Source organism: Tenrec ecaudatus, chromosome 16, assembly GCF_050624435.1.
Source record: "Tenrec ecaudatus isolate mTenEca1 chromosome 16, mTenEca1.hap1, whole genome shotgun sequence".
Classification (NCBI taxonomy): Eukaryota; Metazoa; Chordata; class Mammalia; order Afrosoricida; family Tenrecidae; genus Tenrec; species Tenrec ecaudatus.
In genome coordinates, this window is record NC_134545.1 from 40241635 (window position 1) to 40385813 (window position 144179).

Genomic DNA, 144179 nt, shown 5'->3' on the forward strand with positions numbered 1-144179 from the left:
CATCTCAGGCTACTTATTCCTGCTTGAAGAATACTTTGTTTATTAAATACACATTTCACACAGCCTTTTCTTGCTGTCTTGCTTGTGTGGGTGGCTCTCTCTGTTGTGGCAAACCACTCTGGAGAAACTTGTTAGCTTTTTCCGAGGGAGAAAAGCCTGGTGACACCGACTTTCAACACACAGCAGAATTAATTCTTCAAGCCTTGTTTTTGTTGTATCTAGCTCATACGAACCCTTTAAAATAAAGCGGGAAAATGCTTTTGCAGACCTGAATATTTTAATCTTTTCTTTTAAAAAAAGGTATGTGAACCTGAAATTATAACAATTATTTGTAAACTCAATTTTTAAAATTGTTTTATTAGGGCCTCATACAACTCTTATCACAGTCCATATATACATCAATTGTGTGAAACACATTTGTACATTCATTGCCCTCATCATTCTCAAAACACTTGCTCTCCACTTAAGCCCCTGGCATCAGCTCCTCATTTTCCCCTCCCTCCCTCATGAACCCTTGATAATTTATAAATTATTATTATTTTGCCATGTCTTACACTGTCAAATGTCTCCCTTCACCCACTTTTTTGTTGGAAGACAGTCTTAAACTTGCTCTTAATCATAGAGTAGCTAAAGCCCAGGGAAAACATGAAGTCAGAGATCTGGATAGAAATTTTCTAAGGGCATCTTGAGAAGACAGAGTCAACTATTATAATGAAATGGGCAAAGACCTATAGATAGAAAACCAAAAATGAAGAACAGGTTCAGCGTATCTTTAACTGAAAGAATTGAAGGAAAAAAACTCAAGCGTCAAGTTGTAATATTAAAAAACTCTATAGGCAAAATACTGAATGATGCAGGAAGCATCAAAAGAAAGTGGAAATAATATATAAAGTCACATCCAAAAATAATTGGTCTACATCCATTCATTTCCAGAGATTACATATGAGACAGAACCGATGGTACTCAAGGAAGATGCCCAAGCTGTGCTGAAGGAATTAGCCCCAAACAAGGAATTGATGGAATACCAAGTGATGAAGCATTGGAGATTCATCTATGCCAGCAAATGTGGAAGACAGCTACTTGGCCAGCTGACTAGTAGAGATCCATATTTGTACTCATTCCAAGGAAAGGTGACCCCAGAGAATGCTCAAATTATAGAACAATATCATATGCAAGTAAAATTTTACTGAAGATCATCCAACAATAGTTGCAGCAGTACACTGACAGGAAGCTGCCAGAGGTTCAGGCCAGATTCAAATGAGGCTGTAGAACCAAGAATATCATTGTTGATGTCAGATGGGTCTTCACTGAAAGCAGAGAAGGTTGTTTATTTGTGTTTTATTGACTATGCCAAGACATTCCACTGTGTGGATCATAAAAAACTATGGATAACCTTGAGAAGAATGGGAATTCCAGACCGCTTGATTGTGCTAATGTGGAACTTGTAAATTAATTAAGAGCCAAGGCAGTTGTGTGAACAGAACAAGGACATTCTGGGTGGCTTAAAATCAAGAAAAGTCTGGAAAACACTCCTAAAGGTCAACAAACAGACCTGGAACTATTTATAGACCTTTGGTTGGTGGTAGTGTTTTGTTTGCTTTGTCTTATTTTTATGCTTATTATTGTCTCTGCATGTATATCTAGATAAGATAGGATGAATAAACAATCCGGAGGAGAAAACAATGGACCCAGGGCAGTGTTTCTTGGGGACATGGGAGAGAGAGAGGTGGAGGAAAGGATGGAGGGTGTTAACAAACCCAGGGACAAGGGAAAAACTAGTGTCCTAAAATCAATGGTGAGGAGGGTGTAGGAGGCCTAGTAGGGCTTGATCAAGGGCAATGTAGCCGAGAGGAATTACTGAAACCTGAAAGAAGGCTGAATATGCTAGTGGGACAAGAGGAATGTAAAAGGAAATAGAAGAAAGAACTAGGAGGCAAAGGACATTTATAGAGGTCTAAATACAGGCATGTACAAATGTAAATATATTTATATATAATGATAGGAAAATAGATTTATGTACATATGCTTATATGTTAAATATTAAGGCAGCAGACAGACATTGGGCCTCTACTCAAGTACTCCCACAACACAAGAACACTTTTTTCTAATAACCCTGCATTCTGTGATGCTCATCTTCTCAACAGGATCACTGAAGACAAAATGGGTGCATAAGGAAATGTGGGGAAGAAAGCTGATGGTGCCTGGCTATCAAAAGATAGAGCTTCTGGGGTCTTAAAGGTTTGAAGATAAACAAGCAGGCATTTAGCAGAGAAGCAACTAAGCACACATGGAAGAAGCACACCAGCCTGTATGATCATGAGGTGTCGATGGGATCAGGTATCAAGCATCAAAAACCCAGAACAAAAAATCATCAATGTGAATGAGGGGAAGGGCAAAGTGGAGACACAAAGCCCACTTGTAGACAATTGGACATCCCTTTACAAAAGGGTCATAAGGAAGGGTGCTGTATAGCACTGATGAAACAAACAACACTCCTCTAGTTCTTTAATGCCCCCCTCCACTATCATGACCCCAATTGTAGTATTAGGATTGGGGGGCCAGTCCCCCACCACTACCCAGGGGTCCAGTAAGCACAGTTGTATGGTCGAGATATATATTATATTAAAGTCACTGAGAGCATGAGAGATAAAGGAGACATTACAATAATGGGGTCACACACAATTTATTGTAGCATTGCTCACCTCAGGCCCACATGGTGGTCCACGTGGAGAGAGAGGGAAGGGAAGGAGGCCAAAGAGAAAGGGAAAGGGGAGGAGAGGGAGCTGAGGAAAGGGGAGAGACCAGCGAGAGAGCACCTCTATCACTAATCCAGGCCTATATACCTTTTGGAGGCATGCAAGCCCACTAATCACGGGTAAAGACATACATCACAGGAAGGCATTACACTATAGGTTATACAGCAATGAGAGGGGGTGGTCTAGGGACATACAAGCTATAGGAAGAGGAGCAGATAAGAAGATGGGCGAATCCTAGAGTGAGGATGGCAGCTTAACTTTGACATGTTCTCTGGAACATAGAAACCATTATCATGGAACCATTATCAGTAGGGTGTAAACCCCACCTACAGGAACCAAGCTAATGGTTGCAAGCTTCTGGGAGAAGTAATCCATTGTCCCCAGCAGCAGGGAGCAGACCCACCCCTGTGGTGTGGGTAAACAGCAGTCTGACTCCAGGGAGGATGTCTAAGCATCTGACCTCACCTCACACCCAATTCTAAGTTACAAATTTGGCTGGACCAGAGCATGTACCCTGCTACAGATAAGAGTTCACAACACAGGGAATCCTGACAGATAAACCCCTTAGAAGTAATAATGAGAGTAGCAATACCAGAAGGGTAGGGGGTTGGTGGGAAGAGAAAGGGGGAACCAATCAGGGGGATGAACAACAGAAAAGGGGGTGAAGGGAAACAGTAGACGATGTAACATATGAAAATAATAATAATTTATCAAGAGTTCATGTAGGAGGGAAAATGAGGAGCTTATACCAAGGGCTCAAGTAGAAAGAAAATATTTTGAAAATGATGATGGCAACATGTGTACAAATGTGCTTGACACAATGGGTGGATGTATGGATTGTGACAAGAGCTGTAAGAACCCCCAGTAAATGATTTTTTAAAAAGAGAACTAAAAGTGTGTCTCGAGGTTACACTGTATCCTCTCACCATACGTACTCAATCCATATGCTGAGGAAATCATCGGAGAAACTGGATTACATGAAGAGGATTGTGGCATCAGGATTGGAGACAGGCTTATTAGCAACCTGCGATATGATAGAACCTTGCTGGTGAAAGTGTAGATGACTTGAAGCACTTGCTGATGAAGGTCAAGGATGTCAGCCTTCAACGTGGATTATGCCTCGATGTCCAGAAAACCCAACACACAACTGAACAAATTAGTATCGTTATGATAATCAGGAAAAAGGCTGAATTTGTCAAAGGTTTTCTTTTGCTTGGCTCCACAAGCGATGCTCTTGGAAGCAGGAGCCGAAAGATCAATGACACGTTGCATTAAGTAACTCTGCTGCATGAGATTTACAGTGTTGAGAAACAAGCATGTTACTTTGAGGACTAAGGTGTGCCTGACTCATGTTGTTTCTAATTGCCTCAAAAGCATGTGAAAGTTAGACACTGAATAAGGAAGACCAAAGAAGATTTGATGTATTTGAATTATGATGCTGGTGAAGAATATTGAAAGCGCGTGGACTGCCAAACGGACAGACAAGCCTGTCTCAGAAGTACAGTCAGAATACTCCTTATAGGTAAGCATGGTGAGACCTCTCATGCACCTTGCACATGCTATGACAGACCTGTCCATGGAGAAGGACATCGTGGTTGGTAACGTTGAGTGGCAGCAATAAAGAGGATGGCCTTCAATGAGTTGACTTGACACCGTGGCTGTACCAATGGGCTCCAAACTAAGACAAATTGTGAGGACGGCGTGGGGCTGGGCAGTGTTTTATTGCTTTGTTCATAGTGTCGCTAAGAGTCAGAACCAACTTGATAGCACCCCGACATCACTTCTCGCAGGAGGGGTGCTGTGGGGTGAGCATTGGACTGCGAACTGTAAAGCCAGAGGTCCAGAGCGGCCAGCCATGTCAGAGGGGACAGAGGATGATGTCTCCGCCTTTAAAGCTTCAGCCTCAGCAGTGATAGCACAGCTGCTATGTCAGAACTGACTCAGTGGCAGTGGATTAGTTTTTTGGATCCTTTATTGTGGGGAGAGGTCAAACGCTTACAGACATCCTCCCCAGGGCAGTTCTGTTCTACTGAGGACAATAAACTATTCCTCCTTGAGGCCTGAGACCAAGTGTTCACACCCTACTGATAATGGTTCCTAAGGAGATCTAGGGAATAGGTCAAAGTTAGGCCGCCATCCTGAACCTAGGATCCCTCCCCTTCCTATTGCGTGTATGTCCCTAGACCACTCCTCTCTCATTACTGTATTGCCTATAGTACAGCCCCTTCCTGTGACATATGACCTCACCTGTAATTAGGGGGCTTGCACGTCCCCAGAGAATATAAAAGGGGCCGGGGCTACCATTAAACTCTCTCCCTCCACGTGGACCATCGAGTAGGGCAGTGGTGAGCATGCTACCATGAATTGTGACTGACTCCCATTTATTTCAATACTTACATTCTATCTCTCATGCTCTCTATAACTTTACCATGATCTTTACTTATTATCACTGTACAATTGCGCCTACCGGACCCGTAATGATGTGTTAGGGGCTGGCTTCCTCTGACAATTTATCACTGATTTAATCATGAACCTGAAAATTATGTTCCATGATCTTTATGTTGAAACAAACTATTTTTAAATGTCACTAATGAATTTCAAGCATATGGACTATTCTGGTATTAAAAATTCTGATTTTTAATTGTTCAAAACTTTCTTATACACCTGCTTAATACTGAATCTTTTTATCAGAGGATCTTCCTAAGGAGAGTACTGTAATTAATTACATTTAACATCTACAACCTGTGCTATCAGATTTTTAAAGGTCTGTGTGCAGTAGTGGGATACAGCCAATTCAGTTAGGGAGAACCAATATCAGTTTTTTCGTTGAGTTTGGTGAACTGGTTGTTAAAATGGTACTTGTAATCAGGGCTCTCAGTAAGATATGGAGATCACAAATTTACATTTCTTACTCTTTTTTTAACATTCATCTGTGCAACAGAATATTCTAAGCATCCATAGTAATGTTCATTCTCTTCATAAGTATAAAAAATTAGGTGAAGCTAGTCTTTTAATATTTATCCAATCATTTCATAAAACTGTTATGATGAAATGAAATACTACATTATTATTCCCCTGCACTATGACTTGCCTAAACAAGTGTCATGCAGAGTAAAAGTGATTCGCAGCCAGTGTGAAAATAAACACACTGTCCTTTGTTTCAGCTTTGTGTTATGTCACAGATTTCTATGAGATATTATAAGTGAATTATGAAACCAAAGAACTAAAAATATTGCCAGAACCATTGTTGTAAGTTCAACTGAAGCAGAGGGAGTTTTTTCCAAGATGAACATAGTATGTTCAGAGAAGAGAAGTTGCTTTGTTGTTTCTAATATAAACACAGGGACAGTTGTCTAATTGGCCTACCTCTTTGTCAGGGGAAGCCAGCCCCCAACACCTCATTATGGGTCTAGTAGGCACAATTGTACAATGACAGTAAGTAAAGATCATAGTACAGTAATAGTAAGTAAAGATCATAGTAAAGTTATAGAGAGCATGAGAGATAGAAGTATTGAAATAAATGGAGTCAGACATAATTCATGGTAGTATGCTCACCTCAACCTCACTTGGTGGTCCATGTGGAAGGAGAGAGATTTAATGGTAGGCCAGGCTTTTATATTCTCTGGGGACATGCAAGCCCCCTAATTACAGGTGAGGACCCATGTCACAGGAAGGGGCTGTGCTATAGGTAATACAGTAATGAGAGAGGGTGGTCTAGTGAAATACAAGCAATAGAGGAGGGATTGGAGTACACATGTGACAAGATGGGAGGATCCTAGATTTAGGATGGCAGCCTAGCCTTAGTCATCCTTGGTTGGGTTTGACCTCTCTAGGGTCTCTTACAAGGAAACAGACAACTACTATCCTTATCAGAAGGGAGTGGGCCCTACTTGTTGTGGGATAAACAGTGGTGACTACTTGCTCTAGATGGTTGATAGCTCTTAGGGAGAATGACCCCTGATCCACTCCTGATGACCTCCAAGTGTATAGTCATTCGCAAGCAGGTAAGTTTGGCATATATTTTGGGGAGACAACTTGGGAGAAATCCTTCTGTTTCCCACATCTCTAAAGGAATGAGATTCAACTCCTATAGGGAAAAGATGGTTAAGGATAAATCACACAGATGATGAAGGAGCAACATGGAAATATCTTAAATAATGGTTTTATTGGTTTTTTTTGGTGAGGTATCATTTAATATTTTTATTAATATTTTAAAACTTACAATTTAGCTTTGTGTACCTCTTTTATTGTTCTTATTTAAGTATGAACTGTATGAAACAATGCACTCCTGTTAGGTTTCTTGGGGGAGAGCTATACCTCAGTCCTTGGCTCTGCGCGAGAAAGAATTCACGTGGAAGCCTAGTTTGTGATCCAAAAGAGATTTAGGAAAGGTAGAAGAAGATTCAGGTTTACACAGTCACCAACAGGACCCCCCACCCCGTGCAGCCTGCCTAGAAGCTGATCGGAAAGTCACACGATTGTCTCCGGGATCCTGCCTATTTGAATTATTCTGCGGGGAGGCATGGTGGACGACCCTGATGTAACTCCCCTTCCTGGCCGGAAGCCTGAACCTCTGAGCATGCGTAATGAATGCCCTAGTCCTTATGCTAGCTACCTAACACTACCTTTTTGTATATCTTCTTTTATACTTAAAACAGTCATTAGGACAGTGAACCAGTTATAAAATCATTTGAATCCCACCACTGGTTGTATGCGAACTGATATTGTAATCTTTCTTTTTTTGTTTTGTTTTTAATCATTTTATTAGGTGTACTGTAATGTTTCCATGCCTTTTTAAAAGGGTAACAAAATTCTGGTTTATTTTCAAAATTCTGTTTATTATCCTGTTTAGAAAAATAAGGCAAAATATGTTGATGGCATATTAGGTTTTTTTCTTGTCTTAATCACTTATTGGTGGCATATTAGTTTTTATAAATCATTTTATTGGGGGCTCATACAAGTCTTATAATCCATCCATTGTGTCAAGCACATTTGTATATTTGTTGCCATCATCATTCTCAAACATTTTTTTTCTGCTTGAGCCCTTGGTATCAGCTCCTCCTTTTTCCCCTGTCCCAGCTCCCCACTCCCTCATGAACCCTTGATAATTTATAAATTATTATTTTGTCATATCTTACACTGTCCGATGTCTCCCTTCCCCCACTTCTGTTATCCATCCCCCAGGGAAGAGGTTATATGCAGATCCTTGTAATCGGTTCTCCCTTTCTACCCCACCCTACCTCCACTCTCCCGGTATCACCACTCTCAGCACTGGTCCTGAAGGGATCATCCGCCCTGTATCCCCTGTGTTTCCAGTTCCTATCTGTACCAGTGTACATCCTCTGGTCTAGCCAGACTTGTAAGGTAGAATTGGGATCATGACAGTGGGTGGGGAGGAAGCATTTAAGAACCAGAGGAAAGTTGTATGTTTCATCGTTGCTACACTGCACCCTGACTGGCTCGTCTCCTCCCCGAGACCCTTCTGTAAGGGGGTGTCCAGCTGCCTACAGATGGGTCTTGGGTTTCCCACCAGCATATTAGGTTTTAAGGAGTCTAGGTGACTTAGTGGTTTGCGTGGGACTACCGTCTCAGAAACTCACAGGGACAGTTCTGCCCTACCCTATAGTGTCGCTGTGAGTCTGAATTGACCAGAAGGCAGTGCGTTTGTTTTGTTGTATTAGGCTTTAAGTTAGTGGAGTCAGAATGATGGATGTGAAATGACTCAAGGCTCCATGATCTCAGTATCACCTGCAGTCCAGAGATCTGCATGCAGGACTCACCAAGGCCAACCCTTCAGAAAGGAGACTCCTGTCTGCGCTTGCGAGGGAGATCTTGGCAGGAATCCACTTTCTAAAGCACTTTGAGCTCCAAGATGGCCCGAAGGAATTCCATGGAAGTTTAATCCTTGTGGGGATGCTGCAAATCAATTTTGAGTGTTCCCTGCCATTTAAACTCAAATACACCTCTTGAGTTAGGTGATAATTGATGTTGGTAATGACGATTTTCATTGTATGCAGATTTTGACCTTGGGACAGCCTAAAAGTCCTAAAGCAAAAAGTGAACACCTAGAAAAAGAACTGCCTTTGAAACCTCAGGCCTCAGTGCAGTTCCACAGATGTTCCACAAGGTGACAGCATAGGGGGCGGCCCCAAGCGGTCTGCCCACGGCCTCTCTTGACGGAGACGCGCGCCCGCGCTCCCGGAAGGGGAAGCCCACGCCGGGAGGCATCACGGTGCCCGGGAAGGTGGTGCCATGTCTCAGCCGAGAGCGGGTCTGCGAGCGCTTGGGAAGCGCTAGGACCACTTTTTCTCTGATCGGCCTCCCTGGTCCCAAGCAGGGGACCCTCAACCTTCACCATGGTGAAGGAGCAGTTCCGGGAGACGGACGTGGCCAAGAAAATGTAAGTCAGAGCAAGGGTGGCCTGGGGGAGAGAACTGAGGCGTGGAATGGGCCGCGCTCCCGGGTCCCCGGTTTCACAGGGTCCGAAGCCAGAGGCTCCTGGAAGAGAAAGCAGAAGATTAGTAGGCAAAGTTTAGAAATAGCGGGGTAGGTGGTGGGGAAAAAGCAACGGCCAACCAGAGAGGATTTCAGCGTCTGAGCGGTGACCGGCAAGGGGATCTCGAGCTCAGGCGCAAAACTGAGCATGCTGCACGGTTCTTGGAGACGGTGACACGATGGGCCGAGTTCGAGTTCCCCCGAGTGCGCACGAGACCCGGTTGAACCGCTCTCGCCACCCGAGGCCTGCGGAGCCCGCTGGTGCGAAGACGGTGCCATGTTTCGAGCGCTTGGTTCGCAGCTAACTGGCAGCAGACACGAGGCTGCTATTCCGGACCTTACCCCCCAGAGCTTATTAGGCTACAGCCCCAGAATTTCAAAGAAGTACAAAGATGAAATCTTTTGACTCTAGCCATAGCCCCAGACCCTGAGACTGCAGAGCCCTGTGTATAGTGTGTGTTAGGTCCAGTGTTGGTCGTGGAGGATATAATGTGCATAAGACCTCTGCTGCCTACCCAATTGGAGAACGTGGGCAAAGTCAACAGTGTCATAAGTACAAGATAAGGGGCCACTGCTGTCGAGTCAATTTGATTGAGGGACCCTCTCTCCTAGAGCTTATTTTTTAAAACGAAATTATAAGTAAGGGGAAAGAAATAAGGGAAGGGGGGAAAGCAGTATAATGGGAGGAGGGACATCACCACAGTGAGGAGACAAGACTCCACCCGCCCACTTACACTCCAACTCCTCTGAGACACTGGACATCTTTTTACAAGACAGTTAGTGGGTGGAAGGGGACTGGTTGAGAAATATGTCAAGGTTGCAGTTTAGGGTTAATTTGCAGAAAAATTTATCCTTTTATGATAGGCCTTTCGGATTCTGGAAGACATTAGCATAAGTGGAGATATAGAGAGGAAAGAAAATGGAAAATTTCTTAAAAAGTAAATCCTTTAGCTTTCCAGAAATTAAAGGGTGAGGGAGTTTAGTTCTTTTTTAAAATACTTTTATGGGGGCTCTTACATCTCATCAAAATCCATACATTCCTCCAGTGTGTCAAGCACATTTGCACATATGCCGCCATAATCATTTTCAAAGCATCCTCTTTCCGCTTGAGCCCCTGATATCAGCTCCCCATTTTTTTTTTACATTTTATTAAGGGCTCATACAACTCTTATCACAATCCATACATATACATACATCAATTGTATAAAGCACATCCGTACATTCTTTGCCCTAATCATTTTCAAAGCATTTGCTCTCCACTTAAGCCCTTTGCATCAGGTCCTCTTTTTTTTTTCCCTCCCTCCCCGCTCCCCCCTCCCTCATGAGCCCTTGATAATTTATAGATTGTTATTTTGTCATATCTTGCCCTATCTGGAGTCTCCCTTCTCCCCCTTCTCTGCCGTCTGTCTCCCAGGGTGGAGGTCACATGTGGATCCTTGTAATCGGTTTCCCCTTTGAAACCCACTCACCATCTACTCCCAGGATTGCCCCTCACATCCCTGGTCCTGAAGGTATCATCCACCCTGGATTCCCTGTGCCTCCAGCTCCCATATGGACCAGTGTACAACCTCTGCCCTATCCAGTCCTGCAAGGTAGAATTCGGATCATGGTAGTTGAGGGGGAGGAAGCATCTAGGATCTGGGGGAAAGCTGTGTCCTTCATCAGTGCTACATGGCACCCTGAGTGACCCATCTCCTCGCCTAAACCCCTCAATGAGGGGATCTCCAGTGGCCGACAAATGGGCTTTGGGTTTCCACTCTGCACTTCCCCCTTCACTCACTATGGTGTGTGTGTGTGTGTGTGTGTGTGTGTGTGTGTGTGTGTGTGTGTGTATATATATATATATATATGGCTTAATGCCTTATAGCTGGTCCCTTTGGCACCTCGTGATCGCACAGGCTGGTGTGCTTCTTCCATGTGGGCTTTATTGCTTCTGAGCTAAATGGCCGCTTGTTCACCTTCAAGCCTTTAAGACCCCAGACACTATCTCTTTTGATAGCCGGGCACCATCAGTTTTCTTCACCACATTTGCTTATACACCAGTTTGTCTTCGGCGATCGTATCATGGAGGTGTGCAGCCAATGATATGATTTTTTGTTCTTTGATGCCTGATAACTGATCCCTTCGGGACCATGTGATCGCACAGGCTGCTGTGTTCTTCCATGTGGGCTTTGTTGCTTCTGAACTAGATGGCCGCTTGTTTATCTTCAAGCCTTTAAGACCCCAGACACTATCTCTTTTGATAGCCGGGCACCATCAGCTTTCTTCACCACATTTACTTGTTCACCAGCTTTGGCTTCAGCAGTTGTGTCGGGAGGGTGAGCATCGTAGAGTGCTAATTTAATAAAAGAAAATATTCATGCTTTGAGGGAGTGCTTGAGTAGAGGCCCAAGGTCCTTCCGCCACCTTAATACTAAACCTATAAATATAGACACATAGATCTATTTCCCCATCCTCATATATATATTTGCATGTACATGTCTTTGTCTAGACCTCCATGAATGCCCTTTGCCTCCTAGCTCTTTTCTCCATCTCCCTTGACTTTCCTCCTGCCCTACTACTATGCTCCGTCCCCACCTGGGTTACAGCTATACCTCTTCTTTACGTAACCTTACCCTTGATCATTCCCTACCAGGCCTGCCACTCCCTCCTCACCACCATTTTGGGTCCCATGTTGTTCCCTTGTCCCTGTGTTTGTTAACACCACTTCCTTACCCCCCCCCCCACTTCCCCCTATCCCAAGTCCCCCCAGAACTGTTGGTCCCGTTGTTTTTCCTCCAGATAGTTCATCCAGCCTGTCCTATTCAGACCTGTGGAGACACTAACATGCACGAAAACAAGACAGGAAAACAAAGCAACAGTATACAACCAGACAACAGAACAACAAACCACTGACAAAGAAATAAAGCACATCATGAAAGAAAAGCTTGTAGTTAGTTCAAGGATCGTTTGTTGGCCCTTAAGAGTGTTTTCCAGTCCAATCTGTTGGGGCACCACGCCCTGTCCCCAAAGTCCACTTTCAGCATTCCCTGGGGACCTTGCCGCTCCATTCCTTGCTGTTACGCTGCACTCCCCCAGTGCTTGCCTCGGTGTGGTGGGATCAAGTCAGGTGCAATTCCCACACTGTCTCTGGTGCTGTCCCCTGTATCGCCCTTAGTCACTGAGGGGCATCATGTCTCATAGTAGGGCCAGCCATGTTGTTCTCTCTGTGGACTGACTGTTCTAATCAGGAACATCATCCTCACGGCCTGGTGGGCCAGGCTGTGCTCCACTCTCTCCTCCTCCCCCTTCATCTGCTCCCGTGTGCTCTGATCAGATATGTCCATCTCCCGGAGTTGCAGAATCAATGTTGTCCTTTGAAACAAATTCTTCTCGGGGGAGGGGCAGGAATCCACTTACTTTTTGGTGCTGGGGCCAGCCTCCCAGACCTCTCCACTGGTTCCCTACCACACCGGGATGTTGCATTCACACCTTGCGGCACTGGGTTGAAGTCTGGTCCCACTTTCCCTGTGGAGATATAAACAATACCTTCCCCTTCGGTGGGTTAGTGCCCCATGCCCCCACTCCCCTTTTCTTCTTTATGTTCATCCTTTTATTTTCCTTTCCCCACCTCCTTCACCCTTGTCTATCATGTGCATCCCAGGTTTTGAGCTGGTCTCTGCCATACTACACAGTCTTTACCCCAAAACTGTTTGTATACAGTAGTTTTTTCCCCTATGCCACTTTTGCATCTATTTTTTTAATACTTACCTCAGCGGGCTCATGTTGTACTTGTCCTTTTGTGCCTGACTTACTTCGCCTAGCATGATTTCCTCCAGTTCTTCCCATGCTGTTATGTGCCTCATACGTTCATCACTGCTTTTTAGTGATGCGTAGTACTCCATTGTATGTATATACCACAGTTTTTTAATCCAATTGTCAGTTGATGGAAATTTGGGTTGCTTCCAGCTCCTTGCAATTGTGAACTGTCCCGCAATGAACATTGGAGCACAGATGTCTGGTCTTGGTTTGTTTCTTGCCTCTTCTGGGTATATGCCCAGTAGGAGCTCCCTATTTCTTGCCCCTCCATCCCTCACAAACCCTTGATAAGTTATAGTTTATTTTTCCATATCTTAACATCATCCTCCATTGCTCCATACCCACTTTTCCATTATTTGTCTAGGTCGATTCTTGTGATCGATTCCAAGAGTTTTAGTTCTTCACTTTTTTTTGCTTTCTCTGAGGGCACAGGATGAGGGTTAGGGAGACTTCATAGTAGGGTGTGGTAATTATTTTAGAAGAATACCAGACTAGTGCTAAGGAGTTGGAGATGAAAGATTTCCCCAATTCCAACTCTTCCAAGATGCTATGCTGTTCTGGTGGTGGGTGCTGTTCTGTCTTACATTTGGAGGTCATGCAGAGGTGAACCAAATTAAGGGTCCAGAGTCAAAAGCCAGAAATGTCAAAAGATTACAATAGATCTTGTTTTTATCAAAGCTCAGTCAGGAAATAGAGGTATGGCTTTGCAGGTGAGGTGTGTTAGAATGTGCACTGGTACCAACAGATGCATCCCAGCCAGGCAAACAAAGCATTGTTTTAGACTTTGTAGAGTCTAAAACCCCCAAAGAAGAGGGTGACTAGGTCTACATTCTCAACTAACCTTCGGTCTTAATCCCACTCTAATCCCGTCCACTAGTGTAGTAGAGAATACCTTCCGAAGTGAGATGATAGCCACAGGTTTGGAGCCCAGAATTATAATACAACGCATAAGGAACAATGGGTAGACATAGTAGTAAAAGGCAGCCATTTTAACTGACTACAACTCAAGAGCTCGTAGTGTAGGCTACTCAAGGGAGGTTGACTCATTTGGCAGAAGTGCATTTCAGAGGGTCACGGGGTTAAAACCGGCAGGGTTGGTAGGGATGAGGGTCAAGGGGAAATGAGATTGATAGAATTTCTTGCTTGAGCATGTGTATTGTACTGTATTGTGGTGTGTGGAATGTTTGGAATGGGGAACACATGTCTTACCTGGGTGAATGAAATGACCTCACAAATGATTTTCCAAACTAACGCTGGCTCTCCTTGTTAGCTAGCCCCAACCCCCAGCCCTATTCACAGAAAAGCCAATGTGATTAAAATCCATTTAAATCATTGCACTAAAATTCCATTCCAGACTTCCAAAGCTCTATATGATCTGGCCCCTGCATACCTTACTCATTTTATCATACATCACTAAACCTTCTATAGTCCAACTAAAATGGTTTTATTTGGTTCCTTGGCTGATTACAAGGATCCACATGAGATCTCCTCCCTGGGAGAGGGACGGCAGAGAAGGGGAGGAAGGGAGACTCCGGATAGGGCAAGATATGACAAAATAACAATCTGGATTATCAAGGGCTCATGAGGGAGTGGGGAGCGGGGAGGGAGGGGGGAAAAAGAGGACCTGATGCAGAGGGCTTAAGTGGAGAGCAAATGCTTTGAGAGTGATTAGGGCAAAGAATGTACTCATGTGCTTTATACAATTGATGTATGTATATGTGTGGATTGTGATAAGAGTTATATGAGCCCCTAATAAAATGTAAAAGAAGAAAAGGAAAATGCCAGGCTTATGTCAGCCGTAGATCCAATGCCGTAGTTGTTCTCCCTACCTGAAATGCTATTTTTCTTGGTTGTCTGTGGCTAACTCTCTCTTATTCAGAATTCACATTAAATGTCAATTTCACCTAGAAGCCCCGAGGTATTAAATATCCTTCTTAGATTCTCTTTACAACCATGTCTTAGCTGTTTAGTACTGCTGTAGTCGAAATACGACAAGGGGGTGGCTTTAATTAACAAATTTATTTTCTGCTTAGAAGACTTGAAGTTTGAATTTAGGGGAAAGGAGTCCTAGTACTGCTGTGGTATAAGCATTGGGCTGCTAACCCAAGGTCAGCAGTTCAAAACTACCAGTGCTCCATTGGAGAAAGATGAGCCTGTCTGCTCTGATAAGATTAAGGATCTGTCAGAAACCTAGAGTGTTGCTGTGAGGAAGAATCAACTTGATGGCAGTAAGTTTTGGGGTTTTCTGTAGGGGAAGGTCCTTACTCATGTTCTCTCTTTTCACCCCCATATTCCTTCTGGTTCACATTCTCAGCTAACCTCTGGTTTTAATCCCACTCTAATCTAATCCATTAGTATAGTTGAGAATGCCTTCCGAAATGGGATTCTAGAAGCCTTTGTCATTACAGCTTCTATCCCTTGCCACCTTGGTGATCTTCATTTGTAGTGGCCTCTCTTTCCCCTGTCTGCCAGCTCTGCTCTTTTAAATCTGAAAAGAGATTCGATGCAAAACTCATGTAGTGAGTTAACCACAGGGCCAGCCGGTCAGACCTACCAACCACTCTGAGGGGAGGAGGAGGAGAAGGGACTTGGAAAATGGAGAACAGCTCTACTGTGTCCTTTAACTCCATAGACAACTCCATAGAGTCCGAATTGGAGTGTGTTTAGTGGTGGTACTAATACTGCCACCTGAGCATAACAAACAGCCTATCAAAGCTCAGTTAGGCACTATATCCACAAGTATAGGGATTAGGAGGTACTCTGATGGCACAGTGTTCAGCACTCCATTGCTAACCAAAAGCTTGGTAGTTTGAACTCACCAAGTATTCCATGGGAGAGAGATGTATCATTCTGCTTCTGTAAAGATTAATAGCCCCTGTAAACACTATGGGGCAGATCTCTTACTATAGGGGCACTTGGGATCAACTTGCTGGCAATGGGTTGGGTATATTGTTGTTGTTGTTAGGTGCCCTCCAGTCAGTGCCTACACATGAAGAACAGAACAAAACACGGCGCAGTCCGGTGTCATCCTCACTTGTTCATATGTTTGAGCTCATCTATGCAGCTACTGTGCCAATTGATCTTTTTGAAGGTCTTGCTCTTTTTCACTGCCTCTCTGATTTTCAAGCACGAGGCCCTTCTCCCCAGGACTGGTCTTTCCTGAGAACCTGCCCACAGGATGTGAGATGAAAGCTTGCCATTCTTGCCGCTAAGGAATATTTTCTTCCAAGAAAGAACTGTTTGTTCTTTTGGCGGTCCATGGTACTTTCAGTATTGTTTGCCAGCACCGTAATTCAAAAGATTGTTGCTTCCTTATGTAATGTCCACATGCCAATGGGGTGATTGAATCAGGCACACTTCAGTCTCCAAAGATACATCCTTGCTTTTCAATACTAAGTAGGCCTTTTTAATTTAATTATTAGGAGCTCATACAACTCTTGTCACAGTCCATACATGCATCAACTGTGTAAAGCACATTTGAACATTCATTGTCCTCGTCATTCTCAGAACATTTGCTCATGTGCTTTAGCAACGCTTGATGAAGAGCAAGCTTCAGAGTTTCTGCTGACATCCCCTTTGAGCTCTTCTTTGCTAGCTTTTAAATGAACATTTCCTTTCTTACATGATGTTTTAAAACAGTTTCATTGCCATAATTCACATGACATACAATTCAGTAGCTCAGTCACATCAAGAAGAGTCGTACAGTCATCACCTCAATCTTTTTTTTTGGACTCGATAGAAAGAAATTTATTCTTTTTTTTTTCTCAATCAATTTTATAACATTTTCTTGGTTCTTGTACTCATGGTTATTGGCTATTAGCTCCATTTCCTCCCAGCGTCTCCTGCCATAAGGCCAAGGAACCATTAAGCTAATTACTATCTCTGGATTTACATATCCTGAATTTCACCCATATAATGTTCTTTAGAAATTTTTTAATTTTAATAAATAATTTTATTTGGGGCTCTGAAAGCTCTTATAACAATATCACATATCAGTTACATTAAGCACGTTTGTACATATGTTGCCATCATCATTTCCAAGAAATTTTCTTTCGGATGATACAGGTCATCAAGTATGGGTGAGGTCTATAGTTGTCACCTACTCAGGTGGTCTAGGAGGGAGGAATGAAGCAAGAGCCTACACAGAGGACAGGTTGCTTAGGGTCCTGGCCAAGCCCTGGAGTCATGGGACAGCTGGTGAATAGCTAGTTATGTGAACCAAGAGGCTTCCAAGGCCCTCAGTTTTGGGTCTCATGCCCCTACTCTCTGCCTGTGCTTTGTAAAACCACTGTTCTAATTCTATTGTTCTGCTATTACCTTGTTAATAGACCAAATGTGTGTGTTAACTGCTGATCAGAGGAGTTTAAAACAAAAATCGAACACCAAAACAAAAAACCTGTGAATTGCTGTGCCTTAAGATGTGCCCCTGCCCCTCCCCCCAGTGGATGGTGGTGTCTATTCATTGTTTATATGCATGCTCTGCCCCTTCAGCTTGTCCAGGCAGCCACCCCAGTTAGGTCCTGGACCCAGAAAAATTTGTCTGGAGAGTAGAAAGCTGTGCTCTACGGGCTAGGGCCAAGAACTGATGATAAACGTTATCTATTGAGAGGCAGATGTTGCTACTCTCTTATTTGAAAAGATTTGTGTCTACTTATGTTGATGCTCAGTGGCCTTTTTTCTTGCTAGTCCCTGGGGAGTACTACAGTGTGTGCTACTCTTTCACTCTCTTGCTCCAACCTCCTTCACACATATGTTTACTCTGGCCATGTGTTCTTGGTTTATTGATCTGTTGATTATTATGTTCTGTCCATTCTTGTCTCTCATTATGACATTTACTAGTACCATATATACTCAAGTATAAGCCAACTCGAATATTAGCCAAGGCACCTAATGTTACCACCAAAACTGCCTAAAAATATGTGTTGAAAAACATGGCTTATACATGCGTATATATGGTAATTCTATTTTGTTTGAGAGTAATAGTGCCAGTTCTGCTTTTTGGGGGTTTCCTTTAGGTTGGTAAAATTTTCGTCATTCTTTTACTCTCGGTCCGTTTTTGTCTGTGAGCTTGAAGTGTGTCTTTTGAAGGCAGCAGATTGATCGATCTTGATTGCAAATCCAGTCTGCTACTGTTTGTCTTTTGATTAGTGCATTTAGTCCATTGACATTCAGTGTGATTTATTCTAAATGTACGCTAGTTGCTGTCGTATTATTTGTGTTTGGGATTTTTCTTTTTTTTGGGGTGACATGAGTTTATTCATGTCTTCATTTACCCTCCAGATCTGTTTTGTTTTGGGTTGTTTGTTAGCTTTCAGAGTGTTGTTTTTGGTGAACTGTCTGTTCATGTCTTTTGAATACTTCTAAATTGGCTCATTTCTTTAATTCGCTTACTGATATGTTGTTGAGTTATGTAGATTTTCGTAATTAGACCCTTGTCTGTTGTGTATTTGTATTATTTTTTCCCAATCTATGAGCTCATGTTTTACTCTTTTGATGAAGTTTTTGATGTGCATAAGTGATTTATTTTCAATTGGTCCTAGTCATCTATTTTGTCTTCCATTATTTTTGCTTCCTGTACTATAATTGATATCCCATGTATGCCCTTCAATAGAACCCTTAAGACTGCCCTAGTTTTCTCACTGATAGTCTTACTAGCTTTGGGATGTACATTTATATCTTTAATCCTTCTTTAGTTTGTTTTTGTGTATGGGTTCCGTTTTGCATATTGAGATTCAGCACCATTTGTTGAAGAGATTATCTTTATTCCATTTGATAGTTTTTGGTCCCTTGTAGAAGATTAGTTGCCTATAGGTGGTTGCATTTACTTCTGAGTTTTCCGTGTGTCCTATTGGTCTAAGTCGCCATTAATGTATCAATACTAGGCTGTTTTGACTACTGTGGCTACAAGTAGATTTTTATGTAGGGCAGTGAGGCCTCCTACCTGGTTCTACTTAAAAAAACAAACAAACATTTTATTAGGGGCTCATACAACTCTTAGCACAATCCATACATACACCAATTGTGTAAAGCACATCTGTACATTCTTTGCCCTCATCATTTTCAAAGCATTTGCTCTCCACTTAAGCCCCTGGCATCAGGTCCTCATTTTTCCCCTCCCTCCCCGCTCTCTTGTCCCTCATGAACCCTTGATAATTTATAAATTATTATTTTGTCATATCTTGCCCTGTCCGATGTCTCCCTTCACCCCCTTTTCTGTTGTCTGTCCCCCAAGGAGGAGGTCGCTCGTAGATCCTTATAATCGGTTCCCTCTTTCCCACCCCCTCTCCCTCTACCCTCCCAATATCGCCCCTCACAACCCTGTTCTGAAGGTATCGTCCACCCTGGATTCCCTGTGCCTCCAGCTCCTATCTACACCAGTGTACATCCTCTGCTCTATCCAGGCTTGCAAGGTAGAATTCGGGTCATGATAGTTTGGGGTGGGGAGGAATCATTTAGGGGCTGGAGGAAAGCTGTATTCTTCATCGGTGCTACATTGCACCCTGACTGACTCATCTCCTCCTCTAGACCCCTTTGTGAGGGGATCTCCAGTGGCCGACAAATGGGCTTTGGGTCTCCACTCTGCACTTCCCCTTTCATTCACCTGGTTCTACTTTTTAAGAAGTTCTTCGATTATCCTGGGTCACTTCCCTGTCCATATGAAGTTGGTGATTAGTTTTTCCCTTAATTTTTCCAAGAATGTATTTGGGATTTGAATTGAATTTACACTGTAAATTCATTGTGGATTGCTTTAGGTAATACTGACGTTTTCACAATATTAAGGCATCCTAAGGCATCTTTTGGTAAACATAGGTTGTCCTTCCATTTATGTAGATCTCTTTTGGCCCATACAATAGTGTTCTGTAGTTTTCTTTGTATGGGGCTTTTGTGTAATTGGTTAGGTTTTACCCTAAGTATTTTATCTTTTCTGTGGTTATTGTGAATGTTAATTTTATATCATTTTCGAAGCTCTCTTTGCTGGTAACAGGAATCCAATTAATTTCTGCTTGTTAATCTTGTATCCTGTTACTTTGCTGAATCCCTTGTTTATTTCCAACAGTCTTTTTGTGGAGTCTTTTAGTCTCTCTCTTTAGAATCCTATTATCTGCAAGTGGCAGTGGTTGCACTCGTTTGCCTGTTGCTGTCTGATGGTTATGGCTAAGTTGAGTAAGAAAGCTGCTTTATGTGTGAGGGTTCTTTTTTCTCTGCTGTGTTCCCCCTTGTTATCTATGTTAGAGAGTTTGACTACAATATTGTGAGGAGTTACTCTTTTGGGGCCCCTCCTGATTTGCATTCTTTTGGCTTCATGGATAAGTTATCTTTTCATTCTTTATGTATTGAGGAAATTTTTCTCCTAGGAATTGGCCTTTACTCTGTGATTTTAAATTTTTTGTTTCTCTCTCTGAAATCTCTATAAGTCATACTGTTTGTTTTCTTGTTTGTGTCCCACATTGTTGATAAGCTTTGTTTGGGTTCCTTTCCACTTTTTGTTTTGCTTGTTCTTCTCTTAGATTGGAATCCATAGATTTTTGTCTTCAAGCTCCATAATTCAGGTTTCCATCTCTTCAATTCTGTTTCTCTGTTCTTTTATAGTATTGTATAATTCTGTTACATTCATGTTTGCCTTTCTGTTCGGAGGTTTTCTTGTAAGACTTTTAGTGAAGTTTCTAGCTTTTCTGTTCTTTTTCTCTCTCAGATTTGTTGTATGCGTGTACTGATCATTCTTCTGAATTCTATTTCTGGTAATTCCATTGCCTGTTCAGTTTCAGGCATATGTTAGATCTGGGTGTTGTTAACTTCTTTGTGCGTTTTTCTCATTTTTCAGTGTGGACTGATCTTTTCTATTGTTTCCTTACATCCTGATGTAGCTGTTAGAGTTGTAGGGAGATCAAGATATGTAGGGTACTTAACTCTGTTGGGTAGTGTAATGAAAGAATGGTGGGTCAAGTAATGTGGGGGCATGAGCAGAAGAGTAGGGAAGAGATCAGAGAATGGAATGGAAAGTTTTAGAATAAAGAGAAAGGGGGAGAAAAAGGAGGATCAGGTAGTCTAATTGGTGGATTGTACAAAAAGAAAAAAATGAGAGGAAAAATTTTCTTATTTTTCAAGGATGAAGGAAGGGTAATGATGGAAAAAGAATTGTAAGAGTAGTATGTTCTTTTGTTTTCAGGAAGAGGAGGGAAAAGAAGCATTGATGAATAGAAATTATTTAACCAGAACTAAAAAAGTATTCTAAAATTTTAATAATTAAAGAAACTGAACGAAGAGAAGGAAAAATATGTAATAAAATAAAAGGAAGAACTGTTAATGTTTGTTTGTTTAGGATCTAAGCTTTGCCCACGGGCTTTACCGCTGCGTGGGCAGGAGTGATTCTTTGAGAAGAGTGGGGCATGGCTGGATTCAGGATCCGTCCTGAAAGCACTAGTAAGGTGACCAGACATCCCACTTTTCAACAATTTGTCCCACAGCGTTTTAAAAAAGTACCGATTTTTGGAAAGAATGCACAACAAGCTAGGGTATGCGGTTTTCGGCTGCCGTGTGGCTATTTCGCCAGGATATGAGTTTTATCAGTGGTGTCCCGCTGGTGTCCCGCTTTACCAACGTTAAAATCTGGTCACCTGCCACTAAGGGCAAGGAGCAGTGGAACAGTCACAAGCACTTTTTGTGAGTGAGTGGTTCCCTTGGTTGGGTGTTTGGGGTTTATTTTATGCCCTGTGGTGGCCTGGAGGCCAGGGGCTTGAGTGGAATGGCAGTCTGTAGAGAAGTTTCACAGGTCAGTCCTAGGCTAAATGGGTATGAATGGGGTAGGACAGGGTTCTCTGAGAAGGGAAGTGGGTAATAGGGTGCAGATATGCCTGAATGTTGGCAGGGTGCTCAATTTAGGTGATAGCTGGAGTGTGCATCAGTTACTTGAACTTTTTGATCTTGCAGGAGCACGTACATTTGCCGCCAGAGGGACAGAAAGATGTTATGCTGTGGGTGGGGGTGGGAGTGTCTCACCAGTCAGATAATTCAACCATGGGCTCAGTCCTGGGGTGTATGTATGTCTGGGTGTTGGCAGGCTGCTCAATTAGCTAATATTACAACTGGGGTGTGTAGCAGTTTACTTGAACTTTTAGCACTTAGGGATTTTAGCTCCAACTCACTCACTCACACTGCACTATGATGTCAAGAGCTGACCAGCTGGGACTGTCTTTAGCAGAGAGAGGTCAATCAGGGCTGCATGTATACGTGGGTGTTCGCCTCCCAGGGACATCCACCTGCTGAGGGATATATCAGGTGCTTGAGCAGCCTTGGGGGCTAGGTGTGCGGACACACTGCGGACAGTTAAGTCTTTCAAGTCCACACGAGATGTGTAGTATGGTGGTGGTTAGGTTTCTCCCACTTTCCTTTCCCCCTTACTCACTATCATTCCCACTGTCCCTGGACTTCAGTGGCGCTTGGATCACTTATCTATTGGGTTATCTCTTGGAAATGTCCCAACAGACGGCTTTCTGTTAGCTAGTGATTTTCTCTTGCTTCCTGGAGAGGGCCTCACACTTTGTGTGGGACGTAGGCCATTTTGACCTGGAAGCTGATGATACCATATTTTGTATGCCAATTCGTCTGCTGAAAGACACTTGGTGTTTTCTACCTTTTTGCTGTTATGACTGATGTTGGAGTGAATATTGGTGTACGAGTATCTGTTTAAACAGGGATGAGCCCTGGTGGGGTGGACAGTTACAAGTTGGATGCTTGCTACAATGTAGACACTGAGAGTTCATCAGTCCTCGGAGGAGAAGGATGAGGTCTTCTGCTCCCAGAGGATTTAGAGCCTGGAAACCGCAAGGGCATTTCTATTCTGTCCAATAGGGTTGCGTTGAGTCAAAACTGACTTGATGGCAGTGAGTTTAGTTTTTGGTTTCGTACCCGTACTTAGGAGGCGACTTCCTGGGTCACGATGCTAGCTCTATGCGGAACTTTTTGAGGAGCTGCCACATTGTTTTCCACATTAGCTAAACCACTTCAAATTCCCACCCACTGTGGGCAAGTGCTCTGTTTTCTCCATGTCTTCATTAGCGCTTTGCAGATACATCATTAAGACATTGTAAAATGGTAGTCGTATGTCTGTCAGAACCTTATGAGAGGCAATAACCATGATCAGCCCAAAGCTGAGTCCCATGAAGTAGAGGTCAGACTTTACTATTATTTTAACATTCCATTTGCCCGTGAATTTTTGACGTCCAGTCACATGGTCAACTCTCGAGTCAATTTCAGTGTGACTTTCTCCATGGGGTTAGAACTGTCCAATCCAATCTTGGTAAGGTCCTGTCATTTTATTTGCATAGTAAGTCATAGGGATTTTGTTTGTACAGTTAAGTATAGCAATCAATCCCTGAAAGATATGTAAAGTAAATTACCCACATGGAAGGTGTAGGCAAAGATCAGATAAAAAATATCAAATAAAAAGTTGTTTACAGCAGACCCAGGAAATGCCAATCAACCTGGACAAAAGTAACAAAGCATGTGGGGTAGAAAAGTCTGTCAAGGGTAACTCCTTAGGGCTTAATGGAAAAATCTCTCCATCTGTTTTTCCAGAAGAGCCAAGGCAAAATTCCACATAAAGGAGCTTGTATCACATATATGTAGTAGAAAGATGGCCTGATCATCTACTTCCAAATATTCAGGGGTGAAAACTCTAGGGATCACCACAGTGATATATCCTGCAGCCAATCATGGGAAAGGTGTGGGACCTGGCAGATTTTTTTTCTTTTTAAAATAATTTCATTTTTTACTGTTAAAAAAAATTTTTTTATTAGGGGCACATACAACTCTTATCACAGTCCATACATACATCAGTCGTGTAAAGCACATTTGTACATTCATTGCCTTCCATCATTCTCAAAACATTTGCTCTCCACTTAAGCCCCTGGATTCAGGTCCTCAGTTTTTCCCCACCCTCACCGGTCCCCCTTCCCTCATGAACCCTATTATATTATAATAATATAAATTATTATTATTTTGTCATGTCTTACACTGTCTGAGGTTTACCCCCCCTTCCCTCCACTCTCCCAGTATCGCCACTCTCACCACTGGTCGTTAAGGGTTCATCAGCCCCAGAGTCCCTCTGGTCTAGCCAGATTTGTAAGGTAGAATTGGTGTCATGATAGTGGTGGGGAGGAAGCATTAAAGAACTAGTAGAGGAGAGTTGTATGTTTCATCGTTGCTACACTACACCCTGGCTGGCTCATCTCCTTCCTGCGACCCTTCTGTAAGGGGATGTCCAGTTGTCTACAGATGTTCTCCACTCTGCACTCCCCCTCATTCACCATGAAACGATTTTTTGTTTTTTGATGCCTGATACCTGATCCCATTGACACCTCGTGATCACACAGGCTGTTGTGCTTCTTCCATGTGGGCTTTGTTGCTTCTGAGCTAGGTGGCCGCTTGTTTACCTTTAAGCCTTTAAGACCCCATACACTATAGCTTTTGATAGCCAGGTCCCATCAGCTTTCTTCACATTTGCTTATGAACCCGCTTTGTCTTCAGCGATCATATCGGAAAGGTGAGCATCATGGAATGCCAGTTTAATAGAACAAAGTGTTCTTACGTTGAGGGAGTACTTGAGTAGAGGCCCAATGTCCACCTCCTACCTTAATACTAAACCTATAAATATATGTATATAGATCCATTTCCCCATGGTTGTATATAAATACATTTACATATATACCTGCATGTATTTAGACCTCTATAAATGCCCTTTGCCTCCTAGTTCTTTCCTCTATTTCCTTTTACTTTCCTCCTGTCCCACTATCATGCTCAGCCTTCATTTGGGTTTCAGTGATTGCTGTCATTACATTGCCCTTGATCAAGTCCTACTAGGCCTCCTACCCACCTCTCCACTGATTTTGGATGTTGTATTCTTTTCCAGATTCTTTATCCCATCTATCTTATTTACATAATAATATGCACAAAAAACAAGACAGCAAAACAAAGCAACAAAAGAAAACAAAACAACAGCAACAACAAAACAATGACAAAGAAAAGCCTGTAAATAGTTCATCGTCTGTTAGTTGACCTTTAGGAGTGTTTTCAGGTCGAATCTGATGGGGTGTCATACCCTGGCCCCAAAATCTACTTTTGGTGTTCCCTTAGGACGTGCTCTGTCCTGCTTGCTGTTCTGTTGCACACCATAGTGTTTCGCCTCAGTGTGATGGGGTCAGATGGTGTGCAATTCCCATACTGTATCTCCAGTGTTGTCCTCCCCTAGGGCTATGGGTCAGTAAGGGACGTTGAGTAGTGGAGCTGACCCTATGGTTGTTTCTGTGCATTGGCTGCTCTGAGCAGGGATATCGTCAAGGCTTGGTGGGCCAGCATGTGTTCCACTCTCTCTTCCTCCTCCTTCATTTGATCCTGTGTGTTCTCACCAGACATGTCCCTCTCCCTGGGTTGTAGCTTCAATGCTGTCCTCTGAAGTGAATTCTTCTTGGGGGAGGGGAGGCTGTCCACACAGTTGGGATTGGGGCTGGACTTAAGACCTTGCTACTGGTTTCCTGGTTCATGAGAACTAGGAAGATTTTATGAAGTTGTTCATGGAGTTTCTGTGAATTGCTAGCCAATTAAGTAGCAATTAACACAAACTAATTTGTAAATCTCTTCTTCTATACTATACTTTTTTTCATTTTCTTGTTAATGCCCTTTGATCTACAAAAGAGTTTGATGGAGTCTAATTTGTGTATTTTTTTCTTTTACTGCACCTACTTTGGTGTCCTATCTAATAATGCATCCTCAAATCTAAGGTCCTGGTGATTAACCACTGTCCCTTTATTGGAGTTTTATTTAGGGCCATTTGAATAGATCCATTTTGAGTTATTTCTGTCTATAATGAGAAGTAGATATTGGGAATGGTTTTGATGTAATTACTCTTGTTTCTGTTCCAGAAGCCACATCTGTTTTGGCATGAAGTCCCCTGAGGAAATGCGCCAACAGGCACATATCCAGGTTGTGAGCAAGAATTTGTATAGCCAGGACAACAACCATGCTCCTCTGCCGTATGGGGTGTTGGACCATAGGATGGTAAGACCCCTCTGCCACCCCCTTGCCCTGGCCTGTGTTTTGACTGCTGATAAAACTGAAGGGGGCCAATTTTCATCCCCCTCTGTGTGTCTCAAACCCAGTCAGGCACTCCGGCACCATTTATTTTACTGAATGTGAATAGTTAGTTCTGACCTCTTCTGACAAATGTGAGAACTGACTCCCCTTTCCTTGCCACTGGTCTCCGTTGATTGTTGGATGTGCTTTTGTTCAAAGGGTACAAGTGAGAAGGACCGTCCTTGTGAAACCTGTGGGAAAAACTTGGCTGACTGCCTGGGCCACTACGGATATGTTGACCTGGAATTGCCTTGTTTCCATGTGGGGTACTTCAGGGCGGTTATAGGCATTTTACAGGTAAGGGCCCACATGTAGACTTCCAAGGCTTAAATTCTAGAGTAACCAGTCTGAGGACTTCAGAGTGAGCTTAGAATTGTAAGAGATAGGGAGGGGATCAACTGGAGGAAATTCTGATCCTAAGTACAGAATATGTTTATCTTGTATTATATTACCGTGGTAAAGAAGTATTCAATCTTTAATTATTTTTCTCCCTGTAGAAAATTATTCATATACACTGGGGGGGTAATCTACAACAATACAGAATAGCATGAGTTAAAAAAAACTCCTCCCACTAAATACGACTACTATTAATGCTGAAGTCACTGAACACTGGTTACTTCTTGGCCTGACTGCTGCCATTTAGGATCCTGGACCGTTGGTAGGGTGGCATTTTACAAAGACAATAATGTTTCCTCATCACTCATCCTTTCATGTGTTCTCTTTCGTTTTTAACAGATGATCTGTAAGACCTGCTGCCACATTATGCTGGCCCTGGAAGAGAAAAAGCAGTTTCTGGATTATTTAAAGAGACCCGGCCTGACCTACCTTCAGAAACGAGGCCTGAAGAAGAAAATTTCTGATAAGTGCCGGAAAAAAAACATTTGCCCTCGCTGTGGTGCTTTTAATGGTGAGCAGGACAGATGCACGACTGCATGGAACCCCGCACCCATGGCCTTCTCTTGGCTTTGTTAGTGTTCAGTCCTTTTTCAGGGGTGGCTTTTTTCCTTGTACATTAGGCTGCAGAGCCTGGCAGCTGACATGCTATTTTTTCCCCCTCATTTTATGGGGGGCTCATACAACTCTTACCACAATCCATACGTACATCAATTGTGTACAGCACATTTGTACATTCGCTGCCCTCAGCATTCTCAAAACATTTGCTTTCCACTTGGGCTCTTGGAATCAGCTCCTCATTTTTCATTTTTTCCCTCCCTCCCTCCCTGTCCTCCCCTCCCTCATGAACCCATGATAATTTATAAATTATTACTGTTTTATCAAATCTTATACTGCCTGTCTCCCTTCCCCACTTTACTGTTGACATGCTATTTATTAAGAACCGCACCTCTCATCTTAAATGACTTTGCATTTTCATTTTTTGCTTTTACCAGATTACAACTTCCATCCAACTTAACCTAATTTCAAAGCCTAATTTTCTGTATTTCTAAATAACTTAACTGATTTAGGTACTGTAAAGAAGTGTGGATTACTGAAGATTATTCATGAGAAATACAAAACCAACAAAAAAGTGGTGGATCCAATTGTGTCAAGTTTCCTTCAGTCTTTTGAAACAGCCATAGAACATAATAAAGAAGTGGAGTCCCTTCTGGGAAGGGCCCAGGTGAGCCTGGAGTTGCATGCATGGTCTAAAGGGCACACGTGGCTTGGAATTGACTTGATGACATTGGGTTGGTTGTTTGGTTTTGTGTTTTATCTGCTTTTATTAGATAAGTCACATTTAGGGCACACCTAAACTGATACAACCTCATTAACATAGTGGAGGATGCCGCAAGTACAAGGGATTAGGAGTACAGCACTTACTTTAGGAGGACACAGTTTCAGTCCAGAACATCCATACATCTATCTCTATTTCTCTCTCTCCCACACATGTGCACGCACAGTCATTTACTCAGACTTACTTTCACACGCATGTCTCCGTCACCTTTTTCCAAAATGAAAATTCTATTACGTTAGCATAAACATTCATTTAAGTGAGCAGTGAGACTAAGAAGTTACATAGCGACTATTATGTGTTACCAACCTTGGTGCTAAGTTTAACAGTTTCCTTGGAGAAGGACATCATGCTCAGTGAAGTAGAGATGCAGGATAATGCAAGAGGAAGGTGTTCCACAAGACTGATTGACGGAGTGGCTACAACAGGCTGTAGGAGGAAGCAGGCCCGGTGGTGGTTTGGTTTGTTGTAGGTACATAGGCCTGCTGTGAGTCTGAGCTGATTTCATGGCACTTAACAGCAACAACAAAGCTTAACAGCACGTATTCAACCGTCTAGGTAACATGATGTTTTCGTGATACAAAATGTGAGAATTTAATTGTATACAGCATAAACTGACAGATCCTGTGCCCTGAATGGATGGTTGGGTACAGAAAGATCTAGTTGACTCCCTTACAGCCATTTGCTTACTTTAATTGACTAAATTTAACTAACAGAAGTATCGTGCTTTTCTTGCTCTGTATTTGTAGAGTAGATAACATGATACTAGTAAGCTGTATGGCTTCTGAGTACCTAACTTCCAACTAATACTTAGGGGATTACCAGGATTTGCCCCGCAAATGTGCTCTCAAGGGTCCTCCAGCCCGCTGTGAAAGGGAAGTGTGTCGTTCGCCTGCCTGCTTTTGTTTTATGCCCTTGGAACTCCACGCCTTTGTTGGCAGCACACAGGACTGAATTGGAAGAGACCCAGACCAGGGGTTGCTTGCTTCTTTTTCTTCCCACCGATTCTGGCACAGATCCCCTTTAACAATTGGACAGAAGCGCTGAGCTCTGTCCCCTAAGGACTAATGTCTACTCACACCTAATTTTAAAGCAGGGGGTTTGTGAATTTACATATACATGATCATGAGTCTTGTCTCCCTCACCAGATAGAAATGCCTCTCCCGTGCCACAGTGTCCTCAGCAGACTGAATTACTGGTGCCCCTTCCAGCCATGATTATGTTCACATCCCATTGCCAGAGTGCCCCAATTTTAGTATTCCTCCTTGGGCAAACAGGCCACCTGTACTCTCTGTCCACAGCATTGTGTTTCTGTCTTCTAATGTGTAACAGTGGGTCAGAAACCTTCCATGGGCCCTTGTTCCGGCAGTCCTGCCACTCTGGAGGTTTCTTTGACATACTACGAAATCCTGTCCGGTAATTTAACTCGTGCTGGGGTAGTTAGGAGCACTGGTAGCATAGTGGATTATGCACTGGGCTGCTAACCACAAGGTTGGCATTAAAAACCACCAGCCGCTCCATTGAGGAAACAAGAGGCTTTCTACTCCCTGAAAGAGTTACAGTGTTAGACTGCTACACGTTCTACCCTATCCTGTAGGGTCTTTGTGAGTTGTGATCAACTTGATAGGGCTTCATGGGACAAGATGACTTACAGTCTGGCCAGTCCTTGTGTCCCCTGAACTTCCTTGATATTCTTGTCTCGTACTGAATGGTCCTCCTAGAAACTCTGGTGTTTGTGTGGTCCTGGAATTCTAATACCAAACTAAAGCAGACTCACTACCATCAAGTCAATCATGACTCATAGTGACCTTGTAGAACTGCCCCTGTGGGTTTCTGAAAATAAACCTGGATGGGAGTAGAACTCCTCATTGTTCTCCTGAGGAAGGGCTTGTGGTTTCAAACTGTTGATTGTGCAGCTAGCAACCCAACCCATAACCCACTATGCCACCAGGGCTCCTTGACGGATATAGTTCTAGGTGGACACTGGATTCTCCCAGGTGGTAGGGAGGTACTGCGCCTGGAAGATAGGTACACTGTGGAAGTGAACTCTTGTCTGGCCGAGGACCTTGAATGCAAGCTGTGGGTAGATGTCTCCCCAGCTGCAGCCCTGTTGAGTGGCCCCAGTAACTTTTGCTTGCTACATTGGTCTAAACGTATAAAATTCTGGTCATACAGTACACTTTCTGTCACGTAATCTTAGGTTGAGCCCAAGAAAGTCTAATAAACAGGCAAGAAGACAGCAGACTACTGGGTCTTCAGCTCTCTGAAAATATACATAATTCCTATAATTTGAATGGTTGCAGCATGACATGTATTAAATGGAGGTATTACAAAGATAATATTTGCTCATTACAGAAAAATTCGGTAGAATAGGAGTAAAATGATTAGAGTCCTACTCAATTATCGACAGGCCTGTGAATACCTTGGTGACCCTTTCCATTTCTTTTTCTTTCCGTACATGTGCGCTTCCCCAACACATGGTAGTACATGCCTGCTGTTTGTCTCACATGTCAATATTTTGTAAAACTTAGCTATGCTAATGTCTACATATCTGTGGTGCCATTTGTTAGTTGCTTCATAATTCTCCATGGATAGATCTCCCATGACTTACTTAGCCTGTGGTCTGTCAGGTTCTTTCCAATTTTTCACAATTAAAAACAACTTCAGTGACTATTTTGTAGCTAAGTCTTCATGATCATTTCTAAATTATCCCCTTTGGAATAACTCTGAGAAATGAAATTATTGTCTTAACTAGTTGGAATAAAGGTCAATAACATTTTTAGGGTTCTTACAATGCAGTATAGTATCAACAGAAATTTCTGAGCTCACACTCATTTTAAGTTAAACAACAGGTTAGAAAATATAAAGATGTAAACCCTTGTAGAAGCTGTAAAAAATTAATATAATAGCTTCCTTCATTCTTTGTTTTTGTAGGAAAACCTGAATCCTTTAGTAGTTCTGAATTTATTTAAACGCATTCCAGCTGAAGATGTCCCTCTACTTCTAATGAACCCAGAGGCAGGGAAGCCCTCCGACTTGATTCTCACTCGGCTTTTGGTGCCCCCTTTGTGTATCAGGCCCTCTGTCGTGAGCGACTTGAAATCTGGCACCAATGAAGACGATCTGACGATGAAGTTGACAGAAATCATTTTCCTAAATGATGTCATCAAAAAGGTCAGTGCTTTCCAGTAGTGTTTCCAAGACTATGATTTACAGAATATCTTTTTTAAAAATTCCAGTGAAAAATATCTTTGACATTTTGATAAAAAAATTCTACAGGAAAATCTTAATCTGAAGGGGAAAAATAAATAATGGGATGACAAATTTTCATGCACACCACATATCTAGAGCCATAGAGGCTGGAGAAACCCTTGAAACTCCTTATTGTCCTGAGATAATCTTCAAACTTAAAACATTAGTTAACTTAGCAGAGTGTCTGCTTTGAGCTGTGTCCTCTTGCAGTATGTCTACATAGTTAAACTGACAACGTGGGCGGTGTGGGCATGTTAATTAGGGAGGAACAACACAGAAAGAGTAGTCATTGTCACTGAATTGTACATGTAGAAACTAGTGTGTTTTTGCTATGTGTATTCTCATTAAGAGCAACAAAATAAATACATTAAAAATTTTTTTTAAAGGCACAAAAATCAACCTGGTCATAGAAACAGTCTTTTTTTTTTTTTTTTCATAGAAACAATCTTATTCCTGTTTTCCTTTTCTACTCATTTTCAGCATCGGATATCTGGAGCCAAGACTCAAATGATCATGGAGGACTGGGACTTCCTGCAGCTGCAGTGTGCCCTCTATATTAACAGTGAGCTCTCAGGCATTCCCCTTAACATGGCGCCCAAGAAATGGACCAGAGGTTTTGTCCAGCGCCTGAAGGGAAAGCAAGGTACGCTCTGGACAAAGTGTGAGGAAACATTCTACCGTCTTTAGTAAAATATTTGGACTATATGTCACGCTCATATAATTGGAGAGTGGAGATTTTTTTTAACTATTCTTTAATTAATTTCAACAGCCTGTCCCATGCCACTGAGGTCTTGATGTGTTTTTCTGTAGGTCGGTTTAGAGGCAATCTCTCAGGAAAGAGAGTGGATTTTTCTGGCCGAACAGTTATCTCACCTGACCCAAACCTCCGAATTGATGAGGTAGCTGTGCCGGTTCATGTGGCCAAGATTCTGACTTTTCCTGAAAAGGTGTGTGCCGTTCAGCTGCCGTTCACGTTCTCACTTGAATGGTCTTTCGCGTCATAGTTTGATGTTCCAAACAACAGAGATGGGAAGCCGCCTATTTGAGAGCGTGCTCCTTCTCAACAATTTTGTACATCAGAGTCGATTTTCCTCTAAATAGTTTTATTGGCATATAATTCATATAGTGCATAATTTAAATCATTCAGGAGTTGTACCATCATCAACAAAATTGACAGGGCAAGATATGGTAAAATAATCATTTATAAATGATTATTTTGAAGGAGGGGGGAGCAGGGAGGGAGGGGAGAAAATGAGGACTTGATGCCAGGGGCTTAAGTGAAGAGCAAATGTTTTGAGAATGATGAGGGCAATGAATACACAAATGCGTTTTGTACGATTGATGTATGTATGGATTGTGATAACAGTTGTATGAGCCCCTAATAAAACAATTAAAAAACAAACATTATCTTCTCATACTTAGCTCTCCATTTCCTTCCAACTTCCCTGCCATACCCCTATATAATTTTTAATCCAGTTATAATCTATAGATTTAATGGTCCTGAATTTCATGTATAGAAAATTGTGCAAAATGTAAACAAGAAGCAAACAAAAAAACCAACAATAGCAAAGCAAAATGGAAAAACTTCAATTGAAAAGGAAGAAAATATTAAAAACTTACATGTAAAAATTGAACAAAAAGGGGAGATCAAATGCTAAGGTATTCTGTATTTGTAGTTTGGGTTTTCAGACCACAATACATGAATAGTTGATTTGTACAGATTAAATGTTTAAGTGACTGGGTACTATTTATACACACAATGAGGCTTGATGATAGACCAGAACTTTGACTAATGCTTAGAAAGGCTAAACCATTAACATAGGAACTACATGTTAGTCCCAGACCACCATTCACTGGGTCACTCAGAGCAAGAGAGCCAAAGTCCACTGACCACCAGTTATAGCACCTTGGAATAGCCGTCGTCTGTGCTTGTTGCACTGGTGAAAAGGTCAGTTCTTTAAATCTGCTATAAATAAATTTGAGGTAAAACAGTTCACTTAGTGGGGTTTCAACCTTGAAGCCTTCTGGTGTGGCCTGTGAAGGGTGTTGTACACCTCAAACTGACAGAGTCGAAATTCCCAGTAGTCTCTAGCACATGGCCTGGATCACCCAGGAAGGGTCAGAAGTTTTCATTTATGAGCATAGTGTCAGGTACGTTCTCTCCTAGGAGAATTTCCTGAGAAAATATGTGTATTTATCTTTTAGGTCTATAAATTTCTGAAGGTAATGTGCCCTCTCAAACCTCCTGAGAGTTTGTGCTCTTCAATTTATATCATTCAAAGTGGAAGTTTGGACATGGCTCCAGGGACTCGGATCATGTTCCTTTGAAATGTTTTTTGAGTTTGGGGAACAACAAGAAGCTTCAAGGGGCGCTCTCACGAATGGAGCAAGGGTTTCTCTTTGTTTTCTTTGGAGGCAGGTTTTTCAGAGTTCCTTCTAGGATAGTCCTTCTGGTTATCGTTTGAGAAGGAGCTGATGGCGCTGTTGTGCTGGGAAACAAATTCCTCAGCGCAATTTTTCTTGTCAGTGCAAGTTTTAATTCTTTTAGAACTACTTTTACAAAAATCTACCCCGATTACCCCCTTTGGGGTCCCAAAGCAGTCTCCATAGCCCCTCTGCCTTTCATTTAGCTGATAGATCCTTTTGGAAGACATTATTTTGATTGGACCTTGCTCCCTGGTTCTGAATTTTTTTCAAGTATATTAATGAGAGACCTTGTCTGCAGCCATCTGCTGAGCACAGAGACATGAAGGATTGTGCTTTAGTTGGAAAAACTGCATGTGTAAACTGGAATCCTACTGACCATACTTTTGACCACTATCACTGGATATCCTTTTTTAAGTCCCCATGGGGTGTGTGTGTGTGTGTCCCCGTGCGCGCGTGTGTGTATGCCCTGTGCTAGCTTATAGAAACTGTATAGTATTTCATTATGTTTTTATTGTGGTCTTACAGGTGAACAAAGCAAACATCAATTTCTTAAGGAAGTTAGTTCGAAATGGCCCTGAGGTTCACCCAGGAGCAAATTTCATTCAGCAGAGACATATGCAGATGAAAAGGTAATGCATCTAGTGCACTGTTGCCATGTTTACCCACAGAATACAGTCTGAGAAGAATTTTCGTGATTCGATTTGGCATCTGTAAAATATCTGCTTCAATTACAAGGAGCACTTCTGAATGTCGTTGCTCACTGAATGTTGGAAACAGCAGGATCTTGTGTGCACATCTGTTTAATGTTAATGCCTCTGGGTGGGTAGAGCAGACTGGGATACGACAATTCATATTTTTTTGTGTGTCTCCTGGTTTTGCAAGTGTGACTTCAGTATTCTAGGAAAAGTCATCTTTGTGTTAAGCTGGGCTAACTAGAGACACAAATCCAATGACACTTGTATATGTGTAAGGAGGAACTTTATATCAAGGAGTAATTATATATCAAGAAAGGATCCCAGGCAGGTCAACTCAAGTCCATAAGTCCAATATTGGTTCTTACGTCCCTCTTCAGACTCACGTCTGAATGATGCAGCATGCTGGGAGATAGACTGGTGGGTGCAAAGCCATGTGGATCCAAAGGTGGTGGAAAACATCTCAGGGCTCCAGCAGCAATCTGGTCAGAAAACAGGCAGGTGAAGAGAAAGACAGAGAAAGAGAAGGAGAGCGAGAGACTGACTGACCAGTCTCCAGAGATCCATTTATCCCGGTATCCCCTCCAAGTGAGGTTATTAGGCTGTGACCTGATAGACAATCTAACCTCCACCCCTACGCTTTTTATATATCTTCAAGTTGACATGACATTATGAAACTTCCACAATCTCCTTCACTCTTTTGAAGTAAAATTTTATCAATAGGGTGGAAAAGTTGATTCATTCCTGTATTTCATTAATTAAAAATAAATTTCATTAATTCTAAGACATTTTATTCAATTTTTTGATGCTTTGAAAAGCAGTATATAACTCAAAATCCATTGTGTACTCTAGTTTAATTCAGTTTTTTTTCTATGTTGGTGGCGCAGAAAGTAATGATATCATTGCTTTTGAGTCAATGCTGACTCATGGCAACCCCTGTGGGCTTCTGAAACTGTCACTGTTTATGGGAGTAGAAAGCCAGACTGTCTCTCATGGAGCTACTAGTGCTTTCGAACTTCCCAACCATGTGGTTCACAGCCCAATGAATTTCCACTACACCAAAGTTGGTGATGGTTCTTAGAAATGGAGGCATCTTAGGTTTGTTAAACTATGTTCCTATAAGAAATAGCACCCTGATATGAAGAGAGAGGATTTGGTGTGTGAACTTTGCTTTCTGAGACTGTTTTATTGTTGCACATTAAGGTTTTTGAAATATGGAAATCGAGAAAAGATGGCCCAGGAGCTCAAGTACGGTGACATCGTTGAGAGACACCTCATCGATGGGGATGTGGTGCTGTTCAACCGGCAGCCCTCACTGCACAAATTGAGCATCATGGCTCATCTGGTGAGTCAAGCTTGCCACTTCCATTTATTTTTTGGGGGGTGGAAATTTGCTGTGAGTGTCCACTACTAAATTTTGGCCCCTCAAGTAGAAATTTCCAATAAACTCTTAATTTTCATAACCTTTAATCTTCTCTCACTTATAATTTCAATGGAACTTTAGAAAATTTTTCAGTGCTTTTTATATTTTTAATGTAATATTCAAACACACTACTAAATCAAAGAGCAATAAATTAGAAATTATTGCCAACAGTAGTATATACATGTAGGGGTAAACATAACCAGTAATTCCTGTGAAGAATGTACTTTGTAGTATGTACAGGTACTTTGTACCTGTATGAGACTAAAAGGACAACATTTGCTCCAAACCAAGGTTGAGAATAAGGTTTTCAGCAGCTCTGCCCTTTGAATGGGAAGCTGAGTCCTACATTGTCTATTCTTAGTCTGGAAGCTTCGATGAAACATAGCACTTTGGGTGATTGCTAGCATTTGAAATATCAGTGACATAGCTTCCCCCTCACAGCCACCTCAGTGTACCAAACGGACAGACAAGCAGCTAAAACCAGGCCAAGGGCCAACTGCAAGAGATCATCAATTGCTCCTATGAGCAAGCTGAAGAAAATTAAAACAAGTCAGCAAGAGCCAATGTATGCTCTGGAGTCTATCCCATCTCAAGAGTGGATTTGATGAACACCAATGACAGAAGATCTGATGAGCTGTGGGAAGACCTTTAGGCCATCATTGATGAAGAAGCCAAAAGGTCACTAAAGAGACAGGGAAGAAAAGGTCAGAGTGAATGTCAGAACAGACTCTGAAGTTGCTCAAGCGAATAGAAAAAAAGGATGAAGTCAAAGAACTATATAGAAAATTTCCAAGGGCATGTCGAGAAGACAAAGCCAAATATAATGAAGTGTGTAAAGACCTAGAATTGGAACATGAAAAGAGGACACACTCAGCGTGTCTTAAAGTGAAAGGACTCCAAAAATTCAGGCTTCGAGTTGCAGTCTTGAAAGAGTCTATGGGCAAATATTGAACGATGCAGGAAGCATCAGAAGAAGATGGATATGATTGAACTATTGAATTGTATGATTTTGCATTGTGTGCAAATAAAACTTTTTTCGTAATAGAAAGTATACAATGTCACTGTACCAAAAAGACCTAGTCGACAGCCCACCATTTCAGGAGGAAGCAGATGAGCAAGAACCAATGGTGCTGGAGGAAGAAGTTCAAGCAGCACTGAACGCATTAGCCACAAACAAGGCTCCCGGAATTGATGGAATATGAACCGAAATGTTTCAATAAGCTGATGAAGCCCTGGAAGCACTCACTCACCTATGCCAGGAAATAGAGGACAGCTACTTGGCCAGTTGACTAGAAGAGATCCATATTTGCACTCATTCCCAAAGGTGGCCTAAGAGAAAGCTCAAATCAGAAAACTCTCATTAATATCCTATGCATGTAACATTTTGTTGAAGATCATGCAATAATTCTTGTAGCACTACGTTCACAGGAAACTGCTGGAAGCTCAGGCCAGATTCAGAAGAGAACTTGGAACAAAAGATACTGCTGATATCAGATGGATTTTTGTCCTAAGCAGAGAATACAAAAATGATATTTACCTGTGTTTTTTTGACTGTGGACCATAATAGACTGTGGATAACCTTGAATATAATGGGAATTTCAGGACACTTCATTGTACTCAAGAGGTACTTGTACTACTGTAAAGATGTATAGTTTAAGAGCAATTGTGTAAACAGAAACGGAATACATGGTTTAAAATCAGGAAAAACATAATTGGAGAAGCTGGATTATATGAAGAATCAGATCAGAATTAGAGGAAGGTTTATTAACAGGAAGGCTTATTAACAATCTGTGATGTGCAGATGGCACACAATCTTCTTTGCTGAAAGTGAAGAGGAATTGATGCTGATGAAGGTCAGAGATTGCAGCTATCAGTATGAATTACAACTCATTGTACAGAAGACCCAAATCCTCCCAACTGGATCAGTAGGTAACATCATGATAAATGGAGAAAAGGTTAAAGTTGTCAAAGGATTTTGTCAGATGTGGCTCCATAATCAATGCTCATGTAAGCAATTCTTTTTGTGTTAATCATTTTGGTGGGGGGGGGGGCTCTTACAAATCTAACAACAACCCATCATTCAATTCTATTAAGCACACTTGTACATATGTTGGCATCAACATTTCCAAAATATTTTCTTTCTACTTGAACCCTTGATATCAGCTCCTTTTTTCCATGCCCTCCTCCAACCTCCCACCTTCGTGAATTCTTAATCAACCATATATATTTAATTATAAATAACTCATTTTATTGGGGTCTCTTACAGCTCTTATAACAACCCATATATTAATTGTATCAAGCACATTTGTACATATGTTGCCTTCATCATTTAAAAAATATTTTCTTTCTGTTTGAGCCTTTGGTGTCAGCTCCTCTTTTCCCCCCTTCCTCCTTGACCCTCCCAATCCTCCTGGAGCCCTGATAAACTATTATTTACATGTCCTACACCGCCCATGGTCTCCCTTTGTCTATGTTATTGTTATTTGTGACCTTGGGGAGTTAGGGGTGGGGATTGATGTGTCATTGTAGTTTCCCTTTCTCCCTTCTTCGACCTTCTACCTTAATGGTATCTCCCATTGCTGTTCCTGAGGGGTTTATCTGTCCTGAATGCCATGTGTAAAAAGCTCTTACCTGTACTGACATGTGTACTCTGGTCTAGTCTGATTGTGGCGGGGGTGAGTGGGGCGGAATGCATTCAGGAACTAGAGGAATGATGTGTGTCTCCTTGGTGCTGTACTGCGCCCAAGTTGAATTGTCCTTTCCTTGTAACCCTTCCTTGCAGGGATATCCAATTGTTTACAGATGGGCTTTGGGTTTTCACTCCGATCCCCCCTCTTTCACATCGATATAATTGTTTCCTTTGGATCTTTCAATACCTCATAACCTGATCTCATCGATACCTCAGGATCACATAGGCTGGTGTGCTTCTTTTATGTGAACCCTGTTGTTTCTCAGCTAGGTGGCCACTTGTTTATCTTCAAGCCTTTAAGACCCCAGATGCTATATCTTTCGATAGCTGGACACCATCAGGTCCTTCACCACATTTGCTTATGCACCTGCTTTGTTTTCAGCTAGTGTTGAGAATCTGAGCAACCGGGAATGCCAATTATTAGAACAAAGTGTTCTGGTGTTGAGGAAGTGTTTGAGTAGAGGCCCAATGTCTGTCTGCTTCCTTAATACTTAACATATAAATAGATACATAGATCTATTTCCCTATTGTTATATATAAGCATATTTACATATGTACATGCCTGTAGTTAGACCTCTATAAATGCCCTTTGCCTTCTAGTTTTTTCCTCTTTTTATTTTTACTTTTTGAAGTTCTTTTGTAATACCAAAATTCCCCTTGTTACCTAGTGCTTTACTTACCCAGAAACATAATTCTTTTTTTAAAAATATTTTATTGGGAGCTCTTACATATATCATAACATTCCATCAATCACATAAAACAGTATTGTACAATTGGTACCATAGTCAGTTTCAAAACATTTTCTTACTTTTTTTTTTACAAAGATGGCATATAATATTTAAAAAATACCATTAAACAATGTATTATTTAAGGTTAAGTATGAGGGGGAAACATAATTCTTTAAGGCAAAGTAATATAAAGGCCTAATTATTTTCCTTAATTGTCAATTTAAGGAATAAGTTGACACTCAGTTAAATTGGCTTAGTTTGTTTTTTATTGATTTGTTTGTTTATTTTCAGTATCACTATATAAGTATGTTCTTAAATCCTGTGTCTCTTAATGAACTTCTGTTCAATCTTATTTGATGTTCAGTCTCTGACATCATTCACTAATGGGAGCTCTTGTACACTGACTTCTCTGTAGAGTTGGTCTTTATATGATGCTGTTAAAACATATTTATTACTTTAATTCCATCAAAGCTACTTGAGTAAGTTCCCACATGATGTGACACTTAGCAAGCAGTAAATACGAGACATTTACTTTCTGTATCTAAAAAGTATCAGATTTTCTAGAAAGCAATGTTTTTAAAACTTACACATTTTAGACAAATGATCAACTGCTTTTCCTGTGTTGTGTCTTAACAGGCCAGGGTCAAGCCCCATCGGACTTTCAGATTTAATGAGTGTGTCTGTACACCATACAATGCAGATTTTGATGGCGACGAAATGAATCTTCATCTTCCTCAGACAGAAGAAGCTAAAGCAGAGGCTCTTGTGCTTATGGGGGTATGTAAGGTGGCATGGTCCTTAACAAAAAGTGATTGCTTAGAAACACCACCACAATAGGTAGCTCCAACAAAGTTGTACTCTTCTGTTCTTAGCTCTATTCACTAACCAGCGACACAACTTCATCTCTCTTAATTAGTTGACTTTGAACCACTGATCATTTATAATTTATAAATTATTATTATTTTAAAAATCATTTTATTGGGGGCTCTTACAGCTCTTATCACAATTCATACCTACATTCTTTGTGTCAAGCACCTTTGTACATATGTTGCCATCATTTTCAAAAGCATTTTCTTTCTACTTGAGCTCACCCTGCCCCCTCAGAAACCCTTGATAATTTATAAATTATTATTTTTCTCATGTCTTACACCAACCGCTATCTCCCTTCACCCACTTTTCTGTTGTCTGCCCCCCTTGTTGAGGGGGTTATATGTCAATCATTGTGATCAGTTGAGCTACTGAACATTTTCATTGAAAAATATGGTACATCACTGAGTTAGTAGTTATAACGAGTACTTAATGGAGGGGGCTGGTCATTTTTTGTCTTCTAAATGTGAGGGGGCTTCAGAAAGTTCATGGAAAAATTAAAGTGTATTGGAGTTTTTCCACATGCTTTTGTGAGATCCCCAGATATTCCTAACATGTATTATATGCTTCTTTGTCTTCTTAAAAGACATAATAAACCTGATCATTTTGTAGTGATTCTTGTCACTGTCTTATTATACATACAGTTAAAGAGTGCGCATTCTATCCTGGAGGGGTCGAGTGATGAGTGAGGCAGGGCTCTGCTGGTAAGGATTGCCAGAGTTGAACTACAATATACCGTGTGCATGTAATACGTACCCAATGTGTACAAGTCACTACAGAACCCAGCCAGAATGCAGTGGGGCGTGGTACTTAACTGTGGAGGATTCTTGCCTCCCGAACATCTGTACGCGAAGTCCATGGAGATTTGTGGGTGGGCTTGGAGGAGGGTTTTCCCCCTGGACCTGTGTCCTCCATGACACGTTGACAGATAGTAACTGAAGTGTTTACTGTATGATGCATTTTGTGTGTACAGTTAAGGTTTTCCATGGGAAATTTGATTTTTTTAAAGGGAGATTTGTGTCTACAATAGACTGGGAAATTTGATTTTTTAAAGGGAGATTTGTGTCTACAATAGACTGGGAGCTCCAAGGTTCCGGAGTCAGACGTGTTACCATTGTGTCAGAGGGCAGCCAATCTCTAATGTTTGATTCTTTAATCATTTTATTTGTGGCTCGTACAACTCTTACCACAATCTATATGCACACCCATTGTGTAAAGCACATTTGTACATTTGATGCCCTCTTCATTCTCAAAACATTTGCCTCCGCCCAAGCCCTTGGCATCAACTCCTCAATATGTCCGCCTTCCTCCCCGCACCCCCTCCCTCATGAGCCCTTGATAATATATAAATTATTATTTTGTCATATCAATCCCCAACTTTTCAAAAGAATATTTGTGCTTCCTTATGCATAGAACTAGATGGTTGGAGTCACGGTTTATGTTTGTAGCTTCTTTTTTCTTCTACTTACTGTGATACCATATGATAGATATCCCATGGTGTAGATTCATTTTTTTATACCTGTCTTAAACTTTTTATTTATTTACTTTTAAAGGAATAATTTTATTGGGGCTCTTGCATTTATTATAACAGACTGTTACTCTTTAAAAAAATCATTTTATTGGGGGCTTGTATAACTCTTATCACAATCCATACATCCATCCATTATGTCAAGCACACCTGTACATTTGTTGCCATTATCATTCTCAAACATTTTCTTTCTACTTGTGAGCCCTTGATATCAGCTCCTCATTTTCCCCCTCCCTCCCTTCCCCTCTCCCTCATGAACCCCTGAGAATTTATAAATTATTATTTTTTAAAAATCATTTTATTAGGGGCTCATACAACTCTTTTTTTTTTTTTAATTTTAACAATTTATTGGGGCTCATACAATTCTTTTCACAGTTCATATATATACATACATCAATTGTATAAAGCACATCTGTACAGTCTTTGCCCTAATCATTTTTTTCTCTTTTCTTCTTTTACATTTTATTAGGGACTCATACAACTCTTACCACAATCCATACATATACATACATCAATTGTATAAAGCACATCCATACATTCCCTGCCCCAATCATTCTCAAGGCATTTGCTCTCCACTTAAGCCCCTTGCATCAGGTCCTCTTTTTTATCCCCTCCTCCCTCCCCATTCCCCCCTCCCTCATATGCCCTTGGTAATTTATACATCGTTATTTTGTCATATCTTGCCCGATCTGGAGTCTCCCTTCCCCCCTTCTCTGCTGTCCCTCTCCCAGGGAAGAGGTCACATGTGGATCCTTGTAATCAGTTCCCCCTTTCCAACCCACTCACCCTCCACTCTCCCAGCATCGTCCCTCACACCCTTGGTCCTGAAGGTATAATCCACCCTGGATTCCCTGTACCTCCAACCCTCATATGCACCAGTGTACAGCCTCTGTCCTATCCAGCCCTGCAAGGTAGAATTCGGATCATGGTAGTTGGGGGGAGGAAGCATCCAGGAGGCTCATACAACTCTTATCACAATCTATACATACATCAATTGTGTAAAGCACATTTGTACATTCATTGCCCTCATCATCCTCAAAACATTTGCTTTCCACTTAAGCCCCTGGCATTGGCTCCTCATTTTTTCCCCTCCTTCCCTGTTCCCCCCTCCCTCATAAACCCTTGATAATGTATAAATTATTATTTTGTTATATCTTGCACTGTCCTACGTCTCTCTCCACCCACTTTTCTTTTGTCCGTCTCCCAGGGAGGAGGTTATATGTAGATCCTTGTGATCAGTTCCACCTTTCCAGCTCATCCTCCCTCCACCCTCCCAGTATTGCCACTGTCACCACTGGTCCTGAGGGATCACCTGCCCTGGATTCCCTGTGTTTCCAGTTCCTATCTGTACCAGTGTACATCCTCTGGCCTAGTTGGATTTGTAAGGTAGAATTGGGATCATGATAGTGGGTGGGGGGGGGGTGGAGGAGGAAGAGGGAGAGGAAGCATTTAAGAATGAGAGGAAAGTTGTATGTTTCATTGTTCCTGACTGGCTGGTCTCCTCCCCGCGACCCTTCTGTAAGGGAATGTCCAATTGCCTACAGATGGGCTTTGGGTCTCCACTCCACACTCCCCCCACTCATTCACAGTGATATGATTTTTATTCTGATGATAGCTGATATCGGATCCCTGCGACACCTTGTGATTGCACAGGCTGGTGTGCTTCTTCCATGTGGGCTTTGTTGCTTCTCAGCTAGATGGCCTCTTATTATTTACCTTCAAGCCTTTAAGACCCCAGGTGCTATATCTTTTGATAGCTGGGTACCGTCAGCTTTCTTCGCCACATTTGCTTATGCATCCGCTTTGTCTTAAGCAATTGCGTCGGGAAGGTGAGCATCATGGAATGCCAGTTTAATAGAGCAAAGTATTCTTGAATTGAGGGAGTACTTGAGTGGAAGCCCAATGTCCATCTGCTATTTTATATTAAATCTATACATATATGCACATCTATCTATTTTCACATCATCCTATATAAATATATTTATACATATGCACATGCCTGTATTTAGACCTCTATAAATGCCCTTTGCCTCCTTGTTCTTTCCTCTATTTCCTTTTACTTTCCTCTTGTCCCACTATCATGTTCAGCCTTCATTAGTGTTTCAATAATTCTTCTCGGTTACATTATCCTTGGTCACGCCCTACCAGGCCTCCTACATGCTCGTCACCACCAATTTGGATCATTTGTTGTTGCCTTTTCCCTGGGTTTGTTAACACCACTTCCTTTCCTCCATCTCCCACTCTCCCATGTCCCCCCGGAATTGTCCGTCCTGTTGTTTTCTCCTCCAGGTTGTTCATCCAGCCTATCTTATTTAGACAGACCCACAGAGATAATAACATGCACAAAAACAAGACAGAGCAAAACCAAGCAACATAATAAAACATAACAAAAACAACAACAAGAAGCCAATGACCAAAAACAGAACACAACAAAAAAGAAAAGCTTGTAGTTAGGTCAAGGATTGTTTGTTGGCCGTTAGGAGTGTTTTCCAGCCTAGTCAGTTGGGGCCCCAAGTACTGGCCCCAACGTCTATTTTTAGTATTCCCTGGGGACTTAGTTGCCCTCTCCCCCTTGCTGTTCTGTTCTACACCCTTAGTGCTTTGCCTCGGTGTGGTGGGATCAGATTGGGCGAAATTCCCACACTGTCTCCAGTGTTGTTCCCTGTAGGGCTGTGGGTCAGTGAGGGAATGTAGTGTCTCATAGTGGGGCCGGCCATGTGGTTATAAATTATTATTATTTTGTGATGTCTTGTATTGTCCGACCTCCCCTGTCACTCACTTTTCTGTTGCCCATCCTTCAGGGAGGAAGTTATATGTACAACCTTGTAATCGATTCCCCCCTTTTACCCCACCTTCCCTCCACCCTTCCGGTATCGCCACTCTCACCACTGGTCCTGATTCCCTGTGTTTCCAGTTCCATCTGCTTTCTTCACCCATCGTGTAGATTCTTCATAATTATTTCAGTTAGCACAGTTCATCTACCCTACGTAGCCATCTGAATAAATAGATTATTTTCTTTGTTTAGCTATGAGAGATAATTCCACAAGGATATTTTGTGTTCGCTTTTTAAAAATTATTTGTCAGTGTTTTTGACATTTTAAATTTATTTAGTGATACTTATTGCCTTCAGTATGTGCTAAGCAATTTTCTAGGCATACAGTATCGATTAGGAAAATTCTGACTTGCATACTCACCTGATCAGGAAGGTGGTTTTCCCAGGACCAGACTCACCCATTGCACTGCCAGTGTGCTGACCCCTGCGATTTCCCAAATGCGGGAAACTCGACTGCCTTGAAAAGAAATAAAGAAAAAACAATTTGTGCTTGCATTTTCATTCTAGTAAGGGCAGATGGAGATAAACAAATATCAAATGCATCACATATGATAAGGGGAACAAGAAAAGAATGAAGCAAGATAATGAGAAGTGACCCCGTTTTGCATGGACAGTTGGGATAGACTTGTAGAAAGGTGGCATTTGAGCAGAGCTCTGAACTTGGAGAATGAGCTGCGTGAATTTTTAAGGGAAGAGCTGAGGAGCAGAAGGTGTAAAGGCCTTGTGGTCTTGCGGTACCAAGAACATGACTAGTGTTCCCTGTGGTCCCGTAGGGTGAGCACTGGGCTGCTAGCTGCAAGGTCAGGGGTTTAAACCACCACCGTTGTGTGCAGGAAATTGGAGGCTGTGTGCTCCTCTCAACAAGGATAGCCTCGAAGACTCTGCAGGCTTGCTGTGATTGGGGCCGACCTGATAGCAGTGGGATCTAGTTGAAAAGCACTCCCGCCACTGACGAAAGATGGCTTCCCTAGGCTGTGGTTCAGAAGATCGGGAGAACCAATCCCTGGTTGAGTCCCAGAAAACACATGCACATCCTACTTATCAAAAGTATCAAGACTACGCTCTGATATTCACATTTGTTAATTATGTTCATTAACAGCTCTCTCTTTTTTACATGTGGACATTCATTAAATGTTTAAATTCTGTTGTTGAATTGATTTCTGTTAGAATTTAGTATCTTAGCCAAGACAGGCAGTTCTATTATCTTTGTGAAGAGTAGAAGTGGTTGGCAATCAAAGTTATCACAATGCCACTCAAGATTCATAGAAATGAATCTCCCTTAGAGGAGAAATTTACCCATAGCAATAGTGTATGTATTTTGTGTTCTTTTTGTTTTAAACAAGTGCATTTACTATTCAATTTCGTTTTAGTGGACAGCTCTAAGACGGCCTTGTGTGGTATTCTTTCTCATTGATAGTTGAAGGAGCTGAGAGTTAGTGACCTCGACTTCCTTTGTTCAGACTCACCTTTCTGTTATCCTTTTATTTGTTCATAACAATTCAAAGTTTTTGTGATACAGATCTTTGGGAGTACATTGAGCATCTAAGAATGTCTTGCTTCTTTTTATATAGACTAAAGCAAATCTTGTTACCCCAAGAAATGGGGAACCACTGATTGCTGCCATTCAGGATTTCCTAACAGGTGAGTCTGTCACTTCACAGGACCTTCTACAATGATTGTTGTAAAGTTGCATCTAATGACCTGACAGACTGTGTAACTGCTGTTTTAAATTTTGTTGTTTATTACTAAGTCTGCTTAAGATCGCCGAATATACACAAGTATAAGCCACTCTGAATGTCAGGCGATGTACCTGATTTTACAACAAAAACGGCATAAAAATGTGCTGACAAAATTCGGCTTACACATGTGTATATGCAGTATTTTTGATGGTCTGATTTTCAGTATTTGTTGAGCTCCTGCCATGGGCAGGAATTTTCTGGTCAGTGGAGAAACCCAAACCCCAAACCAGTTGCTGTCAAATCAAGGCTGATTTATGTCAACGTCATGAGCGTCCTAGTAAAACTGTGCTTTAATTGGCTTTTAATGGCTGGATTTTGACTTGAACTGCCAGCCCTTCAGTTAGCAGCTGAGTGTGTTAACCTTGTACTATTCAGGGATTCTACTGGTGATACAACAATGACTCAAACAAAGACCTTTTAAATCTAGAGCTTAGATTTTGTTGGAGGAGAAAGCCAATAAGTTGTTGTATGAGGAAACTTCTAAAGTTCAAGGAATGATTTCATTATCTTTTAATTTTACTTTTCCATGAGCTTTGTGAAGCTTTCTATTTAGTAATCTTCAAGATTTATTTAAAAATTTATATTGCCGTTTTCTCACAATTTTCCTTTTTTTTTTAATACTTTAAAAATCATAGGTGCCTATCTCCTTACTCTTAAAGACACCTTCTTTGACCGAGCCAAGGCTTGCCAAATCATTGCTTCAATATTGGTTGGCAAGGATGAAAAAATTAAAGTTCGCCTTCCATCCCCTACAATATTAAAGGTTTGTGCAGAGGTGTATGTGTGTGTTTGTATCCACCTGCATATGCTGCTAGACTTGGCATAACTGTGCTTGTGCTTATAATCCAAGATTGAGCTCCACCAAGTTAAAAAGTAGTCATGGCAAAGTCTTGCATTGTTTGTGTCTTGGGTGGTTGAGGTCAGGCTCACCAGCTGATACTTTGACTTCCTTTCCCTTCTCCAGCCTGTCACCCTGTGGACTGGAAAACAGATCTTCAGCGTCATACTCAGACCTAGTGATGCCAATCCAGTGAGGGCCAACCTCCGAACCAAGGGCAAGCAGTACTGCGGCAAAGGGGAAGACCTCTGTGTCAATGATTCCTGTGAGTTAAAAAAACTAAACTGGGCAGGGTTGAGGGGCTCAGCAGGAAAAGCACATAGCCAGTGATTGGCTTTGTTTGGGCCTCTCACCTGGGAAGCATTAGGTTGGTTGTTTCTCAAAGGCCTTAGAGGGCAGTAGGTTTTTTCTTTAAGAAACTAGCTAGTGTGTTTCACCTCAGATATAACTGACCGAGTCTCTAAAGCAGTGGTTTTCAACCTTCCTAATGCCTCAACCCTTTAATACAGTTCCTCATGTTGTAGTGACTCCCAGCCATAAAATTATTTTCGTTGCTACTTCATAACTAATTTTGCTACTGGTGTGAATCGTCATGTAAATATCTGATGTGCGGGTGTATTTTCATTGTTATATATTGAACTTAAGTATTACATAGAGATTAATAACAAAAACAATATGTAATTATATGTGAAATATTTATTTCTAATTACAAGTAAATGAAATTTCGTCTTGAGCATGGTGTAGCATGGGTAACACTTGCAAGGGTCCTCAGACGTTTTAGACAGGGGGACAGTTCACTGTCTGTCCCTCAGACCGTTGGAGGGTCAGACTATAGTTTAAAAAAAAACACTATGAGCAAATTCCTGTGCACACTGAATGAGTCGGCTGGCTGCTAAGCAGTACAGGCAGTGGCCGCAAAAACATCCGGGGTGCTGGATAAATGTCTTCAGTGGGCCGCATGTGGCCCACGGCTGTAGTTTGAGAACCCCTGGATAACAGTCTTAATATAACAACAGTAAACGGCATTGCTAAATCCCAGCGTTAATGTGAAGGTTGAGATAGCTTCTTTCCCACCAGATCACCAGTTCTGCATGTGTGCAGACCCCCCTGGAGAGGGATAGAGGAGCGGTATCTCAGTTCCTATGTGTTTTCCAATGGTCTTAAATGACCCCTGTGAAGGGTCCTTCTATCCCCAGGTTGAGAATCACTGCTCTAAAGGGTAGGCTTGTAGAAATGCGATTCAGTGGTTAGAATTGTCTCTAAATGTTTATCCTTTTAAATTTTATCAGTTAATGCATGTTTTTGTTATCAACAAGGGTCTCATCATTTAAGGCATATAATTTATTATTTTGTACCAAAATATGTTGTCTGAAAGTATGACTTAAAAGTATATGAAAAAGACTTGTGTTTTTAACCTCTCAACAGGGAAGTGTTTTTTGATAGCATAGAACAGTCACAGAATTAAATGCAAATTACCCAAGCAAGCTAGAATAGAATAGTTCACTAGGTCTTTAGGCCAGTATTCTGATCTACTCCAAGATAAGGAGCTTGTACTAGAAAGTACCTTATATACTCGAGTAGAAGCCAACCCGAATATCAGCCGAAGCACTTAATTTTACCACAGAAACTGCATTAAAAACTCGGGTTATACACAAGCATATACGGTAAATCAGCTAAGTCTAAGGGGAACTCCACCATTTGCCTTCCAGGCATGAGCCCATGAAACCATGAGCAAGCATTCTCAGTAGGCCACTTGTAGGAACCCTGAGGTGGCATCACTTTTGTTCTCAAGGTCTTTCAAGTAGAAATGATCTCCACTTGTGCCAAGAGCTGAATTTCAGAGTCTTTCTGAAGTCTGGGAATTCTGTGTCTGAATGAAGAGTAAAGTATTAAAGGATGCTGATTTTCCTCATGTTTATAACCATTCTTTGGAAAATTTACCCTTTCATCATTAAGATATTTTGACATCTTGCTTTGGTTTAGGTTTTCATTCTAGATGTTAATTTAATTTGGGGGTTGTAGGTTATTTATGATTGTGCCATTTTTAATAAAACTAAACTAACTGCTATTGAATCAATTCTGACTAAGGTAAATAACAAATGGTTTTCATTTATCGTGTGGTCAATTCTAACTAAGGCAATCTGTAGACTTAACAGAATTCTAAGCAAATTTCCAACAGATTTCTTTATGGAAATAGAAAAATCAATGAACTTTATATGGGAAAGGTAAGCATCTCCATATAGTCAACAAGTATGTAAAAAAGATTAATGCCCTGGTGTTTGTATATTTCCTTGAGATTTTTATCTAGTTATATCTATACTTTTCTCAAGGGCAATATTTACATCATTTTAAATCTTTCCTGAAGAATTCTGGACTCTTTGATTTACACTCTGTTAAAATGGTAGTCTGAGAGGAAAAGTGAAAAATAGAAAAGCTAGAAACCTCACCACATTGCCTTATAGACAAACACACAAAAGTCAAACACTACAGTAGCAGAATTACACAGGGAAAAAAAATTGAGGTGATGGTAACCCAAAATTTTTAGTGAGCTTGAAGGCCTCTATAAGCTCCAATCTAAAACAAGAACAAAAAATCAAAAATTCAAAAGAACAAAAAAATATAACAGCTTAGGAACAATGTGGGACACTATCAAGAAGAACAACCTACATCTTAGAGGGATTCCAGAAGAGGAAGAAACAAAAAAATTCACACAGAAAACAGTCCCAAGAACTCCTGCAAGAAAATCTTCCATAGTACCTAAATGATGAAAAGATAATTTTTCAGGAATCTGAAAGCACCTCAGTCAGGAGAGATCCTAAAAGGAAAAATCTCCAGCCTACTGTAGTCAAGATGTCTAACATCAAGGACAGGGAAAAACTCTAACGCAGCCAGCAAAAAAAGAACGATGATATACAACATGTTAGCAATTAGAATAACTTCACATTTCTTATCTGAATTCCAAGAAGAAAGAAGATAATGAACTGTCATATACACAGTCCTGAAGGGGGCGGGGAACCAAAAACAAAACTGTCAATATAGAATCTTGAACCCATCAAAATATCACTCAAGTAAGATGGAGAAATAAAAACATTCCAAGACAGCATCCCTTGCAGAGGAGGTAGTGGGGAGGAGATGAGTCACTCAGGGTGCAGGGTAGCAACAATGAAACTCATAGCCTTCCTCTAGTTCTTAAATGCTTCCTCCCCCCAGTATCATGATCCCAATTCTTCATTGCAAACCTGGTTAGACCAGAGGATGCACAGCGGTACAGATGGGAACTGGAACCCCAGGGAATCCAGGACAGATAAGCCCCTCAGGACCAGCGGTGAGAGTGGAGATGCCGGGAGGGAAGGGGTTATAGAAACGGGGAACCAATCATGGGGATCTACATAACCTCCTCCCTGGAGGATGGGCCACAGAAAAGTGGGTGAAGGGAGATGCCGGGCAGCGGAAGATAAGATAAAATAAGAATGTATAAATTATCAAGAGTTCATGACGGGGAAGAGCAGGAGGGTGTGGGAGGGGAAAAAGGAAACCGAGTTGCTGATCCCAGGAACCCAAGTGGAAAGCGAGTTTGGAGAATGATGAGGGCAATGAATGTATAAGTGTGCTTTACACAATTGATGTATGTGTGGATTGTGATAAGAGTTGTATGAGCCCCAATAAAATAATTGAAAAAATATTCCAAGGCAAAAAAAAAGTTCACCGAAATAAAAACAGCAATACAAAAAATACTCAGTGAAGTACTATGTCAGCAGCAGCGCACAAATCTGAAACTATCATACAAGACATTTCTTCATTAAAAAAATAATGTACACACAGCAACGTCCAAAGTAACACAGGAAGGGAAAAGGAACTAAATACAACACATATACACATTCACACACAACATGCACAAATATAAAGCAAAATGACAGGACAATCATCTGACTGAATGTTAGCGGACTAAATGCACCAGTGACGAGGTAGAGTGGCAAAATAGGTAAGAACAAATCCCTCAATATGCTGCCTACAAGAAACACCTCACAAACACAGACTGAACAGACTAAAAGTCAGGATTGACAAAAGCATACCAAGCACACAACAAAAAGAAAGTAGGGGTGGCAATATTAATCTCTGAGAAAATAGACGTCAAGGCAAACAGCATAGTAAAAAGAGACTTAAATATGCCACTCTCCCGGAAAAACAGAACCTCAAGGAAAAAAACTCAATAAAGACACAAAAAATGGTCAACAACAAAATCAACCTCACAGACAAACAGAATGCTCCATCCAGCAAAAGCACAGTATGTGTTTTTCTCCAACACACATGGAACAGTCTAAAGAATAGACCATATACTAGGTAACAATACATGACTCCACTCATTTAAAAAAATGCATGGTGTCTGAAGCCAGTTCTGTTTGATGTGATTGATATGATAGAATGATATGACAAGTTACAACAAATTAAAGGGGGGAGGGCATAGATCCAGGAATGGGTTTGGGGCTTGCACTAAATCCTAGCTCCAATTTACGAACAAACCATTCTTAGATCATGGCCCTGCTTGATACTCGCCCTCAGGAAGGAAACACAGGAGATACGGGTGCTGTAGCAAAATGTGGCGAAGGACCTAGATGGTGCCCAGCTCTCAGATACAATAGCATCTGGGGTCTTAAAGGCCGTCTCCAAACCAGCAGCCATCTAAGGGAGATGTCAGCTAAGTCCACATTAAAGAAGCACACCATCATCAGTCTGAATTCTGAATCATACACTCTGAAGTTGAAGGAGGGATTAGTACCAGAGCCTAAATGGTGATAATCCGGTGTGCAGAAGGTGATGTTGACAGTGGGAGCCCGAGGTTCATTTGTGGAATTACATAGGAAATAAGCCTTTGGAGAACTTCTATCGAAAATTGAAGGACAAGAGAAAAGTGGTCACTAAACAGACTGCTTGAGAGAAAGGACATGAAGCAGGTAGGCATAAAGGTCAAAGGCATAAATCTGAGTTAAGTAGTAAAACTTTGTCAGGAGTTCTCCCCTATGGTTCAGGCTGGGCCTGATCAAATTTCCAAAATTTTCTGTGTTTTTGGTTTGTATTGTTTTGTTTGGCTTTTGTTGGTTCATATCAGGGTGTAGCTCAGAGATATTCTATCATGGGGACCACCCTCTTAAAGTTGTGTTCTATGTTTTTTGGTACACGAAACCCAGGATTGACGCACCTATAGGGACAGCAAGTAGAATAAGGAAGGTGGTGCAGTGGTGGGTACTGTGGTGGTGGTGGGTCAAAAGGGAGACTAAGTCAAGGAAACAATGTAGAAATAGCATGCTTGGAAACTGTTTCTGGTAACAATTGTACAATTCTACTTGACATGATTAAACTATGGAATGATATGTGTATTAAATCCCACTTAAAAATATTTTTAAAAGTAAAGAAGTATAAGAAAAGAAAACCAGACTAATATCCCTCATGAACATAGACGCAAAAAAGTCCTCAAAAAAATGTGAAAATTAGCAACACGTATAAGGAATAATATACCACAACCAAGTGAAATTTATTCTAAGAACACAAAAGTAGCTCAATATTTGAGGTATCAATTAATGCAGTCCACCATATTAACAGTCTAAAGTGTATCAACTTAGATGAGCTTATCTATGATGCTCCACTATGCCACGAGATATGTACACATGGTTGACAGTGAATAAAACTTACCACCCTCTTAAAAAGAGAAGAAATGGGGTCATGTTTCATGTTATTCTCTTGATTGAGAGTTCTCCAATAGCTTCCCATTGAAACCAGAATAAAATCCAAACTCCTGACGGTCACCTTTTTATCTAGAGAAAACCCAGTTCTGCTTCCCGGATCTTAATTTTTACTTTACTTTTCAATTACTTGATATCAGCTCCTCATTTTTCCCCCTCTCTCCCAGATATATTAATTTTTACAAAAGAAATTACTATCACAAACAGGCAATATGCTGGGTTGTTGACTCAAATCCGAAGAACCAGACATTGATGAGCCAAATGCAGGATCCAAACCAGCAAGAAGCAAACAACCTCTCAACAGAGTTTACTGATCCAGGATGTAGAGCACACCCCTGAGGAAACTTCATCAGGGGTGTTACCTGCGTTAAGGGGGCTGTACTCTATCCTACTCCTGCCACAACTGCTTGGCTTCGGTCAGCAGGTCGTATCAGGTCACATCATGGGGGTGGCTAGGGCAACTATTGAGAATCTTGACCTAGCTAAGTTGACACAGATCTCACTCACAGACATAGAGCAAGGAATATCATTGCTGCTGTCAGACGGATCTCAGCTGCAAAACGAAAAGTCCTGAAAGCTACTTAACCGTGTTTGATTGTGCACAGGGATCTGACTGTCCAAATTATAGCAAATTATGGACAGTGGCAAATAATGGGATTTCTAGAACCCTTAATTGTACTCATGAGGAATTTGTAGCAGAACAAGGGTATACTGTATGCTTGAAAATCAGGAAAAGTGCGTATCACGGCTGCATGTTTTTACTGTACTTAGTCTGTATCGGTGGTTCTCAACCTTCCGAATGCCACGACCCTTTAATATAGTTCTTCATGTTGTGGTGACCCAACCATAAAATTATTTTCGCTGCTACTTCATAACTGCCATTTTGCTACTGTTCGGAATCGGGCAACCCCTGTGATAGGGTCCTTCAACCCCCCAGGTTGAGAACCACTGGTCTGTATGCTGAGCAAGTAATCACCAAAGCTGGACTGTGTGAAGAACTGCATCAGGAGTGGAAGAAAGCTCATGACACACTTGATATGTGCAGGACACAACCTTGCGTACAGAAATTGAAGCTTTTATCGATGAAGATGAAAGCAATAAAGATTGTATTTTACTGGATCCCTATCAGTGTGATGGAAGCAGCAGTCCTACAACAAAACAACATAGCACTGGGGAAGTCTGCCGACCTGCATGTCTAATGCTGAAAAAGATGTCACCTTGAGAATTCAGGTAGCTCGCCTCCAGCCATGGTCTTTCAGTCACATCATATTCACGTGAATTCTGGCCAGAGAGTGAGTATATCAGAAGATAAATCCATACGTTTGAATTAATAAATGTACACCTGACTGCCTGAAAGTGAATAAATCTGCTTTGGAAGAAGTGCAGCCAGAATACCCCTAAAAGCAAGGATGGACAGGTCAGACCAATCCCTAGATAATGGCATCATATTTGGAAAAGGAGAGGACCAGGAAAAAAGTTGAAGGCCTTTTGAGACATAAATCGACACATTGGCTATAACAATTAGTTATATCAATGATTATGAGGTGAGCAGTGTTTCCATTTTGGGCACTGTGAGTCAGAATAAAATCAGGGCACCCAATAACAATCTTAAAGCCGTTAATCAATATTATCCCCTGAAGTCTTAAAAGCAAACAGTGCTCTTGCTTAACTAAAGCATGTTTATAATTTGCAAACATCCCCAGGTTTCCCTTTATTTCTTCTAACAAAAAAACAAAAACAAAAAACCCTTAAAAAGAATGACTGACTTTAATTTTCAGTAAGGGAATGTATGTTCTCATCTGACTCAAATTCTTTTTGAAATGAGACGACTACTATTCACTCACTGCCATTGAATCGATGCCAACTCAGTGACAGGGTAGAGGGACTGGTGAGCTTATGAGACAGGGTAGAGGGACAGGGTAGGACAGGGTAGAGGGACTGGTGAGCTTATGAGACCGTAGCTGTTCACAGGTGTAGGAAGCCCTGTCACTCTCCCTCAGAACCGCGGGGATTTTCAAACTGCCAAGCTTGTACATCGCAGCCCATGTAACAACTATTGTTTCTTTTAAACGTGTAATCATTACTATCTTTCCAGATGTTACTATCCAGAATAGTGAGTTGATGAGTGGCAGCATGGATAAAGGAACATTAGGATCAGGATCCAAGAACAATATTTTTTATATTCTGCTTCGAGACTGGGGGCAGAATGAAGCTGCAGATGCAATGTCCCGGCTTGCCAGGTTGGCTCCTGTCTACCTCTGTAAGTACCTCAGAACCCTCATTTTATTGCTGGCGTTGTTGGGATGGATTCTAAGCTATGTTATGATTTTGTTTCTTCATCTCTCCGTGCCCCATACAGCTTTCTTAACTGCTGTTGACTCAATTCTGACTATAGTTGTGGGGGAAAGGAGGGCCCCCAACAAATCATCACAGGTCCGGTAGGCGCAATTATACAGCGATAGTAAGTAAAGATTAGAGTGAAGTCATAGAGCGCACGAGAGATGCAAGTAATGGAGTTAGACACAATTCATGGTAGCATGCTCACTTCGTGGAGAGAGCCGGGAGCAAGAGCAGGAGAGCTCTACTTCATTGCTAACCAAGAGTTATCACTACTTAGGGGGGCATGATTACAGGTAACCACCCTTCGCAGGAAGGGGCAGTACAATAGGCATACACATCATAGGAAGGGGATACGATAGGCATAAGCGTGATACGAGGGGGATGAGCTAGGGGTGTGCACATAGGAAGGGGAGGGACTAGAGGTAAGATGGGCGGACCCTATGTGACAAGATGGGCAGACCCTCGATTCACAACTGTGGCCTAACCTTGGTCACCCTTGGGTGGGCTTGACCTCTCAGGGGTCTCCTACAAGGAAACAGTCAACTACTATCCTTATCAGAAGGGAGTGGGCCCTACTTGTTGTGGGATAAACAGTGGTGTCTGCTTGCTCTAGATGGTAGATAGCTGTTAGGGAGACTAACTCCTGATCTACTTCTGATAACCCCCAAGTGTAGAGTCATTCACAAGCAGCTAAGTTTAGCATATATTTTGAGGAGACAACTTGGGAGAAATCCTTCTGTTTCCCACATAGAGTGACCCCATGTACAACAGAAACATTACCTAGTCTTGGGCCATCCTCACAGTTTTTATGTTTGAGTCCATAAAGCACAGTTACTGTGTCAAACTATTTCAAGGATCTTCCTTATTTAATTTTTATTTTTTGCTGCCCTTGTATTGACCAAGAATGATGTCATTTTCCATGGGCTGATATCCACAAGGTCAGCAGTTTGAAACCATTGGCTGCCCCATAGCAAAAAGAGATGTTCTATTCCCGTAAAGATTACAGTCTTGGAAACCCCAAAGGGCAGTTTTACTGTCCTTTAAGGTCACTGAGGAACACTGGTAGTGTAGTAGTTATACTTTCCTCTGTGATCTGCAAGGTCAGAGGTTCGAAACCACCAGTTACTCTGCAGGAGAAAGACAGGGCTTTCTACTCCTATGATGAGTTACAGTCTCGGAAACTCACAGGATCAATTCTGCCCTGTTCTATCGGGTTGCTGTGAGTCAGCGTTGACTTTGGTTTGGTTTATAAAGTCATTATGAGTGGGAATTGACCTCTGAGAGATGCAGCAGCAGTTCTCTCCTGAAAGTAGTTCTAAAGTACTTGACCCAAAGTTTTGCCATCTTGCTTCTTAGGTGAATTCTGGCTACATTTCTTCCAAGGCAGATTGGTTTGTTCTTCCATGTTTTTGAACCGGCAGTGCAGCAGGTCACAAGATTCCGAAGTCCTTGATATCACAGGATTGCTAGAGCGATTCTGAAACAAACAAAGCAGGACTCACCTACTCAGCAGGAGCTCAGAGGTGATGTCGGCAGCAAAGCCTCAACTCTGTTTAGGAAAGCTGTTAGTACTGTGGGATTGATTACCAGTGCTGGCTTAAGAATTTGCTTTCTTATATTTTACTCTGGTTTCTATTTTCACTTCACTTTTAATTTAATTTTATTTTTACTTTGTAAACTACCAGAGCAGGGTCATAGGACACAACTAAATCTGCATAATCCTCTGGTGTCTAGAAAAATCTCTACCCAAGTCCCCATCCCACTGCACTACCGCACACCTGTCCTGCCACCTAGCACACCTAGCCACCCCCATACCTCCCACAGCTACACCTAGTGCAAAAGAACCACCACTTATTTTAGAACTACCTGATCAAAAAATAAACACTTCTCAAACATACCATAAAATCACGACATCACAGAAATGACAACTATAGCTCATAAGCGGAAATAAATAAGGAAGACGGCAAGCAAGTAACCAATATAAAAAGCCAAAAGACCTTCCTGAGGAAGGCAAATAATTGGAACTATCAGAAAAGAAATTCAGAAGAATGATTCTTAGGTACTTTCTAGAAAAAGAATTTAAAAAAACCTAACATCTATAAATTATGTCCAGACGAGTAACGTGTGATAGAATTCTAGAACAGGAAGAAAAAGGAAAAAAAAATTTTAAATCCTTTAACAGTTACTAGAAGAGAACTCCCAAATGTCATGAAAGAAGAGAAACTATCCTATAAACTGGAAAAAAAACCAAGCCTCTGAAAGAAAAATCACCATAGTATTTCATAATCAAGCTTTCCAAAATCAAACAAGGAAATATTATGTGAGTAACTCAGCAAAAATGGAAAATTATTTACAAAAGGGAATCAGGAAAAAAAGGATTAAAAAATCATTTTATTGGGGGCTCGTACAACTCTTATCCATCCATCCATCCATCCATCCATCCATCCATCCATCCATCCATCCACTGAATCAAGCACTTTTGTACGTTTCCCTCATCATTCTCAAAACATTTTGTTTTCTACGTGATCCTCATTTTTCCTCCCTCCTCACTCCCCCCTCCACTATGAACCCTTGATAATTTATAGATGATTATTTTGTCACATCTTACACTGTCAGACGTCACCCTTCACCTACTTTGTTGTCCGTCCCCCAGGGAGGAGGTTATATGTAGAACCTTGTAATCTGTTCCCCCTTTCTCTCTCACCTTCCCTCTGCCCTCCCGGTATCGCCACCCTCAACACTGGTCGTGAGGGGGTCCGTCTGTCCTGGGTTCCCTGTGTTTCCAGTTCCTATCTGTACCAGTGTACATCTGCCAGTCCAGCAAGATGTGTAAGGTAGAATTGAGAACAGGATAGTGGGAGCAGGAGGGGAGGAAGTATTCAAGAACTAGAGGAAAATTTTATGTTTCATCATTGCTACACTGCACCCTGACTGGCTTGTCTCCTTCCCATGGCCCTTCTGTAAGGGGATGTCCAATTTCACACAGATGTGCCCTGGGTCCCCACTCCTCACCCCCCCTCATTTACAATGCTATGATTTTATTTTATTTTTTTTGTCTTTGATGCCTGATGATACCTGGTTCCTTTGACACCTTGTGATCTCACAGGCTGGTGTGCTTCTTCCATGTGAGCTTTGTTGTTTCTCAGCTAGATGGCTGCTTGTTTATTTTCAAGCCTTTAAGACCCCAGATGCTATATCTTTTGATAGCTGGGCCCCACCAGCTTTCTTCACCACATTTGCTTATGCACCCGCTTTGTCTTTAGCCATCGAGTTGGGACAGGTTGGTGTGCTTCTTCCATGTGGGTTTTGTTGTTTCTCAGCTAGATGGCCACTTGTTTATCTTCAGGACTTTAAGATCTCAGGCACTGTCCATCAGCTTTCTTCACCACATTTGTTGTGCGCCCAAAGGATTTTTTTTAAAGCAAAAATCTTACAAGGTGTTGAATGGACCATGTAGCAGATACAAAGGAACAAAAACAATCATTGTGTGATCACCGTGCTCACATAATCGCTGAAGACGAAAGTGTGCATAAGCAAGTGTGGTGAAGAAGGCTGATGGTGCCCGGCTACTGAGAGATATAGCATCTGGGGACTTAAAGGCTTGAAAGCAAACAAGCGGCCATCTAGCCCAGAAGCAACCGAGCCCACACGGAAGCAGCACACCAACATAGGTGACCGTGAAGGACAGAGGAGACCAGGTCTCCAACAACAAAGGAGGGGTGATGGTGAGAATCACATCACCGTGAAAGGGGGAGTGCGTGATGGGGACCCAATGCCCATCTGTAGACAGCTGGACACCCCTTCCAGAGGGGTAGTGTGGAGGAGATGGGCCACTCAGGGTTCAGTGTAGCAACAATGAAACTCAAAACCTTCCTCTAGTTCCTTAACGCTTCCTCCCCTCCCAATCATCATGACCCCAATCCTACCTTGCCTTGCGGACCTGGTTATACCAGAGGATGTACAGCGGTGCAGTGGGGATCTGGAGGCACAGGGAATCTAGGACAGACGAACCCCTCAACACCAGCGGTGGGAGTGGCGACACAAGGAGGGAAGGGGGTGTAGAAAGGGAGAACCGATCTCGGAGATCTATGTGTAATCTCCTCTCTGGGAGATGGGCAATGGGGAGGCGGGTGAGGGGAGACTCCGGGGAGTGTAAGATAAGATATAATAATTATTTATAAACTATCAAGGGACCAGGGGTGCGATCGGGGAGGGAGGGGGATGGGGATAGAAAGGGAAACCGAGCTGATTCCAGGAACCCAAGTGGAAGGTGAATTATGAGAATGACAAGTGCAACAAATGTATAAGGGTGCTTTGCTCAATTGATGTATGTACAGACTGTGATAAGAGCATTATGAGCCCCAATAAAAAGATTTTTAAAAAAAGCAAAAATCTTGAGTCCAGGAAAGCAAAATGGGACAACATATATGTCTCTAAAAGAAAAAAATTTACAATCATAAAGCTATATCCAGTATGATTATCACTCAAATACAAGGAAGAAATAAGGGCATTCCCAGGTATAGAGAAATTGAATTTAAAAAACAAGACCAACCTTACAAAAAATATTCCATGAGCAGTTTATTGGACAGAGATCAACATCACCTGAAATAAAATACAAGACAATGTCACTTAGAAATCAACGGAATTGTAGTCATCAAAGTAAAATAGACCGAAGATAATTTCACCAGTAGCTATCAATCTGTAATGAAGATACATATAAATAGAGGTAATATCATAGATAGAACACATTTGAATGGAGACTTAAACATGGGGGAGATTAATGAATCACAAGGTAATGTCAAAGAGAGCAAATAAACTCTAAAAAGAGGAAAGTCACACTGACCTAGTCAATAGTAAACTACTAGGTGATTGAAGAAATGAGAAATTAAAATATTTTTTGAAACAAATGAGAATGTAAATACAACATACCAAAACCTTTGGGATTCAGCTAAAGTAGTACTTACAGGGCAATGTATATAGCTATGAAGGCACACATGATCAAAGAAGAAAGAGCCAAAACCAACATTTTAATCCAGTATCTCCAACAGCTAGAACAAGAACATCCAAATAAATCTTTTCCACCAGAAGAGTAGAAAATAGTAAATATTAGACCAGAAATAAATACATCAGAAAACAGAAAGACAACATAATCAGTAAGACAAAGCGTTGGTAATTTGAAAGGACTAGCAAAATTAACAATCAACTGGAAAACCTAACAAAGGAAAAGAGGAGGAAGGTACAAATATAATGAGTAAGAAATGAAATGGACAGCATCACAGCAGAGCCATTTGAGATAAAAACAAAATAATGCTGCAGCACTGTGCAGGATTGCACTCTCAACAGATTTGGAAACCTAGAAGAAGTGGGCACACATCTATCAACTAACCATCTCTATAATCTAACAAAAGACTAGTGTAAAAACACTGACAAGACCCATAAAGTCCAGGGCCAGATGGCTTCACCAGAGAATTCTACCAAACATTCAGAAAAGAGCCAACACCAGTTTTAGAAACCCACAAATGTACAATAGACAAGGAAAACCTACTCCCAAATTCGTTAAATAATGTAAGATTAACCCTGATACCAATACCAGGCAAAGACATGGAAAATAATAGACCCATATCCCTATGAAGATAGATTTTTAAAAATTCACACCATCAAAAAAAAAATTCACACCATCCTTAAAACAGAATCCTACAAAATAATAGACTTATCTGCAAAACAAATGGCCAACATCCTATTCAGTGAAGAGAAAGCATTCCCCTTGTGAACAGGAGCAGACAAGGATGCTCTTCGCAATTGGACTGGGAGTCTTAGAGCTATTAGAACACAAAGAAATGAAAGGCCTCCAAACTGGCAAAGGGGGAATAGAATGGTCTGTTTGCAGAGCATATGATTCTACATGTAGAAAACCCGAAAGCTAAACAAGAAAATTGTTGGAAGTGATTGAAAGATATAAAACTATCAACCAGATTTCCGTATCCTATTGAAATAAGCTATCAAAAGAAAATCAAGGGGGGAAAAACATTTACAATAGCCATCCAAATGATTACATACTTGAGAATAAACCTAACCAGTGAAACCAGCTATTTATAAAAAGAAAATAGCAAACCACTGCTACTGGAAACCAAATGAAATCTAAATAAAAGCAAGGACATGCCATTTTCATGGATAGGAAGATTGTGAAATTGTCACTGCTACCCAAAATGATTTATAAATGTAGTGCAATTTCAATCCAGAGCATCACTCTTTGAAGGGATTGCAAGACTACTCGCCTACTTTCTGTGGAGCCGAGGATAAGGAAAGCACCACTAAAGCACTCCCTCTCCCGTGCCAGGAAATGTGGAGGGCATAAATGACTGCAAGAGAAACATTTTTAGACCCATTCCAAAGAAAAGTGGCCTAACAGAATTCTCAAATCATAGCACAATATAATTAGTATCACATGCAAGTACTGTTTTGCTGAAGATCATCCAGTAACAGTTGCAGCAGTCCATTGACAAGAAGCTACCAGAGGTTCAGGCTGGATTCAGAAGAGGATCTTGAATGAGGAATATAATTTCTGATGTCCTGTGGATTGTGGCTGAAAGTGGAGGATACCATAAACACGTTTAATCATGTTTTATTGACTATGCCAAGGCATTGGATAATAACGCACTAAGTGTGTAAGGATTACCTTGAAGAACCCTTCATTGTGCTCATGTGGTATCTGTACGTGGATCAAGCAGTTGTGCAAACAGAACAATGGAATACTTCATGGTTTGTGATAAGGAGAGATGTGCATTAGAGTTGAATTTTAATCCATCCTTAATTCATCTGTATGCTGAACGAGTCAGAAGAATACGTCATCAGGTACGAGGAAGGCTTATTAGCAACCTGCAATCCTCAGATGGCATAACCTTGCTTGCTGAAAGTGAGGAGGATTTGAATCACTTGCGATGAAGATCAAGGATTGCCGCTTTCAATATGGATTATGACCCACTGTAAAGATCAAAATCTTAGAACTGGACAATAGGGAGCATAATGATAAATGGAGAAAAGGTTCATGTCAAGGATTTTGTCTTGCTTGGATCTACAGTCAATGCTCATGGCAGCAACAGTCAAGAGATGAAAATCCGTTGTAACAGAAAAGCAAGGGCACTACTTTGAGGACTAAAGTGCACCTGATCCAAGTCACGTATTTTCAATAGCCTCATATGCATGTGAAAGTTGGACATTGAATAATGAAGATCAAAGAACCAATGCATTTGAATTGTGCTGGGGGAGTACCATGGACTGCCAAGAGGACAAACAAATGTGTCTTGGAAGAGAAGTGCCCCTTAGAGGTGAGGATGGTGAGATGGTCTTATGTACTTTGGGTATATTGTCAGGAGAGACCACTCCCTGGAGAGAAGGGAGTTTGGAAAGGAGAGGGTCAGTGAATGAGAAAGACCCTCTAGGAGATAGATTCATAGAGTGGCTGCAACAGTGGGCTCAAGCACAGGAACATTTGTAAGGATGGTGCAGGACTCTGCAGTGTTTCTGTTGTGCATGGGGTCCTGACTCGATGATACCTAACAAAAAAAAACAACTCTAGAAGAACAAATAGTAGGCTCACTTCGTAGTAGATCACATCCTGATCTCAAAACCTACTTACTACACAGCTATGTTAATCCAGTTGAGCAGAGTGGAGAACCTAGAATAAAGACTCCATTATTGAGGTGTTCTCAACATGAAGATGGGACATACTCAATATCATATTTTGGCATTCATTGACTTCTTTTGATTTTCTTCAGTTTCGACTTGAACTTCTATGTACGCATTGGATGGTCTCTTCCTCCCTCAGCCCCTGGCCTCATTTTAGCCAGAGATATTGAGCTTCTCACCTTTTTTTGTCACGGATGTTTTTAATTTGATTTCTGTATATTCCACCTTGAGAAATCCATATGTATATTTGCTGTTTGTGTTGTTGAAAAAAGATTTAGCAATGAAGAAGGCAATCTCTAGCTTTATAACTAAGCCTGTGTTTTCCAACGACTGTTCTTTCATCTTTTTTTCCAACTTTTGCAATAATTATCATTGCATCATAATTACATAGTTCATCAATTTAAGATTGAGGATTGGTAAAATTCTTCAATTTCTTCATTATTTTTAGTGATAAGTAAATAAATTTAAATAATAGTTGAATTGACTGGATGTCCTTGTATGCAGATAGATATTATCACAGCTGGCATTGTACTTTTTTTTTTTTAACAATTTATTGGGGCTCATACAATTCTTTTCACAGTTCATACATATACATCAATTGTATAAAGCACATCTGTACAGTCTTTGCCCTAATCATTTTTTTCTCCTCTTTTCTTTTTTTACATTTTATTAGGGACTCATACAACTCTTATCACCATCCATACATATACATACATCAATTGTATAAAGCACATCCATACATTCCCTGCCCCAATCATTCTCAAGGCATTTGCTCTCCACTTAAGCCCCTTGCATCAGGTCCTCTTTTTTTTTTCCCCCTCCCTCCCCTTTCCCTCATGTGCCCTTGGTAATTTATACATCGTTATTTTGTCATATCTTGCCCTATCCAGAGTCTCCCTTCCCCCCTTCTCTGCCGTCCCTCTCCCAGGGAAGAGGTCACATGTGGATCCTTGTAATCAGTTCCCCCTTTCCAACCCACTCACCCTCCACTCTCCCAGCATCGTCCCTCACACCCTTGGTCCTGAAGGTATCATCCACCCTGGATTCCCTGTACCTCCAGCCCTCATATGTACCAGTGTACAGCCTCTGTCCTATTCAGCCCTGCAAGGTAGAATTCGGATCATGGTAGTTCGGGAGAGGAAGCATCTAGGATCTGGAGGAAAGCTGTGTTCTTCATCGGTACTACCTCACACCCTAATTAACCCATCTCCTCTCCTAAACCCCTGTATGAGGGGATCTCCATTGGCCGACACTTGGGCCTTGGGTCTCCACTCTGTACTTCCCCCTTCATCTAATATGGTATATATATACATATACATATATACATATACACATATATACACATACATACACACACTTATATCTTTTTTTTTTTTTGCATGATGCCTTATACCTGGTCCCTTGGCACCTCGTGATCGCACTGGCCGGTGTGCTTCTTCCATGTGGGCTTATTTGCTTCTGAGCTAGATGGCCGCTTGTTCACCTTCAAGTCTTTAAGACCCCAGACACTATCTCTTTTGATAGCCGGGCTGTACTTTTTTTTTTTTTAAAAAAAGGATATTTAATAGGTTTTAAGATATTAACGTAATGTGATATTATGCAGTCTTTAAAATTCATTTTAAAAACATTCAAACAATGGTTATGGCTCTCCAGAAACTTCTGATACTATCAGTAGAATTGTTTATACCCTGTGGAGCTGATTTACAATGTTCTCCACAAAATGATAATACTTTTTCTAAAATGAACAAGGAGTCTTAAAGGCTGCATATCAAACAAGTCATCTAGGTGCGGTGTCACCGAAGACCACACAAAAGAACCATAGTAGCCTTTGTGATACAAAGAGATTAGAAACAATAAAGTCAAAATCTGGACGAGAGAATGGTATCAGAGCTTACATTATACACAACCAGCATGCAGAAGGCTTTGGATGACAGTGGAGCACAAAATCCCTTTGCAGGGTCATGTCAAAGATTGAACCTCTGTTGAATCCCCTTTGGCTTTAGTCAAGGAATGTGAATAACCTGTCAGTCAGGGAGCATAGGAAAAGTCGATTGAGCAGACATTGTTAGAGTAAAATGTAACACATTAGAATTTGTGCTTCATTTTGACCCATTTTTTTCCATTTTTAATATTTTCTACTTTCTTTCCTAAGTTTTTTTCTCTATTTTCTTTTCTTTGTTTCTTGATTCCATGTTATACATTTTTTCTGTATGTGAAATCCAGGATAGGTGAAACTGTAAAGATAATAATTGGATTAATAATTAATTACTTAAGGACATGGCTAGTAAGGCTGGGGGGAAATGAGCTAACAACAATAACTAAAAGAAGGAAAAGAAAATCTTCTAAAATTGATTGTGTTGATAATTTCACAACTCTTCTTGATCTGGTTAAACTATTGTATGAATGTGAATTATATGCCAATAAAAAATAATAAAACGATGCTAAGATATATCTAGGTGTTAATGAAAACTTCTATTTATCAATCTGTTTTAGATAAAGTTTTATAATTTTATTATGTCCTAATGTATTCCTAGTACTATTTGAATAGACAGCTTTATATAGGACATATAATTTGGGTTATGACAGACACTTAAATTTCAAATTGAGTTTAATATGTGGAAGCAGATATCAAATGTCAAATATAACTGGCAAAATTTCCTACATAATGATAATCCTAAGAAATGATTAAGACTTTCCAAGCTATTATCAAGGGACAATTTATGATATGAAGGTTTAAAGTAAAAAAAGAAATACTATATATGTGTATTATTCATATATGTGTGCACCTATATAGGATGATTATGGTAGAGTATTAGCATTGTACTTAAAGATATATCTTGACATGTCTTTTTTGACAATGACAATGAATATGACTCCCTCTTGAATTAAGTGTTCATGTAAAAAGAAACTTTGATGATTACTGGGGACTGAGAAAAGGAAGCAGTCGTCTAGTCGTTATAGGGTAGACAACACACTTGTGTAACACTTGGGTGAAGGGAAGATAAAATACAAGAGGAGATGGGAAAGTAAACAGGTAAGCCATTGGGACTTTCCTGCAGTTCCTTTAAGTTGTTGAGTGGGAAAATGATGCTTTGATAAGTAAACCCCAACAAACTCTCCACAAAATTTTAAATTTAAAAAAAAGTATAAATGTATCACTAATACTTTTTTTTTAAGTGAAAAACTACCATGACTTCAGTCAGCAGGTTAGTCCTCTAAGAAACATCCTTGCTTTTCAACATTTTAAAGAATTCTTGTGCCAGAGATTTACCCACAGTGTCTGGTACTAGTTACCCAATTTGTCTTGGCCTGGTATCTTCACATCCAGAGCTTCTATGATTCTTCTCTTAGGCAATAAACTCCCATCTCCTATAGGAGGAAGGACCGGGATCTGTTTCCCACTGTGTTTCCAGCACATAGATCATATCTGGCATCTGTAAAATCTCACGATGTACTTCCTAAACCTTTCCATGTGTCTGCCCAGTAGACAACCCCTTCCTTCCCTTCCTAATACAGTCACTACTGATCCAGCAACTTTACTTCTAGATAGAGACTTAGTGGTTAGGATTATCCATGATTTCTTGTTTCATCAAAGATGGAGTCTATATTTGCTCCTACTCTGGATTTGGGGATGATTTCTCAGATAATAAGGATAGGGAAATATAAGGATAGGGAAATAGATATATGAACATATATTTATATGTTAGTATTAAGGTAGCAGGCGGACATTGGGCCTCCACCCAAGTACTCCCTCAATGCAAGAATACTTTGTTTTAATAACCTGGCATTCCATGATGCTCAGCTTCTTAACACAGTCTCTGAAGACAAAATGGGTACATAAGCAAATGTGGTGAAGAAAGCTGATGGTGCCCGGCTAACAAGCGGCCATCTAGCTGAGAAGCAACAAAACCCGCATGGAAAAAGCTTGCCAGCCTCTATGATCATGAGGTGTCGATGGGATCAGGTATGAGGCATCAAAGACCCAGAACAAAAAAATCATATCAATGTGAATGAGGGGGAGTGCAGAGTGGAGACCCAGAGTCCATCTGTAGACAGTTCGGCATCCCCTTACAGAATGATCACAAGGAAGAGATAAAGAGCTAGTCGGGTGTAGTATAGCACCTGTGAAACATACAACTTTCCTCTAGTTCATTAATGCTTCCTCCCTGTCCCCTCCCCCAACCCACTATCATTACCCCAGTTCTACCTTACAAATCCTGCTAGACCAGAAGTTGTGCACTGGTGCAGATAAGAACTGGAAACACAGGGAATCCAGGGCAGGTGATCCCCTTAGGACAAATAATGGGAGTAGCTGTACCAGGAGAATAGAGGGAAGGTGATGGGAGCAAGGGAGAACCGATCACAATGATGTGCATTTAACCCCCTCCCAAGGGGACAGACAACCGAAAAGCAGGGGAAGGGAGACATTGATCAGTGTAAGACATGAAAAAATACTAGTAATTTATAAATTATCAAGGATTCTTTAGGGAGGGAGGGAGTGTGGGTAGGGAGGGAATGTGGGAAGGGAGGGAAAAAATTGAGCTGATACCAAGGGCTCAAGTAGAAAGAAAATGTTTTGAAAACAATGATGGAAATACATGTATAAATGTGCTTGATGCAATGAATGTATGTTGGATTGTGATAAGAGCCCCCAATAAAATGATTAAGAAAAAAATAAACAAGTCACATTGCTTCCTGTCCATGATAGGTGTTATAAGTTTGTTATTGTAGTTTATAAGAAACATTCCAATATCCCCTTCTCTAAGTAAAATCAGTATTTTATACAATTCTTTAGGCTATTATGGACTGTTTTTTTAAACTGTTTTTCTTAAATTGAATTATTGAAAATTCTGTAAAAGTATAAACTTGTTTGCACATGGTAGGTTAACTGAAAAACATGTATGGCTTTCTCTCTGCTCTCCAGCCAACCGTGGGTTCTCCATTGGAATTGGTGATGTCACACCTGGTCAAGGACTGTTAACGGCCAAATATGATCTGTTGAATGCTGGTTACAAAAAATGTGATGAGTACATTGAGGCCTTAAATACAGGCAAACTGCAGCAGCAGCCTGGCTGTACTGCCGAGGAGACGCTGGAGGTAAGTCCGTCTTCTAGCGCCATTTGTGGTAGAGGCAGAGAACAGGAATTCTGACAGCAGCCATAGTGCTGCCTGAGTATTGGGTTAGTTGGGTGTATTCTTAGTTTAGTGAATGCAGGGACTGCAACTAGATCCTGTCCTGTCCTAGGTTTCCCTTTCTCGGTGACAATACCACGGCCTTTTGTTCATTTGGCCACATGGGACTGTTCTTGTTAAGATGTCATATAACCAATTAGATGTGTATAAATGAACATGTATTTTAGTCTAAAAAGCCTTTCCATATATGCCCTCGCATTAAAAACCCAATAATCATCGTCTTGATCTTTGATTTCATTTGACAATATCTTTTTTGGGTGAGGTGACAATGGTGTCTTCCACTGGCTCGATTGATGTCTGCTTTGGGGGTTGTAAGAATAGCACCATGTCTGTCACCAGTAATCACCTTGGGAAGAAAATCTGGGTCCCTTCTGAGCTGTTCTTTCAAAGCACGGCATACTTCCAGTCGACACTCTTTTTCCTGGTCAGTCAGAACCCGAGGCACAACTTTCACAGAGACCAGAGACCCTTGTTTTCAAATCTTCCATTAAAATTCACTGAACCAAGTTCCAAGATGGTCCAGATAACTTCTCCATGGTCCATCATTAGTTCTTTGAGCACAAGTGCACAGATTTTGCCAACATTTTCATCTGTTTGGGTAATTGATAGACATCCGGAACAAAGTTTGCCATTTCACCTTTTTTGAAGTGAGAAAGCTATTCATATACTTGAGTTTTCCCCCATAATCCTGTCCTTGTAAGCTGTGTTCAACATCGCAACAGTAACTGCAGCATTTTTCTTGAGCAGGAAACAAAATTTCACAGCCTCACGCTATTCTCTTAAATTGGCTATCCCAAAAAATGAGCTTCCAGTGAATAGACTTATGAAAAATTCACTGTGATCACAGAAAACCTTCCTAGGAGATGCCACTGGGTTTACTAACCCAGAGCAAGTTGCTCAATGTTCACCTAGTGGGGAAAATGTGTACTACGAAAGCACTGCCCTGTAGAGCTTTTTTTGTTTGTTTTTTTTTGGGGAGGGGGGGGCGGTGGTGGTGGTGGTGGTGGTGGTACTCCCTCGTATGTAAATACAACAAGGAAGCAGATTGACTTTGGGTCTACTTAAATCTTACCTCAGTAAAAGACTGATTTGCTCTAATAATGTGGCACTTTATAATACTCATATTATTCCCATCAAGATTGCTGAAGACAAAACGGGTGCATGAGCAAATGTGAAGGAAGCTGATGGTGCCCAGCTGTTAATATATATTGCACCTGGGATCTTAAAGGCTTGAAGTTAAGACAAACAGCCATCTATCAAAGCCCACATGGAAGAAGCACACCAGCCTGTGTGCTCATGAGGTGTAGACGGGAATAGGACTTTGTGGAGCATGCAAAGGATTTTCCACATATTTTGTTATTAACCAGTTTTGCCAGCCCATCTTAGAATCCTGGTGTTAAGATGTCACTCCTTATAGATGTTGAGTTTTGTTGAACGGAGCCCTAGTGGCTAGGGTTGCTGGCTGAGTGGTTAGCAGCTTGAACCCATCAGCCACTCATGGAAACAGGTGAGGCAGTCTGCTGCCAGAATGATTGACGCCTCTGAGCTCCATGGAGCATTTCCGCTCGGTCCTCTAAGGTCCCTATACATTTGAACCAACTTGACAGCAGTGGGTTGGGGTTTGGAAGACTCTGAAACCTTTATCAATTGGAGATCTCACATATTGCGTAAGTTTTTCAGGTTCTTTCATTGTCATAATGATGGCTCGCTCCGGCATGCCTTTCTCTTTCTTTCTCTGACAGGCGTTGATCCTTAAGGAGCTGTCTGTGATCCGGGATCATGCCGGCAGTGCCTGCCTTCGTGAGCTTGACAAGAGCAACAGCCCCCTCACCATGGCACTTTGTGGTTCCAAAGGTGACGCTGCTTCTCTCAGAGCATCTTTTGTCGTGTATTCTATATGTGCTGCTTGTTTTCATTCTGGACAATGTCATCATAACTTGAAGCAGACAGTGCATGTGTAAGGTCAGATGTTTTATGACACACACAGGAGAAAGACTTGATTATTTGTGCTTTAGCAGCTGTAATTTTTGTGCTGTGGGAACCATAGTTGTACAGCCCATCTGATGAGGACTGTGTCCTTGTCAGCCCTCCAGGGCATGTAGCCCTTTCTTCCTTTCTTTACTGCTCTGTTTCTCCTTATCTCTTCAACACACAGTGACCCCGCTCCCGCCCCACCCCACCTGTCGATTTTTTTATATGAAAACCATTTTTCTCCTTTATAATGTATCATGTAATAGTTGTCTTCATGAGATTCACTGTCTTTGCTGAGCACAGTCTTATAAATTAATATATATCATGTGGTATTTGATACATTTCATTGTTGTTTTTTACAGATGCAAAATGTTCCATTCCATATGTACCAGAATTTTTCCATTCCGCTACAGACTGACTTTTTTTAAAAAACATTTTATTATGGGCTCATACAACTCTTATCACAATCCATACATAGACATACATCAATTGTATAAAGCACATCCGTACATTCTTTGCCCTAATCATTTTCTCTTTTTTTTCTTTCTTTTTTTACATCTTATTAGGGGCTCTTATCTCAATCCACACATATACATACATCAATTGTATAAAGCACATCCGCACATTCTTTGCCCTCATCACTCTCAAAGCATTTGCTCTCCACTTAAGCCCTTTGCATCAGGTCCTCTTTTTTCCCCCCTCCTTCCCCGCGCCCCCCTCCCTCATGAGCCCTTGGATAATCGACAGATTGTTATTTGGTCATATCTTGCCCTACCAGAGTCTCCCTTCCCCCCCTTCTCTGACTTTTTAATTGTTTCCATTGTTTTGCTATTCCAGAAAGTGCTGTGACAGACATGTGTGCATATTATTTGTTTGTATTTTCTTCTTTATTTATTTGGGTGTATATGCTGAGTAGAGAGTATAGGGCTATATGGTATTTCTATTGACATTTGTTTAAAGAAACGCCATATACTGTTCTCCATAATAGCTAAACAGTTCCACAATCCCACCAGCCTTTTATAAATACTCCAATCTCCACATCCTCTCCAGTATTTATTTTCTTTTTTAACGAATTTTGCTATCAGTGTCATTATGAAATAATTTCATTTGTATTTCTTTTATAGTCAATGATCATAAACATTTATTATATGATTGTTGGTCACCTTGGATGTCATCTTTCGTGAATTGTGTACTCATGTCTGCCCATTTTTTATTGGGTTGTTTGTGTTTTTCTTACTGAGGAGTTGCAGTTTTCTGTAGATTTTCTTTTTCTTTTTTTTTTAAATAATTTTATTGGGGGCTCATACAACTCTTTTTTTTTTTTTTAACAATTTATCGGGGCTCATACAATTCTTTTCACAGTTCATACATATACATACATCAGTTGTATAAAGCACATCTGTACAGTCTTTGCCCTAATCATTTTTTTCTCTTTTCTTCTTTTACATTTTATTAGGGACTCATACAACTCTTACCACAATCCATACATATACATACATCAATTGTATAAAGCACATCCATACATTCCCTGCCCCAATCATTCTCAAGGCATTTGCTCTCCACTTAATTCCCTTGCATCAGGTCCTCTTCCCCCCCCCTCCCCATTCCCCACTCCCTCATATGCCCTTGGTAATTTATACATCGTTATTTTGTCATATCTTGCCCTATCCGGAGTCTCCCTTCCCCCCTTCTCTGCTGTCCCTCTCCCAAGGAAGAGGTCACATGTGGATCCTTGTAATCAGTTCCCCCTTTCCAACCCACTCACCCTCCACTCTCCCAGCATCGTCCCTCACACCCTTGGTCCTGAAGGTATCATCCACCCTGGATTCCCTGTACCTCCAACCCTCATATGTACCAGTGTACAGCCTCTGTCCTATCCAGCCCTGCAAGGTAGAATTCGGATCATGGTAGTTGGGGGGAGGAAGCATCCAGGATCTGGGGGAAAGCTGTGTTCTTCATCGATACTACCTCACACCCTACTTAACCCATCTCCTCTCCTAAACCCCTCTATGAGGGGATCTCCATTGGTCGACACTTGGGCCTTGGGTCTCCACTCTGCACTTCCCCCTTCATTTAATATGATATATATATACATATATACACATACATATATACATATACACATATATACACATACATACACACACTTATATCTTTTTTTTTTTGCATGATGCCTTATATCTGGTCCCTTGGGCACCTCGTGATCGCACTGGCCGGTGTGCTTCTTCCATGTGGGCTTATTTGCTTCTGAGCTAGATGGCCGCTTGTTCACCTTCAAGCCTTTAAGACCCCAGACGCTATCTCTTTTGATAGCCGGGCACCATCAGCTTTCTTCACCACATTTGCTTATGCACCCATTTGTCTTCAGCGATCCTATCATGGAGGTGTGCAGTCAATGATATGATTTTTTGTTCTTTGATGCCTGGTAACTGATCCCTTTGGGACCACTCGATCACACAGGCTGGTGTGTTCTTCCATGTGGACTTTGTTGCTTCTGAGCTAGATGGCCGCTTGTTTATCTTCAAGCCTTTAAGACCCCAATCACTATCTCTTTTGATAGCCGGGCACCATCAGCTTTCTTCACCACATTTACTTGTTCACCCACTTTGACTCCAGCCGTTGTGTCGGGAGAGTGAGCATCATAGAGTTCCAATTTAATAAAAGAAGGTATTCATGCATTGAGGGAGTGTTTGAGTAGAGGCCCAAGGTCCTTCCGCCACCTTAATACTTGACCTATAAATATAGACACAGAGATCTATTTCCCCATCCTCCTATATATATTTGAATGTACATGTCTTTGTCTAGACCTCCATGAATGCCCTTTGACTCCTAGCTCTTTCCTCCATCTCCCTTGGCTTTCCTCCTGCCCTACTACCATGCTTCATCGCCACCTGGGCTAGAGTATACCTCTTCTCTAAGCAACCTTACCCTTGATCATTTCCCACCAGGCCTGCCACTCCCCCTTCTCTACCATTTGGGGTCCCATGTTTTTCCCTTGTCCCTGGGTTTGTTAACACCACTTCCTTATACCCCTCTACCCCCCCACCCCAAGTCCCCCCGGAACTGTCGGTCCCGTTGTTTTTCCTCCAGATAGTTCATCCAGCCTGTCCTATTCAGACAGACCTGTGGAGACACTAACATGCACGAAAACAAGACAGAGGAAAACAAAGCAACAGTATACAACCAGGCAACAAAACAACAAAAACAAACCACTGACAAAGAACAGAACAAAACAGTTCACAAGAGAAAAGCTTGTAGTTAGTTCAGGGATCGTTTGCTGGCCCTTAGGAGCGTTTTCCAGTCCAGTCTGTTGGGGCACCACGCCCTGGCCCCAAAGTCCACTTTCAGCATTCCCTGGGGACCTTGCCACTCCATTCCCTTGCTGTTCCGCTGCACTCCCCCAGTGATTTGCCTCGGTGTGGTGGGATCAGGTCAGGTGCAATTCCCACACTGTGTCGCTCATACAACTCTTATCACAATCTATACATATATCAATTGTTTAAAGCACATTTGTACATTCATTGCCCTCATCGTTCTTAAAACATTTGCTCTCCACTTAAGCCCCTGGCATCAGCTCATTTCCCCCCTCCCTTCCTGCTCCCCGCTCTCTCATGAACCCTTGATAATTTTGAAATTATTATTTTTTCATATCTTACACTGTCCGACATCTCCCTTCACTCACTTTTCTGTTGTCCGTCCCCCAGGGAGGAGGTCCTTGTAATTGGTCCTTGTAACCTTGTAATGTAGGTCCTTGTAATTAGTTTCCCCTTTCCACTCCACCTTCCCAGTATCGCCACTCTCACCACTGGTCCTCAAGGGACCATCTGTCCTGCATTCCCTGTGTTTCCAGTTCCTATCTGTACCAGTGTAAGGTAGAATTGGGATCATGGTAGTGGGTGGGGAGGAAGCATTCAGGAACCAGAGGAAAGTTGTATGTTTTATTGTTGCTACATCGCACCCTGACTGTCTTGTTTCCTACATGCGACCCTTCCATAAGGGGATGTCCAATTGCCTACAGATGGGCTTTGGGTCTCCACTCTGCACTCCCCCTCATTCACAATGATATGATATTTTTGTTCTGATAATGCCTGATACCTGATCCCTTCGACACCTCTTGATCACACAGGATGGTGTGCTTCCTCCATGTGGACTTCTGAGCTAGATGGCCACTTGTTTACCTTTAAGACCCCAGACGCTCTTTTGATAGATGGTCACCATCCCCTTTCTTCACCACATTTGCTTATGCACCCATTTGTCTTCAGTGATCATATCGGGGATTTCTATAGATGTTTTATTGCAAAACATTTTGTTGCCATTTTGGGGTTCTCATTTTGCTCTTTTGATGCACATAAATTTCGAGTGTATCCTCTGCCGTAATATACAAAGTTGCGCCTATAGCCAGCTGTGTTGTCAAAGTTTTCGATTAGTTCCAGTGATTTTTTTTCATAATTGAGTCTTTCGGGGTTTTCTGTATAAGATCATGTTGTTTGCAAATAGTTTTGCGCTTCCCAGTTTGGTTGCCTGTGATACGATTTTGATGTCTAATAGCCCTGACCAAGACTTCCAGGAGTGTATTACATCAGAGTAGTGATAAAGGGCAACCATGTCTGGCTCTTGTTTGTTGAGGGAATGAAGACTTTATGTTGCTTTGCATTGAGTTGAAATGCTGGCCATTGATTTTGAACATATGTCCTTCATAATGTTGAGGAATTGACCTTCAATTCTTATTGTATTGAATGTGTTTAGCAATAATATTTTGAATTTTATGTAATGCCTTTGTATATCAATTGATATAATTTTTTGTTTTATTTATTTACATGGTAGATTTAATTGTTTTTCAAATGTTGAACTATCCGTGTATACTTGGTATAACTCCCACTTAATCATGACGTATGAAGATGTCAACAAACACTCTCTTGTGTTTTGTTGAATTAGCTAGAATTTTGTTGAACATTTTAGTGCCTGTGTTCATGAGTGACACTGGTCTGTAATTTTCTATTTTGGTGATGTCTTTGCCTGTTTTGGGTATCAGGGCCTTACTGCCTTCATAACCTGAAAAGAAATAGAATAGTATGGGTTAGTTTCTGTGGAATTGGTGGTAACTCTTCTCTAAATGTTTATTAGATTTCCCCAGTAATGCTCCCCAGTCCTGGAAGACTTTTTAATTTTCTCCTTATGTTTTAGGCCTGCTAAGATATTCTACATCAGTCTGTAGGTAAAGTGCTTTTAGAAATGTATCCATTTAGATTTTCTAATTTATTGTAATTTTTTTCATAACATTGTCTAGTTATCTTTTTTATTTGGCTGCTACTGTTACTCATTTTATCTATTATTATTACTACTCATTTTATCTATTATGTGTTATATGTGCTTTTTCTCCCTTTGTTAAGTTTGTCAATGTTTATTAATTTTGTTAATCTTTCATAGGAACCAATTTCTTGTCTTGTTGGGTCTGTTGTTTCTCTTGTCTGGTTCACTTATTATTTTTTGGTGGGGTTCACTTATTCCTGATCTAATCTTTTTTTTTTTAACATTGTTTGAGAGTTTCATTTGCTGATCTTGTTCTAATTATTGTGGAGATGTGTTTAAATATTTATTTTAGCTCTTTCTTTTTTGGGGCTATTTGCACTTAATTGCTATTAATTGCCCTCTGAGACTGCTTTTGATGTATCCCAAATGTTTTAATTTACATAATTTTGTTCTTTTCTGAGGAATTTTAAAATCTCACTCTTTATTTACTCATTTAACCAGGGGCTTTTAAAAAGTAAATTGTTGCTCTTTTTTTTTTAAAATCATTTTATTAGGGGTTCATACAACTCTTAACACAATCCATACGTACATCAATTGTGTAAAGCACATTTGCACATTCATTGCCCTCATCATTCTCAAAACATTTGTTCTGTTCTTAAGCTCCTGGCATCAGGTCCTCATTTTTCCCCTCCCTTCCCGTTCCCCTCTCCCTCATGAACCCTTGATAATTTATAAATAATTATTTTGTCATATCTTGCACTGTCTAACATCTCCCTTCACCCACTTTTCTGTTGTCCTTCCCTCAGGGAGTAGATTATATGTAGATTCTTGCAATCGGTTCCCCCTTTCCACTCCACTCTCCCTCGATCCTCCCAGTATCACCACTCTCACCACTGGTCCTGAAGGGATCATCTGCCCTGAATTTCCTGTGTTTCCAGTTCCTATCTGTACCAGTGTGCATCCTCTGATTTATAAGGTAGAATTGGGATCGTGCTAGTGGGGGAAGAGGAAAGTTGTATGTTTCATCGTTGCTACACTGCACCCTTGTCTCCTGCCTCTTCTGCAAGGGGATGTCCAGTTGCCTGCAGATGGGCTTTGGGTCTCCACTCCACACTTCCCCTCATTCACAATGATAAGACTTTTTGTTCTTTGATGGCTGATATCTGATCCCATCAATTCCTCCTGATCACACAGACTGGTGTGCTTCTTCCATTTGGGCTTTTGTTGCTTCTGAGCTAGATGGCCGCTTGTTTACCTCAAGCCTTTAAAGACCTCAGATGCTATATCTTTTGATAGCCAGGCATCATCAGCTTTCTTCATCACATTTGCTTATGCACCTTCTTTGTCTTCAGTGATTGTGTCAGGAAGGTGAGCATCGTGGAATGCCAGTTTAGTAGAATAAAGTATTCTTGCATTGAGGGAGTACTTGAATGGAGACCCAATGTCCATCTGCTACCTTAATACTAAATTTATACATATATGTATATAGATCTCTTACCTCATTCTCATATAAATATATTTACATATGTACATGCCTTTATTTAGACCTGTATAAATGCCCTTTACCTCCTAGCTCTTTCCTCTATTTCCTTTTGTCCCACTATCATGTTCAGCCTTCATTAGGGTTTCAGTAATTCCTCTCAGTTGCATTACCCTAGGCCACGCCCTACCAGGCCTCCTACACCCTCCCACTCATTTTCAATAAAATATTTTACTTGATCGTCTTGCTGTTGGTTTCTAATTTTATACCATTTTGATTTGATAATTTATAAATTGTTATTATTTTGTCATGTCTTACACTGTCCAACATCTCCCTTTACCCACTTTTCTGTTGTCTGTCCCCCAGGGAGGGGGTTATATGTAGATCCCTTTTCTCCCCACACCTTCCCATTACCCTCCTGGAACGGGTACTCTCAATATTGGCCCTGAGGGGTTTATCTGCCCTGGATTCCCTGTGTTTCCAGCTCTTATCTGTACCAGTGTACATGCTCTGGTCTAGCCAGATTTGTAAGGTAGAATTGGGGGTCATGATAGCGGATGCGGGGTAGGGGGGAGCATTCAAGAACTAGAGGAAAGTTTCATGTTTTATCGGTGCTGTACTGCACCCTGACTGACTTGTCTCTTCCTTGTGACCATTCTGTAAGGGGATGTCTAATAGACTACAGCTGGGCTTTGGGTCTCCACTCCGCATTCACCCTCTTTCACAATAAGATTTTTTTTGTTTTGGGTCTTTGATAACTGATACCTGATCCTATCGATCCCTCCTGATCACACAGGCTGGTGTGCTTCTTCCATGTGGGCTTTGTTGCTTCTCAGCTAGATGGCTGCTTGTTTGTCTTCTAGCCTTTAAGACCTCAGACGCTATATCTTTTGATAGCCAGGTACCATCGGTTTTCTTCACCACATTTGCTTATGCACTCATTTTGTCTTCAGCAATCATGTCGGGAAGGTGAGCATCATGGAATGCCAATTTAATAGAACAACGTGATCTTGCATTGAGGAAGTACTTGAGTAGAATCCCAATGTCCATTTGCTACCGTAATACAAAACCTATAAATAAGATGTACATGGATCTATTTCCCATTGTCACATATAAATATATTTATATATGTGCATGCCTGTATTTAGACCTCTATAAATGCCCTTTGCCTCCTAGTTCTTTCCTCTACTTCCTTTGACTTTGCTCTTGTCCCACTATTATGTTCAGCCTCATTTTGGGTTTCAGTAATTCCTCTTGGTTACTTTACTTTTGATCAAGCCCTACCAGGTTTCCTACACCTTTCTTGCCATCAACTTTAGATCACGTATTGTTCCCTTGTCCCTGGGTATGTTAACAGCCACTTCCTTTTCGTGTCTCACTTTCTCCCATGTCTCTGGGAATCATAGGTCCAGGTTGTTTTCTCCTCCAGATTGTTTATCCTGCCTATCTTATCTAGATAGACATACAAAGATAATAATGTGGACAAAAACATAACAGGAAAATGAAACAACAAAAGAAAAGAAAACAACAACAAAAACCAACAGCAACAAAAGAAACGCCGATAAATAGTTCAAAATCTATTTGTTGACTTTCAGAAGTGTTTTCCAGTGGAGTCTGATGGGTACCACACCCTGGCCCCACAGTCTATTTTTGTTGTTCCCTGGGGACTTCATGGTTCTGCTCCCCTTGCTGTTCTGTTGCATGCCCAGAGTGTATCACCTCGGTGTGGTGCGGCATCAGATCGGGCACAGTTCCCACACTGTGTCTCCAGTGTTGTCCCTCATAGCGCTATGGGTCAGTGAGGGATGTTGTGTCTAATGGAGGGGCCGGCCCCACCCTCTCTCCCACTCCCTTCATTTGCTGCTGTGTGCTCTGATCAGACATGTCCCTCTCCCTGAACTGTAACTTCAGTGCTGTCCTCCAAGGTGAATTCTTCTTGGGGGAGTGAAGTCTGTCCACATATTTGGGATAGCGGCCAGCCCCTCATGAATGGGATTTCTTAATAGCATATTTAGTGATGTGGCAAAACATTTGTTTTATTTTTTTCTATTTACAAGAATAATCGATTATAAATTATTCTTAATTTCTTAGCAAATAACAAGTCTTCATTTACCATATTCATACCTGTCATTTAGTGTGTACTTGGATTTAATTCTTTCCTTTGAGCCTTGTTTATGGTTTTTATAATCTGAGCTAATAAGATGATTTAAAAGGAAGAAAAAACATTTATATGTTGTATATTGATGTGGTAGATAATTGTAAGAATTAAAGTGTTAAATAACTAATCGAGTTAATTCTTTCATATTTTTCGCTCAAAACTTTTGTCGTAGTCATTCACGACATAACACATTAGACTTCATAATCTCACCCAACCCACTTCCATCAAGTCAGTTCTGACTCGTAGCAACACCTAGTAAGGCATCTTAGGGTGTTTGGGAGCAGATAGCTCTATCTTTCTCCCAAGGAACATGAGGGGTGGGGTGGGCAGGGCGTTGAACTATCAACCTATTGGTTAGCTGTTCAACACTTACAACCTTGCTCGGCTTCCATAACGGTTTTGTTTGTTTTTAACAGAATGAGCTCTTGTATGTGTTAGTTCCTTTGCTGTCGTGACGTGTGCCCTTTTCACTGTACTATCTGGCACTTTGCTGTGTGCTTTTCTGTCTTTGCATCCCACTCTCCCACCCACTTTGGAATTGCACCCTACCTCTCATGTCAAGTTTAAAACATTCTCCAAAAGCTCGACCAGATTGCTACTGCATCTTTGGAGATTTCCCTCACTCTTCCCATTCTCTCCTTTTACTCTTAAACATCTGTAGATTGTCTCTGCTTGCTGTGTGTTCTGGACAGGCTTCTGCCTTGTTTGTCTAGTTATGTTGTTTCTTCTTCACCGTGAACTTGTGAGGATAGGTCCATGTAAACCTAACTATATTCCCTTTGTATCCCACAACACTGCTTGCATATAAGTTAATATTATACAGGTAAATGAATGTTCGTCCCCGGCTCTTTTTCCCAGGTTCCTTTATTAATATATCACAGATGATTGCCTGTGTCGGACAGCAGGCCATCAGTGGCTCTCGAGTGCCAGATGGCTTTGAAAACAGGTCCCTGCCTCACTTTGAAAAACACTCCAAGGTAAGTAATAGTGGACGGAGCATATCAGTAGCTCAGAAGAGGGTAATTGCAATGTGTCCCAGAGGCAGTGGTGATAGCGTGAGGAGAGCTCAAAGTTATTTTCTCTTCAACCCAAATTAAGAATCTTATTATGCTCAAAGTTGGAAAACTTGGAAAGCTTGCTCCTTTATGAGAAGCAGGCTTCCAAATCGCCATCTAACTTACCTAATGTCATAATATGCAATGTACGTATGAATCCATCTCGTCTGTGTGTTTGCTTAGGAGAACATAGAGTAAAAGTGTAAGATGTTAAAATACTGATGGTATGAATCATGCTCAAATGCCTGGAGGAGTCCAGATTTTGTCAGGAACTCTCAAGTTTAATGAATATCTGGGTGTCACTGCATCTGGTGGTTTGAGCTCAAATGTAAGCAAAATGAGAGGAGGAGAAACAAATGCTGCCGTTCCCTGGGACTCGGGAGCGGACAAGTTTTGAATGTGCAGTGTAGGAAGCTAGCGGAGATTTAGTCACTAGGCAATTCAGAATCTGGAGTCAACTCCAGATGTTATTCCTATTGGAGCATAAATGCCCTAGCTGTTTCTGACCTCCGGAACTATAGAGTTTGTTTTTCCCCTTGTGGAAGACAGGACCGCTGTACTGAGAATATGTAGATACTATCTGTGAAGACAGAAGGAATCAGGTGGACACTGTAGAGAGACCTGCCATGTCTTGTTACAGGCTCGTTTTAGACGGCGAGTTACAAGGAAGCTCCGGGGAGTAGCTCTGCTGGTCTGGAAAGGACTGCAGACCAACGAGAGAAGCAAGTAAAGCCCTGGCCTGGCCATTTAAGGTTTCCCCTAAGGAATAAAGAGCCGTCCAGGTCAAAGGCCATTTGACATGGTTAGATTGACAGCTGCATACACATATAGTTTTCTTGAGATACCATACACAAAGTTCACCTAGGTATAGAGTTCAGAGACTTCAAAAATATCTAGCGTTATGCCACCATCACCGCAATCTACTTTTAGATCATTTCCAATACCCCCAAAGGAAATCCCATATATATGAGCCCTGCGTGTGTGGGTTTTATAAGTAGGTGGATGACTGGCTTCTTTCAGAGGGAGCAGCGGCCTCAGTCACCACTCACTCTTTTTTTTTATTTTTTTTTATTTTAACAATTTATTGGGGCTCATACAATTCTTTTCACAGTTCATACATATACATACATCAATTGTATAAAGCACATCTGTACAGTCTTTGCCCTAATCATTTTTTTCTCCTCTTTTCTTTTTTTACATTTTATTAGGGACTCATACAACTCTTATCACCATCCATACATATACATACATCAATTGTATAAAGCACATCCATACATTCCCTGCCCCAATCATTCTCAAGGCATTTGCTTTCCACTTAAGCCCCTTGCATCAGGTCCACCACTCACTCTTGCAGTGCTTGACTGCTTCTACTTACAGCTCTAGGGGTGTAGTCTGGGCTCAGCATCCCATCTCCCTAGATCCTAGAGCCAGTCCCAGCCCTGTCAGGGCCCTCGCCATTCTGTGTATCTGGGCAGGATGGCTTGTGGCCAGTGATTTCTCCTTTAGGAGAGAACATATAAGCTGCCATTTCTTAAGTGGGCATAATAAGCCAGGGGTTTCACACACAAAGATGGGACATTTTCTGATTTTAGTTTTTGAATTGTTAACCTTTACTTGTTTTTCTTTTGTTTTCTCTTCTCTATTCTCTGTTTAGCTCCCAGCTGCCAAAGGCTTTGTGGCTAATAGTTTTTATTCCGGGTTGACACCAACCGAGTTTTTCTTTCATACAATGGCCGGCCGGGAAGGCCTGGTAGACACTGCTGTGAAGACAGCCGAAACAGGATACATGCAGGTAACTTGAAGAAATGCAAGCCATGGTGCTAGAGCAGCACACAGGGATCTGTGTGCGTTGACTTAATGTGGGCATAACATTGTGCATGTGAACTATAATTTATCTAGTCTTGAGATTTAAAAGGAAAATCTAGCTGTGTACGTGTTCCGGAAATAACGACAGTTTAGATTCTCTATCCTTACCCACACTGTGAATACTTACGACTGTGCAGGCATCACCCACACCAGAGTTCGAGTAGGGAGAACGGAGACTGGACACACATCCTGCCATATGTCATTGAGCTTTGCCCAGCCTCTGTTTCCTATAGCTGGCGATGGGGATAACTCATACCTCCTGGTATCGCGAGGGCCGGGGAAGGCTTGGCAGTAAGTTTGTCAGTGTTTTTAACTACTTATACCAGGTAAAGATAACATTCTAGGGAGCTGTAGGCGCTGGACTTGAGGTGTTTTTGTGTCCTTTCTGAGAAGCATGGCCTTTTGCAAACTGGACACAGTGGAGATAAGTCAGACAGGAGTGAATGGGGGCCAGAACCAGTCAGAGTGCTGAGACCAAAAATGAACTCCATTCCGTAGACAGCACTATGCAGAGCCTTTTCTGGTCCTGGGGTGTCATTATTTTCTAATCAGTGTTCGATGGGAAGCTGCCCTTTCCTTGTGGAATGTGATGCTTATGTCAGAGACGTTCTTGGCACTTTTGATTTTATTATTTGTCCTGCCCTTTTGAAGTAGAAGTCCAGTTCTCCCAGAGCAGTGTCAGCCAAGAAAGGTGAATCCTGCTACGAGAACTTTTTGTATTGCAGGTTCCTGGAGAAAGATCTCTTTCTTTGTAACTCAGTGAACCATCGCGTGACTGGTGGGAGGTTCTCCCTGGGTAGTTTTGAGAAGTTGTTGCTGCCCGCTGGATCACAGCAGTGTGCTCTTCGTTTTTCGTTCCCCTCTGCCCTAGTCTGTGCCCAAGCCTCTATATCAGTCACATTGCAACGCCCAGGAGGCCTGCCTTAAGGTGTATTTAAAAATGCAAGGCCATTAACTGTATTCCTGGGAGAAAGAGGAGGGAGGCAAACCTCCTAGGAGAAGTGTGTAACTCCCCGGAAGTGCTGGAGGCGGGAGCACATTTCTAATTCCACGACATAGAGTTGAGAGACACGAATCAGGCATCCTCAGACTACGGCCCGCAGCCATATGCGGCCCACTGAGGACACTTACCCGGCCCGCCGGTGTTTTTGCCCCATTTGTGTTTTTTCACTTCAAAATAAGATATGTGCAGTGTGCATAGGAATTTGTTCATAGTTTTTATTTTTTAAACTATAGTCCGGCCCTCCATCGGGTCCGAGGGACAGTGAACTCGCCCCCTGTTTAAAAAGTTTGAGGACCCCCGCGTCTAGTTGGGGCAAGGGGTTTAGTTAACGGGATTACAAAGGAAATGTTTCCGAGTGACTGAGGTGCTTGGAACTTTCAACTCGACAGTCACAGCTCTCATTTTTCACACCTGCAGCGAGTTGTCAGAAAGAGCTGAGCTGTGTTTTTCACCTTCTTCCCCTTTAGAGGCGGCTTGTGAAATCCCTCGAAGACCTCTGCTCACAGTATGATTTGACGGTCCGAAGCTCTACGGGAGATATTATCCAGTTCATCTATGGGGGAGATGGCTTAGACCCTGCCGCGATGGAGGGGAAAGACGAGCCTCTAGAATTTAAAAGGGTCCTAGACAACATCAAAGTGAGACTGAGTAATTTTCAGAAGGGTTTTTTTCTTTTAAAGAATGAAGGACCATGTGGAATATCCAAATGTGTAAAGAATGATTCTTGCGGCTGTTTATTCTAGAAGTAAACTTTCGGCAGAGCAGATAATGGCTTGTCAATAGAGTAGACTAGAACTATTAAAATGATGGGAAATCCCATGAGGTTGGGGAGAAGAGATTTTCATTCCTTAATTTCTTCTTTTTTAAAAAACAATTTATTTTTAATGCAAATCTGAGACTAGAGTAAGGACTGGGACTGATGGAACAGTGTCCCCTGTATAGTCCAAAGTCTACTTTATTTGGTTTTGACATTCATATTTAAAAAGCACACACTCCCTGCTATTCAGTCGATGCCAACTCATAGTACAGGGCAGAACAGCTCTTGAGTTTCCAAGACGGTATCTGTTTCCAGGTGTAGAAAGCACTATCTTTCTCCTGTGGAGTGACTGGTGGGTTTGAACTGCTGACCTTTGGGATCACAGCCCGTCTCATAACCACGACACCACCAGGGCTCTTTTTCATGTAAAAGTAATGTTGACAATTTGCTTGAACGGAAAAAAATCACTGGTTTACTCTGGGTAATTTTATAGGGGTTATATTGTCTTATCCAAGTTATTTATTTGAATATTGCCCCACTGCTCCCTAAACCACCCCCCCCCCCACATAAAGTAATTTCTCTTTAAAACTTAAGGCAGTCTACCCGTGCCAGAATGAGCCTGCACTCAGTAAAAACGAGCTGACCCTAACCACAGACTCCATCATGAAGAAGACCGAGTTCCTCTGCTGCCAGGACAGCTTTCTGCAGGTCAGCCCAGCGGTGGACGGGGCACCCCTAGCTTAATTGGATGGTTACTGAGTGCTGTCAGGTGGATCTTATAAACTGAGATTTTAATATAACTGTGTTCCTATGCTAAAAAAAATTCAGGAATGGCCTGAGCAAAATCACACCAGCCAGCTTGAAAATTTTATCTCATGTGCTTCATGCAAATGTTTCTGTGTTTGATGGTTGAGGGAGGGGTGGGGAACTCCTTTTTTTTTTTAATGAATTTATTGGTACAACTCTTATCACAGTCCATACATCCATCCATTGTGTCAAGCACATTTGTGCATTTGTTGCTATCATCATTCTCAAAACATTTGCTTTCTGCTTGAGCCCTTGGTATCAGCTCATTTCCCTCCCTCCCCATTCCCTCCTCCCTCATGAACCCTTGATAATTTATAAATTATTATTATTTTGTCATATCTTACACCATCTGACATCACCCATCACCCATTTTTCTGTGTCCATCCCCCAGGGAGGAGGTTATATGTAGATCCCTGTAATCGGTTCCCTCTTTCCACCCCACTCTCCCTCCACCCTCCCTGTATCGCCACTCTCACCACTGGTCCTGAAGGGATCATCTGTCCTGGATTCCCTGTGTTTCCAGTTTCTATCTGTACCAGTGTACATCCTCTGATCTAGCCAGATTTGTAAGGTAGAATTGGGATCATGATAGTGGGGGGAGGAAGCATTTAGGAACTAGAGGAAAGTTGTATGTTTCATCGTTGCTACACTACACCCTGACTGGCTTGCTGTTTTTTAAATCCTATCTCCATCACCAATCCACCACCCACTCTCTCTCCAATCACGTGAACCAGCTTATCCTCAGTCATTCTGTCCACATTTTTAAAAGTCTTAATACCAGTTTTTAAAATTGCCCTTTTTGTAGCCATTTTATGAATCGAATTCATTCAGACAGTTTCTCTTATTTTTCCAAGGAATTCTTTCCTTGAGGTAGCTTCCTCAGGTTGTTGTTGATTTTATTTTAATTTTATTACCCTGACTCAGCAGCTCCTTCGTAATTATAATCATGGTTGTAATTAAAAACAAAGGGATACAAAGATTAGTAAATCATTCTTTGAGTGCTGGCTGACAGTGTCTGTGTGGCACAAATTCTGCAGGCAAAGCGGGAACATATCTCTTGTGCTCCATCAAAATTGAAAAAGTGAAGCTTCACTAAGAACGTGTCAGTTAGGAAGCTCTTCCCGTCTTCTAGTCATGTCCTGACATGCGGAAATGGAGGTTTTATGTTCAAAATCAGGAATGCTGCAAGCTTGAGTGCTTTTCCTGTGTTGTTACGTGTTCACTTCCTTGATTATATTTACTTATTTATTCCTCTGCATCTTCCAAGACCTTAACGAGGTAATGTGACAGCATTCACATTCCGGTGACTTCTGCACTCTGCCCGCATCAGAGGGAACAGATTCCCGTCTCGTATGCCAACTGCAGCTTGCCTGACCACCCCTGTGGACTGCCTTTGGCAGGGCGGAAGGGTGGTCTTTTGGCCCGCAGTGCCCACTTATTCCGATCGTCTGGCACTTGTGGCCGCCACACCCTGTCAGGTCCTGCCACGTCAAGAAGGAGACACAGCCTTCCCTCCAGCAGCTCACAGCCTGCTGAGGTGGGCTTTGCTGTGAAGCCCAGAATGCACTGGCCAGACCAGATTGTTCTGAGCTCATGCGTTGTTCCTGAACCATAGGTGAAGCAACAAAGATCGTTCTGAGTGGCGACACTCCCTGACCTTGCCAGAGCAAGCTGTAGAGAATTTAACTCGTGGCCTGCATATTGCCATATGTGAGCTCCCTGTTTGCATGGGTTGGTTCCGTCGAATTCCTTGGAAGGGTGTGAAATTTCATTTCTGCACAGTGAGCCTGTGTGTCTTTAAACCTAGCTTCAGGAAGATAGGGCCAAGCCTGTGTGCGAGAGCCGTCGTTCTTCACTGCAGAGCCGCTGGAGATGCGTCAGCGTGTCTGGTTGCTGAAATATCATTTTGGGGCCTGACATGCTTTTTACATGTGTCCTTTTTTTCTAACTCCCTATGTGTCCAAAATCCCTCACTGATGAAAATCTTTTGGGTCTGCCTGGATATAGGCTTGCACTCTTGGTTCCATGTGCCATCCAGTAAGACCCACGTACCTATGAGAGAACTTTATATCAAGAAAACAGCCAAGCCCAGTTCAACTCAGACCCACAAGTCCCCTTTCAGACTCAGCCAGCCACTTGCGATGATGCAGAATGCAGGAAGATCACAGGCCAGTGGGTGCAGAGTCGTGTGCAGCCAGGGTCGGCGAAACATGGCAGACCTCCAGTAGCTGTCTGGGTGGCAAGCAAGCAGGAGAATCATGGTGGGGGAGGGGAGGGGGTGGTTGTGGTTGGGCATGGGAAGGTCTCCTGGGCCCTCCTTAATATATCTTTTATGTATCAAGTTGACATAAAATTATGTAACTACCGTAGAATCCTTAACCCCAGTTAAGGATTAAATAGCCAAGTGGACCTTTTATGAACTTTCTGCTAAAGAACTCATCTACAGCTAGAGGAATAAGCAGACTGGACAAGGCAGCCATGTGAGTGCGGTTCTTTACATGGGGTGGGGCAGTGGTTCTGCGTGCCTGTCAACAACCCCAGCTGTTAAAGGCAAGCTTGCAGGCTCGCTTCACTGCCCTATCTAGATTTACCTGAGAGCATCTGTCTCTAGCTTGCAGTAACTGAGAAGGTAGCATCGAACTTGTGGCAAACAAGTGAACATGGAGAGCTTCTCTTTAAAAAGAGTCTGGAGATCGTTTAAGCTCTTGCCCTTTTAGGCATAGATGGGGGTAGGGGGCCACCTGTGTGGGACAGCATCACACCAGGTGTCTCCATCCTTGCTCCGAGTTGGAGAATTGGTCAATGAGAACAGTTGCGAGGAAGCCTTGTTCATGAACAAGAGGCGGTCAGAGTTGCAGTTGACCTTCAGGCAGTCCTTTGGACCCTTTGGCTTTCTGGGATGGCACCAGATACCCCCGGGCTGGAGCAGATTTGAAGAAAGTGTTTCCTCCTCTCTTGAGTGATGGGCTATTGCCCGGCGGCTCCCGAAGCGCCTGTTACGTATTCTAGAGGAGATTAAAAAGATTTAAATTTCAAGGTTGGCATAGAACTAGGCAATAATCCAATGAAGCACTCTACTCTCTATGGGTGCCTCTAGGGTTTTATTTTTGCAAAACTGGGTTTCTCGTGAGGTCTGCTTTAGTCTGTTGCAGGCATGGAAGCTTTAGCTGTGGGATTGACTGATGGACTTTAGGTAGGACGCCCAGGACCGAGGGCTTGAGCAGCATGAAGTGGAGTGTTTCTCCATCAGAATGCACAGCCCACTCTCCCACCAACTTCCATTGTACGGGCCGGTCATCAGCCCATGGCACCACGCAGCTGGACTCTTTGAGTTGGCCAGAGTTCTGTTCAAGCCACCGCCACCACTCTTGGTCCAAAAGAATGGAGCGGCATTCTTTTTCTAGAAAGGTTCCCGAAGACAAGCGCACTCTAGCTCCCCTTCCGCAGAAAGTCCCTGGAGACTGACCAAACTGCTGATTTCCTGGGTCTGCATCCTATCAGCCTATACGGACTCCTTTTATTCCACGGCGCAGTTCCACCAAGAAGTGCTGCAAGACATTCCCCATGACACCAACATGACATGACCCATTGTGAGCATGGTGTTGAGTGAATAGAGCTCATTGAATTGTAACCCACCTTCTCGGGAAGGGCTACACCAAGGAAGTTGCTTGATCCGGGTACTGAGAAGGATGGGAAGGCTGCTGAGCTGTTTGTTTTAGTTCCTAGACATTGCATATTGTAAGTCAGGTAACCTTCCTGCTAGATCACTAGAAATCTGTAGTGAAAGCAGTAGGCTCCAGCTGCCTTATGCGTATGCTTTTCACCTTCTTCCTCATGTTGTTTTTGTCATCTTTTCTGGGATGTGGGTATGAGCACTGCATTCCTTAGACAAACAAACATGTCCTAATAGAACCGGTCTCTGGTGAGCATCCTTTCTAGGCTATGGCTAAATAAGATGGACTTGTCATATATTACTAAAGATATGCACTGAATCATGTCACCCAAGTTAATGAGAAATATAAAACAGACACTGGCTGTATTATCTTTCAGGAAATAAAAAAATTCATAAAGGGGGTTTCTGAGCGGATCAAGAAAACCAGAGACAAATATGGCATCAATGATAACGGCACAACAGAGGTAATAACCTTCCTAGACCTTGCCGGCACAGGCCAGTTTCAGAGACTGCCATCCTAATTCTTTATTTCTGTTCTTTCAGCCCCGGGTGTTGTACCAGTTGGACAGGATCACCCCTACCCAGATAGAAAAGTTTTTGGAGACCTGTAGGGACAAGTACATGAGGTAGGGATGTTATTTATCTGAGCGTAGAGGGCATTCACTTCAGTCTGTCATGTCTGCTGACACATGCTCCCACAAGTACAGAATGCTACATCAGTGCTTTGTGGTAACTGCCAGCAGAGACACCTATCCTGAAGCAGGGTCTGTCGGCCTCTGTCTAGGGGCCTCAGTAGGTCTGTAGGTAGGTCTCTCGGCTGGGTACTCCATATCACATTGTATTTCTGGAAGGGTACCTGACAAGTGTAGTCTAGCCCCTCTTTCCCTTCATATCTCTGGAAACCAACTGCTGAGTCCTTGGGTCTGCATCGTGCCAGCCCATCTGGATTCCTCCTCTCTTGTAGAGGATGGTTCCATTGGGTCAACCTGGGAAGTGCTGTAAGAAATGTCCCATTACACCAGTGAGCATGGCGTTGAATTGGGACCCACCTCCTCTGAGAGTTTCCCAGAAGATGTTGCCTGATCTGACACTGGGAAGGATGGGAAGTCTCATCCCTTGGAAGGTGTGGAAATAATTACTAAGAGATTTCTAAGTATCTTTTCCCCACAGAAAAATTGCCAACATATTCCAGAGTTTTGCTACTCTGTCTGCCTTTAGTACCATTTGTTAGAGCACTTGGATCTTTCTAGCCGTCAACATCATGGGCCCAATTACCAGATACGAACCAAAGCATGTCACCACCCTTTTTGGATTCCCTTTTCTGCACCTATACCTAAATGGGTCTCCAGACTCTTCCTCCATCACAAACAGCCTGGCTCATTCTCAATAAGTCCTTCCTGGACTTAACACATATGAGCTGACTTCCAAAAGTTTGTGGGAAGAGAAATCCCTTATCTTTCATTCCATTTTTCCAGGTTGTTTGGGAGTGCTCCCATGCTTTCTGTGAGAAAGCAGTAATCAGAAGCCTCTTCCTGCAGTTTTCAGACTTTTCATTGCCGCATTATGTATCCATTCTTATTTTCTCTCCCTAGGGCCCAGATGGAGCCAGGTTCGGCAGTGGGTGCACTCTGTGCCCAGAGCATTGGGGAGCCAGGCACCCAGATGACCTTGAAGACTTTCCATTTTGCGGGTGTGGCCTCCATGAACATCACACTCGGTGTGCCCCGCATCAAGGAGATCATCAATGCCTCCAAGGCCATCAGGTGCTCAGCCGCCAGCACCCCGTTGCTTGGAAAGTGATCGTACTGCCACATGCATTTGCGTGTGACTCAGACGGGGCAACACCTAAAGTGTGGTAGTGTTTGTTGTAAAAGGGAGTGCTGGTGGCATGACAGGTGACATATTGGGCTGCTGGTCACAGTGCCAACCACTCCCAGGAGACAGATGAAGCTCTCTCTCTCTGTAGAGAGTTAGTCTCAGGAACCCCCAGGGGCAGTTCTACCCTGTCCGGCAGGGTCGCTATCAGTCCGAAGTGACTCAGTGGCTGTGAGTTTGGCGTGTTTAGGTTTGTTGTATCAGTCATATTTTGGTTGTATTTGATTAATCATATTTAGTTTAGAACCATTCAAGAAACAGTGGTTCTTGGGAAAAGATAAGAGCTTGAACGGACGTAGCCAGAAATCCAGGCCACCAATGGAAAGGACCCCCTGATGACACAGGCCCCTTTTGGATACATTGTGGCCAGTGAGATATGGCCTGAGTCACAGCTGATAGAGTCGGGGGAGTTGGGGGTTGGTGTTGAAAGGAAAAAAATTAAACTTATCTTTTGAAGATTTCTTGCTAAAACTCTTTGATAGATTTCTATTTCTCTAAGAGATCTTATATTCTGTGTATCATGAAGCTGAGTTGGTGGCTTGAAATTTCTGTAGACTGAGGCTTGCTGAGGTTATAAATCCTATTAATCTTCAGACTGCACTCTAAAAATGCACAGATGAGTGAACAGTACTCCCCAGCTGTACAGAAGTTTATTTAGGTCGCTGTTGCTTCCAGGGACCAGCCAGATGGAAGTGATCTGTTTCGTCCAGTTAGTCCAAAAATTCATCAGAGAGGCCAGTAAGACCGCCTTTCTCGGGAAGAGATGTCTCTGGGAGCCATCTCTCTTTCGAACCGTGCAGCACATAGCTGGAAAAGTTAAAGGAGACCTCCATCTTCCGAAATCCCCAAGTTGCTGACAGTCCTAGCTACCCCCATACTGGAGCAAGTGATCAGATACACGGTTACCATGTTTTCCACACACTTCCAGGTGATGGCTCATCTTCTACATTTTCTTCCTCAGACTACCAACTTCAAAATTCTTTTTTTTTTTGCTCTTAATTATGTGTTCATACCATGTATTTGCATCAAGGGAGATGTGGAAATAATTTATTTTAGAAAAATTAATGAGTAGTACCAAGAAAAATGAAGGTTAAATTTCCCAGATGTCACACTTTAAAAATGTTTTATTCAACTCTATTATCCTCACCAATAACCACTCTTCCCCCAGTTTAATCCGTCACATCCCAGGGTTCTGCAGTTCACTGTGAGGAGTACAGAACTCAAAGCGTGAAGGAAAGTGGCTCACGTAGTTGTGGGTGGTGGGAAGTCCCAAATCTAAAATTTAAAAGTCCGTCCAGAGGCTTCCTCATCCCCAAGGCTTCGAAATGGCAAAATCTGGTCAGGTGACAGGCTACAACTGCAGTCCCAAGAACCAGATGTCTGGCAGAGAAAGGCAAATCAGATGTAGGGTCTACCTGAAGGACGTTCTCCACCCCTGACTCTCCTTTATTGCTGGTAATGAGATCTCACTCCCTGTTCTGAGATATGCCTGTTCTATATCCAACAGGTGGGCAATCACTTACAGCTGATAATACAATCAGTAACTTCCCCCACCTTCTTTCCCAGACCCCTCAGGAAAATAGAGCTTGTTTCGTGGTCTTAACAAAGACTACAGCTAGAAGAACCCTGCTAAGTATTTCTCTGGATTGTAGAAATGCACACTAAAGCAAGTGGACATTTCTGCAATTCTGTTATGAAAGAATTTTTATACATATGTGAAACACACATGTCCCTCTGCACCATCTGCTGGATCCCTTGACAGATGCATACATTTAGGGCACCTGAATTTGCAGTATTTGCATTAACATGGAATCATCATGAGAAATCATGTACCAACCAAAATAACCCCACATACAGTACTGTAAAATCTATTGACTCAGCCACCCGGAATAGCCTATAAATCTTTATTGGCGCACACTCACAGTGGCTAATGGATTCAAACCACTAGCCTTGAGGCTCGCAGCCTTGGCCTAACAATGCTTAGGAACCTGGAAATAGATGTACAAGGTTATCTCTGTTCAAATGCCAAAAGAAACAAAAGTTTTACAAAATCAGATCACTGAGATGCATAGGCTCATAAAATACCTGTAAAAACAGTCATTTGCAGCACACACCCGCTTTTTCAGTTCCAGATCTCCTCTTTCGTCTCCCATTGCATGTTCTGTCAGTGGGAGTGCAGCTGCCCAAGAAACCCCAGAGGAGGATAATGTTGGTGGGTGCTAAATGTTATGAGACCTGAAAGACAGAAACTGGGGGGAAAGTTTTTCTTTTCACAGCAACTAGTGAAATATGAAATACATCCTAAAAGGGGCCTCACTCCCTGGGTTCATTACTTACATCAGAGGGCCCCAGATGGCACTGCCCTCGTTTTGTCTAGGGTGAAGAGATCCTTTGTAGATATTTTAAGTTACTGTTGTTGGAGCCATGAAGTGGATTCTGACTTCTGGTGACCCCTCTCTACAAAGAACAAAACACTTCCCCGGCCTCTAACTGTTGCTCTGGGGCTGGAACCCATTCCTGCAGTCCCTGTGCCCAGCTAGCTCATGGAGGTCTTTCTTTTCCCCCTTCGCCCTCTAGTTTTCCACGATGACCCACAGGAGCCGGTCCTTTCGGAGCACATGTTCAAAGAACGTGACACCTGCTTATTCCTAAGGTGTATTCTGGCTGTACTTTCCAGACATATTTGATGGTTCATGGTGTATATGATATTTTTGCCAACACCATATTTCAAAGACGGACCTCTTCGTCCATCATTCTTACTCCGCATCCACTTTAACATGCAGAGAAGGTGCCTGAAAGTACGGGCACTATAGATTGGGGCAGGAGCGCCTCGGTCTTCAGAATCTCATCTGTGCTTTTAAAGAGAGTTATGCAGTCATTACCACAATCAGTTTTAACATTTTCTTCATTCTTGTACCCATTATTATTTCCTCCTTAACACTTTTGCATTTTATTCTCATTTTTATTTATTTTTTCCTTATCACGTTTTTTTTTTCTGCAGCCAGTTTGCCCAATGTAATTCGCTCTTTGATTTCCTAACGGCCATTTCCTTGGGCTTTTATTGTAGGCCCACGTACAGTGTGATCCGTGATGACTCAATCTCTGTGCCGTTTATTGTGATGATGTTTACAGTTGTGAAGAGTTTTGCTTTCTTGATGTATAATCCATACTGAAGACTGTAGTTTTTAGTCTTCATCAGAAACGGCTTCAAGTCCTGCACTTTCAAGTTGGGTTATTTGCATATTGTAGCTTGTCAAAGAGTCTTCTTTCTTTCTTGATGCCACATTCCTCTTCCCATCGCCATCTTTTTCAGACTATTTGCTCAGTATACAGATTGAAGAAGTACACGGGGCTTCAGAAACTAATGGGAAAACAGATTAAAATATAATGATAAAAGGATACAGCCCTGGCACGTGCCTTTCCCGATCTTAGAGCATCCCCTGTCCTCTTGCTCCGTGGTCCGTGTACAGGTCTGGATAAACACAAGTGTTACAGCACTGCGGCATTTCACTGGGTTAGCCGTGCTCTGCTATGCACAGAGCCGGCCTACTTTCCTAGACAGCGAAGCACAAGCAAGCTTCTTCCCATTCGTCTCTCCCTCCAGCAAGATGACATCAGCGTGCTATCCTTCATTCTACACCCTCTTCTGAATCACATCAAACAAAGATCCCAGTGTCCTGATAGCATATCCCCCGTATTGTATTGCTATAGCTTTTTTTGTTTGTTTAATTCAAAATTTTACTTGCATATGGTATCAACAATATTATCTGATATTTTCTGCATCTCTTTCATTGAATTGGCCAGGTGGCTGGCTTCCAAACTTTTTTCATAGACCAATGAGCACCTCTAGCACATCATTCACTTGTTGAAACCTTTCAGTTGGTGTTCTAGTAATTACTGGAGGCTTGACTTTTCCCAAGGCCTTTGTACGGAAGGATTTTCTCTTTCGGTGTTGAAGTGAGCAAGTCTTAATGAGCTCAGAGTGAAGCCCTGCCACACAGTAAATGTGGTTATTTTTACTTTAAGTACAGCTAGGCCTCCCTTACTGACTGTGTCATTATCTGACGGTTGACAGTTATTATAATAGCCGGAAGTCTGTTGTCCTTCGCGTGTTGACAGCGCGCATGTGGCAGTAACAGGCCTGCAAAGCGACAGCAGTGCTGGCTGTGGTGGTGGAGGCAGCAGCCCTGGTGACACCGTGGGTATGAGTTGGGCTGCTGCCCTCAGGAACAGCGGTTTGAAACCATGAGTCCTTCCAAGGGAGAGAGACAAAAGTCACAACCTCAGAAATTCCCAGGGTTATTTCCTCCCTGGACTGTGGACTAGTAGGGTCACTGTGAGTCAGTATCAACTCCGTGGCAGTGAGTTTTTTCAAATGATGGTTCAGGTTATAGGTCAGCTTGGCTGGGCAATGGCTCTCAGCGGTTTGTCAGTTAGATAATGATAGAATTTGGCAGTTATGTAATGGTGTACCCGGCAATTGTTTATTGTTGTAGTCATCCTCCAATTTTTGCACAACATTGATTTTCATATAAAGACCTACTATTTGGGACCTGTTTGTGTTGATACAAAAGGAGTGGATACAGTGTTCGTATTTAGCAAGGCAGTGGTCTTCACACTGGTTAATTTTGAGGCTGTAATGCTTTTTCTCGCTGTCTCTTAGCACTCCAATTATCACAGCCCAGCTGGACAAAGATGATGACGCTGATTATGCTCGCCTCGTGAAAGGGAGAATTGAGAAAACCCTTTTGGGAGAGGTAACAAGAAATCTCTGTTGATAACAAGAAACTAGGACAACAGCTTACAGGGAAATCAGACAGCCAATTGCATCTGATTTACCAGTTAGTCATGTTCTACCTCTCCTGGCCCTTAAAGCGATTTTAAAAGGGGTGCTTTTAGGCAAGGGGGAACTCACGTTCTGATCTTTTGACACTGCAGATTTCCGAGTATATCGAAGAAGTGTTTCTTCCTGATGATTGCTTTATTCTGGTCAAGCTCTCCCTGGAACGGATTAGACTTCTGAGACTGGAAGTGAGTCATTAGTAAATGTGTCCTGGAAGTCACCCTCTCTTGGTCCCAAGATAGGTGCTGACAAACTGTGGGAAGAGCAAGGGAGATGCCTTGGTAAAGGGTCTTGTTGGATTTCTGTTCCGTGTGATTCTATTGTGCCTTCCCAGTTTCCCTTCATAAACCTTGTCCTGACACTGTCTTGCCTTCTTAAGACCCAGAGGAAATTAGTTGAGATTTGATGCACAATACCAAGTCACAGTGACATAATTTCGGTATGGACCACAGAGCAAGACAATGTCAGACTCACTGTATAGTTCCCAGCACCAAATAATGCCTTGCTGGGCTAGGACATACAAGGGGACACCCCAGAAAGCCCAGAGCTACCCCCACCCCAAAGCTATGTATTTAAATTGTTTTACAAAACAACCTTATCATCTTTAAAGTACTCTCCATTACACTTAATACATTTGTCAAATCTGTGATTCCATTCATGGAAACATTTTTCAAGCTCATCTGTTTGGTTGGCTGACGGTACCTCTCTCGTTTTTTTCTTCACCTCTTCTAAGTCGTCAAATCCCTGTCTTCATGCCCTTCTTCATTCACAGAAACAAAAATAAGTCTCACAGAGCGAGGTTGGGTGAGTCGTACGTGGGGCAAGAGAGGCATGCTGATTTTTGCCCCAAACTGGCGTACTGAGATGACTGTGGGAGAAGATGCATTGTTGTGGTGGCAAAAGCAGTCCCCCTTCTGCCACAAATCAGGTTTTTTTGCATCCCACACTGTTACGCAGTCTTTTCAGAACCTCTAAATGGAAAGCTTGATTTAGAGTCTGACCTGGTAGAACAAACTCCAAATGCACTATGAATTGATATTTTCATTCATTTGGGAAGTTGGTTATGTCCAGAAGGAGGTTTGTCATCAATCAGCATTTCACCTTTTCTGAAACAAGTAAACCATTCCTACACTTGCATTTTCCCCATAGCACTGTCCTTGTAAACTGTGTTCATCATCACAAGTTTCTGTGCCATTTTTTCTGAGCAGAAAGCAAAATTTCATAGCGCATGTGTTCTCTTAAATTGGCCATCCCAAAAAACAAGGTTTACCAAAAGATTCACTGCGACCAAGGGACCCTTAGCAGGAGATGCCCCTTGGCGCTCGCCTGGGGTGAAGAGTGCGTCCTATGAGAGCCCTGCTCTTCCCAGCACGCCTCCGATTGGGGGGCGGTGCCCTCTCATGTGCAGGTGGCTAGGTTGGCCTGGCTTCTTATACTGGTTGTATGGGGAAGTAACAGTTGAAAGATAATCAGCCATTCTCATAAATAGATCTAACCCCTCGGGTAGTTAAATCTTTTATTGTTGTGGTCTGCTGTCAAGTCAACTTCAACTAATGACCCCTGGCATGACAGAACGAAACACCACCGTCCTACATTATCCCCATTATCACTTATGGATCAGATGGTTGTCGTTCATAGCATTTGCTTTGGCTGACTTGGGGAATGGATTACTAGATACTTCTTCATAAACTGCCTCAGGCTGGAAGTTCTGCTGAAATATAGCCAGCGTCGTAGCAGCATGCAATCCACTAGAGACACATAGGTGGTAGCTGTGCATGAGGTCTGCTGGCGGAAGTAAAATCTAGGTATCTGGCCTGGAAGGGAGCCGTCGGGGCAAAGTGGGTTATACACTGCCCTGCTAACCACACGGTTGGCTGCTCAAAAGCACTATTTGCTCCTTGGGAAAAAGATGAAGCTCTCCACACTCCTAAAGAGTTCCACTCTCAGAAGCCCCCAGGGGCAGTTCTACCCTATCCCATGTGGTCACTGTGAGTCGGGATTGACCTAATGACAGTGAGTTTGGGTTGGTTTTTATCCTGCATGGACTATGTCTTAAAGGCTATTCCCTCAAGTACCATATTTATTTGTTGTTCATGACGGTTGTGAAATGTAGACTGCGTATCTGTTTAGAGAGACAGCCACGACTTGTCACTGCAAGCGAACACACCCTGGCGGTGCTATAACAGACATGCCACAAGTGGCGACTTAGCAAGGTGAAATTTATTTTCTCACAGTGTAGGAGGCTACAAGTCCACATTCAGGGCACCAGTTCCAGGAGAAGACTTGCTCTCAGCTCTGAGGAAAGGCTGTTGTCTTATATTGATGAACACAGTTCGATTCACGGTAAAACTGAAGTTTTAAAATTGGCTTGGTCTCCAACCTCCAGTTTCTCAGAGCTTTCCATAGAGCGCCTGGATATTACTGTGAATTGGGTAAGGTTTGCAGCAGGATTGAATATTGCAGGCAGACGGGGCTGTTAGAAACCAAACAAAACTACTTTTTAAAAAGTACAAAGCTTAAAGCACAGAAAACGTACAAGCCCCCAGTGGTTTTGTTGGAAGAAAGGCCAGAAAGACCTTTCAGCCGTTGAAAGCCTTCTGGTGTACAGTTCTGTTCTGATAGCGAGGAGGCCACCATAAGTCAGACTATTCAAAACCGACTTTTTTGTTACATATACAGTGCGTAGATATGCATTATTGTGTCTATGGTATTACCATTTAAGGGGAGAGAAAAAAATGACCAGAAAGTCTGTTCTACAGAGAAAATCCGTTTTCTGTTCAGCAATTTGTAGACATTTTGCTTCATCTCATTGATTGCAGTCTCCCAAATGTAATACGGCTCATCCTTCACCCCTGTGCTTCTACGCCTCTTTCTTCTGAAACCTCTGAACCTCGAGTACATGGTGCCCTTTTGATCTCTAATGGCCGATGGTTTGAGGAGTGCATCCCTCGTTCGTAGATTAGTTTATTCTTTGAGTGAAAATGAAGCCCCGAGAATGCTCTCCGTGCCAGGCCTAAAGGGTGACCAAGGACCGTGTTCTAAGGAGTCCCACCAGTCCTATCTGACCATTAATTAAGCCTGGTCTTAGTGAAAACACATTGAGAAACATGGGAATCAAAGCCTCTGAGCCTGTCGGCGATATCCTGAGGTGGCCTGCCCTGGTCCCCTGCAGGTGAACGCTGAGACCGTGCGCTACTCCATCTGCACGTCCAAGCTCCGCGTGAAGCCCGGGGATGTGGCTGTGCATGGTGAGGCTGTGGTGTGTGTCACCCCCCGAGAGAACAGTAAGAGCTCCATGTACTACGTGCTGCAGTTCCTGAAGGAGGATCTTCCCAAGGTAAGTCAAACTGTGTCCTTGGGTCCCTGCCCAGCAAGTCGCCTTGAGATTTCTAAAGAGCGAGGGAGTATTTGCCTGTAGTGTGGCCGCCCAGTGCAGGGAACCCAAAGGACTCTTGTCACTGACATCGCCTCTGTAACTGAGACTGAGTGTAGTGTCCCATTTTATGTGCCGTTTCCGTGCTCCCCCATTCTAGAGGTTCCCTGTCTCCCTAAAATGGCCTGCTTATTCTATTCCCTGCATAAAACAGGCACTTTTTTTGTGTAGGATTCTACTGATAACCATCTTTGAGAAATGGAGGCTGACATTCCATGCTGTCACATGCCAAGTTCTCCTGTTCGCTGCTGTGGGTTCTCAGGCTGCTGGGAGGGAGGGGACCATTCATACTGCCACGTTTCTGGATCCAGGTGGTGGTGCAAGGCATTCCAGAGGTGTCCAGAGCTGTCATCCATATCGATGAGCAGAGTGGGAAGGAGAAGTACAAGCTTCTAGTGGAAGGCGATAACCTGCGGGCTGTTATGGCCACTCATGGGGTGAAGGGCACCCAGACCACCTCCAACAACACCTATGAGGTACCTGGCCGGGGCAGGGGCAAGGTACAGTCAGGCTGTCTCCCTTTATTGTGTTTGCAGGCCCTCAACGGGGCTCAGCACATTTCTCTGTCCCTGCTGTTGGGTCTTCCAATAAAAATGATCAGAATTGCATTTATGGCAGATGGCATCAAGTCTCCTTCAAACATACCAGGCAGAAGAGGAGTCGAAGCAGCGCCCTCAGAGTGGCTGCTTTTACTTATCTCTAGTTCTTGGCAGGTGGAGAAAACCCTGGGCATTGAGGCGGCCCGCACCACAATCATCAATGAGATCCAGTACACGATGGTCAACCACGGCATGAGCATTGACAGGAGACATGTGATGCTGCTCTCTGACCTGATGACCTACAAGGTACACAAGGCTGCAGAGAGTTGAAGGCCTGTGCAGAGTATAGTGTTGGTACTGATCTTCTCTGAGTAAATAAGATGACACGGGTATCCAAAAGCCAAAGCCCAGTATTTGGACTGGATGTTCTAGTAAAATCTCAGAATAAAAAATGCAAGTTTGTGTGTGGTGGCTGGCTGGCCCAGCTGTCAGAAAGAATAATATCTTTTTTTTTAATCCTAACCCTAAAAGAATAATATCATAAAGGCTTGTTTTAAAGCATTGTAGCCATCTCAGTGAGGTGATGGTAAGTCCACATGAAAAAACACACTAGCCTGCGTGATCCATCAGAAAAGGGATAGTACTAGAACTTAGTACAGTACAGAAGGCTACTGATGACAGGGAAAGCCCAAAATCGATTTGCAGGGTCCCCACTTGGCTTATGCCTCTGGTGAATTCCCTCTATCCATTGACCAGACATATGTGCTGCAGTTAATGCAGATGTAGGTCAAAATTGAGCACCGTATCATTTGTTACCCCTTTTGACCCATTTGAAATTTGTTCCAGTTTTTGTTTTCTGTTATCTTTTAAACTGAGTTTTCCCTGTTTTGTTATTGTTGGGTTTTATGTTTTGGGGTTGTTGTTTGTTTGTTTGTTTGTTTTTTTTTGCTTTTTAGTTTTGAATGTTTTTCTTTATATGAATTCCAGGGTTGATAAATCTATAAAACAGAACATATTCCTGTAGTATGGATTAATAGTTTATTGGGGCAGAAGAGGCTGGGGAGAATTCGGGAGCTAATATGAAATAAAAAGTCTTATACAAGTAAAAAGTATAGGAAAGAAGAGAATGTTCTAAAATTTATTGAAGTGGTGATTACACAACTCTAATATGTTTAAACTATTGAATTGTATGATATTTGAATTATAAGTCAACATTTTTTTAATAAAAATTAAAAAAAAAATAACTACAACCTTATGACACACTATCACATCTAGTTTTAACCAACTGAGGAGGGAAGCGGGTTTATATTTTTCTTTGTTATACATTTTATCTAAAGCAAAACTACATAGAGGGCCACCCCTTTTGAAATGCGCCGTAGAGCAAGCGCACGTGGCACAGGAGGACTGCCTCCGAGGGCTGTGCTTGCTCCATGTTTACAGAGGTAAACGTCCAGACCCGTGGAAAGCCTGTAGAACCACTGGCCATTTGAGTGCCCGCCTTTCCTTCAGCAGCTTGTGCTTAAATACTGTACTATCACTGCTTCTTTTTTAAAAAAAAATTTTTTTTAATTATTGGGGACTCTTAACAGCTTTTATCACAATCCATTGTTCTCACTACTAAGACAGACCTGTTGCCATGCATCAATTCTGACTTGTAACAACTTGTGCTCCTTGGGGATTTTGAGTCTGTAAATACTTGTGGTATCAGAAAGCTTCATTTGAGTCCTGAGATGTGGCTGGTAGATTTGAACTGCCGACCTTGCAGCTAGCAGCCCAACACCTAACTCCCTATTCCATCAAAGCTCCTTGAGCATTAACTAGCCATTGCCAAAAGCCCAGGATGCTGCTTTGTTGTGTATTCCCGTGTTCTCATTCATCACAGTTCTTTAGCCATTTCCAGGTAGAGTAAGCACTTGGGATATGCAATGGGGAGCTGAGATTGGGTCAGTTGGTTATTTCCACCTGTCCCCCCCCAAAAAATGTGCTGCCTACAGGACTGCCAAAGGGGAACAGCTTTTTCTCTGTGTCCATTCAGAAGCCTGTGCTATACTGTAGAACATTTAGAAACTAGGTGAGGAGATGGGACCTACACCCTACAATTTCTTTCTTTACTGTAATTGACAGTACATAGTGTACATGCAGTTTTTGTCCTGGTTTTAAAAAATTTAACACTAAATATTTTCTATACTAGAGTTTTTGTAAAATATTTTAATGATGGTACAATATTCCTTTGAAAGCAAATTCTTATATTTACTTAACCCCTTTCCTACCTTGAGGCATTTATATTTATTAGTCCTTAGTTCTTGAACCCTAATGAACCTCTTCAGAAGTACTCTGCTTTTGTTAATCCTTAACTCTAATTTTCCTTCAAATTCACATACTGTCTCTGTTTCTTAATTCGACATCTCAGTTGCCCGAGTTCAGTGCCCATGTTGTCAGGGACCCAGAGCTGCGGCCGATGGCTGTTAGCTCCTTTCCCTGCGGGGGTGCCTGTGTTTGATGTAGTCTGTGGAGGGAAGTGTGCAGAGGTGGCTGCTGTTGAGCTCTCTGCCCCTGCTTTCACGGTGCAGGGTGAAGTGCTGGGAATCACGAGGTTCGGCCTGGCAAAGATGAAGGAGAGCGTGCTGATGCTGGCATCCTTTGAGAAGACGGCCGACCACCTCTTCGACGCTGCCTACTTTGGACAGAAGGACTCTGTGTGTGGTAGGTTCTGCCTCGCAAGGAGACTCAGTGAGAGCTTCTGCTGTTGACCGTGCGGGCAAATGGAGCCGCCAGCCATGAACTGGAATCCGTCGTTCTTCTGTCTTCAAAGTCTCACCAGAGAGCCATGTCTGTCAGAGGCTTCTCTCTGTCGGCACAATTGCACGGGGTCCTAGAAGAAAAAATCCACCCTGAACATCTAAGACTTTTCCTAACTTTTAAAATTGTAGTTCTCCCCACTGACCCCATGGCCATGGTTTTATGTGCAAGTGCCTAAGGGCGGGCAGAGACAGTAGTCCGTGGGTCTGCAGCCCCGGCCTTCAACGACAGGCAGCAAGCAGTGTGTCTTCCCTCGGCACACATTCTGTCCCCGCCAGGCTGTGCTGGCCTCTCTTAGATATTGTCTCTAGGGCCGCAAGGGAGAGAAGCATGAGGAGGCATGACCGCGGAAGTGTCTGCTGCCTTCCAAAGCTGTATTGACTGCAGGGCTTTTACTCAGGCCATTCTGACCTTGTAGCCCCAAAGTGGTGGTTAGCCAGGAGCTGGGAAGGTAGATAAACTGCCCACCTAAGACAGGCCCAAAGCTGAGATTCAGTGCCCGGAGGCCATTCTCCCGCTAAAGCTTCCCTAGGGGCCATTTCCTGTCTCACCTCTCAGTCAGGTATGGATTTGCTAAAGAAGGGATGGTCAGTGAGGACCTTCGACTATATGCTAGTCTTTAAACTTGCCTTTCCCCTTTCATAAGGGATCCAAGAAAGAGAAATGGCAAAGTTCTTTGGGGTCAAATGAGTGAAAGGGAAGAAAAAGGAGAGGACAATTGGGTTTGGAGAAAAGGTGAGGTGGGTGAAGGACAAAGCTAAAGGACCAGCGAGTAAGGCACAGCTGCCAGGAAACCCTGTGCCTTTGGAGCGCCTCCCTGACTTTGACCACCCGCAACTGAGGAACCGAACAGTAACTCAGTGCTGTCACCATTGCGCATTGATTCTTAGTTCTGTTATTGGTGTGTGATAGCGCAGAGCCAAGAACATAGTAGGCACTTAGTAGGTACAGAATAAACGGCCTGGCATGTGGATCTTAGAGAAACTGAGATGTAGCCAGAATCTATCCCTGCCCCCGCCTATCTTTAACTCCACAGCAGTGGTGGAATTTCAGCTTCCCAGGAATAGTGCCTGTAGGGTGTTTGTGTGAAGCTTAGCCCCGAGTACAGCTAACAGCTTCCCGTTCGTTTCCAATGTGCCGGGTTTCTGCACACTGCTGTCCACGTTTCTGAAAACCAGACCCAAACCAAAAAAACCGACAACCACAACCAAATTCGGTGTCATTGTGTCTTTTCAACTCAGGCCCTACATTAAGGAAAACTCTGGACGGCAGCCTCGGGCTTCCCAGGAATCCTCATTCAGTCCTGTAACTGTCTGAGTTTAGTGTATTCCGAGGTGGGTCTTACCAAGTGCGCGCATGGAAGAGGAGAACTGGCCGAGCTCTCTGCAGCTACTTGGCCATGAGCAGGCGCTGTGCCTTCCCTGAGGCTCTGTCAGCTCCCCTGGGCCTCAGTGCACAACCACCCCTGTTGTAGAGACTGAGGGCCCAGTGACTTGCCCACGTGGAGCTGTTTGATGCGAGAGAAGCTGGTGCTCCAACTCCTTTGAAACCACCACCCCCCCCCCCGCCCCCCGTATCCCAGACTTGCTCTAATCACTGTTGTGGTTGTTTCCAGGAGTGTCTGAATGCATCATCATGGGGATCCCAATGAACATCGGAACTGGACTCTTCAAATTGCTTCACATGGCTGACAGGGACCCAGACCCTCCCAAGAGGCCCTTAATCTTCGACACAAACGAATTCCACATTCCTCTTGTCACATAGAGACTGTAACTCTTCCTGGGCGCCTTGTCCTGTCTTGAATCAAGCTTGGGATCGAGTGTGCCCCTGGGATCGAGTCACTGGTGCCCCGGCCTGTGCCAGCAGTCAGAGGAGGCACCTGGAGTTCCCAGGGCAGGGCCTCGTCTGATGCAAGGACCTTGACCACCCCATGCTGTTTGGGAGAACAATGTGTATGTCTCTAGGTTTACACCGAGTTGGCACCCTCACCCACGCTGACTCCCTGGGCTTGTGAGGAGGCTCCAGCCAAGCGTCACTACCAATCCCCACCTCAATCCACTCCATGTATTGCCACCCAGGTACCATCACAGCTAGCCCCAAGCAGCTTTTAGTGTGTTTGCTAGATCTCTGCGTCTCTTATAAGCTGGAGTTCCCAGGCAGTAGACCCATGTTATTATTTATAAGCTCAGTTTGAGGGGCTTGGTGTTTTTGTCATCGTGGCTTTATATCTGAAACAACAACACCAGCATTGGCGTGTCATTGGAAAAACGTTACACAAAAGGAACTGTCTGGTGTTGGTAACTGAGCCAAGCCTGTTGTGAGACCCAGGAGGCTCTGAAACATCCTGTTTGTGTGCCATGACTCCCCATGGACTGGCTCTATGTGTATTCATAGTCATACCTATTCTGCACAACATGCAGAAACCTCGGTGGAGAGTGGGGCACGTGTTAAGATGAGGGCCAGTTTCCTAGGAATCTCCTGGGTCAGGAATGACACAAGTCTAGGTACCTGACCCACCTGCTGCTAGATCCACCTCCCTCCTGGTGCAGTATACCTCCTGGTGTGCTTCCAGAGTGTACACAGGGCGATGCAGAACCGGGACCTCAAAACATACCCGGGTGTAGGCGAGTGCCAGCACTAAGGGGCCACCCAGACAGGAAGGGTGGAACCTGGGCGATCAGTGGGAGGAAGGAGCAGCGGTGCCCAGTGGTAACAGCGGCTTCCTCGAAGGATAAGTCCGTGAGGAGAACGCACTCCTCGGGACTGTGAAGAAGAAACAGCGAGGCAGCGCAGGAAGCCGCTGCTTGCTCAGCTTCTGCAGAATACCTGTGCTGCCAGGGAGGCTTGCTCAGGTGGTGGTTGTCTCTTGTCTTTGAAGAGAAGGGTGTTGCTGGTGGAGAGAATGTGCTCTTTGTTCTCAGTTTGCTTCATTGGGGTTGCTCTGGGGCCAGGGAGAAGAAATGGTGATAGTCAGAGATCCTTTCCCCACAGGGCAGGTTCTGTGGGTCCATCAGTCAGCCTTTTCCTGCCCAGAGCCCAGCAACATTGTTCTGGTGCTTCCCTGCTGGGTTCTAGGAATACTCACATGGCTTTATTGGGAGTGACATGATCATTAAAGTTGCAGATTTCAACCCGGCTTTCTTGTTCCATGCCCCTAAGAATGTCTCCTTCTGAAGGGACACAGCCGCCTTACCTAACTTTGTCACCCACTGGAAGAAACATTACCTGAAGCCCAAGAGTTTATTTGTGAGCAAGAGGGTTTGGGAGATTAAAGAGATGGCATGGATGATTCCAGGGACGGAAAAGCAGGGGAGGCCCCCAAATTCAAGCAGTTTTCCATTCCTTAGGTTTACATTTGTATACGCCGCCTATCACTGCTAGAGGACTAAGTACAACCATTGGCTCTTGGATCTGCCTTAAAACGATTGCTTTCTCTTCCACACTGACAGCATTCTGAATTCTGGACATAACTAGAAATCCTATTAAACATTGTGTCGGTGTTGTTTGGCCCACCGGTCCCCCTGGGCCCATGATGTTGTCTGTGAATTTCTCTCAGGGCCTCAGTGGCATGAAAAGCCATTCATCTGGGTGTTCCACACTGCCACGCACCCCTCATGTCTTTGAACTGAGTAGACCTGGTTTACGTTGAAAGACTGAATCCTCTTGATGGTGTTTGCTTACTTGAGACTTCACCTGCAGAACTCCACATCACTGACTTTATGAAAACTTGCCTGGGAAGTGAGAACGGGTTGGAAGGGGGCACCAGCACCCACTGTGTGTGACGCGTACTTGGAATGGAGAAGGAAATCCTGACAGCCGTGTGTTGCTGTGACAGTGAAGACAGTGGGAGCCACAGACCCATGGATGGGTGTGCGGAGTGAATGTGGCAGTTGGCACCTGTGATCGAGATGAGTGATGAGTTACATTTGGGTTTCACAGTCTGTGGTTATGTCACTAGTAAAGAACCCTGTCCTGTGAGCTGTGGTCCTTTGTGTTGCACTGTCAGTCCTGCCAGGACCCCGACATGGGCACCTGGGGCGGTCAGCCTTGCTCTGTTCCCCAAGCTCGTGAATGGGCATTGTGTCTTCTTCCTAATTCAGTCATCTGTTCTGGCCCAGCATTTACTTTGATATGGGTACAAACTCACACCAGACAGGAAGATAATCTCGAGAATCTGCAATCAAAGGTTGCTTTCTGGGCCTATTTGGAAGAAATGAGAATACATTTAGAAACTAGTTCTCATCCGTGACTACATGCTGATTTCTGGCTTGCGATCTGTCTGCTTCTTTGGCCCATTCATATCTTTTCTATAAAAGGATTAAAATGGCTGTTCGACTCAGTTACAACCCCCTGCTTTGCTTCGTACTTGGGGATTGGGAGAGAGAAACCCTGAGGTCTATGAGTACTCACATTGATTCATGTCTGATTGAACTTGGCACTATATACCAGTAATTACTTTTCTTGCAAATTCTCAGCAGATCTCTTATTTTTCTACTAAAAGTCCAAAGAGGGAAAACTAGTTATACATAAAACTCTAGCAAAGTAATCCTTACAGGTTGTGGACCAGGTGATTGGAATGTGCATAGATGCTTCCCATGCTGTAAGTCCAAGGCCACCCGCAATGATTACTTAGAAATCAAAAGAAAACGATTACTCCCAGTGATGGAGCTAAGTCAAACCCAGCTGGAAGCAATCCCATGTCTCCTAGACTCATGCATGGGAAGGACCTGCAGGTTAGGAGTGGGTGTCTGTTCTAATCATTCTTTCATCATACAGCAAATGCCCCCTCCTCCCCCAAAAATCAACAGGTAGTCAGGTACTCCGATATTAAAGCATCGAAAATAATTAAGGAGTGGAACAGGAATTCAGGGTTACACTTGACACAGATGTATCTGTCACAGTTCAAGGTTTGGGGAACTTGCCCTCGTGGGTAGACGTGACACATCAAGGCTCCACCTGATTGCCTCAAGCATGCGTAGCCTTCTGGTTGCCATCCATCCTTGCGGAGGCTTTAGGACCTTTGTACCTGGAATGCTATCTAAACAGGCCATAGGCCTACGGGCACAGAAAGGATAGGGGCATTCTCCCCACCTGCAATATCCAGGAGAAGTGTTTAAATCCAAGAATATTCCTAAGTTGCCTTGTGCCAGGTCCTGCAAGGAGGGGGAGCGCAACCCCAGCCCTGTCAAGGTAGTGGTCACCTTGTGTTAGAAGAGTGGGTTCTCTGCTCAGAGTCAACTCCCCTCCCCCCACATACAAACACCCCTTTTCACTCCAGTAACCTCAGACATAGGATTCTCCTTGGCTCACTTTACTTGTTCTTAAAATATCGATATTTATAGTCCCTGATTGAAGGTCATTGAGAGGTTTAAATATTAGTATACATATAAAGGTCTTAGTCTGACACATAGTATACATTCATTAAAGGTGATCGTTATTGGTTTTAACTGAAAAGCATTACATATTTCTAGCTAAAAATGTATTCCCTGACCTGTTTTAATTCTCCCAGATGGAGCTGATGGTGATCTGGGGGTCAGGTTTCAGAAGACATAACCCCTGTTCCTACTCTGCACAATCACTGGTTCCTGGCAAGTGCTTTAAACTTTGGGGAAAGGGCAGACTGGGCAGTTGTATTGTTGGGGTTCTCAGCATCTTTATATGGTTAATGTGGTCTTTTTTAGGCTTGTGGGTGGCAAGATTGGAATGACAGAGGTAGACAGATTGTTATAGTGATAAGAATACATATGTATTTAGCTAAGTAGATTTATTATATTCCATGAGTTTTAACCTTTTTTTTCTCTTCTTAACAGAAATTCCCATTTAAAAGTCATTAGTAAAGACTGTGGTCACTGGGTTGCCTCTAGGGATAAGAACTAGGTGATGGAAGGAGAGCGGAGAGGCAGGAGGGTGACTTCTTTTTCATACTGTGGTTTTTGGGTCTGTCATATTTGGCACTTAGCATTTAAGTTAGATCACATATCCTTAGTAGGCTGTTAAGATGCCCCTGCACATTGGAAAATGGCACTGTCAAAGCTGACCTACTGTGTCCGGGGCCCACTACCAAGTACTAGGTGCATAGTGAGCAAAATTGCCCTATTCCCTTTCCTTGTGGAATTAGTCTAGGTAGCACTATCCAATGGATATATACAAATCACACGAGTAATATTCCAACATAATGCTCTGAAAAGTATTAATGAAATGTACCAAGTGTTAAAGTTTTTATGTGTGTGTGTTAACAGTTTCAAGTGCTAACTAACCAAATATAGCTAAAATAAGTTGGGGAGGTTTAGGGAACTTGCCCTTATAGGTAGAATTGACACATTAAATCTCAGTTCACGGAAACCCCATGATTGCCAAAGTAAAGTTGTGTTCCATAGGGTTTTCAATGGTGGGGTGTTCCCCAGATGCAGATTACCAGGCCTACAGATCCGCAGAGTGGGCACAAACATCTACCCTGTGGCTTAGAAGCTGAGAAAGCTAACCATTTGTACCACCCAGGGACTCCCATGTGTGGCCAGTGGCTACAATGTTCATGTGAGTGGAAGAGAAAGTAAACGTGTTACCATAAACTATTGGGAGCCCAGGAGGAGTGGCAACAATGATAAGGAAGAAAGGGGAAACCTGCAAAGACCCTCTGGAGAGGACTCTTTCTGGCTGGGTTCTCTAGAGAAGCCAAACCAGTGAAATAGAGATTTTCATCAAGAAAATGACTCACTTACTTACCTGGCAGGGGAGAGACCATGATCACGAAGGTGGTTTTCCCAGGGCGAGGCTCATCCATTGCACTCTGGATATGCTGACCCCTGCGATTTTCCCAAATGTGGGAAGCTTAACTGCCTACCTAACTTGTAGCGGGGACGGCGTTCATGCGCTCCTCTTGCTTAGAAAAGAAAATGACGCACACAGTGTAGCAGCATGCCTGGTACCACACTGGGTCCCGTGTTAACCTGGGGCTTTCACCTGACTTGAGTAGCTGAGGACTGATGAACCCAGGATCCGCAGGAAGAGGGTAGGCCTGTGGCTGCCGAGCCAGATGAATCCAAGTCAGCAGGTGGCTGACAACTCTCAGGGTTGGTGGCCATTGACTCAAGTTCCAGAACAGGCAAGCAAGCTTTTCCAAATTGTCCACTTATATTGGCAGCAGGTCACATCCCCAACAAACTTCTTTTCAAATGATTGTGCATAGTAGATCTCATTATGGAGGTGATTACATTGTGTAATCTTACCATAAAGCAGTACTAGGTCTTAATAGCCAAACAGGAGCCCTGGTGGCATAATGGTTATGCAGTGGGCTGATAATCACAAGGTTAACAGTTCAAATCCGCCACCAGCTCTGTAGGGGAAAGATGGGATATTCTATTCCAATAAAGAGTTTGTTGCTAAAACTCACAAGAGCAGTTCTATCCTGTTCTGTGGGGATTCTGTGGGCCAGCATCAGTTTGATGACATGGATGCTCTGTAGCTAGAGGACTCGTGTGGGAACTCCCTGAGGAGGGAAGAGCCTAGGATTTCTTCGGTGAGAGGGTGGCCAGCAGGAAACAATCCAACCCTGCTCATTTCTTTGAACCACTGTCTCAGCCATGTACAGAGTGCCACCACTTTCCCCTTTAAATCCACGTTCGGCCACTTACCATCCAAATGACTTTCCAGGAAGCACCTCTTGAGCTATAAATTGGCCAGAAACTTCCATTGCTTTTTAACTTCTCCCCAAAGCCACAGCCTGTTTGAAGGTAAGTAATCCACAGGGAATCAGGAACCTGGTGATGGAATGATTGTGAGCTGCTAAACTAAAGGTCTGTGGATTGACCCTACCTAGTTGCTCTGCAGGAGAAGACCTGTGATGGTTACAGCATGGGAAGCCCTCTGCAGAAGTTCTTTTTGACACATTGGGTCCCTAGGAGTATGGTTTGACCTTGGCACCCAAGAGCAGTTTACACTAAAGAGTCCCTGAATGGGACATATAGTTAATGGTACCACAATTGGAGGTTCAAGTCCACCCCAAAGCACCTCCAAAGATCTGGCTATCTACTTCTCGAAACAAAACCAGTCATTGAAAATCCTATGTAAAGATTTAGTAAGCACCAAAATAAGTACAATGAATAAAGTAGCAAATTGCATATACAATGAACTCCATAGTCAAAAGAACTCAAGCGAAAAAGAATAAGACACATTGAGATGTTGGCTAGAAGTAGAAACTCAAATGACACAATGAAACTACAATCAACCAGCTTGGCCTGGTAAACCTACAGAAGACCACCCAACAACAGGGCTCTGTACCTACTTTTTAAACGCATCTAAAACATTCTTCTGGGGAAAAAAATTCTTCAAAATAATACATATAGGCCACAAAGCAAGCATCACTAAATTTTAACTCACAATATTGCAAAGCATCTCAGATCATATTGCCATAAAATTAGAAATCAACAATAGGAAGATCAAGGGGGTGGAAATACAGGGAACTTTAATGCCCTGCTTAAGATTGCTAGATAATAGTGTAAAATTCAGGAATTCCATGAGAAGAAAAACAACATACCCACAACCCGTGAGTTACAAGAAAAGCAGTACCCAGAGGACCACTTGTAGCAATAAACATGGACAAGAACCAAACTCAACACCTTACCCCAACCATTAGAGCAACAAAGGTGCATGACCACCAGGAGTAACAGCAAAAAAGAAATGAAACTGGAAAACCTGTAGAAAACACAAAGTTGATTCTTTGAAAGAATTAAACCGTTAAACCACTGAGAAAGTTAACAAAAAGAGGATGCAAATAAGAAATAGAATGGTGGGAAATGTCAAAACACCCCATGGAAAATTTAAAAGATAATACTTAGCAAAATTAAACTTTGTAAATTGAACAATTGTAAAGCCTAGGAAGGGCAAATTTCTAGAAAAAACTGCCTAAACTAACATGGACTGAATTAGAAAACTTGGCCAGACAATTAATACACCGTGCTATTTCAAGCCAAAAGTACCCTGTGCAACCAGCTCCTATAAAAAACATGTTGCCTTCAGGTTTACAAACTGCATAAAATAATGTACATGCAACATTTGGGCATGAAAGCACAAGAATACTTACTGTAGCTGGTAATTTTATGTTAAGTTGAAGATTTATAAATATGCAGGGCTGGAGTCCAACCTGTCCATCAGGTCACAGCTTGATGCTGTCTCATTTGGGGTGTGGTCTTCCATAAAGGACCTGGGAACTGACCCCTCTTCTCGGCCACTTTGCCTTCCTGCCTGTTGGGACTCAGCCACTGATCGTGAGAGCTGTCAGAACCCTGTCATGTATGCCACCAGTCTTGGATTCACACAACTCTGTACCCACAGGCCTGTGATCTTCCTGTGGTTTGCATCATTTCATGTAGCTGTGGGAATCTGAAGAGGGACTTCGGGACTTAAGTTGGACTGGGCAGAGATGCTTTCATGATATACAAGGTGTACCCCTCCAAAAAAAGCGGAAAAAGCTCTGGGCAGATATTTCATAGTAGGCATTGCCCAACCCCACTAGGCGAGCATCACGCAACTGACTTTACGTTCGTGCACCCAATGGTGTCACCTGGGAAGGTTCTCTCTGGTCACAGTGAATTTCTTCATAAAAGTAGTTTTGCTTGTAAAGTGCATACAGAGAAGCCTAAATACAGACATGTACAGATGTAAATATATTTATGATTATGGGGGCAATAGATTTATATGCATATATTTATAGGTTTAGTAGTAGGGTAGCAGATGGACATTGGGCCTCCTCATGCATAATCCCCCAATACAATAGCACTTCGCCCTGCTAAGCAGCCATTGCAGGATACCCATCTTCCCAACATGATCACTGAAGACAGCCGTGTGTGTAAGCGAATGTGAAGAAAGCTGATGGTGCCCGGCTATCAAAAAGATATAGCGTCTGGGGTCTTAAAGGTTTGAAGGCAAATAAGCGGCCATCTATCTCAGAAGCAGCAAAGCCCACAGAGAAGAAGCACACGGCCTAAGCGAATACAAGGTGTTGAATGGACCATGTAGCAGATACAAAGGAACAAAAACAATCATAGTGTGATCACCTTGCTCACATAATCGCTGAAGACGAAAGTGTGCATAAGCAAGTGTGGTGAAGGCTGATGGTGCCCGGCTACTGAGAGATATAGCATCTGGGGACTTAAAGGCTTGAAAGCAAACAAGCGGCCATCTAGCCCGGAAGCAACCGTGCCCACGGAAGCAGCACACCAATATAGGTGACCGTGAAGGACAGAGGAGACCAGGTCTCCAACAACAAAGGTGGGGTGGTGGTGAGAATCACATCACCGTGAAAGGGGGAGTGCGTGATGGGGACCCAATGCCCATCTGTAGACAGCTGGACACCCCCCTTCCAGAGGGGTAGTGTGGAGGAGATGGGCCACTCAGGGTTCAGTGTAGCAACAGTGAAACTCAAAACCTTCCTCTAGTTCCTGAACGCTTCCTCCCCTCCCAATCATCATGACCCCAATTCTACCTTGCCTTGCGGACCTGGTTATACCAGAGGATGTACAGCGGTGCAGTGGGGATCTGGAGGCACAGGGAATCTAGGACAGACGAACCCTTCAACACCAGCGGTGGGAGTGGCGACACAAGGAGGGAAGGGGGTGTAGAAAGGGAGAACCGATCTCGGAGATCTATGTGTAACCTCCTCTCTGGGAGATGGGCAATGGGGAGGCGGGTGAGGGGAGACGCCGGGGAGTGTAAGATAAGATATAATAATTATTTATAAACTATCAAGGGACCAGGGGTGTGATCGGGGAGGGAGAGGGATGGGGGGAAAAAAAGGGAAACCGAGCTGATTCCAGGAACCCAAGTGGAAGGTGAATTATGAGAATGACGAGTGCAACGAATGTATAAGGGTGCTTTGCTCAATTGATGTATGTACAGACTGTGATAAGAGCCTTATGAGCCCCAATAAAAAGATTTTTTTTTAAAGTAGTTTTGCTTGAACCTTAATTTTTGGGATGGCCGGTGTAAAGAACAGCGTGCAGGCGTGAGATTTTGTTTCCTGGTGTGTGTGTGTGTGTGTGTGTGTGTGTGTACGCATGCTGCAGAAACTGTTGTGATGTTGACAACAGCTTGTAAGGACAGCACTTTGAGAAACAAAATGTAAAAGTGGTTTTCTCGTTTCAGAAGAGGTGAAATATTAATGATAAACCTTGTTCAGGGTCAATTTCCTGAATGGATGAAAATGTCAACTCAGTGCACTTGGAGTTCGTTCCACCAGGTCAGACTGTCTATTTACAGCTTCTGAAAAGGTTGCCTAATGGATGTGCAACAAAAAAGGCCTGATTGGTGGCAGACGGGGACTGGTTTTGCCACCATGACAATGTACCTACTCCTGCAGCCATCTCAGTGCACTGGTTTTTGGCACAAAACCATGCTTCTCTTGCCCCATACGCCTTACTCACCTGACCACTCCGTGCAACTTCTTTTTGTTTCTGTGAATGGAGAGGGGCATAAAAGGACAGTGGTTTGAAGAAGATGTAGAAGAGGTGAAGAAAAAAGGAAGGTGCTGTCAGTCATCCAAACTGATGAGTTTGAAAAATGTTTCCAAAAATGGAACTGCAAAATTGACAAATGTATTAAATATAATGGAGAGTACTTTGAAGCTGATAAGGTTGTTTTATTTAAAAAATTGAAATACATAGCTTTGGGAGGGGAGTCCAGGGTTTTTTTGGGGGGGAGCACCCCTGTCAGGTAGCCAGTTAGGGGATTGTACCTCTTTATGCGAAGGTGCCTCTACAGGAGGTTGCTGCAGAGAATCAGGATTGCCTATAAAGGCTAAAGGCTAGAGGGCATGTGTCAATTCAGGCTCCGAGCTAGGAAGGGGCTGAACACCAGGGTGGGCCCCAATCTAGGCCAGGTGGGTTTAATTCAGCCAATGGGGTCAGCCAGTACCGTCAACCATGGCTCTCAGCAGAGGGGACTAAAAAGCCAGAATCTAAAGCCTGCCACCCTCTTCTAGCCTGGCTGGGCTGTGGCGTGCCCTAACGGAGCCTGTGTAAAACCTGAAACTCCTGTCCTTTATAAAAAAAACTTACTTGGATGACAAACTAGGCTTGAGCATGAAGTCTTTTTCATGTGAAGCCAAGGACCTAGGTATTTCTAACCTGAGAAACCCAACACCCCCTCGTGTGAGTACACGTGTATATACACACATACAGACAGGGGAATGCTTTTCGCTTCTGTTGAGAGTAATGTTTTATATATGCGCACGTATATAGTGTTTGTTAGAATGATGCATGTAGCTAACATTGCTCTCAACAGAGAAACGACAGGATTTCCCCTTAAAGATAGGAACTAGACAAGGATGATGCCCTTTATCATCACTCCTGCTGAAAAGTCTTAGAACTATAAGGCAAGAAAGGGAAATTAAAGGCATGTCAAATTCTATTTGTAGATAAAATTATATGTAGAAAGACATTTGCTGGAACTATATTAGAGATTAAATTCCGACTGAGCTTACATGGCATATGGCTGTGGATGAAAAAGGAGCCCCTGGTATAGTTGTTGCCACGGTTCGAAACCTCTAAGAGCGCCAAGGGTGAAAAGGTTGGCTTTCTATGCAAGTGAAGAGTTGCAAGCTTGGAAGCCCACAGGGGGTCAAGATGAACCAGCACTGGCTTCATGGCTGTGAGTCTGGTTTTGAGTTATAGGTGACGAAAGGAACCGTGGTGGTGTACTGGTGATGCGTTGGGCTGTAAGCAGTTTGCAATCGCCAACTGCTCTGTGGGGGGAAGATGGGGCTTTCCTGAGGGGTGGCAGCCTCGAAAACCTAGTGGGGCAGCTTTACCCTGTCTGTGTGTCAGCACGGACTGCACGGCACTGAGGTTACTGTTTGATTTTGAGCAGCGGTTCTCAGCCTGTGGTTGTGACCTCTTTGCGGGTCAAACAACCCTTTCACAAGTGTCGCCTAAATAACTTATTTCTGATGGTCTTAGGAACCGAGACACTCCGTCATAGGCAGGTCTGCTCACATGCAGATACACCCACCTACGAGGACTGGCGTGAAGGTTGTTATCCATGCTTCAAGACAAAAGTTCATTTGTTTGTAATTAGAAATAATACTTCACAATATGTAATTACATATTGTTTTTGTGATTAATCACTATGCTTTAGTTATGTTTAATTTATAACAATGAAAATACACCCTGCATATCATATATTTACATTATGATTCATAACAGTAGTAAAATTACAGTTATGAAGTAGCAACAAAAATAATGTTATGGTTGGCGGTCACCACCACATGAGGAACTGTATGAAAGGGTCGCGGCCTGAGGAAGGTGGAGAACCACCGGTGTGTCCTTGATGAGTCGTACTCGAGGTCAATAGTCATGAGCTGTCAGTCATGTCAGTAATGCTCTGACTGCCTTAGTTGGAAGGCTGTGGACAACTCTGATAAACTATTCTACATAACATAATTAGGTACTACTCATGGCTCCTATAGTTAGACCTGTAAACTTTGATGTATCGATCTGCCACCAATCATAAGTTTGTGACTGTTTAGTGTTCCATGTCAGTGTTCTACTTGTTACATTTGAGCTTAAGGTCTATTTTGTACACTAAAACAGAACTAATTGAAAGATTCAGCAAAGTGGCAAGCAAGGTAGAAGATGAACATACACAAATTAGTTGGATTCCCTTTAAGAGAACTCCGAAGAGGAATTCAGGAACCATTTACAATAACTACTGAAAAGATGGCATATGGTTCTGATGGCGTCCAATTGCTTCTGACTCACAGTTACCCCGCTGTGTACAATCGAACTGCCTGGCGGTGGGGAATTCATAAACGTCCTATTAGGGTTGAGCCTTCTTCTGGGAGCCGCTGTGTCAGTTCATCTCATTGGCGGTCGTCCTCTTTGTTGCTGACCTCCTTTATCAAGGGTGGGGTCTTTTTCCAAGGACAGGTCTCTTATAACACGTCCAGGGTACAGGAGACAAGGTGTCACCATCCTGTTTTCTAAGGAGCATTCTGGCTGAACTTCCCCCAAGATATATTTAGAAGATAAAATACTTAGGAATAAATCCCACCTAAGAAACAAAAGACTTAAAAAGTACTAATAAAAAACAAACTAGGATGCCTCTCGCGTCTCAATCTCAGAGCCTGCTACAGAACCACAGTGCCCAGATACTTGTAGCCAGGTATTTGTATGGATACATAGACCAATGGAATAAAAGTAGGTACCCACTAAGCACATCCACTACCATATATGAAAGAGATCCAACTAGAAGGTCCAGGAGAGAGTGGGAGAAAAATATGGAACAAAGTCAAAATCCTAGACCAAGCTCACTGCTCATAGAGACTGGTAGACCCCCCTGACACTATGGTCCTTCGGGTCTGGAAATGAAGTCGCCTCTCTTCCTCCATCATTAGCCAATCAACAGACAGGTCTATAAAGGGCAAATAGCACCAAGGGAGTATGCACCCTTTAGAATAATCAACCATTTGAGAATAAAGTAGCTGCATTTCTCCAAGGATGAAATTTACAAGGTGAAGGAAAGAAAGGAATGAAAACAGGGAGGGAGGGGGAATAATCGATGTCACATTGTAAATGTTGCAGTCGATGTCATTGAAATAAAATGGATATGAATTGTTGACTGGATAACTGGTTTGTAAATTACCCAATTCACAATTTTAAAATGTTTAAAAAGAAAAAGAATCTCTTGGGAAACAAACAGTAAGACAAGTTGCCCAATCATAAAGTAGGCATGCAAATGGATTTCATGAAATGTGGACATTCAAATGCATGAAAAGACGTTTGGTTTCATTAGCCGTCACAGAGATGTAAAAGCAAATAAAAAATGAGATACCATTTTGTTCCTATTAGGATGTCCGGGCTTAAAAACTAATGTAGCAAGAATGTGCGGAAAGAACACTTATTCATTATTGGTATAAATGCAAAAACAGCTCTTGTGAAAAACAGTGTGGCAGTTCTTCAAAATAATTCAAAGTAGAACTCATATGACTTAGCAATTTCACTCCTTACACTCCAAAGTCATTAACGCAGAGTCTCAGAGACTCGTTCGCCGAGCTCACTGCAGCAGCATCTACACTGGCCAAACGCGACGACCCGAGTGTTAATTAGATGAAGTTTTATACAAAAATGTGTGTGCAAAATGGAAAAGAAAGTAGATTTTTTTCATGAACATTTTGAAGCTTTGTACAAAGAATATTACTCAGAAAATTGGAGAAAGGAAGTCTTAATGCATTCTACATTTTGGATGGAGCAAGAAGACATGGTATAGAGACCAATTTTTCTTTTTAGTGGTTACCATGCGAGGGAGGGAAAGAAGGGTTAGTAATATTAATGGAAATCGAATGCATTAACAGTTGGGTCGCATTGCCGTGTTTTGTCATTGCTGTTGTACAGCTGCAAAAGTTTGAATTGGCAAAATTCAAAATACAACAACGAAAAGAGTAGCTACTAGGCTGTTTATGTATAACCAAACACCTTATCGGATTTATTTCCTTTTATGGAGGTTTAAGGTCAAGGTTTCATTAGCCATCCAATTAATTTTCCTAATAATATACTTAGTGCTTCTCTTCTACCTCCTAACTTGTTGCATAGTACCTAGGTCAGCCATCCAGGGCATAGCACATGGGATGACAAATAGAGGAAGATATAGAATATGTGCCCGATTGTTTCCATGAACATACAATGGACACAAAAACCACTTGAATATTTTAATAACCAATTTACCAAAGAAGACATTCAAGTGGCTGCCAGGCTATTGCTATGAGACTAGAACTGAATGAAAAAATAAAATAATATAAATAAAAGAAGAACTGAATGGTGACTGACTGAACATTTTGATCAAAGATTCCATAGGAGAATCCTGATCAAAAGAGGGAAAATGTAGAATTTCAGATTCTCATGGACTCTGACCATCTGGAGCTATGGAGGGGATAGGCACCTGAAACAATTGATTGCCCTGATACCTTTAAACAAACCAAAATGTCTTCTAAAGTCTTAAAAGCAAACAATAATTTAGCTTACCTAGTAGACAATGTCTGCCTTGAGCACTCTGTTCTTTTAAGAACTGTCTATATAGGAACAAGTAACAATAGCAACTGCATGAGCTTTTTGTCAAAGCCCTTTCCTTTAAAATTTTTTATAAATCATTTTATTGGGGACTCATACAGCTCTTATCACAACCCATCCATCCATCCATTGTGTCGAGCACATTTGTACATTTGTTGCCATCATCATTCTCTAAACATTCTCTTTCTACTTGAGCCCTTGGCATCAATCAGCACCTCAGTTATTTTCCTCTCCCTCCCCCACCTCTTTCCCTCCCTCATGAACCCTTGATAATTTATAATTTTTTTTTTCATGTCTTACACTGTCTTAATGTCTCCCTTCACCCACTTTTCTATTGTCCGTGCCCCAGGGAGGGGGTTATACTGTAGATCATTGTGATCCGTTCCCTCTTTTTCCTTCCCCTTCCCCTCCTGGTATCCCTACTCTCTATTGGTCCTGAGGGGTTTACCTGCTCTGGATTCCCTGTGTTTCCAGTTCCTGTCTATACCAGTGTTCATGCTCTGGTTTAGCCGGATTTGTAAGGTAGAATTGGGATCATGATAGTGGGGGAGGGGAGGAAGCATTTAGGAACTAGAGGAAAGTTGTATGTTTCATCATTGTTATACTGCACCCTGACTGGCTCATCTCCTCCCTGCGACCCTTCTGTAAAGGGATGTCCAGTTGCCTAAAGATGGGCTTTGGGTCTCCACTCCGCACCCCCCCCTTTCATAATGATATCATTTTTTTGTTCTTTGATGCCTGATACCTTATCCCATCAACACCTCGTGATCATACAGGCTGGTGTGCTTCTTCCATGTGGGCTTTGTTGCTTCTCAGCTAGATGGCCATTATTTATCTTCAAGCCTTTAAGACCCCAGGTGCTATGGCTTTTGAATGTTGAGCACCATTAGCTTCCTTCATATTTGCTTATTGATATAGTTAAAGTTTATTGTGCCATCCTGGTCGATACACATATGTGGGGTTAATTGAAGGGCAGAGGGATAAATGGCTCGGTGAGCCTCGCCTTTCAAGTTCTCGGGTCTCTTGCTTTCTGATGGTCAGACCAAGGTGCAGATGCCTTAGCCAGTTCCCTGATCAAGCTGGCAAGGCTCACTTCCTGTAAGACATCCCCTAGGAAAAGCTGCATAGACCTACCCTGATGCAGCCCTAGGTGCTGGAGCAGCCGTGTGGAGACCCCTGCCAGCGCTGAGACGCTTACACGTTCACTGACTCGGCTTTTCACCTGCAGTTGGCATCATAGCATGTGTTTTGTGAGATGGAGGAGGACTTCGTGGATTAGTGTCGGATATATGGGTTCATGTTGGACTTCTGGGTTTGGGCCGCACTGGGTCGGGATGTTTTCTTGATGCTCACTTAACCCTTATATAAAACTCTCTCTTATACATGAGTTTCTGTGGATTTGTTTCTCTAAAGTACCCAGACGAACACACTTATGCACTTGCTTTGTCTTCAGCGATCATGTTGAGAAGGTGAGCATCATGGAATGCCAGTTTAATAGAACAAAGTGTTCTCACGTTGAGGGAGTACTTGAGTAGAGGCCCAATGTCCACCTCCTGCCTTAATACTAAACTAATAAATATATGCACATAGATCTATTTCCTTACCCTCATATAGAAATATATTTATACATGTACGTGCCTATATTTAGAACTGTATAAATGCCCTTTGCCTCCTAGTTCATTCCTCTAGTTCCTTTTACTTTCCTCTTGTCCCACTATCATGTTCAGCCTTCATTTGGGTTTCAGTAATTCTTCTCGGTTACATTGCCCTTGATCAAGCCCTCCCAGGCTTCTTATACCCTCCTCGCCATCGATTTTGGATCACTTGTTCCCTTGTTCCTGGAGTTAACATCCACTTCCTTTTCCCCCTATCGCCCAGTCTCCCATGTCCCCACAAAACTGTAGGTCCCATTGTGTTCTCCTCCAGATTGTTTATCCCGCCTATCTTATCTAGAAAAATATGCAGGGATAATAATATGCACCAAAAAACAAGGCAGGGAAAAACAAAGTAACAAAAAAAGAAAACAACAAAAAAGAAAAGCCTGTAAATAGTGCAAGGTCTGTTTGTTGACCTTTAGGAGTGTTTTCCGGTCAAGTTTGATGGGGTGCCACACCCTGGCCCCAAAGTCTAGTTTTGGTATTCCCTGGGGAGTTTGTTGCTCTGTTAGCATTGCTGTTCTGTTGCACACCCTTAGTGTTTTGCCTCAGTGTGGTGGGGTCAGATCAGGCGCAATTCTCACACTGTGTCTCCAGTGTTGTCCCCTGTAGGACTATGGAGGCAGCACGTTCAAGGCCTCCAGCTGTTCCAAAAGAGAAAGATGAGGCTCTCTGTTTACACCAAGATTTGTAGTCACGGCAACCCTACATAGGGTTGCTATGAGTCAGAATCAACCTCATGGCAATAAGTTGGTGTCCCTAGTGCTTAAGCATCTCACTGCCAGCAAGTCTATGCCAACTCCGGGGACAGAGTAGAATTGACGTTGCGGTTTTCTGAGATTGTGACCTTTTTCAGGAGTGCACGTCTGACCTTGTGGTTAGCAGCCCAACACATAAGCTACTCGGCCACCCTTCAGTGCTCAGCACAGGGGCTGGTCTACAGTGAAACCAAACCAAAACAGGTGCCAGGAATCAACTCAAACTCACAGTGACCCATGGGTGTCAGAGTCCAATTGTGCTTCACGGGGTTTTCAATGCCTGCCTTTGGGATATAGCTTCAAGTGCTTACAAAATGTTGACTGAACAAGTAAGTAAATAATTGAATGAGTTTTCATTGTTAAAGTCTCTCTTAAACCCTGAGAGGCAGAGAGGAATAGAGCCTTGAAACCCAGCTGGCATGGTCAGATCCCTGCTTAGTCATGTTTGCTCTATATTTGTCATGGTTCCTCTCATTCTGGGTCAGTCTTGCTAAGAACATCCTTGTTACAGGATCTCTCTGTGAACAAGTATACATCCTAACTCTATCTTTTATTCTCACTGTTGTTGCAAAGAGCTTAAAATATAAGGCAGCCTGGCAGTGAGCACCCCGTCCCCACCTCTTTGCACTCTGCCTTCAGGTCTGCCCCCAACCCTGCCTCTTGACTTGAAAGCCAGAGCAGATGGCTCATAGCATACATTACCATGGATGGTTTCTCTAAGAGTTTCCAAATAATCACTTAAGTGTCACCATAGCAGCCTGAAGAGTTTCCATGGAGACTGCAGCAAGAAATGCCCCTATGGAAACCCCAGGGAAACTAGGAATTCATGACTAGGTGGATGGAGCTTGGGAAGGAGAAGCTGGACAAATACAGAAGTGGCACGATTTTGTGTGCTGCCACACGGAGGGACTGTGAGCACAGTCAGAGGGCCGTGTAGAAAGGCAGGCGAGCTAATGACCTCCAGAGGCCAGGTCCCAGGTGATAACTTGCACGATACGCATAGAACACGTGTGGGAGGAGAGGAAACTAGTCATTATGGTGGTCCCTGGGACAAAGGGAGGTGGAGAGAGATTTTCACTCTACATTCCCTTGTATCGTTTTTCTTTTATAGACTTATATGAATTATTTCAAAATTGAAGCTACCATGACTATTCTCAAATTTCCATGAAGTAGATACTATACTCATTATCCAAAACGTCCCCTTCAAGCCTGGAGCTAAACTCATCCCTGTGACCCAGCTTTCAGCAAAGCTGCTGTCCTTACTCACTCGCAGCAGCAGCACCGCGCCAGCCCAGACGCACACACACCCGAGTGAGGCCAGGGGTCTTTGGTGGTTCTCGGCCGCCCTTCGTGGGCACTCTCAGGGCAAGAGATGTGAATCAAAGTCCGACGTCCGCCAGTTCTGTGCCCATGGGCTAGTAGTCACCTGCTTCTTCTCACACGAGGGCGTTTTAGTGCTGGGGCCAATGGTCATGGGCGGGCTTGAGGTAAAGCTCGGTTCACTTAATGGGGTCCTTCTGGTGTGGCCTATGAAGGGCGACGTGCACCTCAAAACACGGAGCCTCAGTCCTTGGAGTCTAGTCGCACGTGGACTGGGTCCCCAAGGGCTGCATAGACACTCGGTCAAAAGTGTCTAATCGGAAAGCCAGTGCCAAGCACAGTCTCCCCCTGGGCTCCACGCGAGGGGTGAGTGCTTCCCCCCCCCCCATGGGACGTTGCTCCTCCCCATTTTGCTGCCAAAAGAGATGAAATTGCCTTCTCTGAGATATACATGCCCCCGCCCCACGTCTTGACTTGAATTTCCGTGAAGATTTCCTTACCGCGAGTTGGGGTGACCCTAGCAGTTTTGTATGGCAGCCAGGGAATGGTCTTCTCCCTCTCCCCACAGCTTGAAAACGGATCCCAGCTGGGGAGAGGCAGCGCCTCTGCTGACGTGCTTTATAAAATGCACAGTTCAAAGGGGTGAGGTCTGCTCTAGGCCATTAGTTGGGCTCCCTACCTTCATCTGGAGGGACCGGGGTGGGAGAATGCATGCCATGGGAGCACTGAGCTGCCTTCATCAAGGTTGAGAGACAGAAGAGAAGTATTGAAATAAATGGAGTCAGACACAATTCATGGTAGCATGCTCACCTCAGCCCTGCCTGGTGCTCCACGTGGAGGGAGAGAGTCTTTAATGGTAGCCCGGGCTTTTATATTCCCTGGGGACATGCAAACCCCCTAATTACAGATGAGGACCCACGTCACAGGAAGGGGCTGTGCTATAGGTTAGAGAGCAAGGAGAGGGGGTGGTCTAGGGAAATACACGCAATAGGAAGAGGAGGGATTGGGGGTTTACATGTGACGAGATGGGAGGATCCTAGATTTAGGATGGCAGCCTAACCTTGGTCATCCTTGGGCGGGTTTGACCTCTCTGGGGTCTCCTACAAGGAAACAGACAACTACTATCCTTATCAGAAGGGAGTGGGCCCTACTTGTTGTGGGATAAACAGTGGTGGCTGCTTGCTCCAGATGGCCGATAGCTCTTAGGGAGAATGACCCCTGATCCACTGATGACCTCCAAGTGTACAGTCATTCCCAAGCAGCTAAGTTTGGCACATATTTGGGGGAGACAACTTGGGAGAAATCCTTCTGTTTCCCACAGGTGGAGACAGAGGCAGCCCTGGGTGCCCACCTGGTGCGAGGGCGGGGAGGACGAGGCCTGCCTCAGGGCTGCTGTGTCCACCGTGGACACAGCAAGGGCCGGCTGGGGCCGAAGGTCTGGGAGCAAGTCCGTCTGGAGGGGAGGGGCTCAGCTGGTGGGGCCTGAGGCAGCCGGAAGGCCTTGCCTGGAACGGAGTCTGGGCACAGCCCTCCCAGTTTCTGTATCCAGTCTTCCACTGATGGGCATTTAGGCTGTGTCCAGCCTCTTGCTCTTGTGAACTGTGATGCAGCGAACATGGGAGAGTTTATGTCGGTTTGTGCTCTGGCTCTTATTTCTTTGGGGGAAATGCTCAGCCAGAGGGATTGCTGGGAGGTAGGGTATTTCTATTCCCAGTTATTTTGTGCATTGCCAGATCACTTCCCACAATGGTCATACACATTTTCTTGATTTTGTTTGCTATATACAACAGTATCTTTGTGATGGACTGGTTTCACTCAGCATGTGATGTCCTTCAACTCCTGACACATCATGAGGAATGTCACAGATTCCTCATTATACTTTGCCTAATGTGTGTGCCCTGGATGTTCTTTACCCATTCTTCCCCCGAGCGTGTAGGTGTGTCCGTGTTCAGAGAGTGCTGTGCTGAGCATGGGCGTGCATATCTCTGTCTGTCTTCCTTGTTTCTTTGGAATCCATGCCAAGGAGAGGGTTGCCTGGATCATATGGTATTTCTATTCCCAATGTTGAGAGGGACCACAGACCATTTCCCACAGGAGTTATACTATTTTATATTCCTTCCGGCAGTGTAGGAGGGCTCTCATCACTCTGCGCCCGCGCCAAACTTTTTTTTTTAACTTTGTGATCAATGTTGGGGTGAGATGGAATCTTATCAGTGTTTTCATTTGCATCTCTCAGATGGCTAGTGATCTCTAGCATTTCTTGATATGAATGTTGGCTACCTGGATGTCTCCTTTGCAGAATTATCTATTCATGCCCTCTGTCCATTTTAAAATTAATGATTAATTTTATTTTTGCTACTATAATCAGAAGTATAATGTGTTTCATTTTTGTTTATTTTTGAATGAGTAAAACCATTTTAAAAGGAAGTAGTTTTGTCTCTCAGATAGCTGGAGAATGAGTGGAGTAAAAAAAAGATGAGACATACTAGGGACAGGCAACATCCTTATCCACTGTAGAGTCCTGGCTCATTTCTTTTTTTTAAATTTTTTTAATCACTTTACTGGGGGCTCATACAACTCTTATCACAATCCATACATGCATCAATTGTGTAAAGCACATTTGTACATTTGTTGCCCTCATCATTCTCAGAACATTTGCTCTCCACTCCTCTGTCCATTTTTAATTGGAATTTTTACCTTGTTGAAGTGCTAAATTTTTCTTGTCCCCCCAATTTTTTGGTCCAATTTGGGATCTCTTTTGACTTTTTTTTGGTGAAGTCTTTTGATGTACATATGTTACTTATTTGGGGGAGGTTTGGTCATCTATTCTGTTTTCTGCTGTGTGTTTCTTTTTTATGTTTGATAGCGTGTTTATACCATGTATTAGGGACCCTCGGTTTGTCTGTATTTTTCACACAGTTGTAGAAAGTCATCAAGTCCAGTCTGGTTCAAGTCCATGGGTCAGATGTTAAGCCAGAGGGTGTTTTTGTTGCTTTTTTAAAACTCACATAGCTGCCAGAGCCAAGGAACAAGGAAGCAGGGAGACCAGAGGCTGGGGAAGCAGAAGCAGATGAATCTAAGGCCAGCAAGCTGGCTTTCATCAGTCTAGCTAGTTGTGGGCCTTCCTTCACTTCACTAAGCATGATGTCCTTCCCGAGGGACTGGTCTCTCCTGTCAATATGTCCAAAATGTATAAGCTGACGTCTTGCCATCACTGCCTCCAAGGAGCACTGGAGGCACTTCCTCCAAGACAGATTGGCTTGTCCTTTTTGCAGCCCATGGTCCTTTCAATATTCTTCTCCAGCTCCACAATTCATATGTATCAATTCCTCTTCAGTCTTCTTCATTCAATGTCCAACTTTCACATGCATGTGAGGCAATGGAAAATGCAATGAATTGGATCAGGCGCACCTTCGTCCTCAAAGGAACAGCCTTGGTTTTCAGTTCTCCGAAGAGGTCTTAAGCAGCAGATTTACCTAACACAACAAGTCTTTTGGTCTCTTGACTACTGCTTCCATGAGCATTGATTGTGGAGCCAAGCAAGACAAAATTCTTGACAACTTCAACCTTTTCTTCACTTATCAGGATGTTACCTATTGGTCCAGTTGTGAGGACTTGGGTGTTCTTTACATTGAGTCACAATCCGCACTGAAGGCTGCAATCCTTCATCTTCATCAGCAAGTGCTTCATGTCCTCCTCATTTTGAGCAAGCCAAGGTTCTGTCATCTGCATATTGCAAGTTGGTAATAAGCTTTCTTCCAATGATGCCACATTCTTCTTCATATAAGCCATTAAGGGTGGTGGGAGGACACACACTTTTTTTATTTTAAGCCATGTAGTATTACTTCTTTCTGTTTGCAGAACTGTCTCTTGACGTGTGTGCTTGAACACAATCAACTGGTCTGGAATTTCCATGCTCAATGTGACAATAGCTTATTATGGTCCACACGGTTGAATGCCTTAACGTGGCCAATGAAACATAAGTAGACATCTTTCTGGTATCCTCAGCTTTCAGCCAAGATCCATCTTACATCAGCAATTATATTCCTTGTTCTATATCCTCTTCTCAATCTGGCCTGGACCTCTGGCAGTTCCCAAAATAATTGATAAAAATATTCCTCTGGAGATAGGAAGATAACAGGGTCTACTGAAAGGATGTGGTGGATAAACATTAATCAGACTTGACTTTTTCTCTTGCTTCATCAAGGCTTGTCTTTCCTTGTTTGTCATTTCTCCATTTTCAGCAGGTAAATCAATGTTAGCTTCTTGGTTAACTTCTTTGCTCCCCTGACCCCTTTTGCTTGTACTTTTTTGTCTGAGGATTCATCTTTTCTTACTGCCTCTTTTGGACTTTGTCTCCACTTTTTCAGAAACCAGTTTCAGTGACAACCTCTCTGATCTCCTCCTGGACTCCTCTTTCACCACCACTTAAGTGGAGCTGACCTTACATATAGGAATCTTGGCTGTGGGAAGGGCACTTGACAGATACCCGTGGATCACAGCACCTGAGAGTTTTTGAGAAACTGGTTGCCTGGCCTCTGATGCTCTACCCAATTCCTGGGCTGCTAGGACCCACAGTGGGGGAGTCCATGGTACTTTCAGTATTCTTCACCAGCACCATAATCCATATAAATGAATGCTTTTTCTTTCTTTTGTATTCATCATCTAGCTTTCACATGCATATGAGGCAAATGAAAATTCCATGGCTTGGGTCAGGCGCACCTTAGCCTTCAGAGTGATATTCTCGTTGCTCTACACTTTAAAGAGGCCTTGTACAACAAACACATCTACTGCAATATGTCATTTGATTTCCTAACTGATACTTCAAAGAAACATTGACAGTAGATCCAAACAAAATGAAATCCTTGACAACTTCAATCTTTTCTCCATCTATCAGTAGGTTGCCTGTAAAATTTTTTTTACAGATAATGATGAATATGAACAAGTGTTGGTAAGAAAATGGAGACACTCCCTCTAGTCACTTTGGTCAAGCCTGGTAATTCTGCAAATGGTTTAGAGTTGCCATTAAACCCATCCTACTGTTAAGTTGATCCCGACTTTTAGTGATGCTCTAGGAGACAGTCAAGCGACCCCATAAGGTTTCCCAGTCTACGTCTCAACAAAAGCCAATTGCTGACAGCTGTTGGTAGGTTCAAACTGCCAACCTTTTGTTTAGCAGCCAGTTGCTTTAAGCACTGCACCACAGGGCACCTGATAGAGTTGCCATATGATACAACGATTTCATTTCCAAATATATGCCAAAGAGAAGCACTCCTGCAGTGGTGTCTACTTTTGCAGCCCCCCCCCCCCCCGGCCCATTACTCTGGTACCCCCCGGGGGCATGGCCCACTTTGAGAAGAGGATATCACGAGAGCCTTAAAGTCACGAATGTGGTAAGGCTGGGTATTGTGCTCACACGTATTGGTGACTTGTACCTCCGCATACTTTACACTTACCTCGAGTTATTGTCTTCGTTATATTTACACCTGAGTTTTCATTATCTTATAGGTTTTGATTGCTCTTTTATATATTTGTTGCTAACATTTTTTCCTACTGTGCGGTGTCTTGTCTCCCTTAAAAATTTTTTACAGTGCCTATTTTAGTGTACAAGTTACTCATTTCTTTAAAAATTTTTTTAAGTTACTCATTTCTATGTAATTAAAAGTGTTAATCTTTTCCTTTAGGGATTCTGGGTGTTATATCACATTTGGAAAAACCTTTTTCCTCCCCAAATGATTAAGAAACAAAACATTTTCCTTGTACTTGCATAGCTTCATTTGTGTGTGTGTGTGTGTGTGTGTGTGTGTGTGCGCCTGTCTTCTAAAATACACTGTGTGACCTAGGAAGCACTCTTGCCAATAATGTTGATTGTAAGCCTAGCGGATTCCTTAGATTTAATGTCCAGGTTGTGATACATGTAGAGGAGAGAACATGTTCAATGGCATGAGGAGGAATCGATCAGAGGAAGCTTCTGTTTGCTTGGGATTGTCTACACAGTGCATGCCTCACTTCCATGGAGTCTGTGGGGGTTCCCATACATTCACAATATTCTGATGCTCTTCTCTTGTCAAATGGATCTTAACTTTCCTCCCCTTGACCATGGGCTTTCACTTAGTCACTTGTTTCTATGACGAGAGTACAATTGAAGTGATGGGTTGGAATTTCGGAGGTTAGGTTATGTTAAAACCGCAGATTACATTTTGGATCTCTGTCTCTCATGCTGTGATCTGGGAAGCCAGACTTGAGTTTTAAGGAACACTTTGAAAAGCTGGGGTGTGCCTGTTCTAACCCGTGGTGCTTTCAATCATGTCATACACGTGTGAAAGTTGAATAATGTCTAAGGAAGACCAAAGAAGAATAGGTGCCATTGAGTTGTGTTGTCAAAGAATATTGAAAGTACTGTGAACTTTATTCAAGAAGAATAAACAAGTTGGTCTTAAAAGAAGTATAGTTAGAATGCTCCAAATGGCAAGATTTTGTTTCATGTACTTTAGACCTGTTATCAGGAGAGACGGATTCCTGGTGAAAGGATTATGCTTCTTGGTAGAGTGGAAGGGCAAAGAAAGAGAGGAAGACCCCAACAAGATGAATTGACCCAGGGGTCAAAGCAAGGGGCACAATCATAACAATGGTGAGGAAGGCACAGGCCGGCCAAGTTTCCCTCCGTTGTGCTTAGGGTCACTATGAGTTGAAACCAACATGAGGCCACCTAACAACAACACATAAAGCCCCATATAGTTAGGAACAGTAGTGCAACGGGAAGGTTAGCCTTTGCCTAGTCATGTCACCAGGTGACTGCAGCTCTGGCTGCCACCTTGACTGCACCTTCAAGAAATCCTGAGCTAAACCACTCAGCTGAGCTCTTCCCACACGCCTGGCCTGCAACTGGGATATAATAAAGAGGTGTTCCCGTTTGTGAGATGTTACGGATGATAGCGGGATCCCAAATCCATTTACAGGGCCCCTATGTGGATTGAGCCTCTGGTGACTCCCGGCTGACCAGAGTCTAGGGTGGTGAGTAGCCTTACTAGGAGACAAAGAGCATTGTGAAGTGGATTTTAGCAGGTGTAGTTAGACTCGATGTAACACCTTGTTATTTGATCTCCCTTTTAACTCATTTAGAATTTACTCTGGTTTTGTTGTTTTGTTTTGTTTTTTCAGTATTTCCTGCTTTGTCTTCGATTGAGGTTTTTCTCTATTTAGTGATTGGTGCTGGGACTTTTTTTGGTCTTTGCTTTGTATGCTTTCCTGTATAGTGAAGTCAGAATAGGGGGATTTATGAAGACAGCAACTGGATTCATAGTTACCTGGGGACACATGGGGGGTGGGGTGGGGATGGGGAGTCAAGAGCAATGGGCACAAGAAAGAAGAAAATGTTCCAAAGTTGATTATGGTGATGATTGTACGACTCTTCTTTTTTTTTTAAAAAAAAAAATCATTTTATTGGGGGCTCATACAATTCTTATCACCATCCATACATACAGCCATTGTGTCGAGCACATATGTACATTTGTTGCCATCATCATTCTCAAAACATTTGCCTTCCACTTGAGCCCTTAATATCAGCTGCTCATTTTCCCCTCCCTCCCCACTCCCCCTTACCTCATGAACCCTTCATCATTCATAAATTATTATTATTTTGTCATATATTACTCTGTCCGATGTCCCCCTCCTTCTGCACCCTCCCCCTGCCTTCTTCTCTGCTGTCCATCCCCCAGAGAGGAGGCTATGTGTAGATTCTTGTAATCAGTTCCCCCTTTCTACCCCACATTCCCGCCACCCTCCAGGCATCGCCACTCTCACCACTGATCCTGGAGGAGTTATCTGCCCTGGATTCCCTGTGTTTCCAGTTGCTCTCTGTCTATGGACATCCTCTGGTCTAGCCAGATTTGTAAGGTAGAATTGGGATCATGATAGTGGCAGGGAGGAAGTATTTAATAACTAGAGGAAAGTTATATGTTTCTTCGTTGCTACCCTGTACCCTGACTGGCTCATCTCCTCCTCACAACCCTTCAGTAAGGGGGTGTCCGGGTGGCTGCCGGTGGGCTTTGAGTTGTACAACTCTTCTTGATATGATTGAATTACTGAATGGTATGCTATGTTACCTCTATTTCAATTAAATAATTTGAAAAACACACAAACCCCCACATTAATATTCAAAATGTTACATTTCTGGGGTGGCTTCCCATGGTTCTTGCTGCTCAATGCTGAAAGAATTCACACGGCAGAAGCACTTTTATAAATCCGGATAACTTTTATGAAGCAAAGGGAAGGTTGGGGTAATACAGTCTCAGCTAGTGTTCAACGAAAAAGTCAGCTTCTAGGAAGCGTGGAAAACTACGTGGAAATTTTGGGAGAAAAGGGGAGGCCCAGGAACTAAAGGAGGCGATCCGGAACCAGAAAATAATGAGAGCGAGCAAGAGAGTGAGCGAGGTCCTGCCCTGCAGAACCAAAAGAGAGTGAGCGCTGGAGAGTGAGCAGTCCGCCCTCCCTTCCTGCTTTTGATCCCCTCCTACCCCACGTGAGGGGGGTGTGGTTGAGGGTACTGGCCTTTCTTGGTGGCTGGGTTGAGGTGGTTGGGTGCTGCTGACCTTAATCTGCAGTCTTGGTGACCTTGGTCTGTGCATGCTCAGTTTTGGATCTTCCCCTTGTTCCTACTTTGCGCGTGATTCCTTTCAAGCCCCTTTGATTGTGGCACGTTCAGCTAATTTCCCTTTGGTGTAGGCATTTGGTGGACGCCACCCCCTTTACCCCTAATCTTCCTGCCTGTCATTAGCAGCAGCATTTTATTATTAACAGAATCATAATGTTTCCAAAAGTTTGGAAAGCACGAACATTTCCATAAGCTGATATGCAGAGAAATAAAATTGTGACATAGCCATATAATCTGCAGAAAGAATTACAGGACTGGGGATTGGAATCGACCTTCAGTTCTAGATGCCACTGCCTGTCTCATGCTCTGGTCACTGGTCCTGCTGTTGCTGCTTCTGTGCGGCTCTTCTGGTGTCCAAATGATCTCCTGGGGGAAGGAGGTTCCGTGTGCCAGAATCTTGGAGTCCAAAGGACACGCACCATCCCTAGTTAGTCTCTCATGCTAATAGTAAGATTCCCGCTTGCTACTTCTGAGATGACTGGTTTATATCCAGCAGGAAGACACTCACAGTTAACCATGTTAATAGACACTCACAGCTGAATCGTATAATCCAATCATACCCCCACCCCCGCCCCCGCTTTATTACATAGACACATGAGGAAAATGAAAGTTGGTATGTGGGAGTAACAAAGGCTACGGCTGAAAGAGCCATAATAAGGAACTGACTTCATTGCACAATGCAATGTCATTTCGTAGTGAAAGGGAATAAGTTCGTGCTGTATGTAATCTTGATGAACCTGGAAAGCAGTTGTTTGAATGAAAGTAACTGTCACAAAAGACCGCATACTGGCTGCTTCCTTTTCTATGAAATGGCCCCAGGAGACAAATCTAAAGGGTAGGGAGTGATGGGCCAGAGGGGACGAGGATGAAAGGGCCAAGGGTTTTCTTGTCAGGTGATGAAATGTTCTAATATGATGGTGGTGGTGATTGCTCATTTTGTGAGTATACTAAAAGGCATATAACTGTACATGGGGGCTTCAAACCTTTGTGCAAATGGAAATGAAACGAGAATGGACGTTTTCAACTCTTAAAGGTTCCTTAATGTGCTTTAAACTAGTGAATTGTTTGGGCTGTTTCAATCAAACTGTGTAGACTCTAGAGAAAAGAGGAGAGGATTCTAACACACTATGTGACTGATCTAGGTGCTTGCTTACTTTCCTCACCATCCTTCCTTCCTTCCTTCCTTCCTTTCTTTTGTATATAAGAAAGAGATTTATACACAAGACCAACTGAACATTGAGAAAACATCCCAGCCCAGTCCAGATCAAATCCATAAGTCCGTTATTAGCCCATATGTCTGATACCAATCTATAAAGTCCTCTTCAGACTCACAAAACACATGCAATGATGCCGAATGTAGAAGATCACAGGCAAGTGGGTAGAAATTCTTTGGATCCAGTGTCATTGGAAACATCTCAGCGCTGGCAGGGGTCTCTGCATCATGGTGGGTCCATGTTTCTTGTCAGCTGCTATGTCTCCCAGGGTATGAGCAAAGAGACTCTCCAACCTCCAAGGAGGAAATACCAGATTTCCCAGAATTCTCAGGAGAAGACCATGCCCACACAGAAGCCTCATTGGCTATGATCCGAAGAACAGACTAGACTCCACCCCTTCACTCATAATCCTCTCAAATGGACAATTCTATAACTACCACAGACCACCCTTATCAATTTGACACTTTCCCAAAGCTCTGTAACCATATGTAATTTTCAGACAAACAATAATAAAATCATATCTGTACCTAACAGGATAAAACTAAAATGCATACAATTCAATGTCTGCCACCCTCATTTAAATATAACATTTTATAAATGAACAAAACAAAAATATCCTATGCCTAACAATTGCCGTTAAGTAACACCAACACCTTAATCCTATAATCCTATATTCCTCCACCTATGAAAGCGTAAGCCAACCACTTCATGCCGTTATCCCCCCAATTTGGGCATCCAATTTCTATATTGCCCCTTACATCAACCCAGTGCTCTGAGGAAACAATCATATTTTTCGACCTGAAGAATCTTCATCCAGTGGAACCTTGTGAAATCCGTATCCATAAGCAAAGTCAAATCTGGACAGACCATCCATAAAGTCTGCAGCAATATGCACCGGTTTACAGGCTCAACAAGCTTCTCTTTGTCTGGTCGGGTTCTGGTCAACTCAACGTGGGCTGCCTCTCTTAGTCTCACCAGGGTGTCCATTGGTCGCCTTGCCTTAGACCATGGCCCCCTCACAAATTCTCACCAACCCCAGCCTCTGGCCATCCATTCTTTCAAAGTGAAGCCATCAAGGTTCCCGCAGCAGACTGGGAGGCTGCTTCTGAAAGGCAGTGGGTACCAAGTGTTAGTGTGCTGTATCTTCCTCCCCACAGCCTTCATCATGAGTGGCATTCTTTAACAAACCAGCCGCCTTGAGGTTTTGCTTGGAGAAGGACCCACTATGCAAAATAAAATAAAAACAAAGAACAAAAACAAACACCCCTCCCCTCAAAAGCCACTGTCCTTAGAAATTCTTGAGAAAGGATAATGACATTATTTGTGAAGCTTTGGCCTCATTCTGCCTGGTTCCACATTTTCCTTGGCCTGGTGGCCAAGTCCCACCACTGATCTGTCACTTTGTAATACTTTGGTGGTTTATGTGTTGCTATGATGCTGGAAACTATGTCACTGGTTGTGGTAGTTACATAATCTGTTGTCAATCTTGGACTTGAGAGGATTAAGAGTGAAGGGTTGCAGAGTGCAGTCCAATTTGTAACCACTATGCTAGAAGCAAAGGAGCCTGTCTGACTACAAGGTGCAGAAGGGACCAGTTATCAGACATCAAAGATTTAAAAACCATATCAATGGGTACCCACCTCCCTGATATGATCAATGAAGCCAAACGTGTGCATAAGCAAATGTGGTAAAGAAAGCAGATGGTGCCCAGCTATCAAAAGATATAGCGTCTGGGGTCTTAAAAGCTCGAAGATAAACAAGTGGCCTTCTAGCCCAGAAGCAACAAAGCCTACATGGAAGAAACACACCAGCCTATGTGACCATGAATTGTTGAATGGATCAGGTATCAGGCATCAAAGAACATAAAAGCATATCATTGAAAATGTGGGTGCGTGCAGAGTGGAGACTCAAAAGCCCAGTGGTAGCCAACCGGACACCCCTTGCTGAGGGGTTGTGGGGAGGAGATGAGCCAGGCAGGGTGCAGGGTAGCAATGAAGAAACATAAAACTTTCCTCTAGTTCTTAAATACTCCCCACCCCCCACCACCACTATCATGATCCCAATACTATCTTGCAAATCTGGCTAGACCAGAGGATGTACATTGGTATAGATAGCACCTGGAAACACAGGGAATCCAGGACAGATGACTCCTCCAGAACCAGTGATGAGAGTGGCGATGCCTAGAGGGTGGAGAGAATGTGGGGTAGAAAGGGGGAAGTGATTACAAGAATCTACGTATAGCCTCCTCCCTGGGGGAGGGACAGCAGAGAAGTGGGCAGGGGGAGACGTCAGACAGTGTAATATGTGACAAAATAAAAATAATATATGAATGATGAAGGGTTCACGAGGTAGGGGGCAGTGGGGAGGGAGTGGGAAAATGAGCAGCAGATATTAAGGGCTCAAGTAGAAGGCAAATGTTTTGAGAATGATGATGGCAGCAAATGTACATATGTTCTTGACACAATGGATGTATGTATGGCTAGTGATAAGAATTGTATGAGCCCCCAATAAAACGATTAAAAAAAAAAGAGTGAAGGGTTGGAGTCTAGTCTGTCAATCAGATCCTAACCAATGAAGCCTCCGTGTGGGCATGACTTTCTCCTGAGAATTCTGGGAAATCTGTTTTTTCCTCCTTGGAGTCTGAAGATTTCTTTCTTTCAACTCACTCCCTTGGAGACCCACTACTGATAAGGCTCACTTCCTGCAAGACATCTCTGAGGAGAAGCCACATGGGCCTACCCTGATGCAACCCTGGGTGCTGAAAAAGCCATGTGGAGACCCCCGCCAGCGCTGAGATGCTTATAACACCACTGGATCCAAAGATTTTCTACCCAAGGCCTGTGATCATCCTGCATTTGCGGTCATTGCATGTGTTTCGTGAGTCTCAAGAGGACTTTATAGATTGATATCAGACTTATGGGCCTGGACTGGACTGGGTTGGGATGTTTGTGGTTTTTTTAAATGTTTTATACAACTTTATTTTTTTAATCTTGTTAATGTACAGGCATTGGCACATTAAAAAAAAAACTACTTAACAGAGCTTTCCTATAACCGAGGAAAGTGGAATGTCAGCAGTCAACAAAATGTGAAAAAACTTAAAGTGCTAAAACAGAAGGCACTTCACAAAATCTGTGCACTGAAACAGTGACATGTCTGAGCTGAGATCCTTCCCTTTCTCAGCGGCAGTGAAGGTCGGGGAGGGTGGAAGGGTACAAAGAAATGCAGTTTGTGGCAGTAAAGAGTTAAGACACACACGTGGCAAGCCCTTGACAAACACTCTTGTTTTTCCGTGACCTGAAGTCTCCTTTTAACTTCCCTCTCTCTCATAAGAGGAAAAGAGATGGATTTGGAAGGAGGAGGAAAAAAAGTTGAAATCCCAGAAACGATCCAGGGGTTCATTGGGGGTGGCTTTAGTTGATCATTTCCCCCCAGAAGCAAACGGCCCTTTGGCCTCATGGGCTGAGTTTTGTGAAGTAACAAAGAAAGTATTAGGGAAGAACAATTCAGACTCAGTGAAGAGAACAGGTGTTACATTCATTATTTTAAATATTTATGAGACGCCTAACCTGTTACACAGTTAGAGGTAGATAACAGTCCCAAGTTTCCGTGGAATCTAACAATTTCGTATCTGCACATCAAACAGATCACAGACACCTTCATGATCATCTAAATTAAAGTTGTAGTCACCAGCTGGGGAGGGGGAGAGCCGGAGGAGGGGGACACATCAGAAGACATTAATTTCTATGGGAAAACCAATGGGCAATGGCCACCCAATGGCATGTATGGTAACAACCAAAGAAATCGCAGAAGCCTTCAGCAGCTCAGGGATGGAATATTTTAACACGTATGGAGGAAATCCCGTGTCTTGTGTTGTGGGTCTGACTGTCTTGGATATCATTGAAAATGAAGACCTTCAAGGAAATGCTACCAGAGTAGGGAATTACCTTATTGAGTTACTGACTGAACAGAAAGCTAAACATCCTTTGATAGGAGATATCAGGGGCATTGGCCTGTTTGTTGGGATTGACCTAGTGAAGGACCAGCAGAACCAGACCCCTGCCACCGCCGAGGCTCAGCACGTCATCTACAAGAAGAAAGAGAAGCAAGTGCATCTCAGCGCCGATGGACCTCATAGAAATGTGCTCAAAATAAAGCCCCCGATGTGCTTCACTGAAGAAGACGCAAAATTCATGGTGGAACAACTTGATGACGTCCTAACAGAGTTAGAAGAAACCATGACCGGGCGTGTCATCTCTGAGAAGACTTCGTACATAACAAAGACGCACTAGCAGTGTGACTTCAGGTGGCAGCGACTGGTCCTGACAAGAACAAACCAGGGAGCTTCCAGCGGCAGCCTGCGCTGAGAACCATGCGGCACCAAGTGGCCTACTTTCTCCATTTGACGGGCTTCCAGCAGAAGGCCTGTCCGTTCTCTCCTCATGCTGCTTGGGGTGTGAGAAAGAGCTCCCTGGGTTGGCAGAGCCCACGGGCAACACTGGAGAGGCTTTGTTGGGTAATCTGTTGTTTATTTATGACTGATGAATAAAGGAACACTTAGTGTCCCCCCCCCCCCAAAAAAGAAGAAGACATTAATTCATCAATGATATCTCCACTAATAGATCCGGAAGTTAAGTCTGTGGCTGGCATCTGCTGAAGACCAGGGCTTCTTTCCGAGACTGACAGCTCAGGCAGTTCCTGAGCTGTGATGTCCAGTTTCTGTGGAGTCACGGGAGTTGAGGGCTGAGAAGAAGGTTGTGTGAGGTTATGCGGTGGAGGAACAGGAAAAACCACAGGCTCAGAGGAACTGGACTCTGTTGATAAGCAGCACGTGGATGGGTCCCAAAGGCTCTTTAGCTTGATCGGGTATTTCTTCTGTCCATTCTGGCCCATTTCTGGAATAGGTACCTCTAGCTGAGTCCCAGAAGGTGCTTGATGGCCAACAACGTACCACCATTAAAGCAGTTACAGATGTCTTCATGAGTTACATAGGAAAATCTGTTACTCACGGAGTCGTCCATCACGGTTCTGATGCTTTGCTGTAGCCACGACGTCTGCTGATCAAGTTCCCTTTCCTTCAGTTCTAGATCTTCAATTTCAGCTTTAAGACATCTTAATCTATCTATGACTTCTTTCGTATTACAGCCAGCACCTACACCCTTCCATTGGATGCTGTTTTTTGACTTCTTTTCAATCAGGTCAATTCCTTCCAAGACATTGGTGATGTCATAAATTCTTCTTTGTTGCCTCACAGCCAAAGTGTCTGCAGCCGCTTTGAGATCCAGGACGCCGTCCTTGGCCTCCTACAGCAGCGACACAAACTTGGTGGTGAGCAGCCCCAGGCGTGGGCTCCCGCAGAGCCAGGTGCGCGGTGCCCAGGGACTCCGGGCCACGGGGCGCACCGGGCCTGCACGCCCTCCCTGAGCCCGCGCCGCATGCGGGATGTTTTCTAAATGTACAATTACCCTTTATATAAAACTCTCTCTTATACACATATAAGTTTCTGTGGATTTGTTTCTCTAGTCTACCCAGATTGACACACTGGTATTTCATATGCCAGCAGGGACACCCCACATAAACAGGTTTCAGCGCAGCTTCTAGACTGAGAACTGGCAATGAGGACAATTATGAGGAAGTAGCCACTGAAAATCTTATGCATACATTTGAATAATAGTTGTATTGATTGGATTTCACTGAAGGCAGATATATATGAGCCTATCACAGACATCATTGTACTTCATGATTGATTTTGAAATGTCCTTTTTGATTATGAATGCCACATTACTCCTCGTGATTGTGTTATTCCCGGCAGAGTAAATCATATGATTTTTGGAGTCACTGAAAAACCGAAAAGCTTTGAAACACTGTCCAGGACTTTGTCGAGTACTGACCACAAAACCAAACCAAACTTACTGCCATGGGTCAATGCCGACGCCTAGCCACCCCTGTGGGTTCCTGGGAGATGTTTATGGGAGTGAAGCATTTGGGGTTTTCATTTGCTGATGGGAAGGAGAAACAGCTTCAAAAATATGCTAATGATCAGAACTTGGCATGTGTGAACTATGAATCTAGGAAAATGGATTGTGGCCCAAAGTGAGAAGGAATGTGTTAGTAGGCTGACATGCACTGGTATTGGCCACTTTGAATCAGAAAATCATATGATTTACTATGCTGGGAATAACACAATCAAGAGGAATAATAGCATGGCATTCATAATCAAAAAGGACATTTCAAAATCAATCATGAAGTACAATGATGTCTGTGATAGGCTCATATGTATTTGCCTTCAATGAAATCCAAACAATACAACTATTGTTCAAATTTATGCATCAACCACAAAAGCTAGTGATGAAGAAATTGAAGGATTCTACCAATGACTTCAGTTAGGAGTTGATCAAACACACAATCAAGATGCATGGATAATTATTAGTGATTGGAATGTAAAAGTTTGGAAATAAAGACAAAACAGGAAAATATGAACTAGGAAACAGAAATGAAGCTTGAAATCAGATAATAGAAATTTGTCAGCCCAACTTGTTCATAATAAATACCTTTTTCAAATAGAGGAAAGGAGTAGGAGGCAAAGTGCATACAGAGCAGCCTAAATACAGACATGTACATATGTAAATATATTTATGATTATGGGGGCAATAGATTTATATGCATATATTTATAGGTTCAGTAGTAGGGTAGCAGATGGACATTGGGCCTCCTCATGCATAATCCCCCAATACAATAGCACCTCGCCCTGCTAAGCAGCCATTGCAGGATACCCATCTTCCCGACATGATCACTGAAGACAGCCGTGTGTGTAAGCGAATGTGAAGAAAGCTGATGGTGCCCGGCTATCAAAAAGATATAGCGTCTGGGGTCTTAAAGGCTTGAAGGCAAATAAGCGGCCATCTAGCTCAGAAGCAACAAAGCCCACAGAGAAGAAGCACACGGCCTAAGCGAATACAAGGTGTTGAATGGACCATGTAGCAGATACAAAGGAACAAAAACAATCATTGTGTGATCACCTTCCTCACATAATGGCTGAAGACGAAAGTGTGCATAAGCAAGTGTGGTGAAGAAGGCGGATGGTGCCCGGCTACTGAGAGATATAGCATCTGGGGACTTAAAGGCTTGAAAGCAAACAAGCGGCCATCTAGCCCAGAAGCAACTGAGCCCACATGGAAGCAGCACACCAACATAGGTGACCATGAAGGACAGAGGAGACCAGGTCTCCAACATCAAAGGTGGGGTGGTGGTGAGAATCACATCACCGTGAAAGAGGGGGAGTGCATGATGGGGACCCAATGCCCACCTGTAGAGAGCTGAACACCCCTTCCAGAGGGATAGTGAGGAGGAGATGGGCCACTCAGGGTTCAGTGTAGCAACAATGAAACTCAAACCTTCCTCTAGTTACTGAACGCTTCCTCCCCTCCCAATCATCATGACCCCAATTCTACCTTGCCTTGCGGACCTGGTTGTACCAGAGGATGTACAGCGGTGCAGTGGGGATCTGGAGGCACAGGGAATCTAGGACAGACGAACCCTTCAACACCAGCGGTGGGAGTGGAGACACCAGGAGGGAAGGGCATGTAGAAAGGGAGAACCGATCTCGGAGATCTATGTGTAACCTCCTCTCTGGGAGATTGGCAAGGGGGAGGCGGGTGAGGGGAGACGCCGGGGAGTGTAAGATAAGATATAATAACTATTTATAAACTATCAAGGGACCAGGGGTGGGATCAGGGAGGGAGGGGGATGGGGGGAAAAAAAGGGAAACCGAGCTGATTCCAGGAACCCAAGTGGAAGGTGAATTATGAGAGTGACGAGTGCAACGAATGTATAAGGGTGCTTTGCTCAATTGATGTATGTACAGATTGTGATAAGAGCCTTATGAGCCCCAATAAAAAGATTAAAAAAAAAAGAAAATGATTAGGGCAAAGAATGTACGGATGTGCTTTATACAATTGATGTATGTATATGTATATGTATGGATTGTGATATGAGTTGTATGAGCCCCTAATAAAATGTAAATAAATAAATAAATAATTTAATTTAAAAAAATACCTTTTTCAACAACAAGAAAAGCAACTGTGCACATGGACTACTTCAGAAGGAATACACAGAAATCCAATTGGCTACCTCTGTCAGAAGAAATGCTGGAGACCAGCATCAGCAGCTAAATCCAGGCCAGGGGCTGACTGTGGAACGGACAGTTGATTGCTCACATGTAATTTCAGGTTAAAGTTGAAGAAAATTACAAGTCCTCGAGAGTTAAAAGTATGATTCTGAGTCTATCCCACCTGTGTTTCAAGAACACGTCAAGAACAGATTTGATGCATTGAACACTGATGGCAGAAGAGCTGTGGGAGGACATTAAGAACATCATTTATTAAGAAAGCAAACAGCTCATGAATAACATAGCAAAGAAAAGATCAAAGTGGATGTCAGAAGAGACTTCGAAACTTCCTATTAATTGTAGAGCAGCTAAAGCAAATGGAAGAAATGATGATGCAAAGAGCTGAACAGAAACTTTCAAAGTGCAGCTGGAAAAGACAAAGTTAAATATAATTATGAAATGTGCAAAGACTTAGAGTCAGAAAACCAAAAGAAAGAACACACTCAACTTATCTTTAACTGAAAAAGACTAGAAAAAATTTAAGCCTCGAGTTGAAACAGTGAAAGATTCTTCCATAGGTAAAACATTGAACGATGCAGGAAGCATCAAGAGAAGATGGAAAGACTACACAGAATCACTGTACCAAAACGAACTAGTTGACTTTACACCATTTTAAGAACCAATGGTGTTGGAAGGAGTTCAAGCTACACTGAAAACATTAGCCCCAAACAAGGTTCCAGCAATTGATAGAACATGGAAGCACTCCCTCATCTGTGCCAGGAAAGTGGAAGACAGCTACTTGGCCAGCTGCCTGGAAGAGATCCATATTTGAACCCATTCCAAAGAAAGATGACCCAACAGAATGCCCAAACTATAGAATAATTTCACTGAGATCACATGCAAGTAAAATTTTGTTGATGACCATAGAATAGCAGTTGCAGTAATACATTGACAACGAGATGCCAGAAGTTCAGGCTGGATTCAGAAGAGGACATGGAACAAGAGATATCATTGCTGATGTCAGATGGATCTTCCCTGAAATCAGAGAATACCAGAAGGTTTTTAACTTGTGTCTTGTTGACTCTGCTAAGGTATTTGACTGGGTGTCATAATAAGACTGGGAATGCCAAAACCCTTCACTGTGCTTGTGCAGAATTTGTACCTGGATCAAGAAGCAGTTTTAGAAACGGAACAAGGGAATACAGCATAGTTTGTTTGTTTTTTAAATCATTTTACTGGGGGCTCGTACAAGTCTTAGCACAATCCATCCATCCATCCATCGTGTCAAGCACATTTGTACATTTGTTGCATCATCATTCTCCAGCATAGTTTCAAATCAGGAAAGGTATGCATTAGGGCTGTCCACACGGCACTTTTAAATCAGCAATTGCAGTCTTCAGTACGGATTAAGACTCATTGTAAAGAAGGCCAAATGGACCAATAGGTATTAGCATCGTGATATGGAAAAAAAAAAGGTCGAAGTTGTCCAGGATTTTGTCTTTAGCCCCACATTCGCTGCGCATGAAGTGAAATAGACAAGCTCACATCACTCCATTTAAGCAAAAACTGTCAGGAAAGTACTTTGTTCCTGAAGGCATCTTCCCCACTCTGACACCTCTGCTCTGCCCAGAGTTCATCTCCCCGCCCAACCCCCCAGTTAATCTGTTTTAACATCACAATGGAATGCAGGTCTGTGACTTTGCCCTTAGGGCACCTCTTATTTAAACTACTCCTTCTATGGAGAGAAGCAGCGAGTCCTTCACACACACACACACACACACACACACACACACACACACACACACACACACACGGTGTTTATTTCCTCACCAAGGGTGCAAGTTGAAGAGGAATAGGATCCGAAAACAAGGTGCTTGAAACTACCTTAATACACTTTTGTTTTACTTGTCAATACCACCTACTTAGTGAGATAATGACTTGTAACTTGCTTTTTCTTCTGCTTTCTGTATTTCCCTCTCTCCCTGAATAATATAAAAAAGGGTTGGCCGGAGAAGACCCGCACTGCAGTATGGTGGACAGTTCCTTTTAAGCGTCCCCTCTGCAGTCTGGGCTAGCCTGATAAAAATGAAGAGTAAGGATCATTTGAATTGCACACTGTAGTGGCCTTCATTTACTGGAAGCTGCAACAGAAGTGCAGTCAGCAGATCGAAAAACATGCTGCATTAGGTAAATCTGCAGCTTAAAACCTCTTCAGAGTGTTGAAAAGCAAAGATGTTCCTTTGAGAATATGGGAAGTTCAAGTTTTGATTATTTTGCTTGGTTGTTCTCTTTGGTTATTCCTGTGTGAAATGATGAAAATGAATGTTGTTAATGTATATTTTGAGGTTGGGGGACAAAATTGTCTCTTGATATCTCAGAGCTGCTTAGTAAAAATGGTTGACAGTAGGTCAAAATGGCTGAAAGAAATCCTGGCTCTGTCTAATCCCATACTTCAAATCAGTCGAATAGTTTAGATAAGGATTAAGATAAGTTAAATAAGGATTGAATTTGACTGCTTAAAGAATTGAGTTTAGGATCTGATTCTACTTTGTTTCTACTGATTTCTTCTGCTTATTGTTATTGATATAATGATTCATAGAAATGATGATTGGGAAGTAAGCCCACTTGTTTTCAGCCATTAAAATTGGATCGTTATATGGGTTTAGGACAAGCCTGCAAAGAAGGCTCTGAAAACATATAAACCCCACCCAGTGTTTTGAGTGCTGAGGACATTTGAAGGTGAAGAGACTTGCCTAGGCGGCTGTGGACAGATTTAAGAAAAAAAGGAATACTTTGGATTTTTGAATTTTGAACTAGTGGTTTTTATCAGAAGCTGGAAAAAAAAATCTGGAACCATGAAGAAAACACCTCTCTGGGACTGAATGTTAAAGGAAGACTGTGGGCAGGCAGAAATGCTTGCTAGGTGACCACCTGGATCCACTTGTTGAGTGGAAGTGGGAGAAATGCAGCAATAAAGAGACAGGTTGAGTCTGGCCATTGACACCCATGGACTTGGTTTACAGGAACTAGAGGAGAAGACAAGAGTAGGCTGGCTGGTCTGAAGTTTAGAGATTTGTGTGGAACCTGAGCCTATGGCATGACCTAGTCCAACGGGGCTGCGGTTGTTGAGAATTTGCGAAGGGTCTATGGTCTACACCAGTGGTTCTCAGCCTTCCTAGTGCCATGACCCTTTAATACAATTCCTCATGTTGTGGTGACACCCCAACCATAAAATTATTTTTGTTGCTACTTCATAACTGTAATTTGCTACTACTATGAATCATATATATTCAGAAAGTATTTTCACTGTTACAAATTGAACATAATTAAAGCATAGTGATTAATCACAAAAACAATATGTAATTATATTGTGAAATATTTATTTCTAATTACAAATAAATGAAATTTTGTCTTGAAGCATGGTGTAGCATGTGTAAAAGTCTTAACATAACAGCAGTAAACTACAGTGCTACATTTTTCAACAGTATGTGTAAAATGCAAATGTTACTGTAAAGGTTGAGATAGCTTCTTTCTCACCAGATCAGCATATCTGCACATGGGCGGACCCGCCTACAGAGGGATAGAGGAGTGGTGTCTCAGTTCCTAAGACCATTGGAAATATATGTTTTCTGATGGTCTTCAGTGACCCCTGTGAAAGGATCGTGACCCACAGATTGAGAACACTGGTCTAAAGGAAAGGCGATCAATGGGCACCTTAGTGAGGCTAAGTGAGGCAGCCCACATTGAGTTGACCTGACCAATTGAATAGATTATTGAGCTGTGAACTGGTGGATGTTGCTGCTGGCCTTATAGATAGCCTGCCCTGGTTTGACATTGTTTATGGATGTGGACTTCACAAGGTTCCAAGTGGAATGAAGATTCTTCACATCAAAGATTAGGATTGTCTTCTCAGAGCACTGGGTTGATGTAAGTGGCAGCATAGAAATTGGATATAAAAAATATGGCAGATAAGAGGCATGAAGTGGCTGGCTTACAAACTTTCATAGGTGGGAGAATGTATTCTTAGGAATATATTCATAGGATTAAGGTGTAGGTGTTACTTAACTGCAATTGTTACACATAGAATATTTTTGTTTTGTTCACATATAGAATGTTATGTTTAAATAAGGGTGGTACATTTTTTAATTGTATGCATTTTAGTTTTATCCTGTTAGGTACAGGTATGATTTTATTATTGTTTGTTTGAAAATCATATGTGGCTAAAGAGTTGTGTGAAAGTGTCAAGTTGATAAAGGGTGGTCTGTGGTAGAAACATAATCTGTGTCAACTTGTGATTGGGTGGAGGTTAGCCTGTCAGTCACGTCACAGCTTGATGACCTCATTTTGAGGCTCTAAGGATATAGATAGCTCACTGGAGGCAGGATAAAGAGATGTCCCTGCGAGGCATTCCTGCTGATAAGACACACAGAACTAAGCTAGAACCCTGGAGCTAAAGGAGCCACATGGAGATCCATGCCAGTGCTGAAAGGCTTCTACTGCCACTGGATCCACAAGGCTTTCCACCCACTGGCCTGTGATCTTTCTTCCTGCATTTGGTGTCATTGCATGTGTTGTGTGCATTTGAAAAAGAATTTACAGACTGATAATGGACATATGGGCTAATAGCAGATTGATGGGCTTGACCTGGACTGGGCTGGGATGTTTTCTTAATGTACAATTGCTCTTTGATATCAAGTTCTTTCTTACACACAAATGAGTGTCTATGAATTTGTTTCTCTAGTCCACCCAGACAAACACACACCAGTAAGCCTGTTTGTTTTGAAATTTTTCCCACGCTATTTTCCCACTCTGTCTCGTACCTTTTAATGTGATCCCTTTCAGAGTAATTGGTAGTGGTAGCTACTCACCATTTGATTCTTTTAATCTAAGGGTTATGAAAGCTGATGACTGAGTGGTCCATTAATACATTAGACCATATGTTCCCAAACTTATTTGGCCTCCCACTCCTTTTCAGAAGAAAAAAATACTCAGCACCACCCTGGCAATGAAGAAATGTTGCACTGTATCCCAT

The 144179-nt window shown here is 42.8% G+C and overlaps 1 protein-coding gene, 1 non-coding gene and 1 pseudogene across 3 annotated transcripts; 2 read left to right on the plus strand and 1 right to left on the minus strand.

Annotated features, from left to right (window-relative positions):
• The first annotated feature begins 8975 nt into the window (after positions 1–8975).
• POLR3A (RNA polymerase III subunit A) lies at positions 8976–107730 on the plus strand. Of its 2 annotated transcripts, XM_075534563.1 has the most exons (31): positions 8976–9156; positions 25967–26102; positions 26337–26474; positions 26913–27084; positions 27641–27795; positions 30841–31080; positions 31639–31801; positions 31969–32105; positions 34111–34214; positions 35481–35622; positions 39754–39894; positions 45917–45986; positions 46720–46847; positions 47049–47187; positions 54756–54920; positions 67611–67783; positions 69622–69733; positions 79597–79715; positions 81448–81585; positions 83130–83300; positions 84014–84127; positions 88277–88363; positions 88443–88525; positions 89492–89662; positions 94438–94531; positions 94713–94805; positions 97790–97954; positions 98362–98526; positions 98764–98895; positions 101160–101292; positions 103004–107730. In XM_075534563.1, the coding sequence occupies exons 1-31, from the start codon at positions 9113–9115 to the stop codon at positions 103150–103152; spliced, it is 4173 nt and encodes a 1390-aa protein (XP_075390678.1). In that variant the 5' UTR covers positions 8976–9112; the 3' UTR covers positions 103153–107730. The 2 variants fall into 2 exon arrangements, with proteins under 2 accessions (XP_075390678.1, XP_075390679.1); XM_075534564.1 differs by lacking the exon at positions 84014–84127.
• Positions 107731–108103: 373 nt separating this feature from the next.
• On the plus strand, positions 108104–108266 carry LOC142430159 (U1 spliceosomal RNA). The gene has a single exon (XR_012780622.1). It is a non-coding gene; the product is annotated as a U1 spliceosomal RNA (small nuclear RNA).
• A 26207-nt stretch (positions 108267–134473) lies between these two features.
• On the minus strand, positions 134474–136061 carry LOC142429357 (transcription factor E2F5-like; annotated as a pseudogene).
• Positions 136062–144179: the final 8118 nt, after the last annotated feature.

Coding starts and splice junctions, on each gene's coding strand:
- POLR3A (XM_075534563.1), top strand. CDS start 9,113: ATGGTGAAGGAGCAGTTCCGGGAGACGGACGTGGCCAAGAAAAT. Junction 26,475..26,912: donor CGGTTATAGGCATTTTACAG/GTAAGGGCCCAC, acceptor CGTTTTTAACAG/ATGATCTGTAAGACCTGCTG. Junction 45,987..46,719: donor CATTCAGGATTTCCTAACAG/GTGAGTCTGTCA, acceptor TAAAAATCATAG/GTGCCTATCTCCTTACTCTT.